General features: G+C 40.7%; 8 protein-coding genes across 13 annotated transcripts; 2 read left to right on the top strand and 6 right to left on the bottom strand.

The window, feature by feature from the left end:
- Positions 1-2,232: 2,232 nt before the first annotated feature.
- ankrd27 (ankyrin repeat domain 27 (VPS9 domain)) lies at positions 2,233-46,147 on the bottom strand. The gene is made up of 27 exons (XM_088079592.1): positions 45,943-46,147; positions 40,695-40,817; positions 37,016-37,126; positions 35,799-36,107; positions 35,656-35,715; positions 34,865-34,918; positions 33,507-33,572; positions 33,107-33,183; positions 31,735-31,856; positions 30,359-30,437; positions 29,111-29,243; positions 28,900-28,992; positions 20,363-20,484; positions 20,135-20,217; positions 19,844-19,959; positions 19,485-19,577; positions 18,606-18,803; positions 15,939-15,998; positions 14,660-14,776; positions 14,367-14,528; positions 14,011-14,205; positions 13,156-13,275; positions 12,325-12,498; positions 11,438-11,531; positions 10,571-10,649; positions 10,429-10,495; positions 2,233-9,244 (listed from the first exon to the last, which is right to left on the bottom strand). Exons 2-27 carry the CDS (start codon positions 40,794-40,796, stop codon positions 8,450-8,452), a joined length of 3,681 nt encoding a protein of 1,226 aa, XP_087935718.1. The 5' UTR covers positions 40,797-40,817; positions 45,943-46,147; the 3' UTR covers positions 2,233-8,449.
- Positions 22,469-24,294, bottom strand: LOC121940351 (nuclear factor 7, ovary-like). The gene has a single exon (XM_042483139.2). It carries the CDS (start codon positions 23,922-23,924, stop codon positions 22,536-22,538), a length of 1,389 nt encoding a protein of 462 aa, XP_042339073.2. The 5' UTR covers positions 23,925-24,294; the 3' UTR covers positions 22,469-22,535.
- An 817-nt stretch (positions 46,148-46,964) lies between the features above and the next one.
- Positions 46,965-51,468, bottom strand: LOC148189078 (uncharacterized). Its single transcript, XM_088079591.1, has one exon. It carries the CDS (start codon positions 49,127-49,129, stop codon positions 47,783-47,785), a length of 1,347 nt encoding a protein of 448 aa, XP_087935717.1. The 5' UTR covers positions 49,130-51,468; the 3' UTR covers positions 46,965-47,782.
- Positions 51,469-52,178: 710 nt separating this feature from the next.
- On the bottom strand, positions 52,179-57,530 carry LOC148189077 (uncharacterized). Its single transcript, XM_088079589.1, has one exon. It carries the CDS (start codon positions 54,341-54,343, stop codon positions 52,997-52,999), a length of 1,347 nt encoding a protein of 448 aa, XP_087935715.1. The 5' UTR covers positions 54,344-57,530; the 3' UTR covers positions 52,179-52,996.
- Positions 57,531-58,401: 871 nt separating this feature from the next.
- On the bottom strand, positions 58,402-94,627 carry spg11 (SPG11 vesicle trafficking associated, spatacsin). Of its 6 annotated transcripts, none has more exons than XM_088079585.1 (40): positions 94,271-94,627; positions 92,482-92,663; positions 91,644-91,871; positions 90,543-90,765; positions 89,213-89,350; positions 88,587-88,972; positions 87,119-87,264; positions 86,330-86,444; positions 86,005-86,160; positions 85,039-85,217; positions 84,766-84,942; positions 84,065-84,136; positions 83,042-83,169; positions 82,084-82,262; positions 80,473-80,668; positions 79,675-79,878; positions 78,672-78,778; positions 77,777-77,922; positions 76,756-76,920; positions 76,406-76,472; positions 75,372-75,534; positions 75,029-75,237; positions 74,438-74,546; positions 73,758-73,917; positions 72,469-72,744; positions 72,191-72,391; positions 71,540-71,647; positions 70,858-71,023; positions 69,400-69,614; positions 67,553-68,297; positions 66,962-67,107; positions 65,926-66,130; positions 64,698-64,835; positions 63,028-63,161; positions 62,686-62,805; positions 61,730-61,898; positions 61,565-61,641; positions 61,250-61,405; positions 59,676-59,827; positions 58,402-58,899 (listed from the first exon to the last, which is right to left on the bottom strand). In XM_088079585.1, the coding sequence occupies exons 1-40, from the start codon at positions 94,471-94,473 to the stop codon at positions 58,725-58,727; spliced, it is 7,221 nt and encodes a 2,406-aa protein (XP_087935711.1). In that variant the 5' UTR covers positions 94,474-94,627; the 3' UTR covers positions 58,402-58,724. The 6 variants fall into 6 exon arrangements, 4 of the variants coding, with proteins under 4 accessions (XP_087935711.1, XP_087935713.1, XP_087935712.1 ...); XM_088079587.1 differs by having other exon boundaries at positions 64,698-64,832; XM_088079586.1 differs by having other exon boundaries at positions 86,005-86,157.
- Positions 94,628-95,846: 1,219 nt separating this feature from the next.
- ciao2a (cytosolic iron-sulfur assembly component 2A) lies at positions 95,847-103,398 on the bottom strand. The gene is made up of 5 exons (XM_088079590.1): positions 103,143-103,398; positions 101,224-101,388; positions 99,260-99,309; positions 97,567-97,612; positions 95,847-96,352 (listed from the first exon to the last, which is right to left on the bottom strand). The coding sequence occupies exons 1-5, from the start codon at positions 103,264-103,266 to the stop codon at positions 96,252-96,254; spliced, it is 486 nt and encodes a 161-aa protein (XP_087935716.1). The 5' UTR covers positions 103,267-103,398; the 3' UTR covers positions 95,847-96,251.
- An 8,500-nt stretch (positions 103,399-111,898) lies between these two features.
- Positions 111,899-114,312, top strand: LOC148189075 (uncharacterized). Its single transcript, XM_088079584.1, has one exon. It carries the CDS (start codon positions 112,154-112,156, stop codon positions 113,498-113,500), a length of 1,347 nt encoding a protein of 448 aa, XP_087935710.1. The 5' UTR covers positions 111,899-112,153; the 3' UTR covers positions 113,501-114,312.
- A 3,464-nt stretch (positions 114,313-117,776) lies between these two features.
- LOC148189074 (uncharacterized) lies at positions 117,777-120,057 on the top strand. The gene has a single exon (XM_088079583.1). The coding sequence runs from the start codon at positions 117,890-117,892 to the stop codon at positions 119,237-119,239; it is 1,350 nt and encodes a 449-aa protein (XP_087935709.1). The 5' UTR covers positions 117,777-117,889; the 3' UTR covers positions 119,240-120,057.
- The last annotated feature ends 1,530 nt before the right edge of the window (positions 120,058-121,587 follow it).

Raw genomic sequence — 121,587 nt, 5'->3', positions numbered from 1 at the left:
TACAGTGGACTAGAAAAAACAAAATTTACCTAACTCTAATCCATCAGTGATCAAAGTTTGTATTTTTGCCTCTCACATACACTACCCTACCTTGTGCATACACAATTAAACCTCACACGCATTATTTTACTTTAAACATTCACACAAATGCCTCTCACATCCAATTAATTACCTCACACATATCCGATAAAAACTCACACAATTTGACCTCACGCATAGAAAAAATGGCACTCACACATACTAATATAACTTGCATGTTCACTTTATTACCTTGCACAAACACACCACTCAGTGTGTTATGCTGTGTCTTGTGTATGAACAAGGTGATATAGTAAATATGCAAGTTAAATTAGTGTGTGTGAGAAGCATGTTTTATGTATGTGCAAGGTCATGTGTATGTGAGAGTTTTTATTGTATTTGTGTAAGGTAGTTTAATGGATGAGAGGTGTTTGTGTGAGTGTTTGAAGTAAGATAATGCATGTGAGAGTATTTATTGTGTACACATGAGCTAGGATAATGTATGGAAGATGCAAAAATACAAATTTTGATCCCTGATGGATCTACCAAGTGGCGTGATGCGACATATTAGGGCGACGTGGTGACTCAGTGCGGTGAAGGATTGTGCGCCATGACTTGACATGTCAGTGTGTCGTAGTGACTTGGTGCGGTGAGTGATGTGACTTGACATTTTAGGGTGACGCAGTGACTCGGTTTTGGTGAAGGATTGTGCGGCGTGATGCCGTATGTCAGTGCGACGCAGTGACTCGCTTTTGGTGAAGGATTGTGCGGCGTGATGCCGTATGTCAGTGCGACGCAGTGACTCGCTTTTGGTGAAGGATTGTGCGGCGTGATGCCGTATGTCAGTGCGACGCAGTGACTCGCTTTTGGTGAAGGATTGTGCGGCGTGATGCCGTATGTCAGTGCGACGCAGTGACTCGGTGGGTTGAGTGTCTGAACGCGGTGTCTTTGTGGGTTTTCTCCGGGCTGCTCCGGTTTCCCCACACTCTAAATAAAAATAATAAAAATAGAATTAAATAAAATAAAGTATAATACATTTCATAAACTCTACCAAATTTCATAATTGCATCCAGTGATGTCGCCAGGAACTCTGGCCCCCATGAAAACATTTCTCATTGGGCCCCATCACCATGGCCAAGCCAACCTTGCACAGCTGTTAGAACCACACCTGCATTACCCAATGACCCATTAAAAGCAATAAATAACTATAACTTTGTTTTACACCCCTGAAAACTGTGGATAAATAATCACAAGATTTAATCTAATATTTCTTCAGCAAGATCTTATATTTTTTACAAACTGCCTTTACATAGTAATAAGAAACTTGGTTAAAAAAATGAATAATACATAACTTGTTTGAGAAAATTCAAAACACTTAAATGCTCAATGGCCCTGGGGCTGATCCTGGTACTGGGGTTTACTCCGCACCCATAGCCCACTGGCGAGTCCTCTTATTTGCAAAGTCAATGATAAGGTCTTTGAAGTCTAAATTTTTGGCTACTTTGCTTCCTATTGAGAGAAGTGCAAGGCTGTTAAGCCTATCCTGGGACATGGTTGACCTCAGGTAGTTTTTTATCAGTTTTAACTAACTGAAAGCCCTTTGACCCCCAGCAACAGTAACAGACAGGGGGCAGGAAATTCTGAGTTCAATGTAAACTTCTCCAAAAATGCTCTGTAGTTGAAACTTATAGATGGTATTCAGTTATATTAAAATAAATAAGTTATATTAGCGAATAAAGTGATGCTATAAAAGACATTACACATAAGCAGATTTTCATTTTTGTCATTGAGAGTCAAAATATCAACTTCTGATGTAGCTCCCGAAAATAGCATGAAGGAAACCTCCAGAGGTAAATATTTTGGTAACATAATAAGACACAATAATAACTATTTTTTAAAAATTAATTATTTTAAAATAAATAAATAAAAATATGAAAAATACTCATTTAAGCTAAACAACAAATTAAAAAATAGGCAAATAAAAATACCTAAATTCACATTGTAAAATTGGACACCTACTGGAACAATGCTTAAATGTCCCCTTTTCAAACACACACACACACACACACACACACACACACACACACACACACACACACACACACACACACACACACACACACACACACACACACACACACACACACACACACACACACACACACACACACACCTTTTCAGCTTCTTTGGTTAAAACCCCACTGATGAAAGCAATTTATTTGTCTCAACAATAGGTTTATTATTGGTTTTTGGGGTGTGAATTAAATAAGGCACATTCACATCATTTTTTAAACATTCAAACCCGAAAATAAAAACCGTGGTACAAAAATAATTAAGACTTGACCTCTGATCCTGTTTGACATCCTTTCATCATGTAATTAGAGACACGAAGACGCTGCTGTGCTGAGGACTCGGTGAATGTTTGTGTGTGTGGAGCCAAAAACAGCGGACACGTGGAAGGAGAGTCAAACGGATGGTTAACAGCGAAGAAACGGAGAGACACACAAAGAGTCCGAGAGGTTAAACGAAAACAGTGAGCTTCATCCTCACGGAAACACACACAGCAAAATAACTAAATATGTGATGTTAGTGAACATTAACACTGACGGTGACATTTCTACAGTACTGCAGCTTTCACTGTGTTGCATGTTAAAGGACCAAACTGATAGATTTTTTTAGGTTGTATTTCTGTCATTAATATCACTGCTGATTTATTTGCAAATCATACATTCTGTTTTTTAGATTAGTCTACCCGCAGGCAGCCAGTGGTTTTACTTTATTTCAGTGACATTGCAACTGTATGGAGGACAGAAGCTGCCAAATTAAAAGAATAAATAGATGACTTAACAAAATACAATGTGATATGTGCAATTAATATTAAAAAAAAATAAAAGTATTAATAAAAGGTGACATAATATTTGTGTTAATTTGCTACATTATTGACCTTTTTATTAATTCCCCTAATTATTTACCCACCTATTTAATTTTCCTAAAATGTGACATTAATACTTTAGTTTATATATTATATTTTATTTACCTTTGTATTAACCCCCTATTTATTTACTTTCATTTACTTTAAATTTGTCCTAATTATTTTTAAAAAATAAATGAAGGTATTAAGTAGTTGGTAAGATGTAACAGACATATTCTGTTTATATTTACTGGTTTATTTACGTTTGTAGTAATTACAACTATTTAACTCTCTCTTTTATTTATTTGTTTCTCTCCTGAATATAATTATTTTTCTATATTTCAAATTTCTCCCAATTATTTTAAAAATAAATTAAGGCATTAGTTAGCTGACAAAATGTGACATAAATATTTCTGTTTTAATTGACCAATTTTTGTCTTTTAGTTGATCAGCATCAGACCGTACAGGTCGATCGCTCTTGCTTCTTTTTGTTTTTTATTTTTGGCAGCATCCTGCTACCATAAATGTTGACAATCAGAGACTTGAAACTTGCTTGAGATTAAAAACATTTTAAAACAAACAAAAAATCTGAATCTTTACTAATATCATTTAATATTACATCATGATGTTGCAAATACAAAATCATGTGAAATAAACACATTGATTAACAAAAATGCAACATTTATGGATCTGAAGTACATCTAATTAAACAAAACTTGAGCTCAATGTTTAGTTTTTAAGGAGATTTGTAACTGTAAGACAAAAAACAATTAATTATTTTCCTTAAATTGTCTTATTGTTTGTTTTCTTATTTTTTGTAATTTATTTATTTTATTCTTTACCATATTTTGGAACCTTTATTCTCTCTGTGCTGGTGGACACTACCGGTAAAGGAGATCTGTGATCTCAGGGATCACATTCTCCTGGATTAAGATAAATAAAAATGAATATATAATAAAAATGGTTCGTGAACTCCACTTTAATGCAGTTTTAATGTAACTCTCACACACAATAATAAACTGCAGAAGATCATCTATGTGCAGCAAGTTTCAAGTCTTAAAGATTTTTCAAAGGAAAAAAAGAAATGAATCTAAAATATGTCAGTATGATTTTGAAAATGGTTGCCAGTGACGTTAAGATTTGTAATTTAACTGGTTAAAACATAAAAAAAAAAACAGCTGTGTGATCCATTATTGGGGTCTGTGTCTGTGGATGATGTTAGAAAACTCTAAATCTTCATTTTAAAACAAACTGACGTCAAGTATTCAAGTAAAAAGACAAATTCTTCAGATGAAGTCTGGTGGGATCGGAGCTACAGTCAAGCGGCTTAAAACTGAAGTAACAACATTCACACCAGATTAAATAACAGTCAGTTTGCATCCCTTTTTCTTTTTATGAAGGCTAGAGGAAGAAAGTGCTTCAAACTCAGGTGAGCGGAGGAGGAAGAGGAGACGGCAGCTACTGAGGCCCATACGGAGGCCCGTTTCTGCCAATAAAAGAGAAATAAGATGAAAACTTTTGTCAAAAACGAATAGATCTCGTAAGACGCAATGAGACACTTTCTTCGAGATTAGCATCTCAAAAAAATGAATTATATTCTGAAACAACGAGAAACTTTATTTTTAGATACTAACTCTATTATTTTGAAAGACTACTTTTTTTTAGATGTTGAGAATTATTTTAAGAGATTGTGATTGTTTTAAGATGGAATCTCAATATTTTGTGATATTAAATCATTCGGAGAAAGTTGCTCATAATTTGAGATATTGAGTCAATGTTTTGAAATACTGTGTCATTAGTTTGAGATTTTAAGTCATTAATGTGAAATACTTAGTATTTTATCTTAAGATCCTCAGTCATTATTTTAAGGTATTAAATCACTGTTGAGTTAATACGTCATTATTTTGACAATTAAGTCATTTTTTTCAAATTCTCCATCATTACTTTGCGAAAGTTACTCATTAATTTGAGATTTTAAGTCAGTATTTTTAGATACTAAGTCACCATTTTAAGGTACTAAGTTAATATTTTGAGATAAGTCATTTTTTTTTTACATTCTGAGTCGTTATTTTTTAGATACCAAGTCATTAATTTGAGATACTAAATAATTATTTTGAGATACTAAGTGACCATATTAAGACATTATGTCATTATTTTGAGATAAGTCATCATTTTTAGACTCTCAGTCATTATTTTGAAAAACTAAATCAATATTTTGAGATACCAAGTAATTTGAGATACTACCCAATTATTTTTTAGTTATTCATTATTTTTGAGATATTAATTTGATAAAGTTTTTCATTGTTTTGAGATAGTTTGTCATTCATTTCAGATATTATTCGAGTGGCAGGAGTTTTGTTGGGGTTTTTTTTCACATTGGCAGAAATGGGCTTCCGCAAGCCGACGACCTCTTCAGACCGGACAAATTTAAGAGACAGTCTGTTAAAATTACCAGCAACATGTGATCTTTAAAGTCACAATGAAATAATATTTTTGTAGATTTCATAGATTTGCTCTTGAAAGAGGAGGATGAGACATCGTGGAGGAAACGATCATTTTAAATAACTGTTCCCCTCAATCTCCAAAAAACTACTTAGAAAATAAATAAACATTAGCGTAAATCAGTTAGTAAAGGAAAGAAAAGGATTTAACTGGTTTTATGTAAAATAAGTAATCAACAGCTAATTTAACCCTTTGAAACCTGGAGCAACATTACTTGCTGCTTTCAGACACCTGTCACAAATATTTTGAAACTTTTGAACCCGAAGCAAATTGTTGCAATTATTATTATTATTATTATTTTAAAACACGGGAGACGAAAGTAAGAAAGTGGCCAATTTGTTAAACTATTTTCTAAAAATTGTAAGAAATTTGTAGATTTAGAAAATTATTTTTAAAAAGGTAGGGAACTCTGTTGAGGGTATAAAAACAGGGAAAAAAAACTACTTAGCTATGATCATCATAACTGCATATTTAAATTTATGTCACAGAATTATTGTAATTTTTAAGCATCCTTTCCCAGGGCATTTACTTTTTTAAAAAGTTTTTTAAAAAAAAATAAAAAAAAACTTTCCAGGTAATTCTTTTTTTTTTAAATAAACTTAATTTTTGGAGCATTTTTTTCTTTCGTTGGTCATTGCCTCTAGTTTGGGTTTCAAAGGGTTAACAACTAAAGCAGGAAGTGAAAGTGATAGGGATCCAAAATAAAACAAAACCCGACAGAGATGCTGTCACAGAAATCTACATTTCAACATTTCATTGAGACTTTAAAGGGTCAGTACACCCAAATCACAAACACATTTTCTCACTCGTCTTCCCGTGCAGAAACAGTTTACGTTTGGTTTCTACTTTGGTGTTTGAAAAAATGAGTTTGGATTCATCGAATTCACACAATAACACAAACAAACCAACTGATCGAGGCGGCGATAGAAACCAGAGACTTACATGACCTAAAATTTTGTCGATGGCGTCTGGAGAAGCGTAGGCGGTATTTTGGATTTGTTTTGTTTCAGTGGAGCGCAGGTTTGGAAGGCATGTTTTCTTTTAAAATTATGGCAGTTTTTTCCCTTTAGTTTATTTGGTGCGATTTTTAAATTTGGGCTGTTTATATTCTATAAAAAAGGCAATTTTTAAAGAAAAAAATGCGTCTATATGCAAGCATGTTTTCTTTAAAAATCACCAAGAATTATTTTATTTATCGCAGCCAGAAACTGTAAAAACAGAAGTTATTGTTTTGAAGGTCCTTGAAAACATCATGTATTACTAAAGAGGTTTGTAATACACATTTTCCAAAACTCTTTTCCAGGTTTTTCATGACTGTCGTATCTGCATTTAACACCTGTTTCCCGGGTTTTTGCAAACTGCTCGCTAACTTTACTCGCTCATCAGACCTTCCAGCCGCCAATGAACTTCGTGTTTCAACAGACCGGATTAGCACACGCGTTCCTCGCACAGCGGCAAGGCGGCGTTCCTTTTTGGGGGACAGAAAATCGAAGATCGTAGATGTCAGAGCAGGTTGATCTGTTGTATGCAAATGTTGTGTGGAAATGTGTAATTGGTTCCAGACTGTTTATAAGCGTTTCTGCTTCAACCCTCTGAAACCCGAGCAAACTGTCTTGAGTTTGAGATTATTAAAAATATGGAAGAAAGGCAATGAAGCAAGAAATTAATCAAAACTTTTAAAAACAATTACCTGAAAAATTAGAAAAAAGAAGAAAAAAACAGAAAAAACAAAAAGTAAATAGCCTGAAAAAAATCTTGAAAATCATAACATTTAATAGTAATAATAATTATACATACAGTTCTCAAGATATTTTCCTTTACTTAAAAAAAAGCCCCAAAACCTAAATATAATTTCTTGTAATGTTTGGGACTTAGGTAGGTTGCTTTTTGCCTTTTTTTGTTTTTGTCGCAAAAATCATTTTGCTCGGGTTCAAAGGTTTAAACACTTGTGAAAAGCATCTGAGATCAACAACAGAAAAGGGATGTCGATCCAGTTTTTAAAAGGTTAACTGACATTGAAATCATTCAGTTAAATTCCCGACTCCCGTCCAACCCTGACTGGAAGAAAGTTTTGATCCAAACCCTGTCAGACACAGCTGGGAAACGTGAGAAAATGTATTTTTCTGTAAGTCAGGTGAAGCGACTCCTTTAACTTCTTACAGTTCTCAGTTTCTGCATTGTTTGTGTGAAATTAAAACAATTAAAGGAACCGTTTTCAGCTGGTAGAAGTCGCACAGTTTGTGACGCAGCGACAGTACGAGTCATCGGACTCGGCGTCGCGTCTGATCTGTGCTCCCCGCTTTCATTTTTGGTGTCTGTGTTGCATCGAGAGAAACCAAAAGTCTGTTTGTGCTCCTCTGTAATGTGTGACGGGGTATGAGGGCCACTGTAGATTTAAATAAACAAACAAACAAACAAAAATAATAAAACAAACACACAACCCCCCCCAAAAAACAGAGGGCGATACTCTAAGAAAAAACCCTCAGAATTTCCAAGGTTAATGTCTCAAACTTGAAAAAAAAAAAAAAAAAACTGATTAAGTCACAAATTTGTGACTTTTTAAAAAAAACAACCTTTGAACCCTGAGCAATTTCTTTAAAAAACAAAAAACCATGGGGGAACTGTAACGAGCATCTTTTCTTAATAAGAGTTTAATAAAATTATTCTTAAAAATGCTAGGGAAATGTTCAGGAAAAAATGGCCAAAACATATTTATATTTTTTTTATAACAACATAATTTTAAATTATACTACAAAATTATTTTTTAAAGCAATTTGTCCAGGTTTTTTCAATTTTTTTACTTTTTTTTTTTTTTTTTACTTTTTTGTGCATTTTTAATTAATTTTTTTTTCTACAAATATTCAGGTAATCTTGCAGTTTTTACTAATTTCTTGCCATATAATATCTGGGTAACTTTTTTAGTTGCTCTTTGCCTTCTGATGTTTTTTTGCTCAGGTTTTAAAGGGTTAACCTACAGCGGCCCGAACACGCGGTCGTGTAATCTCTCTGCACAACTCCTCAAAACGTGTCTGTCTCAGTCGCAGCCTCAGTGACCGGAGTCTGGTCGACGTCGCTCTGATCCGTCTGGATTGCGGCGGGAAGGTCAGCGGAAGGGTCTGCAGGGACGTCGGCGGGGACGTCAGCGGGGACGTCGGCAGGGACGTCAGTGGGGACGTCGGCAGGGACGTCAGCGGGCACGCCGGCGGGGACGTCAGCAGGGACGTTGGCAGGGACGTCAGCGGGGACGTCAACGGGGACGTTGGCAGGGACGTCAGCGGGGAGGTCTGCAGGGAGGTCGGCAGGGTCTCTGCTTTCTAACTGCAAAGCCTTGTCTGCGTGGTCGTCGGCGTGGTCGTCGGCGTGGTCATCAGCACGGTCGTTGGGTGACTCCGACGCTGTTTTTGGAGGGCAGAGACTCTGGTTGTTGGCGTCAGACAGCTCGGTGGGATCATGTGAAGCGGTGGAGGCGGTTGAGGTGGCGGCAGGACGGGGTTCGGTTGGATCAATAGTGTGCGAGGATGGAGACGTCTCACTACCGTCAGCGGCGTGCGTTTCGTTGGCGTTGGGCGGTGAGCCGGATGCTCCCGCTGCGCTCTCAGAGTATGTGTCATCAGACCCGTCGCTCTCTTGTCGAGTGTTTTCGGTCTTACCCGGAGTGTGTGTCGGCGCCGGCGTCTGCTCTTCTGAGTCCAGGGTGTGACAGCAACCCAGAGGACGCTGCTCCCTCTGCTGGCGCCCGGCGTCCAGGCCCGCAGACGGGCTGCTGACCTCCACCGTCTCCCCCCGCCTCACCCTCCTCCTCTCTGGGTTCCCCTGGGAACAAAAACCAAGCTCAGACTGTGAAGACCGGGACCCAGGTGGACTATCGGGCTGCAAACGCCGGAGAACAGGACAACATTTAAAACTCGTCAGCTATCAAAGTGGCGTCCACGAGAGGTTTACAAGACATGTTTGTCCTGAAGGTGGCACCAGAGGAGAACTTATATTTTTACTAGTTTAGTGACAAAAAGTTCACGGAGCCCAATTTAGGACATCTCAGACTGCAGAGCAGAGACACTCAGCCTGCTCTGCTTTGGGGGCCACTTTTGCAAAGGACAGGAGGCCAGGGGCCCATCGCAGAGGCCCCAAATATGTTCGAGGACGTTCGTAAAATTTCAGGACGTTTCTGGGATTTTAGGACAGTTCTACACTTTTAAGATGTCTCCTTTAGAATTTTTGGACAATTCTAGGATTTTAGGACATCTATCACATTTTTGGACATTCCTAGGATTTCAAAACGTTTCTCCGATTTTAGCTCAATTCTAGGATTTTAGGATTTTTTTAGTCAAAATCCTTGACTCATTGAATCTCATTGATTTTTTTAATATATGTCTGAGCACAGTGCTGAATGTACATCACAGAAATCTGAGGTAAGAATGAGAAACTTTGCAGAGTTAAAGGACATTTCCACGATTTTAGCACGTTTCTCAAATTTCAGTCATTTCAGTTTGTAATCCGAGTCAACACCTACGATGTTTTTTTTCCCTTAGTTTGTGTAATTTAACCAGTTTTAATGTTTTTTTTTCTCATTTTAGAGGCTGAAAGAATGGCTGTCCTTCATGCAGAAGCGCTACGACCACTCATCAGTTTTTGTTTTGTATTTTTTCGAGAGTTTCCTCTTCACTACAGATGAAATTCACTATTATTACACAAGTATTTTGTGCGGCATGATAACTCTATATGAGTATTCATTTATTGTAAATAATATCTGCTTTAACGTTTATCAGTGAGACTGATTTTTACGCTTTTTTACGTGGAGTTTATTGCTGTCGTTTTTTGCATGACTTCTATGTATTTTATTTTGAAACTGAAGGCAAATTTCCTGTCCTCTGCGGAGGACGGACGTCTGAACCAAATGTCACGACAGTCCGTCCACCGGCTGCTGAGATATTTGACACTGGGAATGCTGGAGCGTGTCAGCACGTTGGTTACAGGCAGACGGTGAGCGTGTGCAGTACCTGGCTGAGGTTCGTGGACCTGGAGGGAGGACCGGAGGAGGAGGAGCCTTTCTTCATCTGCTGCATCCTGAATCAAAGCGCACAGTTAGCACCAGGACTTCACTGCTCTTACTGGTTTGTGTGGGAGCTGAACTCAGGCTACCTGCTGATGGACTGGGCCAGCTTCTGTCTCCGGCCGTTGGCGTGATCCTGCAGCCGCAGACGCTGCACGAACGAATGAGCTGCGGCGACAACGAGGGAAATTAAAGCCTCAGTGATGACTGACAGGATTACACATTAAATATCAGAAAATTCAGTACGGATCATTGTTTCCTCCAAAACTTGAAATAAAAAATAGCTTCTCTTAGTACAGTTATACTCAACTTACAGCCTGGGGGCCAAATCTGGCCCCTGACAGGGTCCCTGGTGCCCCCCCAAACATTTTCTAATGGACAATAAAAATAAAGTGACACTGTGATTAGTTTTTGTCCTTTTAGTCTCCATAAGGTGTCAGAGACATAAAACAGCATCAACATAGAGCTTGTTGATCAAAAAAAGAGCCAGAGGAGGATCCCCCACACCCCCGACAGAGGACACAGCTGAGACACTGATGTCCTAAAATACTAGAAATGTCTTAAAACCCAAGAAGTGTCCTAAAATTTGAGAATGTCTGAAAATCTTAAAAAATGTCCTGAAATCTCAGAAGAGTCCTAAATTCTGAGATATGTCCTAAAATCAGAGAAATGTAAAAAAAAAAAAAAATCCTAGAAATGTCTTAAAATTCCAGGAATATCCCCAAATCCTACAAATTCCCTGAAATCCTAGAAATGTCCTCAAATCCTAAAATCCTACAAATGTCACCAAATCCTAGAAATGTCCTAAAATCTCAGAAATGACCTAAAATCCTAAAAACATGGATTGTGCTGCTGTGACTGGCCCCTGGTCTCCTGTCATTTAGCAAAAGTGGCCCCCAAACTAAGCCCGCTGAGTGTCCCCGTCTTAGAGGTTGGATAACTGCTGCTATAATTACCCAGAGCTCCTTTGGGCACAGAGAGGAGTTTGATCGGTTCGGCGTCAGGAGAAAGTCCGGACGCTTTCTGCAGAGCTCTCAGGATCTCCGTGTTCTGCGGAGGAAAACAATAATGAACAAAAAAGTCGTTAAAACATATTTTGGTTCTGATTTTCATCGCTGCCGATGATTCATTGTAAAGAGTTTGATTGTGACTCAGTTGAAGGTGAATAAAAAAGTGAACAGTGTGAAAACATCGTGATGGATTTCAGTCTTCAGGGTTTGGTTTTGCTGTGAGCTGATGAGATATTTTACATCGATATGTTATCACACGCGACAAGGTAACAGCGGCGACAAAACACACGTCCACAGAAACTGTGGGAATCCACTCAAACCCAAAACTTTCGAACTTTCGCAGTTTTGCTCATATGAGAGTCATTTTCCCAAACCGCCCGTCTGTGAGCTGAAGGTCTTAATGAGGAATAAAAAATAACCAGGAGACAGAAATTCTCTCTGGAGATAATCCCACTTTAAAACTCGAATGAGCCGCTCGTGAAAAAAAAATCGATCTAAAAAAAAGCTACAACAAAGCTGATGAACGGTCGCAGTGCGTCTGCATGAGGGACATTTGTATGAATGTCCTCAGTCTCTGCTCTGAAACTTTTTCAGCCTTAAAATGACAAAAGCAACAAACAAACATAAAACGATGCTTATTTCGAGTGTGTTTTATCCTAAATCAAAACTCTCAGCAGCATATTAAATATATTTCAGCAGATTTTCGGAGCCTATCCATTAATTTCACGTTTGATTAAAATCAGCTGATTAACCAATCATTGATTAATTTTCATCACTAGTATTGACAGTTTTGTAAAATGGGCTGACGGTCCCTGTCGTGTGTGTAGCGTCACCTTGCCGCCCAGTTCGTAGGCGCAGTCCAGCGGCGTCCTCTGCCTCTTGTTCCTGAGGCCGGGCGAGGCTCCGCCCCTCAGCAGCAGCTCCACCAGCGCCTGGTGCCCGCTGCGCACCGCCTCATGGAGGGCCGTGTTCCCCTGAAGGTTCGCCACGTTCACCAACGCATTGCTCTGCACAGACACGCAACGCAGCACCTCAGAGACGGTTTGTCTCATTTTAGTCTCTTTTCTTCTTCCTGTTGTGATAACTGTGTGTGTGTTGATGCATGTGTCCTAAATGTAGTCCAGATTGTGTATTTGAGTGTAATCAGTGAATTTGCAGCTCAGCTCCTACAATAAGTCTAAAATACACTGTGGAAACTAAATAGTTACATTCAGACTGTTCAGGTCCAAAAATGCTCCATTGAAACCCATTCAAACTGACATTTTTGATCCCACAGCCATCAGAGCAGAAAAACAGGACTTGTATTATTTCTGGGTGTCATTCTGGGCTTTTGACTCTTTGACTCTGAATTTGTCATTTTGACTATTTTCCACCTGACAACAATACATGCTATATTTTTTTAAAAAGCATTGTGTTTTAAGCCCAAATGCTGTTTACAGTTTGTGAAATGAAATTTAATTTGTGGTCATTTTTCTCGTGTGTGGACCTTGAAGTCATGACTAAGCAGAAATCTGGACCAGTTGAGAACCACTGGTCTGGAATACCCGTGACGGATGGATGGTGGTTAATTGTACTTTTACTGCAGTACAGGATCTGAATACACGTTGAACTGCCATGAAGTGAGCGTACAGGTGTCACTGTGTGAGAGCGGCGTCAGAGTTTACCTGCAGCAGCGTGGTGGCGGTCTCCACGTTCCCGCAGAGACACGCCTGAATCAGAGGCGTGTTGCCATAGTGATCCTTCTTGTTTAGTTTGGCGTTGCACTCGAGCAGAAACCTCATCACCTAAAACACACACACACACACACACACACACACACACACACACACACACACACACACTTAAATCTTTCACTGCCGAGACGTTTAAATTTAAAGTAAAACTCAGTAACATTTAGGACATTTCATTTCAGGACGTTTGTAGGATTTTGGAACGTTTGTCAGAATTAAGGACATTTTTAAGATTTTGGGACTTTTTAGGATATTAGGACATTTCTAGGATTTTAGCATGTCTTTTAGGACTTCAGGACATCTCAATGATTTAAAGACATTTAGAGATTTAAAGACATTTCTAGGATTTTAGAACAATTTTAAGATTTTGGGACTTTTCTAGGATTTTGGGACATTTGCGGGATTTTAGAATGTTTGTAGGAATTTAGGACATTTTTAAGGTTTGGGACTTTTGTGGACTTTAGGACATTTCTATGATTTAAAGACATTTGTGGGATTTTAGGACATTTTTATGATTTTGTGACCTTTCTAGGATTTAAGGACATTTACAGAATTTTGGGACATTTCTAGGATTTGAGGGCGGTTCTAGGATTTCAGGACTTTTTTAAGACTTTAGGACTTTTCTAGGATTTAAGGACATTTGTAGGATATTTGGACAATTCTGGCATTTTGAGACATTTCTATGATTTTGGACATTTCTAGGATTTTAGGACTCGAGGATGTGTCTAGGATTTCAGGACATTAGGGTCGTAGCCAGGACGTCTGTTGGGGATCCTCCTCTGGCTCTACCTGGACGTGGCTGTTCTGGCTGGCCAGGTGAAGCGGCGTGGCGCTCTGGTTGTTGCGGGCGTTGACGTTGGCTCCGTGGCGGATCAGCAGGGCGGCCAGCGCCGAGTGTCCGTGCAGGGCGGCGACGTGGAGCGGCGTAAAACCGTCAACGTTACAGCTGTTAACCCCGAGAGCGCCGGCCTGCAGGACAGAGAGCTGCACAGGGGACACACAAAGAGGACACATAGAGGACACACAGAGGACATACAGAAAGGACAAAAAGGGACACACAGAGAGGACAGAAAGAGGACACACAGATCAGATTAATATGGAGTCCCCTGTCTGTCTCCAGTTTGAGTCCGTCTCCGTGGCGTTACCTTCTGGGTGGGGGCGCAGGTGGGACACTGACACAGCGGGTGGCAGAGCGCCGTCTCTGACCGCAGCTCGCCTTCGTCCTCCTCCTCCTCGTCCATCCACTCCAACAGGTAACGCACCATCTCCACGTCCCCGTCCGCCACGGCACGCAGCAGCTTCTCCACCTGTCCACACACACACACACACACACACACACACACACACACACACACACACACACACAAACACACATAAGTGTTTGTCACCATGGAAACAGCTGGCGGTGATGTGCTGAGCGGCTGCAGGCGTCCGTTACCTCTCGGTGTCGGACGCGCTCTCCCTCCGGTTTGGCTTCGGAGCCCAGAGAGGAGGTGCTGGAGACGGAGGAGCGTCGGCTGCTGCAGTCTGAGGCCAGCGGCGAGCGACTGGGAGACTGAAAAAGACAAAACCGGATCAATACCAGCTTCTCCGCTGAGAAATTTGCAGAAACTGCTGCATTTTCAGGACGGAGGAACAGACAGCTGAATTGATCTGTCTGTGTTTTATAGAAAGTAAAACTGCAGGGGCGTAAAAACATTATTCAGCACCTTGTTTTTACTTAAAACATGCTGCTCTGCTGTATCTGAGTAATATTATAATCATTCTGCTGCAATAATTACATTTATTCTAATTGAGTAACATTTATTTTAGTGCAATGATTAAATTATATTTTGGCACTACAATAAATGTAATTATTCCACCAGAATAAATGTAACTGTTGCATTTGAATAAATGTAAACATTGCGCTAGATTAAATATAATTATTGCAAAGAAAACATATAGTTATTCCACTATAATAAATGTAGTTACTCTTTACTACTTTAGAATAAATATATTTATTGAATTAAAATAAATGTAATTATTTCATTAGAATAAATACAATATTACACTAGAATAAATGCTATAGTTTCTTTATAATAAATTTAATGACCGCACTAGAATAAATATGATTATTAAATTAGAATAAATGCAATTACTGAATTATAATAAACGTAATTATTGCACTAGAATAAAGGTAATTATTGAATTAGGATAAATGTAGTTAAGCCTTCAGAATAAATGTAATTATGGCATTATGATAAATGTAGTTATTCGATTAGGATAACTGTTATTACTGCACTATAATAAACATAATTTATCTAATTAGAATAAATGTAATTATTGAATTGGAAAAAATATAATTACTGCAAAAGAAAAAAATATAGTGTCTCCACTAGAATAAATGTAGTTATTCATTTAGAATAAATGTAACCTAAATAGAGTCTGGTGGGTTTGGCAGAAGCATTTTCGGGGCTGTTTCTGTAGCGATCCTTTCCACACTTATAATAACAATGGAAGCCTGTCAGGGACAAAAACACGTCTCGTGGCCGTACGCTGACGGAGGGAAGATGCCCCGAGTGTTTACGCTCTCGCTCAATACCGGTGTCAAAGACAGTTGTTGCCATTTCTCACTGAGACACAAAAACACGGGAAAAGACAGCCTTCAACTCCTCTGACCTCTGACCTCTGACCCCTCAGCTTTACTCCATAGAGACATGAGGGCAGATCAGACTCACGTTGACTCCGCTGCCGCTGCGCTGACGGCCGTTCTGAGTCGACTGCAGCAACACCAGGATCTACGAGAACACACACACACACACACACACACACACACACACACACACACACACACACACACACACACACACACACACACACACACACACACACACACACGTGTTTTGATGTTCCCGGCTCACACTGACCCACTGCATGTTCAAACATCAAAGAAGTGTAAAAATATAAACATAAACATAAACATTATCTTTAGCTCAATTAATATAATCTTTTTTTTTTATTTAATTTTATTTAAAGTAATTAATAGAATAGAGTTTTCCACCCCGGACAGATTATGGTTCACTGATGAGAATTCACTCGTTTTTCCTTTAAAAAATAATATCTTTTTTTTTCTTTTTTTTCTGTACAAAAGTCAAAAATAGACATTCCCTTCATTTGTTTCAGCACAAACCTTTAAATTCACATTAACATATTAAAACTACATTTTCTTTATCTTATTTATGGGATTGTTGACATTTCTTGATTTTAGGACATTTCTAGGATTTTACAATGTTTCAAGGTTTTTAAGACATTTCTTGGATATTAAGACGTTTCTATGACTTTAGGACAATTCTCAGATTTTAGGACATTTCTAGGATTTGGCGACATTTCTGGGATTTAAGAAAATTTCTCAGATTTTAGGACATTTCTACGATTGCAGGAGTTTTTGAGGTTTTTAGGACATTTCTATCTTTTGAAGAAATTTCTAGGATTTAGGACATTTCTTGGATTTTATAACGTTTCGAGGTTTTTAAGACATTAAAAACACAAAATCATTAAAAATCATTAAAAATATTTTCCCTGTATCTCTAAACTTTAAAATGAGTCACTTTGAGCCTCAACATAACAGAGTGTTAAGAGGATCGGCAGCGTGTTCCCGCGGTTCCTGAAAAAACACCAGCAGCTGATCAGATTAACTGCAGAGCTCTGAAACGTGAAAACAATGTCAGCTTGGATACAGTGAACAACTCTTTGATGTCTTTTTTTCTTTAACCCTTCGACACCTGGAGCGACATCACTTTTTTACTATTTTCACTATTTTTTAAATATATGAGGAAAAAGGCAACCAGCAACCCGATAAGAAATACCCCACATTTTGCAAGAAATGCATTTAGAAAAATGTTTTCTCAAAAACTTGAGGAAAATGTGCAAAACACTATTTTTTAACTTATTTGTAAGTTACATAAATAAATATTTAAAGGTATTTTACTGCATAGTGGCCGTTTGCCAGCAAAAAAATCCAAATCAAACTTAAATCAAATCAAAGCCACTGAGCACGTTGTGTACGCAGGCAAAACAAGTCCAGTGTCCTTCGGGATTATTGTGATTTTTCTTGATTTATTTATCCGAAGAAGAAGCAAACACAGGAACAACGAAATCACGGCTGCCTCTCTCGCTCTGGTACCCAAGTGCATGCTGGTCCCACCTGCCTGCCGAATTAAACTAAACAAATAACAAGGCAACAGGAAACGCTGTAAAAAAAACTATTCGAGATGTTTACATTATTTAGAATAATCGAAACAACATAACTTATGTTTATGAACGAACTAAACTACTGACAAATAGCTCGAACACACTGAATTATAATATTTATATAATATAATATTAAAAACAAAACAAGGAGCTGACCTGACAAAGGTGCGTGTCAGGTCAGCTCCGTTTGTTTTTGCTATTTTTCTGAATCTATTTTTAACTAATTTATTAGTAATACTATTTTTTTAAATTTACTCTTAACTAATTTCTCGCCAGTTTTTGTGTAATTTCTTCTTTAGTTGCTCATTGCTTCCTTCTTCCCAGGATTTTGAAAGAAACCAGGCGACTTGGCGCAGGCTTTAAAGGGTTAACGATCTGCAGCAGCTTTCATTACTAAGTTTCTCTCTGTCGGTCCGTTCCCACATTTATCAAACCTCACCTCACTCATTTAGGGATTATGTTAACTCTTACGGGGTATTAGGGCCATTGAGAGTAAAAAAAAGATTTTGAAGTTGCAAACCACGAAAAAAAGTCACACATTCACAGAAAAATACATAAATACAATAAAATAATGGGAATATTCAAGCTTTTTCTAGCAAACTTTTTATTTTTTTTCTTGTTAATTTACTGTTTTAATTTCAGTGATTATATGAGCTTTTTGTAGGATACTTTTGATTATTTTTTTCTTTTTAATTTAGGACTTTTTCTAGCCATTAAAAAAAAAAACTTTCCTTGTTAATTTACCGTTTTCATCTCAGAGAATTTTCTAGCTTTTTCTAGCAAAGTTCTATTTTTTTTTCTTAATTTACTGCTTTACTTTTATAATATTCAAGCTTTTTTTCTTTTTAACTTACTGCTCTTATCTCAGAAATTATTCAAGCCTTCTTCTAAATTTGTGATTCTTTGCCTCATGGATGTAGCACTTTAATCTCAGAAAATATTTTTTACCTTGTAAATTTAAAACTTAAATTTTGGGTCTGATCTGAGTATTTTCTTGGAGTATGTAAAGACAAGTTTTCTGTTTCTAAGAGCTCGAACTGCAGCGAGCTCCTGCAGAGTGAAGACCTGCCTCCGGCCTCCTTTGGAGATCCGACAGTTTGCACAGTTTAACATTTTATTTCATCATGATATGTTTTGCTCGCAGAGTCGCTGACCTTGGAGTTGAGCGCGCACTGCAGCGGTGAGTCTTTGCTCTTGTTCAGGACGTCGGTGCTCGCTCCGTTCTCCAGCAGCACCTGGATGATTCCCTCGTAGCCCCAGCGAGCCGCCATGTGCAGCGCCGTGTCGCCTTTATCGTTCTGCAGGTCCAGACGGCACGTTTGGACGTCGTAATACACCAACGCCTTCACACACTGACGCACAGCGAGAGCACCATCGATCAATATCAACATCTGCATTCATTCATTTATCAATCAAAATAAAAATAATAAGATCACAAGTTACCAAACGAGTTAGAAAAGAAACAGATAAAAAAACGAAGTAATGGTTTTAAAAAAAAGAGGAAAATTCTCTCACTGGAGAATCTTCAACTAGAGGATACTCGCAATTTTAAACAATTATTTTATTAATTTAATTGTCTAATTAACAAATTCATTTTCCTTTTGAATGATAATAATGACAACAAAAATAACAGAAACTTTATCTATAAAGCACTTTTCAAAAAAAAATTACTAAGTGCTATACCAGACAAATAAAATAAAATAAATAGAATAAATTATTAAATAAAGTAGACAATAATAAAAACTGAATAATAATAATAATAATAACAATAATAAACTTTAGAAAGCACTCTTCAAATCAAAAGTGCTTTACCTGACAAAAAATAAAATAAAATCAAACAAAATAAAGCAGACAAAGATAAAAACAAACAATTGATATAAAACTATAAAAATAATAAAAACTAAATAATAACAAAAATAATTATTTCTTTTTTTATTGTTATTGTTATTATTATTGCTACAATTCAGGATCTGGTCTAAAAAAGTGGTTTTAATTATTTAATAATTGAAGATAAAACAGAGTTTTTGACTTACGTCCTCGTGTCCGTACATGCAGGCGAGGTGCAGCGCCGTGTTTCCGTTGTTGTCCTGAGCGTCCGTGTTGGCCTTGTAGTGCAGCAGCAACAGCTGGAGGACAGAGAGGACATTATTGATAAAGTTTAACATATTGTATTTGTATAATAAAGTATTATTGCGTTTGTTTTTTTTTGAAATCCTAATCCCTCGTCAAAATGCTTTACCTTTCTGAATATAAGCTTTGTTTTGTAATTTAGTAACTGAACTGTAATTCATGGATTATAGCTGCTTTAAATGAAGTATTGTATTATGTATCACACACACATCAAACGCTGTGTTTCAGGGGTGTGTGTTTAAGTGTGTGTGTGTGTTTTCACCGTGACTCCTTGGTATCCTCGCTGGCAGGCCAGGTGCAGCGGCGTGAGGGCGTGGTAGTCTGTGGCGTTCACCGGCGCTCCTTTACACACCAGCAGGTCGATCAGCTGGGCCTGACCTGCATGCATGAGCACACGCACGCACACACACACACACACACACACACACACACACACACACACACACACACACACACACACACACACACACACACACACACAAAAAGTCTGTTAAAATCATCCCCAAACAGTCTCATGTTTCGCCGCTCTGTGTGCGCGCGTGCAGCTGCTCACCGCAGATGGCGGCGACGTGCAGTGGGGTGTAACCTCGGTCGTCTCTGGAGAACGGCGTGACGATGGATGGGTCGTTCAACCGCCTGCAACAGGAAGTCAACATCAACTTTACTTTACAGCGGAGAAGGATGAAGAACTCACAACTTTTACTTTCAAAAAAGAAGTGAATTTCAAATGTTGCAGATTTCAGGATGTTTCTGTGGCTTCATTATAGTATATAGTACTGACCCGGACAGCTGGAGGTCACAGAGGTCACAGGAGCAAAGAGGATGACAGATCTTGACGTCCTCGTTTATCTCTCCTTCACTCAGCAGTCGTTGCACCTCCACCTCGTTTCCATTCGCTATGTGCTACATCACACACACACACACACACACACACACACACACACACACACACACACACAGGAGAAATTATTACAATATACATTGTTATTTATTGTGAACTGAAACCCCAAATCAATGTGGTGGAACAAACCAGGAAACATCGAGGCTCCCAGATCACCAAAACCTCGACGTGCTGACAGAAAACTGCATCCTGAACGGAGCTCAACATTCGCCGCACGGCATTTCAACTGCAGCTGCACTTACAAAACGACTCAGCGACTATTAAATTACTTAAGTCTCTTTTCAAAATAAAACGTCAAACAGTTGAAGGCGACAGCTTCACAAATGAGACGCAGACGTTGTGTTGATGCTTTCCTTCGACCAGACAGTCTGTTTTATTCTGTCGGCTCGTTCTGGAGAGACTGATCTGATTCGGCGTTGCTGTGGAAACCTTACTGTGCAGCTCAGAGTCAGCTGGGCTGCTGACGGAGGTGATGGGAAAGACTGAATCCCAGTCCGTCCAGTCCGCATACCGGCAGTCTGTTCTCAGGGAGGCCCAGAGGAGAGCGACCGACCAATCACATGGCCTCTACTCAGAGTATGAGCTCTTTAATCAATCAATCAATCAATCAATCAATCAATCAGACTCTATTTATAAAGCAACTTTTCATACAAGCAACACTGTAACACAAAGAGCTTCATACAATAAAACCAAAGGCACAACCAGCAGCACATGGGCAAAGAGCAGACTATGATTATTTAAAGGGCTAATATATATATATATATATATATATATATTATATATATATATATATATATATATATATATATATATATATATAAATGATGAAAATGCTTGAGAAAGCTGTTCTACTATAATATTTGGTAAAGAAAAATAATGTTCCATAAGATTTACTTTGGTGTTTAACTTTTTTTTATTTTGTTAAACACAGACATTTAGGAGCACAGGTTCTGTCTCCATGTGGAAAAGCTTTTTCCTGCTAACTGGAATGAACAGCAGAGGGCGCAGCCTCTGATAACATGACCCTAACTGAACTGTGGGCCTACATTAGAGGTCATGAAGAAGACCATTAACGGTCAGCAGCTCTGTGACACGGCTTGAGCCAATCACTCCGGTCACTCAGGCAGACCAGCTTCCGCCTTGTTCGCGCCCCCTCCGCGTAATTCGACCAGGTATACATCCGCGCTTAAACAACAAAGTGAAATTGGTGCCTTGCTCACTGTATAGACCCAACTTAGTGAATAATTTATCGCGCGATAAGAATCCCGCGTTAACGCAGCACGTTAACGCCGTTAACGGCCCAGCACTAATAAATATATATAAATATATATAAACTTCATGTTCATGTGACACTTAGATGCACACAGGTGACTTTATTTAACCAATAACGCGACTTGTGAATGTGATTGTAGCTTCAGGTCTTATTTAGGGGCATCATAGCAAAGGCGATAAATACGCATCATTTTTCATTTTTTTTTATTTTTCAGAATTTTGTTTTTCATTTCACTTTTTTGGACTGTTATGTACAGATTGATTTAAGGATGTTTCTAGTATTTTAGCACATTTATAGGATTTTAGAAAACTGGATTTCAAGCATTCCTTAGATGTCAGGATATTTCAAGGATTATAGGAGATTTTGGGACATTTCTATGGTTTTAGAAAATATCTATTATTTTAGGACATTTCTTGGATTTTTTGAAGCATTTCTAAAATTTTAGGATGTTTGTAGGATTTTAGCACATTTCTAAGATTTTAAGACACTTCACCAATTTTATCTATTCTGTTTGGGTCAATCACAAAAAAATCCCAATAAAAATCCAAAATCCATGTAACACAAAAAACAATAAGTAAGAAACAGCATCAAGTGGGATGAATACTTCTGTGCATCACCATGACGACCGACATCAGGACGACAAAGTCACGTGTTCCTCAAAGAGTCCAAAATTCAGAACGTCTTGAAAAACACAAAATGATTTCTGTCCATCATCATCACCATCATCATCATCATCATCATCATCATCACCATCATCATCATCATCATCACCATCATCATCTATTCTTTCTGCTCCACAGTCACAGAGAGTTTCGCTGGTAAAATCTTGAGTGGGTCTTCGAAAGTGCAAATGTATGGAAACACCCTCTCAGTGAAAGTGTGTGTGAAGGTGTGTATGTGTGTGTTAGTATCAGGATCAGAGAACGACAGCTTTCCTCCGTTCCAGTCCAGATTCACTCGGATCCTCTGAAGCTGCTTCTGCACCACGAGAGCAGTTTTTAGACCTGATGGGGAGTCAGATGAGTATTTACCATTAAAAAACGCTATTGTCCATAATCCAGACTCTATGAATCCCTTCCTCTGGACAGACTCTGCTAACACACCCAGTGACCAACATTTACTGTCTCCGACCTGGACGTCCCAGCCGTGTGTCCCTGACTTAAAGCCCTCAGAGCCGAGGACAGAGCAGTAATCAAACCTCTCTGGATTATCAGGAAGCTGCTGTCTCTTTCCTGCTCTCACGCTGGTCAGATCCTCAGACAGGATGAGTTCTGGATCAGCAGTGTTTGGGTCCAGGATCAGAGGACTGTAGGAGACCATGTCCTTCATCTTGTTCCAGATGTTGAAGGTGAGGTTGCCCAGGTGTTTGGCCTCGTCTATCAGAGCTCCTGAGAGCAGCTGTGGATCCTCCAGCAGGAGGCGCTGCTGGACTCTGTCCACCGCAGCCTGGTATCTCTGCAGGAAGGAGACGTCTTCGGCTCTCAGCTCGTCCTCTGCGTCTCTGACCGTGTCTGAAAGAGCTGCTATCTCTCTGCTCAGAGCCTCCAGCTCCTCCTTCATCCTCTGACTCTTCTGCTCCTCTTCCTCCCTCAGTGCAGCCATCCTGGCCTCCTCTTCCTCCTCCAGAAACTGGTGGAGCTTCTTAAACTGCTCCTTAATCTGCGTCTCTGTGCGTCGGGCCTGGACATGAATGTGAGCTGCTGTTTGTTCAGACTTCACTTTGACGTCTTCAAAAACCTTTAACTTCTCCTTTAAGGGCTCCAGAGTCTCCTGAAGTTTCTTCTTGTGTTGTCGTGCAGCTTCATCGATGGGGCTTAATCTGTGGTCGCTGTGTTTTTCTGAATCTCTGCAGACGACACACACCGGCTGCTGATGGTCCAGACAGAAGAGTTTGAGTTTCTCTGAGTGCAGACTGCAGAGAGCCTCTGAAGCTCTCTGATCTCTCTCCTGTAAGAGACGCTCACACAGCCTCTTTAAGGCAAAGTTAGGAGGCAGTCCTTCCCTTGAGTGTCTTCTCTTACAAACTGGACACTCTGGTGTTTGTCTCTGTGTCCACCAGCTCTGCAGACAGTCTTTACAGAAGCTGTGGCAACACGACAGGATGACAGGATCTTTAAAAACGTCCTGACAGACAGAACAGCAGAGATCGTCCTCGAGTCTCGAAGCCATTTAGTCTCAGAGTGAAGCAGGAAACACAGCAGGCAGACAGCTCAGACACTCCCTGTCCCCAAAAATTTACTTTCACTTTGAGTCTTTGTTTCTGTAAAACTCTCCTTCACTGAGTTCAGTCTGCAGCTGGTCGAACTGGTCGTATTCCAGTATTCCCAGTATTCCCAGTATCTCCTCCTGCAGCTGTCCTCTCTCAGTGGAAGTTGTGGTTTTGGTCTGAAGGTGAATTGTCCTCCGTCTCTCCGTGTGTGTGTCAGTGTATCGTCTCAGTGAGACAGATTAAAAACCTGTTTTACCTGATTGTCTCAGGTGAGTCAGCTGATGGGCGGAGCTTCATCACATCAATTTGTCAGGTCAAACTTTCGTCCTGGTTACTGATTAATGAAGAAACGTGTTGTCCCCCTGAGATGCCGTCGACTAAAACACTACGTCTTTGTCACAAAAAATGATCAGAAATTATATTAAAAAATCTCAGCACGCACATCAAGGAAAAACATGTCCTCCAGTCCACATCAGATCCACAAGGTTTGACCCCTCGAGTGTCTTTAGTAAAACAGACGGACACTGACTGACAGGAGGACACGCTGAGATCAGGGATGTCCCCATCGGATCTCAGAAATACAGCAACACTCAGGAGGCCGGGGGCCAGTCGCAGCAGCTACATACGTGTTTGTAGGACTCGGAGACATTTCTAGGACATTTGTCAGATTTAGGACATTTCTAGGATTTTAGGATACTTCTGTGATTTTAAGTCATTCCTAGGATATTAAGAAGATTCTAGGATATGAGGACATTTCTGGGATTTTAGGACATTTGTCAAATTTAGTATATTTTTAGGATTTTGAGGACATTTCTAGGACTTTACGACATTTCTAGGACATTCATTTTTAGGACATTTCTGGGCTTTTAGTGCATTTCTAGGACTATGACACGTTTCTATGATTTTAGGGATTATCTTGGAATTAAGGACATTTTTAGAACTTTAAGACGTTTTAATGTTTTTAGGATGTTTCTCTGATTTTAGGGCATTTCTCAGATTTCAGTAGATTTTCTGATCTGATTCGGCGTTGCTGTGGAAACCTTACTGTGCAGCTCAGAGTCAGCTGGGCTGCTGACGGAGGTGATGGGAAAGACTGAATCCCAGTCCGTCCAGTCCGCATACCAGCAGTCTGTTCTCAGGGAGGCCCAAAGGAGAGCGACCGACCAATCACACGGCCTCTACTCAGAGTATGACCTCTTTAATCAATCAATCAATCAATCAATCAATCAATCAGACTCTATTTATAAAGCAACTTTTCATACAAGCAACACTGTAACACAAAGAGCTTCATACAATAAAACCAAAGACACAACCAGCAGCACATGGGCAAAGAGCAGACTACGATTATTTAAAGGGCTAATATATATATATATATATATATATATATAAACTTCATGTTCATGTGACACTTAGATGCACACAGGTGACTTTATTTAACCAATAACGTGACTTGTGAATGTGATTGTGGCTTCAGGTCTTATTTAGGGGCATCATAGCAAAGGGGATAAATACGCATCATTTTTCATTTTTTTTATATTTCAGAATTTTGTTTTTCATTTCACTTTTTGGACTGTTATGTACAGATTGATTTAAGGATGTTTCTAGTATTTTAGCACATTTATAGGATTTTAGAAAATTGGATTTCGAGCATTCCTTAGATGTCAGGATATTTCAAGGATTATAGGAGATTTTGGGACATTTCTATGGTTTTAGGAAATATCTATTATTTTAGGACATTTCTTGGATTTTTTTGAAGCATTTCTAAAATTTTAGGATGTTTGTAGGATTTTAGCACATTTCTAAGATTTTAAGACACTTCACCAATTTCATCTATTCTGTTTGGGTCAGAGTGAGACACCGGTGTCCTGGGTCTTCCCCGGGGCCTCCTACCGGTGGGACGTGCCCTGAACACCTCACCAGGGAGGCGTCCTGGAGGCATCCTAATTAGATGCCCAAGCCACCTCATCTGGCTCTTCTCAACACGGAGGAGCAGCGGCTCTACTCCGAACTCCTCCCGGATGACCGAGCTTCTCACCCTACGGAGGAAACTCATTTCGGCCACTTGTACCCGCGATCTTGTTCTTTCAGTCACTACCGAAAGCTTGTGACCATAGGTGAGGGTAGGAACGAAGATCGACTGGTAAATCGAGAGCTTTGCCATTTGGCTCAGCTTCCTCTTCACCAAGACAGACCGGTGCAGAGTCCGCATTACTGCAGACGCTGCACTGATCCGCCTGTCGATCTCCCGCTCCATCCTTCCCTCACTCGTGAACAAGACCCCGAGGTACTTAAACTCCTCCACTTGGGGCAGGACTTTGTCCCCAATCCGGAGGGGGCACGCCACCCTTTTCCGGCTGAGAACCATGGTCTCGGATTTGGAGGTGCTGATTCTCATCCCGGCCGCTTCACACTCGGCTGCGAACCGATCCAGTGAGAGCTGAAGGTCACGGCCCGATGAAGCCAACAGGACCACATCACACCCCCGGGGCCCTGCCACCGAGGAGCTTTTTGACCACCACGGTAACCTCAGCCCCAGAGATAGAGGAGCCCACCCCCGAGTCCCCAGGCCCTGCTTCCCCAACGGAAGGCGTGTCGGTGGGATTGAGGAGGTCTTCGAAGTATTCCTTCCACCGATCCACAACATCCCGAGTCGAGGTCAGCAGCGCCCCGTCGCCACCATACACAGTGTTGACAGAGCACCGCTTTCCCCTCCTGAGACGCCAGATGGTGGTCCAGAACCTCTTCGAAGCCGTCCGGAAGTCATTTTCCATGGCCTTGCCGAACTCCTCCCACTCCCGGGTTTTCGCCTCAGCGACCGCTGCTGCCGCACTCCGCTTGGCCTGTCGGTACCTGTCTGCTGCCTCCGGAGTCCCACAGGCCAAGAAGGCCCGATAGGACTCCTTCTTCAGCTTGATGGCACCCCTTACCGCCAGTGTCCACCAGCGGGTTCGGGTGTTTCCGCCCCGACAGGCACCAACCACCTTACGGCCACAGCACTGGTCGGCCGCCTCAGCAATGGAGGCACGGACCACGGCCCACTCGGACTCAATGTCCCCGGCCTCCCCCAGGACATGGTTGAAGCTCTCCCGGAAGTGGGAGTTGAAGCTCCTTCTGACGGGAGACTCTGCCAGACGTTCCCAGCAGACCCTCACAATGCATTTGGGTCTGCCAGGTCTGACCAGCGTCCTCCCCACCATCGGAGCCAACTCACCACCAGGTGGTGGTCGGTTGACAGCTCCGCCCCTCTCCTCACCCGAGTGTCCAAGACATACGCCCGTAAGTCCAACGATACGACTACAAAGTCGATCATTGAACTGCGGCCTAGGGTGTCCTGATGCCAAGTGCGCATATGGACACCCTTATGCTTGAACATGGTGTTCGTTATGGACAATCTGTGGCGAGCACAGAAGTCCAATAACAAAACACCACTCGGGTTCAGATTGGGGGGGCCATTCCTCCCGATCACGCCCCTCCAGGTCTCACAGTCATTGCCAACGTGAGCATTGAAGTCCCCCAGCAGAACGAGGGAGTCCCCAGAAGGAGCACTCTCCAGCACCCCCTCTAAGGACTCCAAAAAGGGTGGATACTCTGAACTGCTGTTTGGACCGTAGACACAAACAACAGTCAGGATCCGTCCCCCAACCCGAAGGCGGAGGGAGGCTACCCTCTCATTCACCGGGGTAAACTCCAACGAACAGGCACCGAGCCGGGGGGCAATAAGTATTATTTATATAAAAAATCTCAGCACGCAAACAAAAATCACCAATTTTTTTTCTTCAAACAGACTGAAAATCATGAATTTGTCTTTTTTAAGAAAAGTCACGAACGCACAACAGAGATGACGACTGTAACCGTGACAACCAAACAACAACAGTAACACCAGCCAGAGATAAAAATGAACCCTTTACTCCCCTAATAACACCAACTAAAGACTAGGGACAAAAATGTCCTCTTCCTAAAACCGCCTGAAAAAATCTTCAATAACATTATTTTCCTTTTTTGTTTTGGTTTCAATCTTTGAATCAACTGTCCTGACAATAAATACAAAATTTTCATTACTTTTCAGAATTTAACCCTTTAAATGCCAATTTTTTTTTTTTTTAAAAAGGCCATTGTTTTTTGATGACAAAAACACAGAAAATGTAAGAGTGTCTCCAAACTTTATGCTAATTTGATTTTTGGGAGGTATAATCAGACTCTAGGATATAACAGTGATTAACAATAAAGTTGATTTCAATGCACTTTTGCTTTTTGTGCTGTAAGACATTTTTAAAAACAGCTCCTCCTGTCCCCCTAGAGGACAAAAATGTCCTCTTTCTAAACTGCGAAACAATTATACAAATAATATATAACTATAATATAATATAATTTTCCACTTTATTATATCTGTTTCTGTAAGGTAATGTCAAAATATAAAATAATTAGAAATAATCAAAAATTCAGTTTTCTGGCTACTTTTTTCTTAAAAGGAAATTTTGTAGCAATCCTCCCCTCTTTTTTTAAAACAAATGTTAAGGTAATTTTTTGTCACCTTTTACTAATTTAACAAAAATAACTCCTTCTAAAAATGTTGTTTGTTTATTATATCTTTTTCTGTAGCATAATGTACAAATGTAAAATGTTTATATATAAAAATGTAGTTTACAGGTCATTCTTCCTTATTTATGTATATATGTATATACATATATATATATATATGAATACATATATATATACATATTTATTTATTTACTTATTTATTTATTTATTTATTTATATATTTATAACAACTTTTTCTTGGAGATGATGTCAGAAATGTAATACAAAATTATCATGATTATGAATGTGACCCTCAGACATTACTGAGCCCCAGCCGCACATCGTGTTTCTAAATATTGAGTTGTTGTTGTTGTTGTTGTTGTTGTTGTTGTTGTTTTGTTTGTTTCCTGCGCTCACCTCAAACAGGCAGTGGATGGGCGTGGCGGCGCTCTGAGACAGCAGACTCATCCTCTCCTTGAACAGCGCCTTGTCATTCAGCCCCCCCGAGCCCTGAGAGCACACACGACAACACAGCCAGCCATTACCATCAGACGCTGCAGGGGGACACTGGGACGACTGGGACGGACGTCCCGGCGTGTGTGACTCACAGAGTGTGTGTGTGACTCACAGAGTGTGTGTCCTGCAGCCTGCCCAGGTTGATGAACTCCACGGCGGCCTCGAAGGTGCTCAGACAGTAGCTGAGCTCGTCTTTACTGGAGCGGCTGAAGCAGAAGTTCCTGATGTAGCTCAGGTTGGCCATCCTGCCGACGAAATGACTTGTGATTAACCGCACGCACCTCGAGGAAAAACATGTCCTCCAGTCCACATCAGATCCACAAGGTTTGACCCCTCGAGTGTCTTTAGTAAAACAGACGGACACTGACTGACAGGAGGACACGCTGAGATCAGGGATGTCCCCATCGGATCTCAGAAATACAGCAACACTCAGGAGGCCGGGGGTCAGTCGCAGCAGCTACATACGTGTTTGTAGGACTCGGAGACATTTCTAGGACATTTGTCAGATTTAGGACATTTCTAGGATTTAAGGATACTTCTGTGATTTTAAGTCATTCCTAGGATATTAAGAAGATTCTAGGATATGAGGACATTTATGGGATTTTAGGACATTTGTCAAATTTAGTATATTTTTAGGATTTTGAGGACACTTCTAGGACTTTACGACATTTCTAGGTTTTAGGACATTTCTGGGCTTTTAGTACATTTCTAGGACTATGACACATTTCTATGATTTTAGGGATTATCTTGGAATTAAGGACATTTTTAGAACTTTAAGACGTTTTAATGATTTTAGGATGTTTCTCTGATTTTAGGGCATTTCTCGGATTTCAGTAGATTTTCAGGACATTTCTGTGATTTTAGGACATCAGTGTCTTATCTGTGTCCTCTGTCGGGGGTGTGGGGGATCCTCCTCTGGCTCTTTTTTTGATCAACAAGCTCTATTTTGACGCTGTTTTATGTCTCTGACACCTTATGGAGACTAAAAGGACAAAAGCCAATCACTTTATTTTTATTGAGAATTATAAAATGTTTGGGGGACCATCCGACACTCTATCAGGGACCAGACCTGAACTGCGGGCCATAGGTTGAGTATCACTGATGTTGCTGCATCATCAGGTCAACGTTTTAACGCGTCATTGTTTATAATTAAATACCTGCAGACCTGATTGTTTTGGCGTTTAGCTCAAACTAACACTCTGCTCAGTCTTCACTCTGATTCCTCTTTCAGTTCACCTCCGTACGAACGGTGACAGAATTACACAGCTGGACGTTTTTTTACCCAAAAATCAGCGTTATTTGTTTGCCGAACACAACCCACAAGGTGAAGAGGTCACACTGACCCCCCCCCTCCGCTCACCAGTTGGGGATTTCCGTCTTCACCAGCAGATAGAGGATGACAGAGAGCAGGTCGTCCGCACACACCGCCTCGATACTGACTGCAGGGAGACACACAGTTCGGTCAAACACTGAAAACACACACACACAAAGACACAGAGACACGACGTCCTGACGCAGCGGGACACTCTCCCTCTGTCCAAACTGAATGACTAAATTGGGCGCTCGACAAACATTAATCAGAGGCGGACGGCGCCGCTCTGCAGGCTGACAGCGGGCTGCTGTGGGCCAATTAAACTAAAGCAAACTGTGCAAACTCATCAGCGGCGACAGAGCAGGTATTGTCCCGTGTGCTGATCTGATCACGGACGGCGAGAGGAGATCACCCAGAGTTCACTGTGCCTGCCCAAACACTCACCTTTAAACTGGCTTTTTATTTGGAGCAATATTTGAGCCTTAAAAGTTTTCATCTTTGTTTATTTATATTATTATTAATATTATTTTTATCCCTGGTGTTTAGAGCTTTAAAGTTTAAATTTATTATTATTATTATTATTATTATTATTATCTTTATTATTATCATTTATTCATTTATTTTTTATCCCTGGTGTTTAGAGCTTTAAAGTTTTAATTATTATTATTATCATCATTTATTTATTTGTTTTTATACCTGGTGTTGAGAGCTTTAAAGTTTTACTTATTATTATTTTTAACTATTATTATGAGCATCATTATTTTTTATCCCTGGTGTTTATTTTGTTCTATTGACTTTAAATTTTCTTTTTTTTTTGCATTTTATTCTCTTATTGTCCTTGTGCCTGTTTTCTGTATTGATGTGTTTCTTTGGTCTGTGATGTGTGTTTGTTTATTCACACTGATCTGATCTTCATTCTTGTTTGATTCGATGAAGTTCTGTATGGCGAATATTAATAAAAAACAAAAAAAAAAAAACCATAAAAAACACTTGCAGAGAATCAGCAAACCCGCTCTTCATCAGATTAAAAGCACCTAAATTCAAAGATCTGGTTAATTTCAAAACGGTTCATATTATTATTACCTGATAAACTTCTAAAGTTGATTCAAATGAAGGAAAGTTTACATGATTTGAGAGGAATCTGAAACTTTCATGATAAACAAACTAAAACATGACATAAAAATAAAAATGTTTTCACGCCTCGACATATATTAGAGCCACAGAAATGAAGTTACATTAATGTAGTTTAATCACACACATTTCCATGATTTTTCAAAAACTTTCAATGATTTTTACTCGTTCTATAACTGGAAAATGTGATTGTGAGATTCCATGACTTTTCCATGATTTTCAATGACAGCGGGAACCCTGGAGATCAAAGATGTGAAGCGCTGGAGATTCAATAAAGAGATAAATATTCATACCGGTGCCTCTGGGGGTCTGCGTGGCGGTCAGGGCGACTCGGCGCAGGCAGAGCAGTTTGAGGCGGGGGGACGTCTGCTGGTTGAGCTGACTCAGCTCTCTCTTTGCCCGAGACAAGTTTATACTGCAGAGACACGACAACAGCAGGTGACAGATCAAAAACGCTCGACAAAAATAACACCACACTTCTGATTTTGATCCCAATTTTTCACAAGTTTTAAATTTAAGACCTGAGACTTTTTTAATGCACTCCACAGATACATTTCTCTCAAATTTTGGTTGCAAATTCATTAAAGTTCAAAATAATTCATCCACCTAACAGGTGTGGCATACCAAGATGCTCATTAACCCTTTAAAATCTGGGCAAATTGGTTTAATGCTTTGCAAAGGGAGAAGGCAAAGAGCAACTTAACAAGACATGGCAAAAAAAACGAGTAAAAACGTTACAAGAAAATAACCTGAAAATCCATCTTTTTTCTGTAACATGATGTCAAAACATTAACATTAAAACATTATCAGAATTATGAATATAGATTTCTGGTCATTTTCCCAATTTATTTATTTATTTTTTTAGATGATTTTCTAACAATCCCCCTCTTTTTCAAGACAAATTTTAAGGTAATTTTTGTGTCACATTTACTAATTTCACCAAAATGACGCCCCCAAAAAATGTATTTATTTTGTATATTTTATTAGATTTTTTGTAACATTATGCCAAAAATATAAAATCGTTAATATTATGAATGAAGCTTTCTAGTCATTTTTCTCTAATTTTGGAAGATAATATTCTAACAATCCTTCCCAATTTCATAAAACTAATTTTAAGGTAATTTTCTTGTCAGCTCCTACAAATTAAAAAAAAAAATCTCTTAAAAATGTATATCTATTGTATATTTTATTTTTCCTGAAATATAATGTTAAAATATAAAATTATTATTGAGAATATAGTTTTCACGTCATTTTCTGTTTTTTTCTTTTTTTTTTTTTGAAAAATTGTAACAATCCTCCAATTGGAAGGTAATTTTCTTTTCACCTTTTACTAATTTAATAAAAAGTATATATTTTGCATATTTTATAAAATGTTTTCCTGTAAAATAATATCAAAAAATATAAATTTATTATTTTAATGAATATGGCTTTCTTGTCATTTTTCTCTAATCTTTTCAGATAATATTCTAACAATCCTTCCTGCTTTTATAAAACTAATTTTAAGGTAAAAAAAATAAAATAAAATAATGTACCAAGTTAAAAAGCAACATAGACATTATAACACATAATAACATATCTAGTGTGAGACTCTCTCAGTCTCGTAGAGGCTGACATCAGTCCAGTCTGCAACAGAAACACTCAACACACCGACCGCGCTGAACTGACCTGAAGTCAGCTTTGACTCCCAGCTCCTTCTGCTGCAGCTCCTGCAGACTCCTGGTGGTTTTGTTGAAGGCGGCGTCCTGTAGACGAGCAGCAGAGCAGACGTGAGCGCAGCTCTGTGACACATCGCATCAACACAAACACACTCGGAGGACTTCTACGTCCACAGAAATGTCCTTTTCTCAGTGAAGCACAGATTATTTAAAGGCTGCTGCTTCAGCAGAGGAGGAGGCGTTTCTCTTCACGCTGTCATTTATCTGAACCATCTGCCCACATACATCAAATATCAAAATATTAAACATCAAAGATTTGCATCATCATAAGAAAATAAAGCAAATTTATTTATTTATCCATTACAATATATGAACATGTTTGTGATGGAGCAGCGAGAATTCAAACATACCTGGCTGGCTTCAAGTGTTCCCACAAAGTTAAAAATTAAATCATGGATACCATGATGAACATACATCTGCAATAACAACGAAATGCACACACACACACACACACACACACACACACACACACACACAGAGAACATTTTAGTTTACAGCTGTGAGAAAGCAAAGTCCAACACCAGCATCATTTTTATGAGCAAAGAAAGTTGAAGGAAGAAGGAATTTATTTTGGTGTCATGGCAGGTTGCTTTAAAAGTCATAGAGTTTTAGGACGTTTTTAGGATTTTTAGGACATTTCTAAAGTTCTTAGGACGTTTCTGAGATTTTAGGATGTTCCGCAGATTTTAGTGCGTTTCTAGAATTTGAGAATTTTTCGAGGACTTTTAACACATTTCTCTGATTTTTTGGATATATCTTATATTTGGGACTTTTCTGGAATTTTAGGACATTTTTAAGATTTTAGGACGTTTCTGAGATTTTAGGATGTTACCAGGATTCAGGACATTTCAAAGACTTTTGGACATTACCAGATTTTAGTTCATTTGTAGGATTTTAGGACGTCAGCGGCTCAGCCCGGCGCTTTGTCTGGGAGTGCTGTTTTATGCACTCTGGCACCTTATGTACACTAAATGTATAAATACATTTCCCAGCGTGAATCACTTTATTTTTAATGTGAATAAAAGACGGTTGGGGGCCATCAGGCACCTCAACAGGGGCCAGATTTGGCCTGTTGGCCATATGGTGAATATCATTATATTACATAAATATTACTATTAATATTTTCAAGTAAAATGACACAGAAAGAAAAACTTGAAACTTGAAGCAATATTTAACTTTTGATTTATTTGTTTAATGTATTTATTTTCCTTTTCTTTGTGGTTTTATTGATTTTATTGTTTCTGTTGTTGTTTTTTAGTCTGTTTGTATTAATTTTGCATCCTGCATCTTGCATTTTCCGTCCTTTTATTTATTTAAATTTTGTATTAGTATTTTCAATACTATAGATAAGCAAATGTACACGGTATGACAAGCAGTGACAGCAGTTAATTCAGCATATTTTATTGAGTTATATATATATATTTTTTTTATCTTATTTTATTTATTTAACCTTATCGTCAGTGTTTCCTCACTAGAAACAAAGAGTCCCTCTTTGGGACACATTTTCTGACCTCGAGCGTGGATTGGGGAGATGGGGGTCGTGGTGTGGGGTGGGGTCATGTATTCTATTTTATTTTTTATCTGTTTGTATGTAAAGCACTTCGTGCTGCATTATTTTTGCATGAAAAATGCTACACAAATAAAGTTTGATGGATTGGCTGATCGATAGAGACAGTGGAGTTGATGTGTGGAGACTCTGAGACGTTACCTCGACGGCCTGTTTGAGAAGAGTCATCTGAAGCTCCTGCTTCGCCAGAAGTTTCTGCAGGGAAACACGGACACACGGGTGAGCGCAGTGAACGCTTTAGTCACTGCAGGACGTGATTCAGCTCCTCCTGTTACTGTGATCAGGCAGAAAACTGAGACCAGGGAGGGACACGGACGATCTTATCAGACTCCTCAGACGAGATGTCCTCGTGTCCTGTGGTGTCCCTCAGCTACATGCCTGTGACACGGCTCAGGGGCAGGTCATTCGGAGGACACGGCTCATGGAGGCGTGTCCTCCGGAGGACCTGAAGATCACACTGACAGTGTTTGTCCCAAAATGAGCAAATACGTTTTCCTCAAATGGTCATCAAAAATCAGCAATAAAGTTTTTTACAATCCCAAAACTGGCAGAACGAGCTGTGACATCAAACTGCAGCTTTTGATGGTTTATAACTGCCGTTTATTCGTGATAACAAATGAAGAAAGAGAACAGGTTTGTACATTTTAACTATTGATGTATCCTGTTCACACAGCAGCATACAGATTAAACAAGACCTAGACCAGCAATACTCAACTTGGCCCACGGGCCAAATCTGGACCCTGATAAGGCCCCTGGTGGCCCCCCAAACATCTTCTAATTCAACATGACGTGATGAACACTGGGACCTGTCTTCGTACTTCGTATAAGGTGTCAGAGTGCATAAAACAGCATCAAAATAGAGCTCATTTATAAAGCAAAGACCGAATCGAGCTGTAAGTGCAGCGCCACTAAACAGGTCAGGCTCTACTCACCAGGCGAGAGTCTCTCAGCAGACACTGAAGACATTTAGTGTAAAGACCGTTCACCGAGTCCTGAAAGGAGAGAGGACACGTTAACCTGAAACCTTTCGTCTTCTGGAAGTCGATCACCGAATCCTTCTTCTCGTCCGTCTTACTATGTGGTGCCGCAGTCCCTTCCTCTCCTGCTCTCTGAAGGCCTGACAGAATCCCTGGATGAATTTGTCCAGTTTCTGGGCGTGGCGGCCCAGGAACTCCCGGACGTCCTCCAGGCTCTTCAGGCAGTAGGGGGGCGGCGGTCCGGACTCGGCCGGGCTGGGGTCCACCTCCACGGGCCTGGAGATGCACAGGATGCTGTAGCTCTGCTCCTGATCGTTGTAGAAGGTTTCCTCGAACAGGATCGGGACGGACGACGGAGCCGGGAAGCCGGACCCCAGCAGGACCTGCCTGTCCTGGATCCTGACCTCCTGAAACCAGCAGCAAAACCAGGTTTGATTACAAAGGTGCAGAACCCAAAGCAGGATTAGTGTCATCTGAAATCAACTATTTCTGTGTTTTAACCCTTTAAAGCCTGGGAAAATTGGCTTGATTTCTTCAAGAACATGAGTCCACTGAAAGTTTTTGGCAGCGAGTCCGGACTGGTACAGAACGAGAAAGAAACTTTTGAGCTCACGTCATCAGGAAGGTCTCATGAATATTACATCATTTAACCCTTTGAAACTTGAGAAAACTGTTTTGTTTGATTTCTCAAAACTCGCAAGAAATGAATGAAAAAGTTACTTAAAAATTACAAATTAAAAATAAAAAAACAAAACAACCTAAACTGAAAAACAAAAATGCCCCCCCCAAAAAAAGTATTTTTATATATATTTTGTACATTTTATTATATATTTTCTGTAACATAATGTCAAAATATACATTTTGACCCTTTTAAACTTTAAACTTGGCCCCATTTGCAAGAAATTGAAAGTTACAAGAAATGACCTCAAAATAATGAAATATACATAAATAAATAAAAACAAAAAAAATACAGTCGTTTTAAGAATACAATCAAAATCATTGGAATATTGTTTTCTTTCATTTAAAAAAAAATGTTTTCCAGGTCATTTTCTTGTCCCCTTTTAATAATTTCCTGCAATTTGTGGGACATGTCCTTCAAAGTTGGTCGCTGCATTTTTAACCCCGTGTTTTCAAAAGAAATCAAACCAATTTCAAAGGGTCAAAAAGCTTGGAAAAAACATCCGTAAGCAGCACAAGAAAACTGGTGTTTAAAAAACTGATTTGTGCAACAAGCACAAAGAACAGAGAGCGTATTTGCTTGGAGTGTTTTGGACATCTGACGGAGCTGCTGATCATGAAGTGAAGACGGACAAACCTTTCCGTCCACAGTCTGGTATCCGTCCTCCGCCGGCTGCAGGACATAGCTGTCGAACTGCGAGTCTGAGAAGCTGCTGACGGTCAAACTTCCACAACAAGGCACCAGAACCTGCAGGACACGGACACGGGACACGTACGTTTGACTTTTCCATCCAGGTTGTTAACCGCTCGGCACTCGGGCTGTGAAGGTTAACGTGTTAATAAAGAGATAATGCATCGTGTTTAATTCAGTACTAATTTTTCTGTGTTCTCTGCTCATATTCTTCGAACAGCATTTACTCTCTTTTGTCTGGCCTTTGTTTGGCTCAAAACCCCCCTCGCTTTACTCTACCTGTCAAAGCACTAAACTCTGTTTTTAAAGATGCTCTATAAAGAAAGGTATTAATATTATTGTTATTGTTTTGGAGTGTTGCAATATAATAATAATAACAATAATAATTATTATTATTATTTTATTTATATAGCACCTTTAAAAACACAGTTTACAAAGTGCTTTGACAAACAAAGCAAAGCCGAGGCTGTACACCACAGAGTTAATAAAACAATTGATTTTTCTCGATAATGCCATACAAAAGCCAGACAAGAGTGAAGGCAGAGATTCGAGGCAGAGACTTGTTAGAGAAATATGGGGAAAAAAGATAAGTAAAAAGATCAATTAGACAATAAAAAAATTAAAAGATAACATAAAAAATAAACAAATAAAAAAATAAATTAAAAGATAACTTAAAAGACAAACACATCACGTAAAAGTAAGTCTGTAAAAATGGGTTTTAAGAAATTATTTAAAAGAAGTCACTGATTCTGCGAGCTTTATCTCCCCGGGCGGATCGATCCAAAGCCGAGGGGCCCCGACGACGAAAACACGGTCACATTTAGATTTTAAGCCCCGACTTTGGATCTGTGGCTGCAGCCTGGCTCATACGGGGTTAACATTCCTATTATGTAGCTTTAAGAGTGATCGGAAAAATTTTAAAATCAGTTCAATTAATGTACGATTGATCGCGATTGAATATTTGTATTGACTGACAGCCTTACTCGGCACACATTAAATCGCACCGATCCAAACTAAATCAAGTCTTCAGGAAGTCGGCAGGAAGTTCTGATTTTGTCCAGATGAGGAAGGACAAGAATATCAGAGGAGGAAACAGTCTGATGCTGCTGGCAGCATGTATTTTCGCTCTGAGACACATTTTGCCGTTTTTTGGGGGGCGGGGGATCTTTAGATGAGAACTTGAAGGTTGATTTTAGATGCAGCTCAGCCGTGCGTAATAAACACTGTTCTGGTGATTCACACTTTTAAAAACATCATGATGGACGTGTATGACGACCATTCCCGTGCTCAACTGTGTCCATAAGTTTGAGGACATTTCTAGGACTTTAGGACTTTTCTAGGATTCTGGGGCATTTTGAAGATTTTAGGACATTTCTCTGATTTTAGTTTGTTTCTTGGATTTTAGCGCATTTCTAGGACTATAGATCCTTTTTAGGGTTTTAAGGCACTGGTAGGATTTAAGACCTTTCTGGGTATTTTACATTTCTAGGATTTCAGCATGTTTCTAGGATTTTGGGACTCCTAAGAATTTGAGACATTTTCAAGGATTTTGGAACATTTCTAGAATTTTAGGACATTTCTAGGATTTAAGGCTTTTTGAGGATTTACAGACATTTTGAGGATTTCAGGATGTTACTAGGACTTTAGCTTGTTTCAAGGACTATAAGACGTTTCTATGATTTTAGGGAATTTATAGAGTTTGACAATGTTTCTGGAGATTTAGGACATTTCTAGGACCGGAGGATGTTTCTATTATTTTAAGGCATTTCTAGGATTATATGGCCTTTTTAGGATTTTAGGACTACCCACGATTTCAGGACATTTCTAGGGATTTAGGACATTTTTAGAATTTTAAGCTGTTTTGGGGATTTTAGGATATTCCTTAGATTTTAGGGCATTTCTCAGATTTTAGTACCTTGGCAGGATTTTAGGACATTTCCTGTATTTTAGGATATTCCTAGGATTTTAGGACATTTCTAGGATTTTAGGACATTAGGATCTTAGCTAGGACCTCTGTTTTAGCACATTTCTAGGATTTTGTACTGCAGTACATTACAGGTTTGTAATTTATCAGAATTTCTTTACACTCCCTCCACCATCTAACCACTGACGTGTAATTTGGTGAGTCACATGAGGATTTAAGGATCTGAAACTTTATTCACAAGCCAGAAAAAGTTTGTGAAAGCAGGAAGTTCTGTGCGATGTGTAATGTGTGTAAGTTGTGTCTTGTGTAAGGGATTTTCAGGTCCGCAGTGGGCTGTGAATCGTAGATTTGAAAGTGTTCAGATCAGCTGAGTTTCCAGCAGTCCTGATGAATCAGAGCTGCTGCTGGCCGACACTCAGACATCTGATCCCCGACTGCAGAGGCTTCAGGCCTCCTGACAAGCTAAAACGTGTTTTAGAGAGCGATTACACAGTCTTTCAGGTCATTTGATCTTTGCTGATTTTCACAGCCGGCGCGTTTTCTCGCTGGCTTGGCTTTTAAAGTTTTGTCTGATTGAGAAAACTCGTTTGTCATTCCCACTGTGAACTCCTGACAAACTGAACTTAATGTTACTCTGCTTCTGTCGGCTTCACCGATTTAATATGAAAAGAGAAGTGCCCTGAGAGGAAAGTGAGAGCGGAGAGAGGAGGAAGCAGCTGAAACCATGAAGAGAAAACCCATTTGATGAAGTGACGACCTGATCTCAAGACAGGAAGTGGCCCGACAGCTGAACACATCACTTTACTCCGAAAATGAGTCGCCTCAGGAGACTGAGGCGACTCATTTCAGCACCGGCGATGAGTCCGATCTGACTGTGTGAACTTCAGTGATTTCACTGGTTTAACCCTTTGAAACCTGGAATCGTCAAGTTCTTTTGTGCTGCTTTCGGATGTCTTTTACAAGCATTTAAACACAGGGGGAAAGCAACTTCGCACGAAATGTTCCCCAAAATTACAAAACACTTTTTAAAAGGTGACAAGAAAACGACCTCAGCTAAAAAAGGGAGATAGAGAGAGAAAACTTATTGGAAAATTATACAATTAACTATGGAAAATAATCTTTTAAAAAGATATATAATTATTATAATGATGTTATAAAGTTTACAGAAAAAAATAAATTAAAAAAATTAAATAAAAAAATATATACACATACATACATACACCTATATATGTATATACTTTATATACTTTTCTTTTATTACCTTTTTTTTTTAAATTTCTTTTACTTAATTTTTATGGAAAATTTTGCACAAAGATGCTCGTTTCCTTTCTTCCCATTTTTTTTTGACAAATTTTGCACAAAGCTGCTGAGGGTTTAAAGGTTTCAGTACTTGTGTAAGGCGTCTGAATGCAAGATGTTTCTCCAGGTTTCAAAGGGTTAACTTTACAAACTAGCCCTGTTTAGTGTCACAACTGCTGTCAAGCAGTCGGAGGCACTAAATAAATAAAGGCCGCCACCACCTCCTTCCTTTGAGAACGGTATTCGGGACAGTACTCGTTGTAACACACGCACGCACGCACGCACGCACGCACGCACGCACGCACGCACACACACACACACACACGCACACACACACACACACACACACACACACACAGGCTGGATTCAGAGACTACAGAGGAGGTAACAGGTGTGCCTCACGATGCCGTGGAGCTCTGCCACTCGGCCGCAGAGGTCCGGTCTCTGCTTCTCTAACGCCACGTAGAAAGGATTCTTCAGGATGTTCTCATCATATACAGCCATAAGGAGCTGGAGGTCTGGGTCCTGCAGGCGACAGTGGATGGAAATCATTAAACAAACATTCATAAGATCACCTGATCTCCCTTAAAAAAAATAAAATGTGTCTCTGTAGGTCTCCTAAAATCTAAGAAATGTCCTAAAAATTTAGAAATGTCCTAAAATCTTTGAAACTACCTAAAATTCTATAAATGTCCAAACATCTGACAAACATCCTAGAAATGTCTTAGAAAATGCCCTAAAATCTTTGAAAAGACCTAAAATCCTAGAAATGCCCTAAACTTCTGATGCCCCGGAAATGTCCTATAGTCCTAGAAAAGGACCAAAATCCGACAAACAGCCTAAAATCCAGGAAACGTCCCAAAATCCCAGAAATGTTCTAAATTTCTATAAACATCCTAAAATCCTATAAATGTTCTTAATTTTCTGGGACATAACTGAGCATGGGAATGGCCATCACATACTCAAGTGTCTCTGTGGGTCTCCTAAAATCTGATAAATGTCCTAAAATCCTGGAAATGTCCTAAAATACTATAAATGTCCTAAAATCCTTGAAAAGACCTAAGATCCTGGAAATGTCCTAAAATACTATAAATGTCCTAAAATCCTTGAAAAGACCTAAAATCCTTAAAATGTCCTTAAAACCCATAAATGGCCTTGAATTCTAGAAATGTCATAAAAAAAAATTTAATGACCTAAAATCCTAGGGATACTCCAAAATCCCAGAAACCTCCCAAAAAAACCTAGAAATGTTCTTAAATTCTAGAAATGTCCTAAAATCCTTAAACAACCTAAAATCCTAGAAATTTTCTAAAATCCTAGAATGATGTATAGGGCTGCTGTGACGGGCCCTTGGCCTTCTGTCATTTTGCAAAAGTGGCCCCTAAACAAGATTTTTATGACGTGACTTTTTGGGGAAAAAAACATTTACCCTCCAGAGTTACAGAAAACCTTCTGAGATTTAGCAAACAGAAAATCTACCTTCGTTTGGCGGGTTTTATTTCAGAGCCAGACGAGCTGAACGTCTGAGCTGATCATGGCAATAAAACCAAAATTTAACCACCAGAGTTATTAAAATTCTCCCTGAGGGGAACATGAGTATTTGTTACAAACGTCATCCAATAACTGTTGAGACGTTTCTCTCAAAACCAAAAATATCAGCCTCGGTGAAAGCATCAGATTCATCCTCTGGGAGCCACCAAACAAATCCACCAAATTTCGAGATGTTTGAGTGTGGCGGACCAACCGACGGACGGACGATCGCCATGACGCCCGGTGCAGCACCATCAACCTCTCTGACCATGAACAGATATTAACAGATAAACTGTGACAGAAAACTCAGAGTTTCTGATCAGAATCATGTGGAAATACTTGATATTTGTCACATTACAGCCGATTCATGTTTGAGGAAAACAAAACTGAACAGCAGATCTTGTGATGGCTTCATGTCCCCAAATTTGCTCCCAAAGACAGAGCCCAAATTCATGCTGAATAATGTTCTTTATAATAACATTAAGCACTTTGTTTGAATCATCAGCTGAGACTTGCAGACATAAAGCCCCTTTCAGACTCTTCTCCAGAATCATAACGAGGTTATTTTCCAGCGTTTTCTGCCAATAAATTTGCAGTTCAGATGTTTTTCGGAGCTGCGTCACTTGGCAGGTTGTGTGAGAGGAAGCGCTCTCCTCACCACTCAAGTTTGAAATCTTCCAGCTCCTCATTCAGGAGAGGAGGTGAAAATGATTCAGGGTGCGAATCATAGTGTGATCTCTAACTGAGACAGGAAGTGTGCGATGTGTCAGCTTTAAAGCCTCAGCATATTGGCCTATTTTTTTATTGTTTTTAACGTGAAAAGAAGGCAATGAGAAAAAGAAATGGCCCAAAAATTAGCAAAAAAATAAGTAAAAAGTTACAAGAAAAACACTTTAAAATGTATATATACACATATAAAATAACAAAAAATGACTATTTTTTCTGGTCATTTCTCCATCTTTTTTTTTTAAGGAAAAACAAAAACAAATAGGAAATAATTTGGAAAAATGCTTAAAAATATTAGACTTCTGTAACACAATTTTAAATATATAATTATGATAATTATTGTATTATGATTATATGATTGTTTTCTAAACATGTTCCCAGCTTTTTTAAAAAGGAAAAACAAAATAAATAAGAAATGACTTGAAAACGTGCTTAAAAATATTATACAATTAAATATATAATTGTGATACTTATTATATCATGATGAGAATTTCATGGACACTTTTCCCAACTTTTCTGAAATCTTATTTTCTAAATCTACTTTTTCCTTGACATTTCATTTTTTGCCAAGTTGCTCATTGCCACGTTTTTCATTTTTCAAGTTTTCTAAAGACATCAAACCAGTTTGCTCAGGATCCAAAAGGTTTAATATCTCTGGGGCGGCCAGTAGCTCAGTTGGTAGAGCGGTCGCCCCACGTACAGAGGCTAAGTCCTCGCCGCAGCGGCCACAGGTTTGATTCCGGCCTTGGCCCTTTGCTGCATGTCATCCCCTTTCTCTCTCCCCTCTCTCCTCCCTTGAGCTGTCCTATCTGAAAAAAGGCAAAAAGCCAAAAATAATCTTTAAAAAATCCATCTCTTCCGTCACTCTTCACTCACACGTTCAGCAGAAATCCTGAACCACAACAACCCTCCTCGGGTTAAAACCTCTCCATCCGACAGCCGATAACTCACCTCACCCCTCTGCTCCGAGAGCAGCTTCATCCTCCCTCAGCTCCAGCGCACACTGACTGGGAACCAGTCCAGCAGAGCGGACAGAGACTCCCCACCGAGCGGCCCCGCGTCAGGCCGCCCAGCTGGGACCAGACCGAGGAATGAGTCCTCGTGACCTCGCAAGCTCCCAGCCGGCAGCAGCGAGCAGAGGAATGTCCGTCCCCTCCGGCCCAACGCAGCGTGACACTACACACCAGCTGACGTCTCAGCTCCCAGTGGGGGCGAGCAGGAGGGCGACTCCAGCACAGCAAACAGCCGGCAGGAAGCAGATTAAAGGTCAAACATCCCAACAATGTTTCCTGACCGCAGCCCGTCAATACTTTGATTTTTACATCATCACAATCACCTAAATGCAGACGACACATCAGAGCAGCAGTGATACTCAACTTAAATCTGACCCCCTGATAAGGTGCCTGGTGGCCCCACAACCATTTTTTAATTCACAATAAAAATAAACTGATTGACTCTGTGAATAGTTTTTTTGTCCTTTTAGTCTCCATAAGGTGTCAGAGACATAAAACAGCATCAAAATAGAGCTTGTTGATCAAAAAAAGAGCCAGAGGAGGATCCCCCACACCCCCGACAGAGGACACAGCTGAGACACTGATGTCCTAAAATCACAGAAATGTCCTAAAATCACAGAAATGTCCTAAAATCCTAAAAATGTCTTAAAATTCCTAAAAACGTACTAAAGTCTCAAAATCGTAGAAACTTAACGAAATCTAAGAAATGTCCTTAAATCTTAAAAATGTGCTACAATCCTAGAGACATCCTTAACTTTACATGTATGGGGCTGTGACTGGCGTACTGTCATTTTGCAAAGCAGGTCGAGTGTCCCTGCATCTCTGTATAAAAATTTCTGGACATTTTCCCTACCATAAATCAATACTCTAATGTAATGTAATCTAATCTAATGATTTTTATTATTATTTGTGATGAATGAAAATCTATAATTTCTAATAATCGTCTTCACAGCTCATTTAAAGTAATTTTCTTGGCATCTTTTACTAATATTGTCTCATTTGCGGGACATTTATTGCTAAGTTGCTTTTTGCCTTTTCCCCCATGTTTCAAACCAGTTTACTCAGGTTTCAGAGGTTTATATGCAGGAGAGTTGATGTCAGTCCAGGTCTTTAAGGTTTAATAAAGTTTTTTTTTTTTTTTTTTAAATGTCCTTATTAATGTCTTCCTTTTATACTTTGTCTGGATTCTGCACACCTTTTATAAAGAGCACTTTGACCAAGCATACACATGTATACAAGTTGCAAATTTTTACTAATTTCTTGCTATTTTTTGGGCCATGGCTTGCTAAGTTGGCCATTGATTTTATTGCCACCGCCTGTTTTTGAAAGATAAACATTTTTTCAGGTTTTACTGGGTTAAGCTACACGTCCTGTATGACAGATATTATATAAATAATGTTATTATAATTATTAGTAGTAGTATCTTCTGAGTAAAACTGAATACTAAAAAAAATAGACAAAAAAGGATGTTGTGAAGTTAAACACAACCACTAATGACATTTCCGCGCACATTTTCAAAATAAAACAGTTATTGGAAAACAATATGCAACATCTCTGAATGCCACAAAAATATGTGTATGTATGTTTTTAGGTATTATAATGCAAACCTATAACACAAGTCTAATTCTATTTTGTCTGAGATTTGTGTAGTTTGGTCCAAGGCTGCTGGCGTCGTCAGTGTAGAAATGCCAAACCACACTCCATTTAAAAGTCAGGCATTTAAATGTTTCTTTGCATACTGAGTGAAGACAACAAACAAAAATATTAATATGGAATTTTGAGGACTCGTTGGGCTCTTTTGGTATATTCGGCATATGAATAATCCTTGTAAATTAATTTTTATTTGATTAAATCTCAAATGTTTTTGCTTTAATACGCTGCTCTGTCACGCCATACACCGTGTAATAAACCGTACTGCAGACGACCCAATTCTGTTAATTGTTTATTTTTATCGACATGTGTGTCAGAGTTGATCGGGTTTAAAGGACTTTTAGTAAAATATTTAACCGTTTTCTTCGAGGAACGTTTCGCAACTTTAAAAGGGAACTCGTCGTTAAATTTGCCGTTTTTTGAATGGAGTTTGGTTTGCCTGATTGGGATTAGCTATAGCCTTAAAACAGCGGTTTCCAGGGCGCATATCACAGGTGATAGGGATGATTTGGGAATATTAGTGCTAAAATAAACGCTAACCAACTTTAGTCGTTTGGTTGTACTTATGGATATTGAGATATTTGGGTTTAAAAGCGTGACTCAGAGCCGGGGAGCGGAAGTTTTACAATTAGCCTGCTAGCTAAAACCAAGAGCGTTATAAACAGCCGAGGCTAAGTGATAATCCAAGCTAACGGCTAACGGCTCGATGATTCGCCAGGTGAGTGTTTTACCTGCTGTCAGTGAGAGCCTCGGGTCATCCAGGTGTGGGCATGGCAGTGACACACCGGCGGCAGCCTGTCAGGAGCTGTTTACTCTCCGCAGGAGCTTCAGTTTCGCTCCGGGTTGCCAGATTTCAGGCAGGAAACACGTAAAACGAGCTGCCAAAAAGAGCCGCTTCACAGCGGAGCAGCAACAACAAACGCGGTCAGTTAGGGACTGTTCGTTACTCACGAACAGGAGGAGGAGGAGGAAAATGAAGGAGGAAATGTCAAGTTATTTTTTTCAGTGGAGGGACTTGTTTTTTGTTTTAGTTTAAGGCAGGGGAATGCAGCCATTTTTCAGAAACAAAAAAATAGAATAATTATAATTTTTTTTATATTGCAATACTTTCTGTCTCCTCCCACCTGTACATGAAATATATTCCTATAGTTTAGTTTTTAAAAAGGTAGGCCTCAGGGACTGTTCTTAACTCATCAGAGGAGGGGGGAGCTGTTTGGGGGTTTTTTAGCCTCCCTGAGAGACTCATGAAGTATTTGTCCCACATGATGCGTTCAAGGACTGTCCAAAATTTGAAAATCCAACAATAATTTCTTTAAAAGCAGCCAGACAGGATGAGAAAAGAGGAAGTGACCTCCCCTCACCTGGATGTAAAAAGTCTGGGAGCAGTCTCTGATTGGCTAAGAGGTTATTTGGTTATAACCTGGGTTAATCTCCCCGATGTCATGCACGTCCTGTGACGTTGAACTGGCTGAGTGTCAGCTGTTGGTCGTGGCGTGATTAACGGGGGGACGTTAGGGTCTGTTAGGATGTATGTGAGGCTGTACTCAACCCACGAAACAGTGACTGGATGGTGTCAACACTGCATGTTCAGGTTTTGTAAAGTGAAAGTTTTCTGGATCTAGTTGAACGTCGTTCTGATATGTTCGAACATGGCGATTTAGAGCCGAAGACCTTTTTACAAACCAACAGACATGTTGCTCATTATTATTAAAATCACAAATCACAACCCAAACAGTAAAAACTGGAGACAGAGTTTGACTGTTTCTGTTTCAGCTTTATTATGGAGACAATTGATTATTGATTGATAACGTCCAGAGTATAATAACAGTCAATAACACTGAAGACACCGTAACAATGATAAATGCATAAAAGACAACTCAAACTCCTTCACATGTAATAAAAAAATCACATCATCATCTGATTTCAAATCAAACATCAGTTCAATAAAACAAGATCAAACTCAGTCACATGATCCAAAAGCAAAGCTGAGCTGAGAGCAAAGTTCAAATACATGAGTGAAATATCAAAAAGTACATATATACAATATATACACACACGTCTGCATCCTGTCGGGTCAAAGGTCAACTCCTGACCCCAGACACTTTTTCTCTCAGTATTCTCATTTTTCTCTCCGTCCGTCTCCTTGGTAACAGTTTCCTCAGATGAATGCACATAATAAAGAATAAAAAGCACTGAGGCATTAAATTCACAGGAAAATCAAAAGTCTGAGCTGAAAAGGTTTCAGGCTGAAGCTTCAGCTGATTGTAGCTCCTCTTTTTACTCAAGAGATTCTCACGACCAACTCATTTTCTACTAAACCAGAGAAACGACTAAAGGTACGAACACAGAAGCAGAATTAACAACAGAAAGAAAATCTGAAACATTTCATACAAATTAATAATCAGATCTCAGTTGTTTTGACTTTGTTTATGTTGCTTCCAACAGAATTAATGATCAATTATTACGCTCAGAAACGGATTTTCATGCACTCCTTCTCTTTCAGCATCTTTTAACATCATTTTTACTGAGTTATTGATTGTCAGTTTCCAAAAAATGGTGTTTTGGGTAAATTCAGTGATAAGTGGTCCTGGTCCTCCGGTTCACAGCGACCACAACAACACAGAGCGTCAGCAGCAGAGCGCTGAGCACCGCCCATCTCACTTTGTAGAAGGTGGAGTGAACCCCAAACGGATCTCTGTACTTTAACACCGTTTTACTGGATAAGAGACACTGACCTCTGTCGATAACTGCACACCAATACTCTCCTGCGTCCTTCAGAGAGACATTAGAGACAAACAAACTCCCGTCATCATCAGACTCACTCACTCTGCTCAGACTCTGACCAAACCCTAGATTTACAACTCTGCCTTCTGTTCGGTTTGACTTGAAGAACCAAACAGACCACTGACCCTTTTCCTGATCTTTGCATGTGAGAGTGACGTTTTCTCCCTCTGAGAAGAGCTCGACAGCAGGAGGACCAAATTTAGGACACACCACCAGCCGATACCTTTTCAGACAGACAGCAGTTTGACAGTCGTACAAACCTGAGTGATTTAACATCAGTGATGAAAACACCAGAGAGAAGTTCTGGTCCACTGAGGACACAGTCTGGTTTGGTTGTCCCTTGTAGGTGTTGTCGATGTCCCACTGTGGCGGCTGATCATCACTGAAATCAGTGAGAGTGCACGGCAGCACAGCCGTCTGTCCCTCTGAGCCGTAGATTGTCTCTGTGTCCAGGAATAACCATACAGAGTAACTGCTGACACACTGCTGCTGGTCCATCTTCAGACAGCTGAACTCTGTCTTGGCTTTTGTTGTGAAGTTAAAAACTCGAAGATCTGATGTGTTTTTCTCCACTTGGTATCTTCCTCCATCATCGTTCATCACTGATGTCTCATTGTCCCCAAAAACTCTGCTCCATATTTCCTGTTCGTATCCAAACTCACGTCTGAGCCACAGGACGTCCTGATGGTCAGTCGCTCCCTCACATGTCAGATCCCGTGCTCCTCCAGGTGTCGCTGAATAATATCTTTCTCCATCCACATGACTGCAGACGATGACGGTGGTGGTCTTGTCGTGTGTGACTCTGCCGTCGGTCCAACACTCCTCTCGGTACGGGCCGGAGTCTGAGTGGGTCAGGTCGTGGATCTCGTAAGAAGAGATGTTGTGCGTGCTGACGACCGAGAGTCGTCGTTTCGGGTCTTCAGGTGCCGTGGAGTTGTGGGACCAGAGGTCAGAGGTGTTCAGCAGGACCAGCTTCTCCTCACCGACAAACCTGGAGATCAGGCAGGAGTCGGCCTCCTCGGGGAGCCTGAAGCTGTAAGAGTCCCGTTCCCGCTTGATGCTGATGAGTTGTTGTGCGTGAATGTTGTTGATGAGAGCAAACAGCAGGAAGCAGAGCTCTGTGACTGCAGCCATTCTGCTCCGAGGTCTCCGTCTGAGAGTCCCACAAACACTGACACATCTCAACTTATACGCTTATCAACCCTCATGATCAGCTTCTCACTGCGATTAGATAATCGTCACTTCTTTATCTCTTCATCATTGGCAACTTTGACGCATTTGGCTCTCTATCAAGTAATCTGTGTTCTTTTGGCGTGTCTGAAACCACAGTGGCTATCGTGTCTTCAAGCAGATTATCGAGAAATGTTGAGAAACCACAAGTGAGAGCTGACAGAGACAAATGTGTGTTTGTATCTACATCTGTGTTGGAGAGAGAGAGGAGCATACGTAGATATCCATCTATTCAAAGTCGCCCGCTTATCCAGGGCCAGGTTTTGGTGGCAGCAAGCTAAGCAAAGTATTTTAGACGTCCGCCTTCCCAGCAACACTGTCCAGCACCTCCTGGGAGACCCCGAGGCGTCCCATCACCATAGGCGATGGCTGGGACATAGATGGACTGGTAAATTCAGAGCTTTGCCTTTCGGCTCAGCTCTGTCTTCACCCAACAGTCTGGCGGAGAGCCTGCATCACTGCAGACGCCGCGCCAAACCGCCTGTCCATCCCACGCTCCGTTCTACCCTCACCGAGAACAAGACCCGAGATACTTGAACTGCTTCGCTCATGGCAGCAACTCACTCTCACCCAGAGGGGACGATCCTCCATTCTCTGGCAGAGAATCACGGTCTCAGATTTGGAGGTGCTGACCCTCATCCCAACCGCTTTACACTCAAACTGCCCCAGTGCATGCTGGGAGGTCAGGGTGTGATGAAGAACCACATCAAATCCAATCAATCAAATCAAACTTTATTTATAGAACACTTTTCATACATTTAATATAGCACAAAGTGCTTCACAAGTTAAAAACATAAAAAAAACATCAAAATATATAAACTAGTGCTGGGCCGTTAACGGCGTTAACGTGCTGCGTTAACGCAGGATTCTTATCGCGCGATAAGGAAATTATCGCGCGATAAACTATTCACTAAGATGGGTCTATACAGTGAGCAAGGCACCAATTTCACTTTGTTGTTTAAGCGCGGATGTATACCTGGTCGAATTACGCGGAGGGGGGCGCGAACAAGGCGGAAGCTGGTCTGCCTGAGTGACCGGAGTGATTGGCTCAAGCCGTGTCACAAAGCTGCTGACCGTTAATGGTCTTCTTCATGACCTCTAATGTAGGCCCACAGTTCAGTTAGGGTCATGTTATCAGAGGCTGCGCCCTCTGCTGTTCATTCCAGTTAGCAGGAAAAAGCTTTTTCCACATGGAGACAGAACCTGTGTTCCTAAATGTCTGTGTTTAACAAAATAAAAAAAAGTTAAACACCAAAGTAAATCTTATGGAACATTATTTTTCTTTACCAAATATTATAGTAGAACAGCTTTCTCAAGCATTTTCATCATTTAGATAGATAGATATTATTTTGAATGTCTTTGGCAAAATTCAAATCTATAATTTTAATCTAGATTAACTACAGGATTGCAGTGAGATTAATCTAGATTAAAAAAATTAATCTATGCCCAGAACTAATATAAACCCACCCCTCTGTTCCTTTTTGTTGTTTCTTTTCATAAAAAAACAAATAAACAAACAAACAGTGGCATTATGTAAACAAACTAGTTGAAACGGGCTGTGTTAGAACCCAGATGCAGTACGCCAAAACTCTGAGTTAGTTGGTAATGACTTTTATTGTAACCAACACAAACGAAGATCAGCTCACAGGATTTCAGTTCGTTCTTCGGGCGGTTAGCCCAAACAATGTCTCTGGGAATCCCACGAAGCGAAGACACGAAGCGTGAACCTACTGTGGCTGGTGAACAGGAAACCCCGTAGTTCGACGAGCCGATAACACGTGTGGGAATGTTGTCAGGGATAACGCTGAATCGTGGTCGGGGACAGGCATTGGATCGGTAGCCGGGAGAACAGTCCGAAAGAACAACGGTACCGTCGAGGAGCAGGCAGGAGGATCGTCGTGGTCGAGCGGTGAGGTCTTTGCCAGTGAAGCCGTCAGATTTCCGGAACGCCGGAACGAAGCACGTGGTCGGGGACAGAAGGCAGGTAGGTACACGGGGAGGCAGGCACAGAGAGCTGGTCAGCAACGGTAAATCTGGCAGGAAAACGCTGGAGAGTCGGAACAATCTGGCAGTGAGTGAATGTGTGGGAGTGTCTTAAATACCGGACTGACTGGAGATGAGCTGCAGCTGAGGGAGAGCGGGCTGCAGCAGTGGGCGTGGCTGGCAGGTAGAGCAGGTCAGAGTGAGGTGAGTGGAAAAACACTGGCGGTGGGGAGGAGGAGAATGCAGGAGCCATGACACTAGTATTTAAAGGGTTAAAATCCTGATAATGAAAAAATATTTGGTAGTTAATAACAGGACTGATGTTGGTTGACAAATGCAATGAAAGTTAAAAATAATATTTATATATAATATTTTAATGGCAACTTTTTTTTTTTATCAAATGTGTTATTAGTCACAAAATCTGTTTTAAAAATTCTAAGAAATTTAATTTAATTTATTTTTTTTAAAAATCATAACTAAACTGATATTTTTTTTTACCCACCTGGTCCTTTTGCACCTGTGCCCCCATCAAACCTAAATACTGAGGCGGGAACTACACATTAACAGGGGAGAAAATATATGCTTTTTCCACAAGGTGTTAATCACCACACATCCCAGGCTGTGATCATCAAAAAAAATTGACTCAGAATGTAGTATATTGAAAATCTTTTTCTTTTCATCTAAAAACATAGTGGTTCATGATAAAAACCTGGCATTTGAAGGGTACTACTCTTCGAACATGTGATTTTCCGTTTAAGTGGCTTTAGTATTTGTTTATTGAGATTGATTAGGTGTTGTAAAGGCTTTCTTTTCTATATTTTTGTTTTTATTCATTGCACTTGGCCTTAAGGCCCTTTTGCTTTCATTCATTCACTCAATCATTTAAATATTTAAACAAACCAACAGACATGTTGCTCATTATTATTAAAATCACAAATCACAACCCAAACAGTAAAAACTGGAGACAGAGTTCGACTGTTTCTGTTTCAGCTTTATTATGGAGACAATTGATTATTGATTGATAACGTCCAGAGTATAATAACAGCCAATAACACTGAAGACACCGTAACAATGATAAATGCATAAAAGACAACTCAAACTCCTTCACATGTAATAAAGAAATCACATCATCATCTGATTTCAAATCAAACATCAGTTCAATAAAACATAATCAAACTCAGTCACATGATCCAAAAGCAAAGCTGAGCTGAGAGCAAAGTTCAAATACATGAGTGAAATATCAAAAAGTACATATATACAATATATACACACACGTCTGCATCCTGTCGGGTCAAAGGTCAACTCCTGACCCCAGACACTTTTTCTCTCAGTATTCTCATTTTTCTCTCCGTCCGTCTCCTCGGTAACAGTTTCCTCAGATGAATGCACATAATAAAGAATAAAAAGCACCGAGGCATTAAATTCACAGGAAAATCAAAAGTCTGAGCTGAAAAGGTTTCAGGCTGAAGCTTCAGCTGATTGTAGCTCCTCTTTTTACTCAAGAGATTCTCACGACCAACTCATTTTCTACTAAACCAGAGAAACGACTAAAGGTACGAACACAGAAGCAGAATTAACAACAGAAAGAAAATCTGAAACATTTCATACAAATTAATAATCAGATCTCAGTTGTTTTGACTTTGTTTATGTTGCTTCCAACAGAATTAATGATCAATTATTACGCTCAGAAACGGATTTTCATGCACTCCTTCTCTTTCAGCATCTTTTAACATCATTTTTACTGAGTTATTGATTGTCAGTTTCCAAAAAATGGTGTTTTGGGTAAATTCAGTGATAAGTGGTCCTGGTCCTCCGGTTCACAGCGACCACAACAACACAGAGCGTCAGCAGCAGAGCGCTGAGCACCGCCCATCTCACTTTGTAGAAGGTGGAGTGAACCCCAAACGGGTCTCTGTACTTTAACACCGTTTTACTGGATAAGAGACACTGACCTCTGTCGATAACTGCACACCAATACTCTCCTGCGTCCTTCAGAGAGACATTAGAGACAAACAAACTCCCGTCATCATCAGACTCACTCACTCTGCTCAGACTCTGACCAAACCCTAGATTTACAACTCTGCCTTCTGTTTGGTTTGACTTGAAGAACCAAAATGACCCCTGACCCTTTTCCTGAACTTTGCATGTGAGAGTGACGTTTTCTCCCTCTGAGAAGAGCTCGACAGCAGGAGGACCAAATTTAGGACACACCACCAGCTGATACCTTTTCAGACTGACAAAAGTTTGACAGTCGTACTGACCTGTGTGATTTAACATCAGTGATGAAAACACCAGAGAGAAGTTCTGGTCCACTGAGGACACAGTCTGGTTTGGTTGTCCCTTGTAGGTGTTGGCGATGTCCCACTGCGGCGGCTGATCATCACTGAAATCAGTGAGAGTGCACGGCAGCACAGCCGTCTGTCCCTCTGAGCCGTAGATTGTCTCTCTGTACAGCCGTAACCATACAGGGTCACTGCGAACACACTGCTGCTGGTCCATCTTCAGACAGCTGAACACTGTCTTGGCTGCTGTTGTGAAGTTAAAAACACGAAGAGCTGATGTGTTTTTCTCCACTTGGTATCTTCCTCCATCATCGTCCATCACTGATGTCTCATTGTCCCCAAAAACTCTGCTCCATATTTTCTGTTCGTATCCAAACTCACGTCTGAGCCACAGGACGTCCTGATGGTCAGTCACTCTGAAACATGGCAGATCCCCTGTTTCTCCAGGTGTCACTGTATAATATCTTCTTACATCCACGTGACTGCAGACGATGACGGTGGTGGTCTTGTCGTGTGTGACTCTGCCGTCGGTCCAACACTCCTCTCGGTACGGGCCGGAGTCTGAGTGGGTCAGGTCGTGGATCTCGTAAGAAGAGATGTTGTGCGTGCTGACGACCGAGAGTCGTCGTTTCGGGTCTTCAGGTGCCGTGGAGTTGTGGGACCAGAGGTCAGAGGTGTTCAGCAGGACCAGCTTCTCCTCACCGACAAACCTGGAGATCAGGCAGGAGTCGGCCTCCTCGGGGAGACTGAAGCTGTAAGAGTCCCGTTCCCGCTTGATGCTGATGAGTTGTTGTGCGTGAATGTTGTTGATGAGAGCAAACAGCAGGAAGCAGAGCTCTGTGACTGCAGCCATTCTGCTCCGAGGTCTCCGTCTGAGAGTCCCACAAACACTGACCCCTCATGAGCTCCGTGTCAGCCCTCATCAGCAGCTTCGCTCTGCGGTTGCAACATCATCACGTCTTTATCTTTTCATTATAATCGGAAACTTTGCAGCGTTGGGGTCTCTATCAGGTCATCTGTGTCCTTTGGACGTGTCTAAAACCACTGAGGCTGTGGTGTCTTCAGATTACTGAGAAATGTGGAGACAGCAGCAGTGAGATGTGACAGAGGACACGTCATGTGTGTTTGTATCTAAATCTATGATGGAGGGAGAGAGGAGCGTTCATAAATATCAGAAATATATTTGAAAAATACAGAGTGAGGTGGTGAAGACTTTAGTAAGAGCTTCTTGGATTTTCACGTGTGAATCATGAAAAATGATTTAAGAAACTGTTGCAAAGACGGGTTCCTGGATTCCTCGTAAGAATTCAGGTGTTTTGGGATGTAAGGAAGACAGAAAATCGGTATTCCCTGACTTCCTCCTGTCGGGTAAAGCTCTTAAGGTGTGTGATGGGTTAAAATACCTGGGCCGCTCCATCAGCGGTGATCTGTCAGGTGATATACTCAGACAGGGCGGTAAGGCAACGTGTTAGCTCGTACATTTGGTTTGTGTCTGAGCCTGTGAAAAGCTCTCTGTTTGAAGCTCTCTGTACGCCTCTGTAAACTGCCCATCTGTGGCGTCTCTACAAAACAGGCAGCTGCAGACACGGACTGTGGCCTCTAATGAGAGCATGAGGCTGCTGCTGACACACGCTCAGAGCTTCATGGAGCCAAATGTTCGCCAGGGTTGGTGTTTCTTCTTGTTCTGCTGTAACAAGAAATCTGATTTATGGATATTTATGTAGAGCAGGAAAACCTGAAAACGGCGTTATTTTGGCTCCAGCCAATCCTGAACTGAGCTCAGTGAGGGTTAAGTCTGTAATATGGAGCCACTGACGTTCACGTCTGTATGTAAATGCCTGATTCACCGTGGTGTGTTTTTATATATCGTCATTTTATTTTCTTTCCTTTTATTTTATGTTCTTACCTACAAACCTCTCTGTGAGCAGAGTCCTTAATAAAGTTTTGAATTGAACTGAAAAGTCTCCAGTTAATCTAAATAAAACATTCAAACCGTCTCGTTTCCTGGAACAACCAACGTGACGGTTGTCCTTCGGTTTTATGTCCGTGTGTCACAGACATGACTGTTTATTATGGTCTGTAGCTGCCTGGACTGGGTAGAAAGCGATGCTTCAGAATTTCCCACATGGCTCACGTTAATCCTTTAAAAGCAGACAAACAGACAGGTGGGATGAGAAAAGAGGAAGTGACCTCACCTCACCTGGATGTAAACAGCCTGGGAGCGGTCTAGGATTGGCTAAGAGGCTGTTGCGTTTTTAACCTGGGTTTTCCTGTAGCTGCCAACAGCCTGCCAACATTCACAGTTAGAGAAAGGTGGGAAATCAGGCAATGTGCCTGTGGCCCCGGGCCCCCAAATCACTACATGTGGCCCTGGTAAAAATAATGAGAGCTCAGAGCGAACGGCTGGATGAGACACGGAGCGATGCGTCCTGCTGTTTCTAAATTATTCAAAGTCTGAAGCTGAAACTAAAACTAAGCAGCCTGTAGACGTCTAAAGAAGTCAGTTTGCGGCTGAATATTTGACTGTTTGTTCTTTCAGAGGAGCTCAGCTCTGATTGGCTGTCTGTCTCACTGCGCTGCTGTCGGACCATCAGCTGTGCGATGATGAAACGCTGCTCGGTGATCGAACACTCGGCTGTATTAGAGTCAAAGTTATTCGCTGCGTCATGTGACTGTTCAACACTTCTGCTGCTGCAGTGTTTTGGCGTGAGACTTTCCTCGGTGTCCTGAGAGCGTGAGACACGCGGCAGATGTGTGACAGTCGACAACTTCGGAGGGAAAAGGATTAACAGAATTTTAAAAATAACAGAAATAACCAACATGTGCAACATTACGTCTGTTAGAGGCTCTGTATGTGGGTTCGGGTTGATTTTGGATTAACTGCCACCGGCGCCTGTCAGCGCCGGTGTTCAGCAGCAGGTCAAAGGTCGCGTTCAGAGCGAACGTGTGAATGTTGTTGGGGACAGCAAACAGCAGGAAGTAGAGCTCTGCTGCTGAGAGTCGCGCAAACGCTGACACCACTCCCCTTATCAGCTCTCTCTGCGGTCGCAACAGCTTCTCCTCTTTATCTCCTCATCAGGGGACACTTTGACACATTGGGCTCTCTATCGAGTGATCTGTGTCCTGTGGATGTGACTCAACTTCCACAGAATTTTTAACTCTTTCCGCTCTGCGTCGTCTGTGTTTGAAAACGTTTCCAACCACCTCAGAGCCACAGCTTCCCTCCCTGCTCACCTTCAGCTCACCCAGGGCCGGCTCTACTCATTTTGGGGCCCCAGGTGAGGTCCCCACGCATCCCACCCCCGCACGTCGATCACAACAAGTAACCAGGCTGAACTGGAACATCACGTACCAATATAATATTCAGAACAACAACAACAACAACAATGATAGCAGCAGTTTCTCAGAGAGCACCAATAATAGTGTAAATGTTCCCGCTTCAGAGAGACGTGTAGATGCAGATTAGACGTTTCTTCTCCAGCAGCTGCTGGGAGCTTCTGCTAAAGTGTCCACATTCATCTGGACACTTATAGAGGACATTAGCCGATTACTGCAAAGATAAAGACACGAACCTGCAGCAGACAGCGGAGGACAAACACCTGCTGCAGTGCATCACTTATTTCTTAGTTGTGATTATTCATTAATAAAATCAGAGAGGATGCACCACAATGAAACAGTGACACATGCTCGACCATACGAGTAATTATTTGTCCACATGGGTCCGCTAATTTCAGCTCATTACTGGGTAGAAAGAGCAGCACTGAGAGCAGCAGTGAGCTGTATAAACTACTGTCCTGACATTCAGATGATTCATGACCATCCCTCAGTTCTCAGCAGCTATCACAGCATCATTATATCGCCTCATTATGTAGCTCTGCTTGCTTTGAACTGAGATAGCTCGTACACATGAAACGTCTTCACACTAAACGGCCTTTTTTCTCTTCTAAAAGAGACACGCCTCTGTATCTGGATCTCTTTTCCTCCTCCTCTGTTCTTAGTTTTATAAACGGCGCACCTGAAGGTTTAGACCTTTTTTATGAAAAAAGTCATGTAAACGTAGATAACTGATAAGCTCCTTCTGACATGTATCAGTCAGGCATCTCTCTGACCTGAGATGCGCCGTCAGGTCTCACGGTGCAGGCTGGTCAGCAGGTCAATGATGAGGAACAACAGGGCCGTCTAGTTTACCATCATTTATTTCTTTATGTGTTCGTCATTTTCAAGAAGGAACATGAGAAAAGGGCGCTAACAGGGAGAAGGATGTTATTATGGGACCAGCGGCGCCCCTTCAGCACGTGGCGCTGTCGACGACCTCCCAACTGTCAAATCTCCCGCGCAGAGAGAGGGTACGCGCGTGCATTCTCCGACACATTTTATCACGTGACGGTGCTCCGAGATATTATCTGTAGATCTCGTCTCTGATCACAGTGAGAATAAACTGTGTGAGGAAATAAAGAGGCACGAGGAGGCGCAGCATAAACGCGAAACACCGCAAAGGAAGAATTGGGGAGATCCGTCACCTCGCCACTCCGTGTAGGACACACCGGTGTATCCTCTCTCTGGGCTCCTCCGGAGGCCTCCTCTCCTCCATCCTCTCCTCCATCCTCTCCTCCATCCTCTCCTCCTCCAGGTGTGTTTGTGTGATCGGGAGCTCCTTCACGATGGCGGAGGGGAAACGATCACCGGAGGAGGTGGTGGGAAGGGAGGAAGCATAAATTAGCGTCCACTCACAGCAGCTGATCACAGGGAGAGCGTTTGGCTCCACAGCTGGAAAACGTTTAATCAAATAAAGACAATGGTGACGGAGCTGCAGAAACATTCAGAAATAAGATTTCATAAAAAGAAAAGAAAAAAACGCACAGAAAAGTGTTGACCTGCATTTGTTGAAAGCAGAAGCTTCTTAAACGCTGATTCAAAACTGCTCATAAAGCATCTTTAATCTTAATTTTTAAAGTGGAATTTTTACCATTTTGTCAAGATTTTAGGCAGTTAAGTGTTTTATTTGTCATTTGAAAAAAATCATTTTTGTGTTAATTAAATGATCAGATTTTAATTTATCTCTGCAGAAGGTTTAGAAAAGACAGATATTCTCTTATTGTAACTTTTTTATAAATAAGTAATGTGATCGACGTGATCTCAGTTTTTGTTTCTGTCGTCCTCATTAGGACGCCGGCTGACGTAAAGCCGGTTGGCGAGTCGGTCAGTAAAAGTCATTCAGCGAGCGGGTCAGCCGCTCAGCTGGCCAGCCTGTCGTTCAGGTAGCTGGAGGTCGTGGCGTCCTGCAGCAGAGATTTGGTGACGTCATACAGGTTCTGCTGATAGGCGAGCCGGTAACGGCTGTACACGTCATCACAGTGCGTCAGCAGCCGCTTCACGTTCGCAGTGACGCTGCTGGGAGCGCCGTCCAACCTGCAAAACACACACACACACACACACACACACACACACACACACACACACACACACTTCTTTATTCTGGTAATTTAAGCTGCTAAAAATAAAAGAAAAATATACTTTCTTAAATATTTTATTTATATATTTCTGTAATATTATCATTTCCATACTTATATCTATATATATTTCTAAATTTGTGTTTTACTTTATCGTGGAATAAAATAAATAGCTCATATTAACGCATGTATTCACAAAATCTGTTATTTCCGGCGTTCTCTCTCCTTCAGTGGAGCAACAGTGTTCGTATTTTTACTGTAATACTTTGAAATATTCTTTAAAGGCGGGAGTAGATGGTACTCATATTCTGTAAACATGCTCAAAGCCTGAAGAGTTAACCGACACAGATGATAACTAAGGAAGCCCTGAGCGGCCATACAATCATTCTTTTTTTTCTGAGATAACGGGATAATTTTCTCAATTTTCTGACCGTTACGCATCGTGACGTCCAGCGCCGTCAAATTAGCTCGACAGACAGCTGTTATAACAGTCAGCATGACGTGACATGACATTATCTGAGATCTCAAATCGATTTTGTCGCCATCTCGGGAAAATACACTTTTGTCATCTAGAGAAAATGATCCCGTTATCTCAGGAAAACAGAGGGAGAAGATGTATGAACGCACGGCCACGAAGAGCTTCCGTAGATAACCTGCTCGGAGGAGCCTGTGCTCTCGGAGCGAGGCTGCGGCGTTTGTCCAGCAGCTCCATCACAGAGAGTCTGACTGTCTTACTTCTTGAAAATGTCCTCAAACAGGCCGGAGGTGAGCGGGCGGTGGCGTTTGAGCTCCTCCAGGTAAACAAAGTCCCCCTTCAGGATCACCTTCTGGTACAAAATCTCAGCCCAGTCCGGACTGTAGCTGTACGCCTCGGACACCACGAACACCTGAGAGACAGCGACACACGGGACAACATGACACCAAATTAAAAACATATCAAGGGTTAAAGGGTTAATGAATTAACTGATGGCTTATAAACCTTTTCGATGCACAGAATCTGATACACAGAGCTCGACATCTTATTAAAAGCTCTCCAGACGTTTGTTAACTGGATGTGTCTCAACTCAGGGCCCCCAGGACGAATTTGGCCCCAGTTTTCTATTTCACAGTTAAAATAGTGATGGACTCTGTGAACAGTTTTTGTCCTTTTAGTCTCCATAAGGTGTCAGAGACATAAAACAGCATCAAAATAGAGCTTGTTGATCAAAAAAGAGCCAGAGGAGGATCCCCCACACCCCCGACAGAGGACACAGCTGAGACACTGATGTCCTAAAATCACAGAGATGTCTTTAGATCTTAGAAATGTCCTAAAATTCTGGTAATGTCCTAAAAACCTAGAAATATCCTAAAATCTTAGAAATATCCGAAAACATCAGAGATGCCCTAAAATGCTGTACAATGTACATGTGACAAAAATTCTTCTTCTAAAAAATCCAAGGGATGTCCTAAAATCCTAGAGACGTCCTGAACTCCTAGAAATATCCTGAAATGTCCTAAAATCGTCAAGACCTCCAAATATCGTAGAAATGTCCTAAAGTCCTAAAAATGTACCCAAATCCTTGAAACATCCTAAAATTCGTATATTGTATTATCCTATTTCTGCTACACTGGATCATGGTAAAATGATATTAGTTTAACAGAACATAATGTACATGAGTCGGTATATGACCTTTATGTCGGGCAGAATTTTATTTGTGGATATAATTAAGTAAGGTTATTCTTGTATTTTGATGCAAGGTAAAAAAATGAGGAAAAATGTTATGTTTGATTTAAAGATGTAGGAAAAACTGACTCAGCTATTGTGTACCAGTTGTATGCAGAATCTATAGTATGTTAAAATGTCTAATAAAAAGAAAATTAAAAAAAAAAAGGAACATCCTTAAATTCTTCAAAGAAATGCTTTGAAAATATAGAAAAGACCTAAAGTCCTAAAAATGCCCTAAAATCCTTGAGACCTCCCAAAATCCCTGAAACATCCTAAAATTCTTCAAATTTTAGGATGTTTCAGGGATTATAGTACTTGGAAATGTACTATAATCCTTGAAACGTTATTAAATCCCAAACACATCCAAAAATCTGAGAATCACCCTAAAATCTAAGAAATGTCCTATATTCCTGGCAACATCCTAAAATTATAGAAATGTCCCAAAATCTCAGAGACATGCTTAGACCCTGAAATGTCCTGGATCCCTGAAACATCCTGAAAATGCTGAAACGTCTTAAAATCCAGAAAACGTGGCCCAGCAGAGCGAGCGGAGCGTCCCCGCTGCAGAGTTTCGGGGTCTGTGTCCTCAGTAACGTAAACACACCTGGTAGCATCGTGGGAGCGCCGCGACGGCGTTCAGCAGCTCCGCAGGTCGCAGGTTGATGATGCGCAGGTCCGATCCCTGGTTCAGGAAGTGCAGCTGAAGAGCGACCAGCTTGGCGGTTCGGACACAGCGAGCGGCCTGACGCACACACGAGTCCTGGACACACACACACGCACACGCACACACACACACACACACACACACACACACACACACACACACACACACACACACACACACACACACACACACACAGTGAGGATGTCGTCCGGGCGTTAACGGTGGGACCAGCTGGACGCGGAGGAGCTGACGTACCTTCGAGAAGCTCTCGGCGGCGTCCTTCAGCAGCGCCAACACTTTGAGCAGCGAGCTCTTCAGATCAGCGGTGACGACTGGAGACAAAACCACAAACAGCTGATTCAGAATAACATCCAGATTTCGGGGATAATCTGGCGTTGACGGCTGTAGGCGCCGGCTCACCCCACGCCTGAGACTCGATGATCTTCAGCTGCGTTCTCGCCGCCATCTCGTGGTTTTCTCCGATCTCCCTCCTCATGCTGAAGCACAGCGCCACCATGTTGTGCTTCTCGCTGTCTGCAGGGAGGCAGCGCTTGATGTAATCCAGCAGAGCCGTCTTCAGACTGGAGCTCTGCAGAGACAGCGGGGAACATCAGGGGACAATGGAGACATGTTAACGTCCCACATCAGCGATACTCAACTTACGGCCCGCGGGCCAAATCTGGCTCCTGACAGGGTGCCTGGTGGCCCCCCAACCATTTTCTATTTCATAATAAAAATAGAAATGTCCTGAAATCCAAAAAATGTCCAAATAGAACAGAGAGGTCTTAAATCTCAGAGATGTCCTAAAATTCTAAAAATGTCCTAAAATTTTAGAAATGTAGAAAAATTCTACAAACATCCTGAAATCAGATACAGGTCCGAAAATCCTAAAAACATTTTAAAAAATCGTAGAAATGCAAAAAAAAAAATCATAGTAATGTCCAAAAATCCTCATGAAGTTCTTAAATCACAGAGATGTCCTAAAATGCTAGGAATGTCCTAAAGTCTTAGATGTGTCCAAAATCCTAGAAATGCCAAAAAATCCTAAATGTCCAAATACCCTAGAGGAGTCTTAAAATCCTAGAAATGTCTAAAAATTCTAGAAGTTTCCTGAAAACCATTTTCAAAGATCCTAGAAACATCCTAAAATCCAATAAACATCCTAAAATCCAATAAACATCCTAAAATCCAATAAATGTCCTAAAATCCAATAAATGTCCTAAAATCCAACAAATATCCTGAAATCCTAAAAACATTAAAAAAAAAATCCTGGAAACGTCTAACTGTATATTAACACAATTACTGTGTGTGTGTGTTTATGTGAGTGTGTGTGTCTGAATGTGAGTGCGTGTGTGTGTGTGTGTGTGTGTGTCCACCTGTCCTCTGTCTGTGTCCATCTTCTTCCTCAGCAGCATCTCAAAGCGATGGTTCTGATGCAGCAGGTCAAAGACGTACGTCATCTCGTTGTACCTGCTGATACCTGTCAGCAGACGCACCTGCGCACAAGCGCACACACACACACACACACACACACACACGGTTTGTTAATTTATGTTTTTTTTTTACATTTGCTGACCTTATATGGACGTTTTTTGCATCAGCATCTGGTGGGTTTGTGTTTGATTTGAGAGTCAGAGGTCAACCACATTATCTAAAAAATATAAAGCAAATGAAAATAAATGATTGTCTTTGTGCGTGTATGAGTGGGCGGGGCTTACCAGCAGGCTGTAGTGCTCTCCGGGGGCCAGGTAGGCGTGGCTCAGGTGCCGGGCGGCTTGGAGCACTCTGACGATGCCCTCCATGTTACAGGTGACACTGAAGCAGTCATGAGCGACGATCAATAACTCCACAACTGCAGGAGAGACAACGAAAGACTTTAAATAAAAGTTTAATTCAAGTTAAAGTCTAAATAATGTCCTTTTTTTACACTGCCGACAGCACCCGACTATTACTACATTTTTTTTATATTTATAAAATAAATTAAATTATTATTCTTTTCAAAATCAGGCTATAAAAAATATTAAACATTAATATTTTCTATTTTCATTGAGTTTTTTTTTCAGTCCTAATCAAAAATATCAAATATTAATTATTATTCAGAATTGTAATCCTTTTAAATGCTGGGTTTTCTCATGATACCGTTATATTTTCAGATTAAAAAACAAACACAAAAAATTAATTGTTGCCAATATACCACATGCTAAGCAGATTATTATTATTATTATTATTGTTATTATTATTATTATTATTATTATTATTATTATCATCACAGTCTGGGATATGTCAGTGTGTGAGTGTAGCTGCTGACAGTCTGGGATATGTCAGTGTGCAGTGTAGCTGCTGACAGTCTGGGATATGTCAGTGTGCGAGTGTAGCTGCTGACAGTCTGGGATATGTCAGTGTGTGAGTGTAGCTGCTGACAGTCTGGGATATGTCAGTGTGCGAGTGTAGCTGCTGACAGTCTGGGATATGTCAGTGTGTGAGTGTAGCTGCTGACAGTCTGGGATATGTCAGTGTGTGAGTGTAGCTGCTGACAGTCTGGGATATGTCAGTGTGTGAGTGTAGCTGCTGACAGTCTGGGATATGTCAGTGTGTGAGTGTAGCTGCTGACAGTCTGGGATATGTCAGTGTGTGAGTGTAGCTGCTGACAGTCTGGGATATGTCAGTGATCAGCAGCTACATTGACTGTGACAGGTCACCTAGTGGAAATAGCATGTATTTCCTCCATATGCCAAATATGGTCAAAATGACCTCATCAGGTGGAAAATAGTCAAAATGACAAATTCAGGGTCAAAAGCCCAGAATGACACCCAGAAATAATACAAGTCCTGTTGTCATGTTATTGTTAGTTTATCGTATTACTGTATAGAAAACAGATTTTTTAAAAAGTTTTCCTTTGATAGTATTTAAAAAAAAATGTAATAAACTGCAATACAATATTATAAAAAATATATAATAATAATAATAATAATAATAAATCCCACTATATTGCAAAATATATGTTATTGCAATATATTGCAAAAGTTTAAAAATGCAATAATATTGTATCTTGACCTAATTATTGCGATATCATAATATAATCATCATCATCGTCTTGAATACTGTAACAATTTCATAAAATACAATAAATTCAAGACTTTTCAAGGCCTTTTAAAATAGGAATGGGAAATTTCAAGACTTTTTCAAGTATTACATGACCGTGGGAACCCTGCTTAAAATCGTCCACTGCAACAGAAAATACATCAAAATGTGTGTGTCTTAGTGTGTGTGTATGTGTGTGTGTGTGTGTGTTTGTGTGCGTGTGCGTGTGTGTCTTAGTGTATGTGTATGTGCGTGTGTGTGTGTATGTGTGTGTGTGTGTGTGTTTGTGTGTGTTTGTGTGTCATACTGCAGCTCAGGTCTCGCAGTGGAACCGTGTTGAGGTTCTCCAGCAGTTTTGCTCCCACCAGGTTCGGATCGTCGCACAGTTTGATGAGCTGAACCAGCGAGTCCCGACCCTCCGACGGCCTGAACACCTGCCTCTCTGCTGGGTCACACACACACACACACACACACACACACACACACACACACACACACACACACACACACACACACACACAAATTTCATAATTAATACTTGTTTTAAATCAATTATGGAGGAAAAAAAATCATTCAGTAAGCCCATTTTTTACTGTGCAGATCTGCTGTTTTATATCACTGTAAACTGATTTTTTTATTTACTATTTTATGTTTATTTTATTGTGACAAGTATATAATCGGGATGCGTTCGAGACGACGTTTACTATTTTCTGACATTTTATAAAATAAACAGTTAAAAGCAATTTGAGATCAGAGAGCAGACACTTGTCAAACCTTCTACCTTAATATTTCCTTTGGCTGCGTCAAAATAAAACATTTTATTTATGGTAACTAAGATTGAGACAAAGATTGTTAGTTGCCTTTTAATAGAGTATTATTTTAGCAAAAAGTTTGCAAATTGTCTTGATTTCTTTCGAAAACATCCGAGGAAGAAAACAAAAAATGACTGCAAAAAAATGCAACAAAGTAGTAATAAGCAACAAGAAAATTACCTGAAAATTTGCAAAAAAATAAAAATACACTCAAGAAATTAAAAACCAAGAACAAGAATGAGCAAAAATATATAATATATACCTTGTACGATTTTTGGAAATGTAAGTGTAATGATCATGAAAATTATTTTTTGAGTATCATCTTATTCTTGCTTAAAATATTTTGGTGATATCTCAATCGCTCTCTTTTTACATTGACTTTCAGGATCTTTTCTCGTCACCTTTTACCATTTTCTTCAGTTTATGTAGTGTTTTGGAAAATAAAGTGTTTTCTGAAATGTTGTTTTATTTTGGCTCATGTTCATGTGTTTTGGGAAATGCTACTTCATTTTCTAAAATGTTATTTTGTTTTTGGAAATGTTTTGTTTTGGGTGATGTTCAAGTGTTTGGCTAAAGTGTTTTCTGAAGCGTTGCAGTGTTTGGACCCTCAGAGCCACCGTAGCATGCTGGTGAGCACAGACCCACTTTGAGCACGGAGACATTTTGCTGTAAAACCAGTTCTGACTTTCTGTCCAAACTGGTGCGTCTCTCGCAGTCTCTCACCGGGCGGCAGCTCCTGGCTGGAGGCCAGCAGCGTCCGGACCACAGCGGAGGAGATGAGCTCGGCCACGGCGTCCGCAGACAGACCCTGAGCTCTGATGAAGGCGCGAGCCTTCCTGAAGCGCTCCGGCTGCTCCGACAGCAGCAGCTTCTCCAGCACGGAGCGAGGATCCTCCCTGCAGACCTCCGTGAAGGAGCACCGCAGCTCCTGCAGAGCAGAGAGGAGGAGCGCCGAGGAGGTGAGCGGGAAACTTCTTTACGTTTCAGAGATTTAAACTTTGTTTCTTCAAAGCAGAGACACTCAACTCAGTTTGACTTCTGCAAACTGACGGGAGGCCAGGGGACACTCACAGCAGCCCCATACACGCTCCCACGACATTTTTCAGATTTTAGGACATTTCTTGAATTTTAGGATGTTTCTCAGATTTTTGGATGTTTCTCAGATTCTGGGATTTAAGGACATTTTTCCAATTTAAGGATATTTCTAAGATTTAAGGACAGTTCTTGAATTTTGGGGCATTCCTCAGATTTTAGGACATTGCTTTGATTTTAGGACATTTCTAGTATTTTAGGACATTTCTCAGATTTGAAGACATTTCTGGGATTTTATAAAATGTCTAAGATTTTAGGATGTTTCTTGGATTTCAGGAAGTCTCTAAGATATTTGGATGTTTCCTGGATTTCAGGACATTTCTGTGATTTTAGGACATCAGTGTCTCAGCTGTGTCCTCTGTTGGGGGTGTGGGGGATCCTCCTCTGCCTCTTTTTTTGATCAACAAGCTCTATGTTGATGCTGTTTTATGTCTCTGACACCTTATGGAGACTAAAAGGACAAAAACTATTCACAGAGTCAATCACTTTATTCTTATTGTTAATTAGAAAATGATTTGGGGGCCACCAGGGGCCCATCAGGGGCCAGATTTGGCCCGTGGGCCATAAGTTGAGTATCACTGCTTTAATGATTTTCAATTTGTCAGCGTCTAGTAATGACAGTGAAGAAGTATTCCTAACGACAGGTCAGTACTGGGAGGACTGGTACCTTGGAAAGCTGGTAGAGACTGAGGACCTGTTTGCAGTAGTTGTTGCCATGACGACACTGATCGACCAGTTTCTGGAGCTGGACAGCGACCTCGTCTTCAGGGAGGGGGAGCATCACGAAGGACGACAGGCTGCTGAATGAGGGAGCTGGAGGGAAAAAAGAAACGTGGAAAGATATGTATTACTTTATAAATTTTCCAGACTATTTGTCGACGTAGATTAATTGCGATCAGATTAAGTGAGCTGTGTATATTCTACATATATTCTATATTCATATTATATTATCATATTATATATTCTGTATTCATCCTGGCAGAGCGTCGTTTCCGTGTGCTCGGGCAGCATTAAACCCCTGCTCCTGCCTAACAAGGAGTCAACACACAAACCCGCTATTTATAAATAACCATAGAGAGACTCACTGCAGCCTCGTTTTTGTTTTACTTTATTTTGTATTGTTCTAATTTATATTATTTGACTTATTTTCCTGTATATGTTTTTTATTATTCTATTTTTTATTTTAAAGTTCAAAAATTACACACACACACACACACACATACACACACACACACACATATTTCAGAGCGGAGCTCACAGCTGGTGATGGTCTTCTTCTGCAGAGTCTCTGACGCCTCCTCTTGTGGATCCGGGTCCAGCTCTCCGGACGCCAGACCTCGGCAGCGCAGCACCACCCACATGTCCGGGTGATACAGGGAGAAATAGCGGCAGACGCGGCTGGCTTCATGGATGCTTCCTTCATCTAATAACTGACCAACCAGCAGAGCCAGAACGGCCCGCTCCTCCGGACTCGGCTGCGAGTCGATGCTCGGCCCCTCCTGGTCCTCACAGGGGCCCGGGAGTCCCTCCACACTGAGACTCCTCTCCGTGTTCAGGCCTGAGATGTTGGAGAAGGAGAACTCCTTCATCAGCACCTCATACGTGTTCAGTTCAGGCGTCATGGTGGGCGGCGGTAGGTTGAAAACGCTCTCCTTCTCCATGGCGACGGCGAGGACGTGCCGTCGGACCCGGCTGATCCACAGCTTCTTCTCCAGGCTCTCCAGCTGGTCCACGGGGGCCGGGCTGAGCAGGGAGAGCCAGTGAGCGGCGAGGCAGAGCAGCAGGCAGCGCTCCTGGACGTCCAGCAGCTCGCTCTGAGGCTCCGGCGCCGCGGACGCGTCGGCGGTCACAGACTCAGCCTGCGACAGGAAGAAGTGGGAGGCTGATTCTAGATCAGTGCTGTCGGCCTTCAGCTGCTCGTGACTTTTCCTCCAGAGGCCGACTCGCGTCTCCAACCTTCTCCACTGCCGCTTGGACTTCTGGGAGTTTACCTCCTGGAGAAGCTGCAAAAAAGACAAAAATACCGATGATATAAAACATGCAACTGGATCTTTGACTTAAAATATACAATTTATTTACGCTATATTTAAAAAAAAAAAAAAGTAGCTCAAGAGCTTCACAACCACTTTTGATAAGAATTTGTTAAATTATTTCACCCTCAACATCAATATTTTTTGTGCTACATTCAGGTGATTTTCATTAACTTTAACTAAACACAAGAGGCAGCTTTAGAAATGCTCTGCAGACTGCAAAAATAATGGTACAATGATCTGAACCAATGGGATATGTCAGTGTGTGAGTGTAGCTGCTGACAGTCTGGGATATGTCAGTGTGCGAGTGTAGCTGCTGACAGTCTGGGATATGTCAGTGTGCGAGTGTAGCTGCTGACAGTCTGGGATATGTCAGTGTGTGAGTGTAGCTGCTGACAGTCTGGGATATGTCAGTGTGTGAGTGTAGCTGCTGACAGTCTGGGATATGTCAGTGTGTGAGTGTAGCTGCTGACAGTCTGGGATCTGTCAGTGTGTGAGTGTAGCTGCTGACAGTCTGGGATATGTCAGTGTGTGAGTGTAGCTGCTGACAGTCTGGGATATGTCAGTGATCAGCAGCTACATTGACTGTGACAGGTCACCTAGTGGAAATAGCATGTATTTCCTCCATATGCCAAATATGGTCAAAATGACCTCATCAGGTGGAAAATAGTCAAAATGACAAATTCAGAGTCAAAAGCCCAGAATGACACCCAGAAATAATACAAGTCCTGTTTTTCTGCTCTGATGGCTGTGGGATCAAAAATGTCAGTTTGAATGGGTTTCAATGGAGCATTTTTGGACCTGAACAGTCTGAATGTAACTATTTAGTTTCCACAGTGTATTTTAGACTTATTGTAGGAGCTGAGCTGCAAATTCACTGATTACACTCAAATACACAATCTGGACTACATTTAGGACACATGCATCAACACACACACAGTTATCACAACAGGAAGAAGAAAAGAGACTAAAATGAGACAAACAGTCCTAAATAATGTAAAATACATGTTAATGTAAAACTTGAGCATTGAATTGTTAATATAAAGGTCGACGTGTGCTGTGTGGCGGATCAGACCTGGCTGAGCAGCAGGCAGTGGACGGGCAGGCCGGCCAGCAGGGCGACCTGCCGGGCCTGGCTGTAGCGCCCCCTGGCCTGCAGGGCGTCCACTGCAGCCTGGAACTCCTCCTGCTGGACGGAGGGGGAAACACACTGCAGCAGCCTGGGAGACAGGCTGACCTCTGACCCCTGCAGCAGCTGACTGAGCTGACTCAGCTTCCTGAAGTCTGGACCTGCACGCACGCACGCACACACACACACACACACACACACACACACACACATTGCAGTTCACCTGTTTTACACACTGAAAATCACTTAAAGGTGTTTCAGCGTGAGGTTTTGGGAGAGTGTGAGCAGATCAGAGGTCAGAGCGGACATCTTTAAAAAGCAGACAGCAGCTGGATGAAACTGGTTTGCCAGTGTGGTAATCAAACCTGTGATTAACCCTTTGAAACCTGGAACATAAGTTTTCTTGTGCTGCGTTGAGACGCCTTTCACGCACATTTAAACCTTTGAAAGCTGAGCAGATGGGTTTCATTTCTTTTGAAAACGTGGATAAAAAGGCAATTAGCAAAGAGGCCAGAGATGTACCACAAACTGCAAGAAATTAGAAAAAGGTGATGAGAAAATTACCTGAAAAAGAGAGATTGAGAAATGTTTAGAAATTAATTAAATTAATAATGTATAGGTAAAATTAACTATTTTACCTATACATTTTTATTTATTAATCTTTTACCTTTTTTAGTCGTCTTTAACTTTAAAAAAAATCTTTCCACTTTTCTTGGTAAATTTCAGGTAATTTTCTTGAAACTTGAGACGTTATCAGACGTGTTTCCAAAATATTTACACCTTTGAACCCTAAAAAAATATTCAACTTGGTAGGAAATGTTCCAAAAAAAAGCATGAAATTATTATATTTAGAAAGCTAAGGAAAAATAAAGTAAAAGCTAGGGAAAAGCCATATTTATAATTGTCAACATTTAAAATTATGTTACAGAGTTATTTTAATTTTTAAGCACACTTTCAAGTCAAATTTCCTTGTTAAATTTATTTCAAAATTTCCTTTTCCTTTTTAATTTTTTTGTTTGTTTGTTTTGAAGTAATTTTTCAGTAATCTTATTACGTCTTTATTAAATTCTTAATAATAATTATAATAATAATTTTCCTTCAGCATCCTTTCCAAGTCTTATTTCTTCTTATATTTTTTTTTTCTTTTTGTTAAACTATTTTCAGATAATGGCCTTGGACTTTTTACTTATTTCTTATTTACAATAATAATTTCCTTAAGCAATCTTTCCGTATCTTTTTTTCCTTTTTCCCTAAATTCAAGAAATTTTCTTGTACATTTGAGCAATTTATTGCCATTTTTAAGTAATTTCTTCTTTCTTAGTTTGTTGCCTTCTTTCTATGTTTCTGCTCAAGTTTAAAGGGTTAATAATGTGTGTCTTCTCCTGAGCGGTTTTGTGATCTCACCGTTAGATTTGAGGAGTTTGTCGACGTCGGCCAGCAGCTGCAGCAGCCGGTGGAGGTCGTACTGGGAGGAGCAGCGCTGCAGCATCGTGAGGAGCAGCACGGAGGCCTGACTCTCCACCCACTGCAGCGGGAGTCCACCAGAGGGCGCCGGGCCTCCATTCCTCAGCTGCATCGGTGAAGAGGAGGAGGAGGAAGAACAGTCTTTGCTTATTAAATGTGCATCCCGCCTGAATACTCAACAACATAAAATATGACTGCAAAACTTTTTGGCAGCTGACATTAAACTCTCAGACTCCTTTCAAAACTGTTTGCACTCGCAGCTGCACGTCTATCGTGCATTTCACTGGAAAACGCTGTTTATAGTGCATGTGACTATAAGCTTTTACTGATTTATCACACAATGAAACAGGGAAAACAAAACAACAGCAACGAAAAAACAGGTCCAGAATCTCCTGCAGGCGGGGACAGATTGTCCAGTGGGAACTCTGGGCACGAGACGAGAGGCCCACATGGAAACAGCACCAACATTCAACATTCAGGTCATGACACCATGTATCGCATCAGCATCGTATCGCATCGCACTGCACTGCATCTGCACTGCATCGCATCGCATCGCACCGCACTGCACTGCACGTGCATCGTATCGTATCGTAATACTGGTCTGTTGGTGGGTGTGACTTACAGCGATGAGCGTCCTCTGGAAGTCCAGCAGCTTCGCTTTGGCCTCAGAGAAGTTCCTGTAGTCGCAACAAAACTCAAACATCCTCAACACCAACACCAGAGGACAGTCCTGAGGGACACAAACAAAAGACATCTGTCTCACTCATTTGTTCTTTTTTTTATTTTCAAGTCAATCATGCAAACCCCGCTGGACAGCAACGCTGTTAGACGTTGATATTTGGTTGAATTTAGGTTGCGACGTCCCGTAATTGAGTCTGAATCTGTGTTACTCGTCGTTGCCATTGAATATTTCACGATATGGGTGATGTTTGTTTAGGGGTGAGGTGATGGAGGGTACCGGCTGGGTCAGGGGATTCGGATGATAAATGACGGTTTAACTAACTGCCATCTGTTGTATGTGATCTTGTGTATTTTTGTCTTATGGCAGGAGCCCAGGAAGATTAACAACAAGCAACAACAAAAAAACAAATGAAGCTGTAAACACGAGGCCTCCAGCTTCGGCTATCGGCGGCACAAAAACAGAAAAACTGAAAACCTTCAGAGGTTCAGGAGGGAAAGAGAAGCTGCTGAACTCATCCAATGTTTTCAAATCTGTTTTTCTGATCTGAATCTTTGATGTCTGATTTTTGTGATGTGGCGTCACTTTTTTTACCCTCTGGAAGAGCTGGAAGCCTCTCAGCAGGGGCCTGACGTGGCCCCGCCCCAGCAGCGTCCTCCAGATGATTGACAGGTCGTGCAGCGTCCACTCGTGGTGCTGCGGGGCTTCAGCCAGGTGGGAGATGGCTTCTCCAGCGGCGACTTTGTCGACGGAGGTCAGCAGCCACACACAGAGACACGGCAGAGGCTCCGCCCCCTGTCGACGGTTACCGAGTGGTTATTATTTCTGACATCATCGTCTGATTCATCGTTTTGTGTATTTCGTGCCGTTACCTTATGACAGGCGGCCAGCACAGCCAGCGTCGGGCAGCGTTGCACCAGCGCCCCCTGCAGCAGGTACCTGCACGGCGCCGCCTCCTCCTGACTCTGCAGGAGGACCTGGAACAGCTCCCTGGGGTGCTCCGGGCTCCCAGGGGCCTCGTCTGTGTTCAGCGACTGCTGCTCGGAGCCGCAGAGCGTCCTCCGCTGGCTGTACACCTGCAGGTCCTGGAACGCCAGACTCAGGTGGGCCTGCAGGGCGGGGCCAAACTGAGCCGCCAGTGACCTCACCTGGAGGAAGAACCAAATATGGTCAGAGGGAGGAGTTTGACACGAGATGATATGAACAGAAATAATCCAAAACATGACACGGCACCATGTTTTAAAAAAAGATTCATCTGACACTGGTCAATAATAAAAGGGTTCCCACACTCTGTCATGGACGAATTTTCAAAACTTTTCCCTGACTTTTCAAGGAGCCCCATTTATTTAATTTTATTATTAATTTTTCCAGAAATATTATATTCAAACTGTGAAAACATAATTCTGTATTCAACATGAAGAGTTAAAGGACCGTCGAAAATTTGAGAAAACAAAACTAATTTCAGATTTTACAGTCTGTCATTATGATAAATGATGTCATTCTGGCTATTTTCAGAGAAAATAAAACTTTCAAAAAACCACCCAGTTTTAAGTGTTTTAAGTGTTCTATAAAAATTGACAAAAAGAAAAAAATATCATTTTCTTGAGAATAAATAAATAAATTTATAAAAAAAACGATTTCTTTTCAAAAAAAATTTAAATCACCAAATCTGCTTATTTTCTATAAAGATCGCCCCCCACCAAAAAAAGTAAATAAAGAGAGGGGGAATTTTCAATAAAAATCAACAAAAATATTATGAAAAAAAACCAAAATGTTGTCACACCTCGACATGTAACGGAAAGCTACGTTACGTCTTCAGCCACAGAAAAGAAATTCACCATAATAAAATGTAATTTATTGCACACAACACATTTCCGTGATCTTTCCAAAACTGTCAATGATTTTCACTAGTTCCATGACTTTTCCAGGTTTTCCATGACTGGTAACATTAATTAAAAGTTATGAAAGTATGAGATGACTCACGTCAACATATCTGGCTTGATTTTTATATTCAGCGTCTGAAAGCAGCAAAGATCCGTTTGTGAAACTGGTGCTGCAGACGCAGTGATGCATTTTTAATGTGTCCACGATGTTGCTGCTGTGCAAAGATTTTTGTCTCACGGCGCTTTGACGTGAGGACGGTGTGGAGGTGCGTGCTCACCTGCTGCGGCGGGAAGTTGTGCAGTTGGACGAACAACAGGAAGTGGATGAACTGTCCGTCCTCAGTGCAGTGGGCGGGATAAACGGAGCTGAGCTTCAGACCGTGGAGCTGACAGAACTGAACAGGCAGCGACCACTCCTGAGCCGCCTCGTACGACGACCTGAGACACACACACACACACACACACACACACACACACACACATATATCTATATGACCTGTGCAGGTTCTTATTTACGACAGAGGATTAAAGCCACAAAAAAACCTTGATTTTGAAAATGAAGTCATAAATTTATGACTTTAACAGTCAGAATAGTCCAAGAAAAATTTGTAAATTTACAAGAATTAAGTCCAAATATTACAAGATTAAATTCAGAAATCAAAAATTGCAATATTACAAGATTACACTCGTACATTTACCAGGAAAAAAACTCATAAATTTATGTGATTAAACTTTTTTTTTGGAGAAATCTCAATGTCACAGATAAAGACCGAACAGTCGGGTAATATGGTATAAAACGTGACAAAGTATGAATAAATGATCAAAAGTGATGGATAAAATAAAATGTTGTTGTCATCAGGCTACTAAACAAGTTTAAAATGTCCTCGATCATAAATCCAATAACAATGAATAATAATGAGGAATGAGGTCTGATGACATCAGGGGCGTGGAGGTTTACCTGCTGATGCCCTTCTGCTCCAGACTGTCTGTCACCGCAGCTTCCAGATGGCCAATCAGCTCCTCCGCTGCGCCAGGCTCCGCCTCCACCAGCTTTACACCTTTAGACACTGAAAAAGACAGAAATCAGTGTGTGTAGATGTTGTATTTCAGGTGTGTGTGTGTGTGTGTGTGTGTGTGTGTGTGTGTGTGTGTTGTGTTTACCCAGAGCGTGCAGATGTTGTGTGGGGTTGGTGTGTGTGTGTGTGTGTGTGTGTGTGTGTGTGTGTGTGTGTGTGTGTGTGTGTGTGTGTTGTGTTTACCCAGAGCGTGCAGATGTTGTGTGGGGTTGGTGTGTGTGTGTGTGTGTGTGTGTGTGTGTGTGTTGTGTTTACCCAGAGCGTGCAGATGTTGTGTGGGGTTGGTGTGTGTGTGTGTGTGTGTGTGTGTGTGTGTGTGTGTGTTGTGTTTACCCAGAGCGTGCAGATGTTGTGTGGGGTTGGTGTGTGTGTGTGTGTGTGTGTGTGTGTGTGTGTGTGTGTGTTGTGTTCACCCAGAGCGTGCAGATGTTGTGTGGGGTTGGTGTGTGTGTGTGTGTGTGTGTTGTGTTTACCCAGAGCGTGCAGATGTTGTGTGGGGTTGGTGTGTGTGTTGTGTTGGTTCCAGTGCTGCAGGATGGCGTTCATGGCTCTGATGTCGACCCTCAGCTTGAGGCTGCAGACTCCGAGCAGCTCGGAGAAACAAACCGCCGCTGATGCCACCGAGGGAACGTTAAACCACTGCAGCGCCAAGCGGTACACCTGCTGCCACGCCTGCTGCACACTGACACACACACACACACACACACACACACACACACACACACACACACACACACACACACACACGTCACTTACAGCTGATCTTTCCTCTCTAAGTCTTTCCCAATCAGCTGTGTTGAGGTGCATCGTACTCACAGCGGCGTGATGTCACCGCAGCCGCTCAGCTGCTGCACGAGGAAGGTGGCGTACGCGAAGGACGGCCGGCCGTGACGCAGGTAGAACAGGAAGTCCAGATTCTCCACCAGAGCAAACCTGCTGACCAGGTGAGGGCTGGAGAAATGAGGCAGCTCTGACGTTTCTGTGGAGGGAAATCCCAAAAACATCAAATCACACGTCTGCAGACCAGAAACACTCAACCTGCTCTTTGGGGACCATGAAAAGTCAGGAGGCCAGGGGCCAGTCAGGACGCCAGGGGCCAGTCAGGACGCCAGGGGCCAGTCAGGAGGCCAGGGGCCAGTCAGGAAGCCAGGGGCCAGTCAGGAGGCCAGGGGCCAGTCAGGAGGCCAGGGGCCAGTCAGAGCGGCCCTGCACGTTTCTAGGATTTAAGGATGCTTTTCGTATTTCAGCGTGTTTGTAGTATTTAAGGAAAAACATGGTATTATTTTTTTTATGTTTCTCAGATTTTCAGGACGTTTCTGGGATTCAGGTTGTTTTAGGACTGAATGACATTTTCAGGATTTTAGAATGTTTTGCAGATTTTTTAGAAGGTTTCTATGTTTTCAGGACATTTATGGATTTGGGGATGTTTATAGGACTATGGGGTGTTTCTAGGATGTTATGATGTTTTCCAGATTTCCCAGGGCTTTACGATGTTTCTCATATTTTTAGGAAATTTCTGTTTTCAGGACGTTTTGAGGACATTTCTGGGATTTTACGGTTGTTTCTCGGACTTGACAAAATTTCTAGGATTTAAGGAAATTTAAAGGATTTTGTTACGTTTCTAGGACTGTAGGACATTCCTGGGATTTCAGTTTTTTTCTAGGATTTCAGGATGTTTTTAAGATTTCTAGGATTTTAGGACATTAAGTTACCGTATTAGAGTTTATCCAAGACACTGATGCTGCGATCACAAGTCACCGGCAAGGCTGAAAACGTGTAAAGAGTGATTTTCGGATAGTTACAGGCATCATGACCTTGCAGTGATCTTGAGTCTGGTTTTGGGAGCTTACCGGTGGAATTGAGGGTGTTCGCTGTCTGCCAGCCGAACAGCCGGGACGGGTCCAGAGGATGGAGCGCCTGCAAAACACGTTTCACAACATAAACACGTCTGGTGTGACGAGCGGGACATTTTAAAATGTGACTGCGATTCACGGAGGACGAAGCCGACAGAACGTCCCGGAGCCAATCAGGAGTCAGCAGGAGCTCAGCAGGAGCCAATCAGGAGCTCAGCAGGAGCTCAGCAGGAGCCAATCAGGAGCTCAGCAGGAGCTCAGCAGGAGAGCAGCACCATCACAGGATGAACAGGAGGGGTCACATTTTAAGGAGGACCATGCTGACAGGCTGACAGGTGTGAGCGTACCTGCAGGAGGTGGTAGACGGAGATGTCCGACGCCGGGCTGTGTCCTCGGGGCCCCGCCGGGAACAGGGCGGCTCTCAGTTTGGGGTGAGGGGCCAGCGCCATCTTCAGGAGCTGGGGGTCGACCGTCCGCTCGGACCTGCCTGACCTTTCACCCTGAGCCACCACCTGCACACAGGAAGCACAGGGACATCGGCTCTGACCTCACATCTCAGAGGACGACACCTCGGACTGACGTGAAAAGGATGAAAATCTTCTCTAAAAGTTACTTTTATTTCCACATATTTTCTCCTTTAACTCTTTGAAACATGAGCAAACAGGCTTTATTTCTAAAAAAACAACAAGGCAATGAGCAAATTAAGAAAAAAACGACCAAAAATGAGTAAAAAGTACAAGAAAAATACCAAATTAAATTGCAAAACAATAAACAAACAACAAAAACTGAACAAAAATGAAGCAAATAAACATACAACAACATGGTAATGACCTGGAAAAAGATTTTTTTTCCCCTGTGGAATAGTTTTAAAGATATATTTATGATCATTAGAAATACAGCTCTCTGGAAATTTTTCCTTAGCATTAAAAAAAATATTTTTACTAATCTACAAATGCCTCGCAATCTGCGGGGCGGGTTTTTTTTCTGTGTTTTTGAAAGAAATCAAACAAATTTTCAACACAATGACAACGACCCAAAAAAAGGTTGAAATTTGTAATTTTTTTTGGTAAAATAATTTCAAACATATAAGTTTGATAATAATTTTCTTCCTTTCTCTAATTCCCTGCAGTCTGCAGGACATTTCTTGCCAAGTTACTCATTGCCTGTTATTCCCATGTTTTGTAAAGAAATCAAAGCACTTTGCTTCGTGTTCAAAGGTTTAATTAAAAACAGTGAAGAAGTGCTGGCAGTGATGTTTAACAAGTTAGCACATTAACAACAATACGTGCGTCCCTGACTGCGGCTGATTATTTTGCGTATTTGTACTCTTTTTTTAAACTCCCAGAGGTCCTCAGACTTGATATTCACCTGGTCAATTCCTCCGGGGGCGAACATGACGGCAGCCAGGACCAGCAGACTGTGTCCCTCTAACAGCAGACTGCTGAGGGACGCCTGGCTGCCTGGAAGCAGCACCTGAGCACTGGTTAAACTGGCCTGGAAGACCAGTCCTGGATCTGGAACAACAGACAGACACAGGCTGCGGTTTAACTCGGCTTTCATCCTTCCTGTTGTGATAACTGTGTGTGTGTTGATGCATGTGTCCTAAATGTAGTCCAGATTGTGTATTTGAGTGTAATCAGTGAGTTTGCAGCTCAGCTCCTACAATAAGTCTAAAATACACTGTGGAAACTAAATAGTTACATTCAGACTGTTCAGGTCCAAAAATGCTCCATTGAAACCCATTCAAACTGACATTTTTGATCCCACAGCCATCAGAGCAGAAAAACAGGACTTGTATTATTTCTGGGTGTCATTCTGGGCTTTTGACTCTGAATTTGTCATTTTGACTATTTTCCACCTGATGAGGTCATTTTGACCATATTTGGCATATGGAGGAAATACATGCTATTTCCACTAGGTGACCTGTCACAGTCAATGTAGCTGCTGATCACTGACATATCCCAGACTGTCAGCAGCTACACTCACACACTGACATATCCCAGACTGTCAGCAGCTACACTCACACACTGACAGATCCCAGACTGTCAGCAGCTACACTCACACACTGACATATCCCAGACTGTCAGCAGCTACACTCACACACTGACATATCCCAGACTGTCAGCAGCTACACTCACACACTGACATATCCCAGACTCACAGCGAGAGCGATTGCTTCATAAAATGACCCAAATAACCAGTTTTTGGAAATGCTGGTTGCTTCTGACGCAGCGTCTGTGGTGCTGCAGCGGCAGCGAGGTACCTGACAGATCTCTGCTGATCTCCTGGATCCTCACCAGCATCTCAAACCAGGGCTGGCTCTCAGACAGGCTCTGATTGGTCAGGAGGGGACAGTTTCTGGGCGTCAACCTGCACACGACCAGCAGATCATTACCAGCTCATTCACTTCCTCATTTAAATTGTACTTTTATTTATTTGCACGAACACATGTATAGAAAGAAGGAACAGAAAAATAAGAGTTAAAAATTTAAAACTGAGCAGGAGAGGTCAGAGGCCAAACACGGCTCACGGAGAAACACCCATTAAATAACTTCAATAATGAAATAAAGATACAAAGAAAGGCTGCATAATTAATCAATAATCAAAACTGAAAGACTAAGCAGCAATACAAAGTTGATAAAAATGTACAAATTACAAGTTAAATTACGAAAAGGATTAACCAATGCATGCGCCCTATTTAACCCTTAAACCTGAGTAAATTGACTTGATTTCTTTAAAAAACACAGGAAGAAGGCAACTTAAGAAAAAATGACCCAAAATTTAGCAAGAATTCAGTAAAAAGATACAATTTTTAAAAAATAAAAAAACCTAATTTTAATATTTAAAAATTAGGAATTAAAAACTGAAACAGGGAAATTATTGAGAAAAAAAATGCATAAAAATAATAATGTTTCTGAAACATAATTTTAAATATGTAACTATGATCATTTTAACTATAGTTTTGTGGATTTTAGGTTGTTTTTTTTTAATTTATGTAATATAATGTAAATGTATTAAACATTTCTTACCTTTCTTTTATCCAGTTTTCAGAAGAAGAGATTTAAAGGTTTAAATTGTCTTTTTACAGAGGGACAGAGAGACGGAGGGACAGAGGGACAGAGGGACGGAGGGACAGAGGGACAGAGAGATGGAGGGCCGGTGGGCCGGAGGGCCGGAGGGACAGAGGGACAGAGGGCCGGAGGGACAGAGGGACGGAGGGACAGAGGGACAGAGGGACAGAGGGACAGAGGGACAGAGGGACGGACCTGTAGTGCTCCAGGTAGGTGTAGAGCAGGTACTTCAGGCTGCGCTCCACACAGAAGGCCGTGAAGACGCTGTGGAGGTCCAGGCCGAGGGGGGAGCGGTACTGAGGGACGGGAGGGGACGCGTCCATCACGCCTCCGCCCTGAGCCAGCCTCCACAGCAGCTGCTCCAGGTCCGCCAGCTCGTCCGGCACAAACAGACTTCTCCTGAAAAAACCAAAATCACGGACGATAACAGAAAAAGTGAGAAGCTGGAGGCTCGAAGACGTTTTTCTTCGTGCAGGACGAAAACGTTATTTCATGCGAGCTGTTTGGATGCTTGTTTATGCTCTCGGCACCTTTTTCACCCTGAAAACCTCGCGGTGCAAAAAGGGGGGATTTTTCTTTTCATTAAACATTTTTTTCTTTAAACTTCTCAGCGATTTACTTCTTCATTTACAGTTGTGGGAAATTAATTTTCCTTTTAAACTTTTTGGTGTTTTTTTTTGTCTTTAAACATTTTTGGAGTCTGAAGAAAAAAAACACAAATTGACAATTGCTTTTTAATTTAAAACTTTTTGGCAATTTTTCTTTTCATTTATACACAAAAATAATGAATATTTGGCAACAATAAAAATAAATATACTTTCAAGTTCATTAAAAATCGTAAAACAGGTGAGGGGGGGCAGTCAGAATAGATCAAATAAATCATTAACATTGCACGTGTGTTTTGCACGTTGTTTATATTCGGGGCGGGTTGTGAATGGGAAACAACTACAGGCGACGGCGAGCAGCCGCGCTGCTGAAAACGTGTGGCCGTACCTGGCCAGCAGGTCCAGGATCTGCTCCCTCATGTAGCTGCTGCACACGCTGTTGTCGTTGATCAGCTCGGGGGTTAACTCCGGCCACCGGGAGCCGCCGCAGGACGCCCCGCTCTGGATCCAGTCGATCGCCCGCCGCCGGTCGTGCAGGGAGGTCAGGTAACGCCAAAACAACGCCGAGTCACAGGAAGTCAACTCTGACGAAGCAAAAACAGAAAGAAAGAAAAGCAGAGCTCTCAAGTACTTAAGTATGAACGTTTTTCTTTTCAAGTCAAATTGAAAAACTAAAAAACAAAAATCTATAATTAATATAAATAACTCTATTTATAATAAATAAATTTATAATAAATTTAAAATATATTTATTTATTTATTTATTTATTTATTTTTTGCTTATTTTCAAGTAATTTTCTCCTAACTTTTTACTAATTTCTTGCTAATTTTTGGCCATTTCTTAAGTTACTCATTGCCTTCTTCCCATGTTTTTGGAAGAAAAAGGGAGTTAAAATCCAAAGAAAGTCAAACTGACCAAATCTCTTTTATCACTGTGGTGAAATATTAAACCGTAACTGTGTTTTTTCAGGGTTTCAGCGTGAAGAAGCAGCTCCACAGTATCTGCCTGTACACCGACGACAAGGACCTCAGGGAGTTTGTGGTCAGTTAACAGTTAACCAACAACGCTGAGGTGGAATGTAACTAAGTACATTTACTCAATTACTGTACTTGAGTACTAATTTGAGCCACTTGTAGTTGAGTATTATCTTTTTAGCCACTTCATACTTTTACTGCACCACATTTCAGAAGGAAATCTTGTACTTTTTACTTCACCACATTTATCTGAGAGCTTCAGTTACTTCACAGATTCAGATTTCTGCATAAAAAACAAGTTTTGTTGTGAATTAACTGAAAAAACAGTTTAGACGATTACAGCTGTGATAATTAGCTACTTCTGTTAATTCTGTAATTTTAACAACCATTTGAATCTTTATCTATTTTTTTATTTTAGTGTTTTGTGGGTGTTTTTTTTATTTCATCATTTTGAGTTTTTTTGGTGTTATTTTCTTTTGAGGTCCTTTAGGTGTTTTTTTAATTGTTTATTTTTACTTTTAGAGTTTTTGTGGGTGTTTTTTTTCTTTAAAAAAACTATTTTTTATTGTGAATTTTGGAATATTATTTTCTGTTATGTTATGACTTTTATTCTTTAATTAAAACTATTTCAAATATTTTTTGGGTGCTTATTTTTTAATAATCATTTTATTATTTTTAATAAAAATCATTTTTTATTGTAATACTAATAATACATTTTTGGGCAGTTTTTATTTATTTTTATTTTTACAATTTCAGTTTCTGGAGTGTTTTGTTTATGTGTTTGTGCATATTATACTTTTACTTTTAATACTTAAAATACTTTTTCCTGAATATACTTACTTACTTTTAATTAATAGAATTCAATAAAGGACTCATAACAGAGTATTTTTACAGTGTGGTATTAGTACTTTTACTTAAGTAAAGGCTCTAAATACTTCCTCCATCGCTGATAAAAACACAGACAACTTTGTTTTTTTTAATGTCCTTTTGTTGTTTTTGGGATCAGAGGGTCTGCTGGAGTCTACCTGTGTGCTGGAGTCTGGACAGGAGGACGGCGGTCTGGCAGCTCTGGTCCCAGTTCCTCACCCAGTCCAGTCTGAGGTTCCTCCAGAGCCCCCCGTCCTCCTCAGACCTCCTCTGTCCTGCCAGCTCCTCCAGGACCTCCTGGCCTCCTCCCGCCTCCCTACAGACCATCTGAAGCGGTCTGCGGAGAGAGAGCGAGGTGAGGCGAGGGACAGACGAACTTTAACAAATCAAAACACATCACGAGAACTGATTTTTGACAGGATTCAGGATCCCGCGCACTTTCATGGACAACGTTTCAAAATTTTTCAAAGACTTTTCAAGGACCAAAACTATTTTTACATTCTTGCCCCACTTGCTTTAGCATTTTTTCAAACACATAAGATTCAAACTCTGTTCAAACGTGATTTCAGCATCGCACCTGATGTGTCGGAAGTTTGAAAATCCAACAATAAATGATGTTTTAATGAGTTCTGGCTGTGATAAATGGCGTCATTTTGCTGATTTTTTAAAAGAAAACATACCTTTCAAATATTTAATATAAATAAATAAATAATTAAAAAATTGCCAAAAAGAATTTAAATAAAAGGAGTCGCCATTTTTTTTAAAAGATGGGAAAAAATTGTCAAATTAAAAAAAAAAAAAAAAAAACGCTTCTAAACCTGTTTAAAAAGAGAAAAAGTTTTCTATAAAATTCACCACTTAAAAAAAAAAAATTAAATTAAATTAAAAACTGCATTAAAATAAATAGAGTATACAGCCATGTAAGCTGTATACCCGCCCCTAAAGCCAAAAGGGCTTAAAAATGATTTGTGGAGAGAAAATAATATTTCAGTATGAACTAATAAACAAAAGACGTTGACGCCACAAATTAGAGCCGTTACGTCGTCACCTACCGAAAATAAATTCACTATTATGTCACATTAATGTCATTTAATGTATTATTATGAGCGTGTTTACGTTTGTGATGAGGCGTCTGCGGGGCAGCGGGACGCCGGCTGCGATCCCAGCCGCTCCATCTCCCTGATGAACGCCACGCTCTGCAGCTCCGCCTCTGGGAAATAACTCCGCCCCGACAGCTCCTCCACCTGACACATCAGCCCGTCAAAAAATAACAGCAGCGTTAACCAGTGGTGGCAGAAGTATTAAGAGCCTTTACTTTACTAATACTGCACTGTGAAAATACTCTGTTACAAAGTCCTACATTTAATCTTACTAAGAAAAGGTAAGTATAAAAAATGTACTAAAAGTAAAAGAAACAAATGCAGAAAAGTCTAAAACAAAAGAACAGAAACTCAAAATTGTAAGAAAAACGTAAAAAAAAACCCATCAAAAAAAATCAAAATTATTTTTGAATAGAAAAAAACATCCCAAAAAACTCTAATTATTTGATATTTAAAATAAAAAAACAACCAAAGCTGCAATATTATAAAAAAAAAGGAAAAACCGTCCCCAAATCTAAAAAGTACTTATTAACAATAGAAAAACACCCCAAAACTCATCTCAAAGACAAAAACCTAAAAATTAGTTAAAAATGAATAAAAAGACTCAAAATTATTTAAAATCATAATAATAAAAACAGCCCAAATCTCAAATTAATTGAAAATAGAAAAAGAGTTATACATTTAGAAAAATGATTAATTTACTGTAAAAAGACTAATAGTTTAATCAACTAACTATTTCAGCTGTACTAGTATAAACTATTTATTAGTTTAATTTATGACAAACTTCATATCTTAAACAATTTTCTTATGTTTTTTATACAGAAATCTTAATTTGTAAAGTAACTAAACCTGTCAAACAAATGTAATCAAGTAAAAAGTACAAGATTTCCTTCTGAAATGTGGTGCAGTAAAAGTATAAAGTGGCTAAAAAAGATAATACTCAACTACAAGTGGCTCAAATTAGTACTCAAGTACAGTAATTGAGTAAATGTACTTAGTTACATTCCACCTCAGCGTTGTTGGTTAACTGTTAACTGACCACAAACTCCCTGAGGTCCTTGTCGTCGGTGTACAGGCAGATACTGTGGAGCTGCTTCTTCACGCTGAAACCCTGAAAAAACACAGTTACGGTTTAATATTTCACCACAGTGATAAAAGAGATTTGGTCAGTTTGACTTTCTTTGGATTTTAACTCCCTTTTTCTTCCAAAAACATGGGAAGAAGGCAATGAGCAACTTAAGAAATGGCCAAAAATTAGCAAGAAAAGTTAGGAGAAAATTACTTGAAAGAAAGAAATTAAATAATTTATTTTAAAATTATTATTAATTTATTTATTATAAATAGAGTTATATATATTAATTATAGATTTTTTTTAGTTTTTCAATTTCAGGTAAACAAAAAAGAAAATGGCATGAAAAAAAAATGCTAAAAAATAAATCAAATCTAATAACACACACACAATATAGTAATATAGTTATTTTAAAAAAAAAAAAAAATTTAAATCTAAAATTATAAAGATCGAACTCTCAACAATTTAAACTTTTTTCTTTTAATTTCAGGTAATTTTTCGCCACCTTTCACTTATGTCTTGTAATTTGCGTGACATTTCTCGCCCAGTTGCTCGATGTCTTTTCCCTCGAGGTTTTTAAAGAAATCAAACAAATTTGTTCACGTGTCAAAGGTGTTAAAGCTCGTGAAAGTCTGATTGGTCGGTTGACTCCCGGAGCGAGGTGACCTCACCGTGTTGACGAGGAGCGTGCTGGCGGTCTGCAGGTCTCGGCGCTGCAGGCAGGAGAACGCCTGACGCAGACCCTCCGTCCTCAGGGCCGACAGACGCTGCTCCGGCTGGCCCCGCCTCCTCAGGACGGCCTGAGCTCGGGGGATCTGATTGGTCAGGATGGACAGGCGCACCACTTCCTGCAGGACACACGAGGGACACGAACAACTACAATTTTCTGGGTAGAGGGACAAAAATAAAAAACTGTGTGGGGACATTTCACGAGGACACGTCACCTCCGTGGGCAGCTGCTCCCACTCGTCTGTCCGAGCCTCCTCCTGAGCAGAGTCGGAGGAGGAGGAGGTGCTGGAGGTGTCGCCCCCTGCAGGCCAGGGGAACCTCTTCATGTAGCTCCTCAGCTCGGTGACGTACCGCTCCAGAACGTCCACGCAGCTCCGCACGCCTGCGTCCTCGTCTGCAGACACGAGAGACCGCAACTGACAAATCGGACATTTGTGTCTATTAGGGCCCAGTGCCCGAATGTAACTAAGTACTTTTACTCAAGTACTGTACATTTTAAGTACACATTTGTGGTCATTGTACTTAACTTTTATATTTTATTTTCATGCCAATATATACTTTTACTCCACTACATTTCAGAGGGAAATATAAATCTTAGATACTATGTAATTTTTCTGCATCAAAAAATGACACGAGTTTATAAAATATGATATTTTGTTATGTATTAAATTACTTACGTATTTGTACGAGCAGAGATGAAATGAGTAGTTGATTAATTATCTGATAGTGAGAATATTAATCGCTAACTATTTTGACAAACATTCAAGTCATTTTATGCATTTTTTTATATTTTGTTATTTTTTATAATTTGGAGTTTTTTGTGATTTTTTTCAGATTTTTAAAAATTATTTTGAGTTATTTGGATATTCTTTTTTTCCATTTTTAAATTTGTGGGTGTTTTTTTTTCTTTTTATACGTTTTAGGTGCATTTTTATTTTGGGGGATTTAATTTTAAATAAAGTTGAGGTTTTGTCGTGTTTTTTCTCATTTAGAAAAATATGATCCGTTTTTCTTTAATAAATTATGGAGTTCCACAGGGGTCGATATGGGGCCCAAGTTTATTCATGTTATATATACTCCACCTTAGCCAGATCTAATCCCACTGCTGTGCTGATGACAGGAAGGAGGTGTGTGTGTGTGTGTGTGTGTGTGTGTGTGTGTGTGTGTGTGTGTTGCCTTACGGTGTGTGTTGAGCACTGAGCGGATCTGCGTGTTGACGAAGCTCAGCGTGATGTTGAGCAGCTGTTCGGAGAACTGTCGGCTCTGAGCTTCGCTGTTTGAATCTCTGACAGCCGAACACAGAAGGTCCAACGCAGGACACAACTCCTGGACAGCTGCTGGCACCAGAAATACAAAACACACAACTTTATACGCACAAACACGTACGAAACTGACACGAGTGAAGCCACTAAAAGTAGAATTTGTATACGTATAGTTATTAAAATGAAAGATTATAAAGTATAGGCAGAAATATGTCTCTGGGCTTCAATAATTGTGCGTCCGTACCGTCTGTCAGGTTGACTGTGGAGGCTGCGGGCTGATCGGCAGCAGGCGACAGGATGTTTTCTTTACTCTTCAGGTAGAAATCCACCGTGTCCAGCTGACGGTTCTTCAGTCCAGCCTGCAAAACAAAAAACAGCTTTAAAAGAAACCACAGAGACCGTTTTGGTCAAAATGACAACTGTAGAGTGTGAAGTGAAGTACTAATACCACACAGAGAAAAAGGCTCAGTTAAAGTCATGCACTGAAAATTTTACTTAAGTCAAAGTAGGTAAGTATATTCAGGAAAAAGCACTTCAAATATTAAAAGTATCAAATGCATAAAAATACATAAAAAAAAGTTAAAACACTCCAAAATATTTAAAAATTTGTAAAGAAAAAATATATTAAATATACTAAAAATTATTATGTATACTTAAAAAAATTAAACTTATAACCCATAAAGTAAAAATTCTTTAAAAAGGAAGAAAAAAACCAAAAACTCTAAAATTGAAAAAAAAACAACCTTATATGTTTATTAAAATTAATTGCCAATTATTTTGATAAATTTTGATTAATTTAATTTATAAACTCTTCTTATTATATATAAACTCTTTTTAAAGTAAATAAAAGGTGTAAGATAAATGTAATGAAGTAAAAAGAACAATATTCCCCTCTGACAGGTAGGGGAGTAAAAGTACAAAGTAGCATTAAAAAAAAACTCAAACAAAGTACAAGTCTGTCAAATGTGTACTTAGTGCAGTACTTAAACAGGCGATCTGGGACACACTCGTGAAGTGGCGTGCTGCGTCCTACCTGCAGGGCGTGGATGGGGATGGAGCAGCGCCCCCAGCTGTTCAGGTGACAGACTGCGTCGACTGTCGCTGCGCTGCCGAACAACATCAACCTGCTGAGCAAGTCCTGCTGCGACACCGAGAACATCACCTGAAACACGCCGGACTCTGAACACACACACACACACACACACACACACACACACACACACACACACACACAAACACAAACACACACACACACAAACACAAACACACACACACACACAAACACAAACACACACACACACACACACACACACACACACACACACACACACACACAAACACACAAACACACACACACACACAAACACACACACACACACACACACACACACACACACACACACACACACACACACACACAAACACACACACACACACACACACACACACACACACACACACAAACACACACAGTGTGTCAGTGTGATGTAACATTTCATTTTTCCATTATTTAATGTATTGGCAAAAAAAAAATGATCGAAATCCCTGCTCGCTTTCAGATTTCTTTCAAACACAGATGACACATTTTCAGAGAGAGGGACACTCGAAAAACAGATAATTGCAGCCGAATTCACTAAAGTCTGATTTAGTTCAGGTGTTTCTTCTGCACCGTGTAACAACTGAGCAAAGCTTTATTTTTTCTGTGCATCAAACAGAAACTTCTGTCGTTTCTTTACGAACTCCAACAATCTTTGGCCAACAAACGTCACAGTTATGACGACATTAAACTTCCCTGCTGAGATCCGAAGATGCATCATCATCAAGACAAAACCACGAGCAGTCAGATGGCTCCACAGCTTGTTCACAAATCTCCAACTTTACCAAACTTAATCATTTAGGTCAGGTGTGTTGTTGTGTATTGTAAACTGCCCTGTGACGTCAACAGGTCTGGGTGTCCAATAGCTCAGGATATAAATATTTAAACTAGAAAATTTGTGTTTTTTAACGGGTCAGCAGGTTTCTAAAGCATGTTTTCTTTAAAAAAACAACTGTAAAATAATAATAAGATGAAAAAACATCAGTAAAAATTTTGTGAGAAAAACAAAATAGCCAAAATTGTTTTTTAAACAAAGCTTTAAAAGAAAAACAAAATGCTCAAAAATGAATTTTGATAGGAAAAAAGAAATCGCCAAGAGTTTTTGAAAATCACCAAAAATTTAAAAAATATAAATAAAAATAAAAAAATCACCAAAATCTTTGAAAAGAGAACATGCCTTCCAAACCCGCAGGGCTCTTATTTTCCTAAAGCGGTCCAGGCGAAGCCTCCGATGTCTTGAAATCATAGAAATGCTCCTGGTTGTGGCATTTCAAGATCTGGATGAACCTGATATTTACATTTTGACCATAACTGGCTTAAATGCAAAATACAAAACTATTTAAAAAAACATAAATTTTCTCACTCAGACATTTTTTCTACCTCAATAAAAACTTGCTGGACTTACTCTTCAGCAGCAGCGTGTGCTGTCTCTCTCCACAGAGCTGGACCGGCGTCGCCTCGCCCTCCGCCCGATGGTAGCTCACCCTCCCAGACTCTAAATCCCATAAGGCCACTGTGGTCTGTCTGTTGCCGGGGGAGACGAAGGTCAGCTGGGCGGAGAAATCTGACACAGTGAGCCGAGATGGAGCCGACGTCTCGGGGACAGCGAAATCAACGGTTGCTCCACCGCAAGGCACTCTGCTGTGGACCCAGGGCGGGGCCTGGTGGGACTCCAGGTGGTGGAGGAAGGAGGACCAGGAGGTCTGGAAAGGCCTGGAGGAGGAGGAGGAGGAGGGAGCTGCAGGCTGCTGGGCTCTGCTGTACATGGAAGCCAGACGAGCTTCCCAGGAGCTAGAAGAAGTTTAAGTTAGAGGTCAAAATTTAAGGTTCAGATGTCAGAAAAACATCATTTTGACCATTCAAGGACTTATTTGTTGGTTTGAAATAACTGTAATTTAGGGCTGCGAACTGAGTGTCAGGATGCAGCTCTGGAACAAACTGCATGTTTGTAAAAAATAATGTTTCTTTTTACACGTTCAAAATGAATTCTTTCGTTCACTGATATGATGTACGTGGAGGTCGGCAGTTTACCGGTCGGTGCTGAAAGTGGATCCGAGGGCCGCGAGGCTGCAGCTGGAGCTGGATAGGCTGTCCTGGTCTCCCGGGTTCTGGGGCCGGATGGGGGGCCGGGAGGGGGGCTCAGCACACAGCAGGTGGTCTGGATACAAACTGGAGGACAGAAATGGACTTTGTTTCATCTGTGAACAGAGTGTCTCTCGGGCGCTGAGCCTGATTAACGTGCAGATGAGAGGATTTTGTCTCCTGAGCGAATCGGTTTAATGTTCCTCCAGCTGGATCAGGAGCTTTGACATCAGAGCGTTTAGAGACAAATCTGGCAGAAAAGACCAGCAGGCAGCGGGCCACATCTCTGCAGGATCAGGATCTAAACTCAGGGCTCCCACATGCTTTCATGGACAAAATTTTAAAAAAAAGTTTTAAGAAACCATTACAAAAAAAAAATCCCTCAACCAGCAGGAACTTATAACTCAAACAGAACGGTTCATTACTTCACTCCAAATGTTGATTAAAGGCGAAGACAAAGACCAGCAGAGCTGCTCTGGAGCCACAGCAGACAGTTCAGCTGGCCAGCTGGTTAATTCCTTCATTTATTTTGACAGATAATTAAAAAAAACAACATACGAAAAAAAGTCATTTAAATGTTATATCAATGAAAATTAAATAAAAAATTAAACACGAACCAGAGTGATGCAATGCTTTGCTGCAGGCCACTCACCATGATTTTATTATTATTATTATTATGGTATTATTAGCAATAGAGTGTGTACAATTTATCTTTTTCCCTCTTTTCTCCCGTCTTTATCTCAGCTGAACTAAGCTTCGAAGGTTCGATGGTCTTTATCCATATTACGTGATCTGGATCAGAGAAAACTGCGCCCAAATCAAACCGGCTTCAGGGAACTGTGAAAAAACTAAGACGACAATATTTCAAACCGGATTGAGGCTGAGTTTGATCATTTTTGATGCTTTTTCTTATGCATGTAAGACCCTAAATAACTTATGAATAAAGTTTCTGGTCATTTGGGTTCCAGAGGCTTTAGCCCAGATTTGGCACCTTAAACGGGTGAGAACTGATTTTAGATCTGGACGCCGTGTTGTCCGTCAGCCGCGTCTCAGCCAGAATAGGCCCGCGTCTGTGAAAGTTAACTCTGGGCCAGATTTGGCAAAAGTAAACGGGCCAAAGCCGGCTCACATTTGGCCCCGTGGAGCCCGAACTCTGCCCGTCAGCCACGACTTTCTGCTCCTGAGAGTTTGATTAACATGAGACGAACTTAACGGGTTTTAAAGAAACTCCTAAAAACAGGAACTGAAAACGGAATAAAGAAAAAAAAAGCCGGTGTACCTGAAGTAGTGGTCGAGGTCGACGGCGGCGGCGGTGTGAGACTCAGTGACGGCGACGGCCGTACTGAGATCAGCTGACACCTGCAGGAGGCAGAAGGAGGAAGAGGAGGAGAAGGAGGAGGAAGAGGAGGAGGGGAGGAGGTCGTCCTCTGCAGGGACAGACGTCAGGTACACGGAGAGGTCAACGGTGGCCAGCGGACTGCCGTCAGTGACGTCACGCACAGCTGGAGGTCAAAGTTAAAGAAGACGGACGGGATGTGACGAAGAGTTACAACAGAGCAGCAGATGAGGAGAAAACTGCATTTTTCTGCACCTGCTAACGAAAACTACACAAAATACCTGCTTTTACACGTTTATGTCCAACAGAGAAAGAATGTGACGGTGGAGGCGAGTGGTCGTGTTTCTTCAGAGGCCACTGTGATAAAAAGCTTTGTATTTCACGTTTTACATATCTCACAAACACGACCTCAGCCAGGTATAAAAAATACTTTAATCTCAGTGGGATTATCTGCTAAAATAAATACATTAAAATAAACACGTTTTATTTGCCCTGACTCGATCCAAATCACGTGATTTTGAGTATCTGACGTTATCGAGTCCATATCTGAAACTTAATTTTCCTCTGACGAGGCTCCTTTAAAGTTAATAAAATCAATAAACTGGAGAGCCTACGCTTGACAATATAAATGAATAAATAGCTCTTTAATGCATTAGCCATGTTATAATAATAACAATAATTATTATTGTAATTATTATAATTATTGTTGTTGTTATTATTATTCATTATTTCTAACCTCTTTAATCCTCCATATATAGTTTGTTCAACACAGCTGAAAGTTACGGCGGAGAAACACCGTGCGCTACAACTAAAGGCAAAATCTCACACTGAGATCAAACAAAACGAGGGCCCATAATTTTGGAAAATGCGTTCCAAGTTGCTGTGCATTAAAATAAAACACCTGCGTGACAGCTGCCATGAAACAAAGGATCAGATCACCACATGCTTGATCGATCTGGATAACAAAGTCTGAGACTGGATCGGGACATCCCGACATTAGTGTGAGAATCTGTTGGGTGTCACGCCTTCGCCAGGTGAGGATACATATGAGTCCAGTGGAGCTGAGGACAAACAGGGTGTCTCTGCAGACGCAGTGGTGGACAGCAGCGTGTCTGTCGCTGTCGGTGAGCTGGATGTTGCAGCAGGAAACTGTCTGCGGCTCGTCCTCCGCCGGCTGCCATCGCAGCTGCAGCAGCCAATCACAGTTCAGCAGCACGTAGCAGCGACCGGCAGCAAACGACAACAAACGCACCGACTGCAGCTCGCACACACCTGAAAATAAAACACGATCAGTAATGTTTTAGACATTTATACACTGTTAATGTATGGCATCCTTATTTCAGGGTCATTCAGGGATATTCAAATCTCAGCTGCGGCCAAATCTGGCCCCTGATAGGGTGTCTGGAGGCCCCCAAAGATTTTCTAATTGAGAATAAAATAAACTGATTCACACTGAATTGTTTGTGTACTTTTAGTATCAACAAGGTAAAATCCTAGAAATGTCCTTCAATCACAGAACTCTCCAAAAATCCACAACGTGCCAAAATCCTAGCAACTTCCTAAAATCCTAAAAATGGCAATAAATTCTCGTAATGTCCTAAAATCCTTGAAATGTCCCAAAATCCTGGAATTTCCCCTTAAATCCTCAAAAGGTGCAAAAATTCTCCAAATATCCCAAAATCCTTGAAAAGTCCAAAAATCCTCAAAATATCATAAAATACCAGAAATATGGCAAAAACCTTTTAAAAAATCCAAAAATCCTAACAATGACTTTTTAGAAAAGTGTCCCCCACACAAAGGAAGTAGCGTGTCCCTGGCCTTTCGTCGTCAGTCGGCGTGTTAGTGTCAGACCTGACGGTCGCCGGCTGGTCGTCTTACTCACCATCATCCTGCTCTCTGAGCGTCTGCAGCAGGCGAGCTGCGGGACATTCAGAGACACGGAGCAGAGACACGGAGGCTGACCGCTCGGCGTCCACCTCCAGCAGCTTCAGGTCCCTCTGAGATCCAACAGCCAGCAGTCTGACGCCGCCGCGGCCGGAAACGCTCACATCCTCCCAGGAAAAGCTGCAACGAGAGGAACATTTCACCAGTTTGACTTTTTTTTTATGGCTGACACAAAATTAAAGACAAAGTTTCATCCAAAACATCATCATGTGCTGAAAAATAAAGATGGAGCACAGGGGAACCTAACATACTGTATTTTGATAATCAGTTATGTTATGTATATTTTGATGGTAGAAAGTGGATAGAAAGCATTCCAGCCATGTTTTGACAAACAACACGAACAGCCAATGATGATAAGAAGAGAGCTGCGGAGAACCAGCAGAGAACAGCTTAGTGTTTGACAGCCACAGCATTTCATCATCGTGGATCGAACAGCTGACGGTCCAACATAAGCACAGTGAGACAGACAAACAGAGCGCAGCTTCTCCCCAAAGCACCAAAGTGTTTGAAACAGCCAGCAGTTCGCTCCAGCACGGACATGTCCAACAGCCCGCTCCAGCATGGACATGTCCAACAGCCCGCTCCAGCACGGACATGTCCAACAGCCCGCTCCAGCACGGACATGTCCAACAGCCCACTCCAGCACGCAAACATGTCCAACAGCCCGCTCCAGCACACAAACATGTCCAACAGCCTGCTCCAGCACGGACATGTCCAACAGCCCACTCTAGCACGGACATGTCCAACAGCTTGCTCCAGCAAGGACATGTCCAACAGCTTGCTCCAGCAAGGACATGTCCAACAGCTCGGTCCAGCAAGGACATGTCCAACAGCTCGCTCCAGCACGGACATGTCCGACAGCTCGCTCCAGCGCGTGGCAGCTATAGGAGAAGTAGGCCGACTCAGACGTTTTTAATTCCTGAGTAAAATGATTAACAGCACAGAAGTTTGACAGAAGCTGAAGTCAGAGTCCTGCAGTCAGGAGAGGTTGGACTATTATCAGCACAATGTGCTTCAATTTACCTGAAGTTTGTTTCAGATGGAGCTTTTCATTTTTATATAATGCTGGAAAGTTTAATAAATAATAATAAATCACATGTTTATTACACTCCAACACACCATGGTCACATGACACTGCGTCAGTGAACTATGAGGGCAAAAAACAAACCACAAAAAAAGCAAAATAATCATTATTCAATCGTACTCAAAGTAAAATATTCAGTTAATGGTGATATTGATTTTAGGTATGCGGCTCGGACCTTTGCTGGGAGGACATTTTAGTACCTGGACCTCTGTGAGTTTTAGTAGAATAGGTCCTCCAGCTGGTGATGCTGTTCTACAGTATATTTGTCATGTTCAATGTCTGACAGAAAATAAATATTTAAACCTAAATGAACCTGATGATATCTTCATATCTCACTGAGGAGTCAGAGGAACCTTTAAGCTCCACAGAAATACTGATTTGATGGATATCGTGATAAATATCGATATCGACTGATATGAAAAAAAGATCGTGATAATACGTTTTTCCTTATCGCCCTGCGTTTGTTTTGTCTTTTTGTTTTTCTTATATCTTGTTTTCAATGTTTCTTTTTTGTTACATCATTGAATTTCTAAATAAAATAAAATAAAATAAAATAAAATAATCACACAGCATTTTGCTCTCAGGATGTGCAGTGCGGGACAGAGGACAGACAGACAGGACACTGAGGTGGACGCGGACTCACTCTGTGAAAGGACCGTCCTCTGCGGCCGGAGGGGACTCTCTGTCCGCCGGGTCCCACACCTCCAGCCGGCCCCGGGCCCCGAGACATCCGAGCAGGGACCCTCCGGGGGCCAGTTCAGCCTTCTGGATGTCCCCGATGTGTCCACAGTGCTGGTTCTCCGAGACAACACACACCTCGATGGACTCTGTCTCCGACATCTTCATCCGTCAGAGGGACATGTGTCCAGGTGTCTCTTGAAGACACGTGTCCTCAGTTTAACGCCTAAAAGAGCAAATAAAACGACAGAGACGGAGGCGGAAATGTTTGGACATGTCTTCATGTCCTGATAACAGCAGCTGAGTCTGAGCAGTCACATGATTTGTCCACCCTGTCAGCTGATCTAATCTGACCAATAGAGAGGCGACTTCAAACAGGCCACTTAATCGAAAGACGATGTTGATTTTTAATCATTCTCTTTTTTTTAGTTCGGTTTATTTTAATACATGTGAATTTAGCGGCAAAAAAACCCGCTAAAATAAATCGCAGTGTAGTTCCTAAGATTAATTTTATTTTCTAAAATTAATTATTTATGATGTGTTTGTGATATGAATTAAAAACAGTTTCATTTAATAAAGATTTACAAAATATTTAATCATTTGACATCTGAAATTAGCTTTAAATATAGAAGAAGAATAAAAAGAAAAGAAGAAACCTGGAGATTGGTCTTATTTCTTTCAATAACAAACAAACAAACAAACAAACAAAAAAAAACACGATATGCAACTTGGCAACAAATGTCCCTCATTATAAAAAAAAGAAAAGAAAAAGAAGTAAAAAAATGACCAGATAATTAGTTTGGGGCAGATATTATTCATAAAGAAAAAATATAACAGCGGAAAACACTTTTTAAAGTAATTTTCTTGTTCTTCTTCTTGTAACTTTTAACTCATTTACCAATTTCGTGTAATTTTTTGTAACTTTTTTCTTTTTTCCTTCATTATTTTTCTTATTTTCAGATAATTTTCTTTACACCTTTTTAGCTTTCAAAGTGTTAAACCATGAAAACCAGGGAGTTGTCGCCCTCTTGTGGCCACAGTGAGTAACTACAGCAGCTCTCTCGTCACAGGTAAGACTTTTGGTGCAGATTCATAAAATTATTGTTTTTGTATATATTATAGATGTGGGTGATTTTCTCTGTGGCTATTTTCAGATAATTTTCTTGTAACATTTCACTTTAAAAAAAAAAATTGACACAAAAATGACCTTAAAACCAGCAACGAAAAAGAAGAAAAAGATCAATAAATAAGCAAACAAGAAAATAATCCTTAATATGTACAAAAATAAATATATATATCTATTGTAATATAATTTTAAAGGTATGGTTATAAGAATTATAAAAATATTTTTTGGCATTTGTCTAAAGTTGATAATATCTCATAATCCCCACAGATAATTTACAGGTGAACTTTTTTCAATTTGTGGGTAATTTTTTGCCAGGTTCTTTATTTTCAAAGAAATCACAGCCATGTTGACAGCTTCAGAGGTTTAAAGGTGCACATTATTCTGTCAAACACACATAACACACACATAAAGCAGCTTCTTCTTGACGCAGATTTTAATATCGAAATCTTTTGTACATTTCCTATTTTTCCTTTTTCTTTACAAAAAATAATAATTTTCACCTCTAAAATATTCAGACTCAATTATCGGATGATTTCAGTTACAAAAGGACAGATTTCTAAAAAGAGTCACTGCAGGAAAAGACGGAAAAACTGGCCCTCTTCCTCTGCGGCGTCCGATTCAGACGCCGCCGAGAGCTGCCGCCGCTCGCCGTCCAGCAGGGAATGATCAACACACGCCCGTCTGCGGCTTCATTCACCGCTCAGAGCTCAGCCTGCTCACCGGAGGCTCCCCACGAACACCTGCACGCACACACGCGGACACACACACTCGGCGGCTGCCAGGTGTTGGCTCAGGCAGGTGGAGCGCCCGCGTCAGTCGGTCAGTCGTCGGGTTCGGTGACGCACTGCTCCACGATCTCCCTCAGGTTTGGGTTCTCCATGGCGGCCGCCACTCGCTCCTTATCGTTGATCTGTTTGTTAACTGGAGACACAAACTTCAGTGAGCCGCTGCATTTCCAGCAGACGACGCGAAGACTCAAAGAAACAACTACAAGCTGCAGCCGCCTCACTGTTTCACTGCTACATTATTTCGGTATATTAAACCAGAGATATTCAACTTACAAAATGTAAAATAAATATAAGTTTTCTGCAAATATCACCAAAAAATAAAATTTAAAAAAGCCTTTTTTCACATTTTCTATAAAAAATTCCAAAAATTAAAAAATAAAAAATAAAAGAAAATCGCAAAAAAAGAATCACGCGTCCCTCACCTGATTTCTAAAAAAATAAACAGAAAAGAAATCACCAATTTTTTTAAACATTCTTTAATTAAAATTGGAAAAAAATGCAACTTTTTAAAATAAAAACGCCAAGGTTTTCGATAAAAAAGGCCAAAAACAAAGATGAAACAATGATTTTTTTAAAAATTAAAATTGTAAAAAATTTTAAAGAAAGAAATCACCAAAACTGTGAAATAAAATAAAATTAAAATCCCCAGACTTTTTACAAACAACTTGCCACCAAACCTGTTTCCTAAAATCACCCCAAAACAAATAAAAAAAACATGTTTTCTTTAAAAAAATCATGAATAAAATAATACAAAATACACCCATCTGAAGTTGGTCTTCCTCTAAAGCAAAACGTGCTTAATGAACATGCTGCGGGAGAAAATGAAAAACGCATTCATGATAAACAAATAAACAAAAAAAACGTTTCACGCGTCGACACATTAATGTCATTATTTTTTACACATATCATATTTCAATGATAAATCCAGGTTTTCCAGGACTGTGGGATCCCTGTTTATCAGTATTATTAAAATCTACTTAATAAACAACAAAGAGACCAGACGGGCGAGCTCCTTTTCTTCTCTCAAGTCTTTTTAAAAATATCACACTTTTTGCTTCATATTAAATCAGTTATTCTTGTTTTACTGTTTTTCAGTCATTCATATCTCTTTTTTCTTTATTATTATGTCAGTTTGTTGTGTCCTTTTTGTTCACTTTGTCGCTTTTTTTTTAACAGCGCTAAATAAATAAAGTTATAAAGATAATCAAATATAAATATATAAATGTATCTGGACTGTTATTAAATGTCAAACAGCAGAACGCAGCACATCCAACACGAGTCCGAGTCTGTCAGTCGACAGACGCCGTTCGCTCTTTTAAATTAGGAACAGAAATAAAGCCGACTCACTGTCTTCTTCAGTCGAGTGGGTTCCCTCTGAAATGTAAATTTCCAACTGAGAAAAGACAGAAAAAAAACGATATTAGAGGCAGAGAGCTTCACGCTGTCTGGTTTTTGTGTTAGGAGTCATTTTAAATGTTATTTCGGGGTAAAAGAGAAAAAGAAAACAGACGGACAGAGACACGAAGAGAACAAATAAAGCCATTAATAATGTGAACTGGTGATGACACAAAAGCTCCTAAAACAGAAAAAAAGACAAAAAAACAGAAATATATTTCACAGGCTGGCAGCTCTGAGGACTGCTTTGGTTTCACAGAAAGAAATCGAAATGCTCCAAAGAAAATTAATATTTTAGAAAATGGTGTTTTTCTCACTTTGTGTCGACACTTTGTGTTTTATTTTTTCCCGTAAATCTGAAGCGAAATCTCATTTCTCTGTGCTGCTTACAGGCGCCTTTAACAGGAATAAAAACCTCTGAACCGCAAACAGAATAATGAAGTTTCATTCAAAAACATGAAAAAAAGGCAAAGAGCAACTTGGTACTTAATGTTCACAAATTGCTAGAAATGAGTAGAATATATAATATATGTATATATGTATTACAAAAAGCTAGGGAAAATGTCAAGGGGAAAAATACATTTAAAAAAATCATAATTACATTTTTTAAATTTTGTTACAAAATTATTATAATTTTTTGTGCACTTTTTCAAGGTAATTTTTGTGGAATATTTTAAACTTTCTTGTTTTTATTGTTGTTGTTTTAAATAATTTCTATTTTCATTTTTAACATACTAATTTTACAGGTAATTTTCTTGGTTTGTTGCTGTTTGCCTTCTCCTTTTTTTGTAACCAGTTTCTTGTTTTTTTTATCTGCTTTCCTTTTCCTGTTTTTGTTTTCTTTTTAAAATTTATTTTCAGGCAATTTTCTTGTACTTTTTACTAATTTCTGTTTTTTGTTTCTGGTATCATTTCCCTTTTTTCTCACTAATTTTCAGGTAATTATTTAACATTTTCCTTATTTCTTGTTGCTGTTTCTGCTTTTCCTTTGTTTTATTATTTTTTTTTAATAAAAAAAAATTCAGGTAAATTTCTTGTATAATTTACTAATTTCTTGTTTTTGTTTCTGCTTCCCTTTCCCCCCTTTAAAAAAAACAAACAAATTAATTTTCAGGTAATTTTGTTACCGTGAGCACAAACAGCTCATTGGCAGTTTTTTCTGTGCCGGTTGTGTTTTGGTGCGTTTGCAGAGATCTGAGCGTTAATGAACGACAGCGGCCGCGCCCTCCTCGGTCACGTAAAGTCCGAATTAAACTTCTGTTTTATGAGGAAAAAAAATCGTGGAAATATAGAAATGTCATTTCTTGTTTTGTGTCAGCTTCCCTTTTAGTTTTTGTTTTACTCACTTTCGGGTAATTTTATTGTATTTTTCACTAATTTCTTGTTGTTTGTGTTTTCTTTTTCTTTCTTTTTTTTAAACTAATTTTTCCGGTAATTTACAGTTTTTGCTTATTTTTAGATTTTTAGACATTTCTAGGATTTTGGGATGTTCCAAGGAGGAGAGAAATGTCTAGGATTTTTTTTAAGTTTCTAGGGTTTGGCCCCTGATGGGGCCCTGATCACGATGTCCCGACCTACATCGTGAGAAGAGACAGAATATGTGTTTTTTAAAATTGAAAGCACAAGTCTCTCTTGTGTTACTCACCTTATGTTTGAACGGCAAACATCTCTGCAGCTTCACCTGTAAGCACAGACCTGCGGACACACAAAGCATCGCCGTCACACGTTTTAATAATCACCATTTTCAAACATCACAGAAATTGAATCCCTTTCTCAGGATCCGCGTTCACATCGGCACTAAGAGTCATTTTAAATGATTTTATACCGTCCAACAAGATCGGTCAAAGGGGAACTATGTGCATCTAGGACAGTGATACTCAACCCTCGGGACAAAACTGGCCCCCGACGAGGGGCCTAGTGGCCCCCAACCATTTTCTGACAGACAATAAAAATAAAGTGATTCTCCTGCATCTCCTGACAGACGTCCCTGCTAAGTCCCTAATGCCCTGAAATCCAAGGAACATACTGAAATCCTAAAATACTAGAAATCTCAGGAATGTCCAGAAATCACAGAAATGTCCTAAACTCCAAGAAACATCCTAAAATCTGAGACATTGTCCTAAAATCGGAAAAATGTCTTCAAATCCTAGAAATGTCCTAAAATAATAGAAACATCCTAAAATAGTAGAAACATGTGTGGGGCCGCTGTGAGTGGCCCCTGGCCCCCCGTCACTTCCCCAAACAGAGCGAGTTAAGTTTGCTGCTCTACATTTCTCCTCTAATGAGGTAAAACAGAGGAAGAGCAGAAACTCTGCGTCAGTCAGGATTCACTTTTTAATGCCTGTTTCTTTTCTTTTTGCACGTGTTTAAATGTGCGTTTCGTCTCCTAAAAGGAAAATTACTTTGCAGCCACGAATGAAGTAATTAACTGCAAACAGACAGATGAGAAAACGAGAAACAGGACACAGAACACATGAATACAAAGACGTGTTTTCTATGCAGAGTAATGAGCTCTTTCATGCGTGATTACGGACTGTTTCTCTGCACGAATTTCAGCTCAGCGTCTGCTGCTGCGGACAGATTAGACCGACCACAAGCCAACGACCGAGGCGAAGCGGCAAACTGTCAGTTGGAGCTCCAGTTAACCCTTAACCACCCTTTCACCAAGACATGACCCGAGAAAGAAACCTTAAAAAATAGCACAAAACACCTGCCAACAAATACCCCCAAATACTATATGTAATACGTGTTAAATATGTCCCACAAATTGCAAGAAATAAGTAAATGGTAACAAGAAAATTGCCTGGGGAAAAAATGTTGAAAATGTTATATTTAAAAATATGTTAAATAAAGTTCAAATAAATGTTCTCTCTCTCTATATATATATGTATATATATATATATATATATATATATATATATATATATATATATATACACACACATACACACATACAGTACATATATAAGTCCAAGCCTGTGAGAAGCGTCTGAATGCAGCACAAGAAAACTGATGTCAGTCCAGGTTTCAAAGGGTTAAAGAAGCAAGTCCAAAAAATGTCCAAAAAACTGTATTTATAGTTTTGATAATTATTTATAATAATTATTTATTATAATTTTAAAAATTATTTTACAGAGAGATTTTTATTTTTAAGCACTTTTTTCGTGTTGTGTCTTTTGTTGTGTTCTTATTTATTTATTCATTTTTTTTTATTTATCTCTTTATTCATTCATTTATCTGTTTATTTAGTTATTTTTGGTTCATTTGTTTCTAATTCTCAGATCATTTTCTTTCTCTCGTTACTTTTTTTTTCTAGGTTTTGGGTCATTTTTTCTAAAGCTGCTCTTTTGTAAGATTTTTAAGGACATCAAGCTCAAACATCGGGGAAGACGACGGTCAACAGCGAGACTCCAAAAAGTCTTTTTGTTTCCTTGTTTTCTGAACTCACTTGAAATCGCAGCATTCGCTGAACCGTCCGGAGCGTCTGCAACGATCAAAATAAACCCCGAAACTCGGAACAGAAACAGGCAGGACGTCGCCGCCGACACCTGCGCGCGTGAACGCTTTTTACAAACATAAACAGGCACGTTTGGAGGCGGAGCGACTCACCGATCAGCGTGGCGAGCGAGCAGTGAGGGACGGTGGGAGAAAACCTGATGACGATGAGGTACTCGTCCTCTCCGAGCTCCTGCACCTCCACGCACTGCTCCGTCACCACGTCCAGCTCCTCCAGGGTGTTGGGCTTCTCCGGGTCACGGATCGAGCGAATCACATCTGACGGAGGACAGAAAAACAGATGAGACGCTGCAAAAAAATTAATTAATTAAAAAAAATAACATTAACTAGACGGTGAGTAGTGATAAATGAGCAGATAAAACCCCCCAAAACCAAAAACTTAAAAAGCAGATTTGGAAAAAATAAAACATTACTAAAAGCACCTTTTTACTTTCATAATTTAACCCTTTAAGACCAGAAGAAATTGGTTGAATTTCTTTGAAAAAAAAAAAAAAAAACATGGTCGAAAGGTTTTGACCCAACTGGAAAGAAATATTCCACAAATGACCTGAACATGGTTTTAAAAAAGGGCTTGGGTTTTTTCTTTTTCTCATTTTTTTAATAATAAAAGTTTGTCTGTGAAAAAAAGGGAAACTTGTTTGCGATGCTAAACATGTGTGACAAGTTATTTCCTTATTTTGCCAAACAGTGTTTATTTTTTAATATACTGGTATCAGAAATGTCATTTTAAGTTTCATGTTAACTTTGAATATCCCAATAAAAAAGGTAGAAAAATAAAATTAAAAAGGGTGTTGGGGTTTTATCCAAAATATAAGGAAAAGTGTCCAAAAGACTATATTTTAAATTATAATTTTATATATCTAAAATTATGAAACAACAACAACAACAATAAAAAATAAAAAATAATTAAAAATACATATACTTTTTGAGAGGGTCATTTTCTTCTCTTTTTTGTTGTTATTTACTTTCTTTTGGCCTATTTTCTGCTAATTTTCTTAAACCTAAAAAGAGAGAGTTAACTAGATATCAAGAAAACTATATTATATATAGGATTATATTTTTATAATAAGGCTACAGAAAAAAAAACTGATTTGTTTTTTATTATTTGTATTTATAACATTTTATTTTTTATTTTTTCCACTTTTTCAGGTCATTTCCTGTTTTTAAAATCAGGGATTCCAGTTCTGTACCAAAAACTTTACGACATTTGCAGGATTTAAGGCTGTTTCTAGGATTTTAGGACATTTCCAAGATTTTAGGATGTTTTAAGAATTTTGTGAAGTTTCTAAATTTTAAAACATTTCTGGGATTTTTAGGACATTGGTAGGGTTTTTGAACATTCCTGGGATTTCAGGATTTCCCCCCGATTTTAGTGTATTTCTTGATTGTTTTTTTTTTATTTTTTTTTTTAGATTTTTGGCACGTCTCTTGTTTTTTCATGCTTTTATCTTTTTTATGACGTTTCTCAGATTTAGGACGTTTCAATGACTACAGAATATTTCTAGGATTTTAGGACATTTCTGTGATTTTAGGACATCAGTGTCTCAGCTGTGTCCTCTGTCGGGGGTGTGGGGGATCCTCCTCTGACTCTTTTTTAAATCAACAAGCTCTATTTTGATGCTGTTTTATGTCTCTGACAACCTATGGAGACTAAAAGGACAAAAACTATCCACAGAGTCCATCACTTTATTCTTATTGTTAATTAGAAAATGATTTGGGGGCCACCAGGGGCCCATCAGGGGCCAGATTGGGGTGTAAATTGAGTAGTTTGTGGCGTTCAGTGAAAACAAACCAAACTCCATTTAGAAAGTCATGTATTTGAGCTCTGTGTCGGCCCCCAGCACTGCCCAGGTGTGTAACTTTCACTACAGCCTTAAAAACACCAATTCAACAAATCGTCTTCTTAAATTCGCCTTTAACTACTTAATGAAATCGTTTTTAACGACATTAAATGGCTAAAGTGCTGCTGTTAACTCGCCTGTCAGCGGTAACATTTGGCCTGCTGCACTTACCGTACACTTCTAACGCTTTCTCCTCCATCTTTTTACTCCTCAGCTCATTCCTGTTGTGGCTCAGGCCGGAAAACTCTAAAATCTTAGCGGCAGTTAACGACACAAGACTCGACACTATTTCCATTTTTTAGAAAACGCCATAATAACAGAAGCAGAGCGGACGGTGGTGACTTTGACAGGAAGACAGAGACGCTGCCGTTAGCTGACAGCAGATCTCTACATCATCAGGAGCCGCACAGCAGTCGCTCCTCAGCTGTAACACTGTATACAGATCAGCGGGGTTTTCCTGCAGCCAATGAGCTTTTCTGTGTCGCTTCCGTTTCCTGTTTTTTTGTCTTTTAGGGAAAAGCAATCGATGAATGATTACGCTTGATGCTGATTATCGCTAATATGTTCTGCATGCGATATTATTGGATATTAGTAATATTTTTTTAGAAAATTGATTGAAGCTTGGATACACTTTCAACATTTTATGCTTAAAAGATGTTAATAAGAAGAAAAGTAATCGTGTTTTTATGGGTGTTTTTTTTCTGTTTGTTTTTTGTTTTATTTTGCTTTTTTGGGAGGGTGAGAAGATGTGTATTTTGTATATTGCTGTGTATTTTTTCAGAACTTTTTTTGTGTTGTCAAAACTTTAATACAAATATTGTAAAAAAATAAAAGTTGGAAAAAAAAGAGGAAGAAAAGCAATTAAATGTGAATTATTTTAGGTGTAACTGAAACTCAAAGCGTAGCTTCCAAGTAAATAGATTTATATATTTGAATGGAATTGAATTTATAAGTTGGTTGAAGATTTGTGCAAAGACGGAGTTTCAAGCAAGCGCTTCAAGTAATTTTTATGAGCTGTGAATAGATGTTTCCTTTTGATTAACCCTCTGAAACATGGATGGACATCACTTCTTGTGTTGCTTTTTATTTCTTATTATCATGATTATATATTCAAAATAATTTTATCAAAATGGATATAATTATAAATAGTATTTTATTACATTATTTTAAATACAAATATTGTTAAGCAGTTTTTTTCCATTAAAATTTATCTTTGGGAATTTATTTCTTAAAATTACTTAATTAATTTAATAATTTTTTGGTGTCTATCTTTTAACTTTCCCATTTATCTTTTGTTGGTTTTCAGGGGGGGTTCTTTTTGGATTTAAAAATAAAACAATTTCTTGTCAATCTCTGGGTCATTTATTCATAAGTTGCTCATTGTCCTCAAGTTTTTAACAAAATCAAGCAAATCCACCCAGGTTTCAAATTTTTAATACAGATAATCCAAAAGACTTTGGGGTCTCACTGTGTTAACTGTTTTGAGAAAAAGTAGAAACCCGTTTACGGGAGAAGACTTCTGCTGTGCTGAGAGTGTAGATGAAAACAAAGTGGCTCCCAGTATTACGCAGCGTCTCTGCAGCAGAGAAGACTTTCAGCAGAGGAGTCTGCCAGGAATTTAAATTAAATGTGTGTGTCTGTGTTGCTGATTTAACGCTGGAAGCTGTTTTGTGGTTGGTTGGATTCCTGCAGAGTTTGAGCTCTCGGATTAAAACAACAGAGAAGACGACCTACAGTGTGTTTCAGCCTCCTCACACTTTGAGCCTCCGCTCTGTTGTTCAGGGGACTGAAGGAACAACACGAAGAGGAGATATCAGGCTGTGGAGACACACTGGCGTGGACTTTAATAACACGGGAGAGCAGAACCAGGCGGCAGGTTCTGTTTGCAGCAGAGCCGTCCGTTTCTCAAAGGCAGGACAGCAGCAGGTTGAGTTTTGACTTCAACGTACTCAGGAGCAGAGAACAAACAGAAGAAACTGCAGACAGTGAATAAACTCAGTCAGCAATAAGTCAACGCTCGAGGCACCTGTCGGATATTCGATCACACCTGCACGCCTGATTTCAGGGAGGACGCTCCTCTGGGCTGTAACAACCGCGTTACCAACACTTCCAACAGGCTGTAAATCAAACACAAATTATCCTTAAATCCTATAATTATGATAAATCCTAGAAATGTCCTTAAATCCTACAAATATGAAAAAATCCCAGAAAATCTAAGAATTGTTCCTAATTGCGCTATAACCCTAGAAAGGCCCTAAAATCCTAGAAATGTGCTAAATTTCGAGAAATGTCCTAAATTCCTTGAAACATATTAAGATCACAGAAATGTCCTGGAATCCTGATACGTACCTAAAATCTTAGAAATGTCCCAAATCCTAAATTACCCTTAACTCCTAGAAACATCCTAAAATTCTGAAACCCTTGAAATATCCTATAATCCTATAAACATCCTGAAATCCAAGAAATGTGCTAAAATCCTAGAGATGGCCTAAATTGATGACAATTGAAAAATCTTAAAATCTCGGAATTGTCCTCAGATCCCAGAAAAGTCCTAACATCTCAGAAATGTACTACATTGCTAGAAACATCCTAAAATCCTGGAAATGTCCTTAAACTGTACAAATGTCCTAAAAGCCTATAAATGTCCTAAAATATTAGAAATTTACTCAAGACTGAGAGAGATGAAAGATGTTCTTAAATCCAAGAAATGTCCAAACAAATCTCAGAAACACATACAGGGCTGTTGTGACTGGCCCCTGGCCCTCCTCTCATTTGTGGCCCCCAAACAAAGCAGACTGAGTATCCCTGCTCTACTCTACTCTGAGTTTGGATCAGTTTTGAAGAGGCTTCACTGGAAATGTATCAACACCTACAAAATCAGTGCGCACAATAACAACAACAACAACAACAACAGCAAAAACGACAACAACAACAACAACAACAGCAAAAACAACAACAACAACAGCAAAAACAACAACAACAGCAAAAACAACAACAGCAAAAACAACAACAGCAAAAACAACAACAACAGCAACAACGACAAGAACAAAAACAACAACAACAGCAACGACAAGAGCAAAAACAAAAACAACAACAACAGCAAAAACAACAACAACAACAACAACAGCAAAAACAACAACAGCAAAAACAACAACAACAACAACAACAGCAAAAACAGCAAAAACAACAACAACAGCAAAAACAACAACAACAGCAACAACAACAACAACAACAACAACAGCAGCAAAAACAACAGCAGCAGCAAAAACAACAACAACAGCAACAACAACAACAACAACAACAACAGCAAAAACAACAACAACAACAAAAACAACAACAACAACAACAGCAACAACAAGAACAAAAACAACAACAACAGCAAAAACAACAACAACAACAACAACAACAACAGCAAAAACAACAACAACAACAGCAAAAACAACAACAGCAAAAACAACAACAACAGCAACAACGACAAGAACAAAAACAACAACAACAGCAACAACGACGAGCAAAAACAAAAACAACAACAGCAAAAAAAACAACAACAACAAAAAAAACAACAACAACAACAACAGCAAAAACAACAACAGCAAAAACAACAACAACAACAGCAAAAACAACAACAGCAAAAACAACAACAATAGCAAAAACAACAACAGCAAAAACAACAACAACAGCAAAACAACAACAACAACAGCAACGACAAGAACAAAAAAAACAACAACAACAGCAACAACGACAAGAGCAAAAACAACAACAACAACAGCAAAAACAACAACAACAACAACAGCAAAAACAACAACAACAACAGCAAAAACAACAACAACAGCAAAAACAACAACAACAACAGCAAAAACAACAGCAACAACAACAAGAACAAAAACAACAACAACAGCAAAAACAACAACAACAACAACAACGACAAGAGCAAAAACAAAAACAACAACAGCAAAAACAACAACAACAACAACAGCAACAACAACAACAACAACAACAACAACAACAACAACAACAGCAACAACGACAAGAACAAAAACAACAACAACAGCAACAACGACAAGAGCAAAAACAAAAACAACAACAACAGCAAAAACAACAACAACAACAGCAAAAACAACAACAACAACAACAGCAAAAACAACAACAACAACAACAACAACAGCAAAAACAACAACAGCAAAAACAACAACAACAACAACAACAGCAACAACAACAAAAACAACAACAACAACAAAAACAACAACAACAACAACGACAAGAGCAAAAACAAAAACAACAACAACAACAGCAAAAACAACAACAACAACAGCAAAAACAACAACAACAACAGCAACAACAACAACAATAACAACAACAACAGCAAAAACAACAACAACAGCAAAAACGAGTCATGAAACAATTATTTTATCTCTGTGCAGCGAGCGAGGAGCGTCTGAAGGCAGCAGCACGACATTATTTAATCCTGTTGAGACCAACAAGTATCAAAAGTGAAATGTTATCCCTGCTCAACACCGCACACACACACACACACACACACACACACACACACAGAAACACACACTTTGTTGTCAGTATTCAACTTATCAAAGATCTGTGCTTCAGCAGCCAGTGAGCTCCCACAAATCCTTCAGTTTGAGTTGTTTTCTTTGGAGCGTTGATAAAAAGTCGAAACGAGGCGATGGAAGCAGAGTCAGGAGAAACAATATCACCAACACACCGACACACTAACACACCGATACACTAACACACCGATACACTAACACACCGATACACTAACACACCGACACACAGACACACTGATACACTAACACACCGATACACTAACACACCAACACACCGATACACTAACACACCGACACACCGACACACTAACACACCGATACACTAACACACCAACACACCGATACACTAACACACCGATACACTAACACACCAACACACCGATACACTAACACACCGACACACAGACACACTGATACACTAACACACCGACACACTGATACACTAACACACCAACACACTGACACACCAACACACCGACACACCGATACACTAACACACCGACACACAGACACACTGATACACTAACACACCGACACACTAACACACCAACACACCGATACACTAACACACCGACACACCGATACACTAACACACCGATACACTAACACACCAACACACCGATACACTAACACACCGATACACTAACACACCAACACACCGATACACTAACACACCGACACACAGACACACTGATACACTAACACACCGACACACTGATACACTAACACACCAACACACTGACACACCAACACACCGACACACCGATACACTAACACACTGACACACCGACACACCAACACACCAACACACCGATACACCAACACACCGACACACTAACACGCTGATACACTAACACACTGACACACCGATACACTAACACACCAACACACAGACACACTGATACACTAACACACTAACACACTAACACACCGATACACTAACACACCGATACACTAACACACCAACACACCGATACACTAACACACCAACACACAGACACACTGATACACTAACACACTAAAACACTGACACACTGATACACCAACACACCAACACATGATACACCAACACACCAACAAATGATAGACCAACACACAGACACAAAAACACACAATACAACAACACACTGACACACTGATACACCAACACACAGAGACACCGACACACGATTCAACAACACACTGATACACAAACATATGATACACCAACACACTGACACACCGACACACGATTCAACAACACACTGATACACAAACATATGATACACCAACACACTGACACACCGACACACCGACACACCAACACACCGACACACGATACACCAACACACCAACACTCCAACACACGACACACCAACACACGATACACCAACACACCAACACTCCAACACACGACACACCAACACACGATACACCAACACACCAACACACCAACACTCCAACACACGACACACCAACACACGAAACAACAACACACCGATACACAGACACACCAACACACGATACACCAACACACTGATACACAGACACACCAACACATGATACACCAACACACGATACACCGACACATGATACACCGACACATGATACACTAACAGCAACACACGATACACCGACACATGATACACCGACACATGATACACTAACAGCAACACACGATGCACCAACACACCAATACACAATACACCAACACATGGTACACCAAACACAGATACACCAACACACCAATACACCAACACACCGATACACAATACACCAACACATGGTACACCAAACACAGATACACCAACACACCAATACACAATACACCAACACACGATACACAAACACACTGATACACAGACACACCAACACAACAACACACAATACACCAACACACCGACACACCAACACACGATACACCAACACACTGATACACAGACACACTAACACACTGATACACAGACACACCAACACACTGACACACCAACACGCTGATACACTAACACACTGACACACCAACACGCTGATACACTAACACACTGACACACCAACACAAGTTACACCAACACACTGATACACGATACACCAACACACAGTACACCAACACACCGACACACTAACACACTAACACACCAACACTCTAACACACTGAGCAGCAAACAAAGTGAGCAGTGTGTTTAACTACAATCTAACTTCCTCTGTGTTGTGACATTTATTGATTCCTGCGTGACCAGGTGTGCTGTGACCTCAGGTCGAGAGGAACAGACATCATGAATAAAAAAGCACGACAGAATACATCATCCGAACCGACTAACAGGTGTAATCGATGCTCTTATCTCAGTTCTGCACTTTGCAGCCTGTCAGAGGAGGTGACAAAATTTAATTCGTTTTTTTCACTCAGTTGAGCAGCTTCCTTATACCAAACAGTCCCGGGTCGACAGCCCAGAGCCGTGACGAGGATGCACATCCTGTATGAGCGCTGGTTCGGACAGAATCAGGACATTCTTGTAAAACTTAAAGTGATAGATGTGTTTACAAACAAGCGTTCATCATGAGGAGCCCAGCAGACACCTGATTGTGTTTTCAGTCAGTCTCTGTCCAGAATAAACAACATCAGAAGATATGTTTTCGCGCTCTCTTTTTCTGGTTTATAGTGTTAATGTCTCTCACACACTGCAGCGTGTCTTCATTAGTGTTGGTACGTGATGTTCCAGTTCAGCCTGGTTACTTGTTGTGATCGATGTGCGGGGGTGGGATGCGTGGGGACCTCACCTGGGGCCCCAAAATGAGTAGAGCCGGCCCTGGGTGAGCTGAAGGTGTGCAGGGAGGGAAGCTGTGGCTCTGAGGTGGTTGGAAACGTTTTCAAACACAGACGACGCAGAGCGGAAAGAGTTAAAAATTCTGTGGAAGTTGAGTCACATCCACAGGACACAGATCACTCGATAGAGAGCCCAATGTGTCAAAGTGTCCCCTGATGAGGAGATAAAGAGGAGAAGCTGTTGCGACCGCAGAGACAGCTGATAAGGGGAGTAGTGTCAGCGTTTGTGCGACTCTCAGCAGCAGAGCTCTACTTCCTGCTGTTAGCTGTCCCCAACAACATTCACACGTTCGCTCTGAACGCGACCTTTGACCTGCTGCTGAACACCGGCGCTGACAGGCTGAGGAAGGAGGCCGTAGGGCTGGGCAGTTAATCCAAAATCAACCCGAACCCACATACAGAGCCTCTAACAGACGTAATGTTGCACATGTTGGTTATTTCTGTTATTTTTAAAATTCTGTTAATCCTTTTCCCTCCGGAGCTGTCGACTGTCACACATCTGCCGCGTGTCTCACGCTCTCAGGACACCGAGGAAAGTCTCACGCCAAAACACTGCAGCAGCAGAAGTGTTGAACAGTCACATGACGCAGCGAATAACTTTGACTCTAATACAGCCGAGTGTTCGATCACCAAGCAGCGTTTCATCATCGCACAGCTGATGGTCCGACAGCAGCGCAGTGAGACAGACAGCCAATCAGAGCTGAGCTCCTCTGAAAGAACAAACAGTCAAATATTCAGCCGCAAACTGACTTCTTTAGACGTCTACAGGCTGCTTAGTTTTAGTTTCAGCTTCAGACTTTGAATAATTTAGAAACAGCAGGACGCATCGCTCCGTGTCTCATCCAGCCGTTCGCTCTGAGCTCTCATTATTTTTACCAGGGCCACATGTAGTGATTTGGGGGCCCGGGGCCACAGGCACATTGCCTGATTTCCCACCTTTCTCTAACTGTGAATGTTGGCAGGCTGTTGGCAGCTACAGGAAAACCCAGGTTAAAAACGCAACAGCCTCTTAGCCAATCCTAGACCGCTCCCAGGCTGTTTACATCCAGGTGAGGTGAGGTCACTTCCTCTTTTCTCATCCCACCTGTCTGTTTGTCTGCTTTTAAAGGATTAACGTGAGCCATGTGGGAAATTCTGAAGCATCGCTTTCTACCCAGTCCAGGCAGCTACAGACCATAATAAACAGTCATGTCTGTGACACACGGACATAAAACCGAAGGACAACCGTCACGTTGGTTGTTCCAGGAAACGAGACGGTTTGAATGTTTTATTTAGATTAACTAGAGACTTTTCAGTTCAATTCAAAACTTTATTAAGGACTCTGCTCACAGAGAGGTTTGTAGGTAAGAACATAAAATAAAAGGAAAGAAAATAAAATGAAGATATATAAAAACACACCACGGTGAATCAGCCATTTACATACAGACATGTCTTTGCAACAGTTTCTTAAATCATTTTTCATGATTCACACGTGAAAATCCAAGAAGCTCTTACTAAAGTCTTCACCACCTCACTCTGTATTTTTCAAATATATTTCTGATATTTATGAACGCTCCTCTCTCCCTCCATCATAGATTTGCTGCTGTCTCCACATTTCTCAGTAATCTGAAGACACCACAGCCTCAGTGGTTTTAGACACGTCCAAAGGACACAGATGACCTGATAGAGACCCCAACGCTGCAAAGTTTCCGATTATAATGAAAAGATAAAGACGTGATGATGTTGCAACCGCAGAGCGAAGCTGCTGATGAGGGCTGACACGGAGCTCATGAGGTAACAGTGTTTGTGGGACTCTCAGACGGAGACCTCGGAGCAGAATGGCTGCAGTCACAGAGCTCTGCTTCCTGCTGTTTGCTCTCATCAACAACATTCACGCACAACAACTCATTAGCATCAAGCGGGAACGGGACTCTTACAGCTTCAGTCTCCCCGAGGAGGCCGACTCCTGCCTGATCTCCAGGTTTGTCGGTGAGGAGAAGCTGGTCCTGCTGAACACCTCTGACCTCTGGTCCCACAACTCCACGGCACCTGAAGACCCGAAACGACGACTCTCGGTCGTCAGCACGCACAACATCTCTTCTTACGAGATCCACGACCTGACCCACTCAGACTCCGGCCCGTACCGAGAGGAGTGTTGGACCGACGGCAGAGTCACACACGACAAGACCACCACCGTCATCGTCTGCAGTCACGTGGATGTAGGAAGATATTATACAGCGACACCTGGAGGAGCACGGGATCTGCCATGTGAGGGAGCGACTGACCATCAGGACGTCCTGTGGCTCAGACGTGAGTTTGGATACGAACAGAAAATATGGAGCAGAGTTTTTGGGGACAATGAGACATCAATGATGAACGATGATGGAGGAAGATACCAAGTGGAGAAAAACACATCAGCTCTTCGTGTTTTTAACTTCACAACAGCAGCCAAGACAGAGTTCAGCTGTCTGAAGATGGACCAGCAGCAGTGTGTCAGCAGTTACTCTGTATGGTTATTCCTGAACACAGAGACAATCTACGGCTCAGTGGGACAGACGGCTGTGCTGCCGTGCACTCTCACTGATTTCAGTGATGATCAGCCGCCGCAGTGGAAGATCGCCAACACCTACAAGGGACAACCAAACCAGACTGTGTCCTCAGTGGACCAGAACTTCTCTCTGGTGTTTTCATCACTGATGTTAAATCACACAGGTCAGTACGACTGTCAAACTGCTGTCAATGTGAAAAGGTATCATCTGTTGGTGTGTCCTAAATTTTGTCCTCCTGCTGTCGAGCTCTTCTCAGAGGGAGAAAACGTCACTCTCACATGCAAAGATCAGGAAAAGGGTGAGCTGTCTGTTTGGTTCTTTAAGTCGAGCCGAACAGAAGGCAGAGTTTTTAATACACTGTTGGGTCAGAGTCTGAGCAGAGTGAGTGAGTCTGATGAAGACAGGAGTTTGTTTGTCTCTAATGTCTCTCTGAAGGACGCAGGAGAGTATTGGTGTGCAGTTGCGGACACAGATCAGTGTCTCTTATCCAGTAAAACGGTGTTAAAGTACAGAGACCCGTTTGGGGTTCACTCCACCTTCTACAAAGTGAGATGGGCGGTGCTCAGCGCTCTGCTGCTGACGCTCTGTGTTGTTGTGGTCGCTGTGAACCGGAGGACCAGGACCACTTATCACTGAATTTACCCAAAACACCATTTTTTGGAAACTGACAATCAGTAACTCAGTAAAAATGATGTTAAAAGATGCTGAAAGAGAAGGAGTGCATGAAAATCCGTTTCTGAGCGTAATAATTGATCATTAATTCTGTTGGAAGCAACATAAACAAAGTCAAAACAACTGAGATCTGATTATGAATTTGTATGAAATGTTTCAGATTTTCTTTCTGTTGTTAATTCTGCTTCTGTGTTCGTACCTTTAGTCGTTTCTCTGGTTTAGTAGAAAATTAGTTGGTCGTGAGAATCTCTTGAGTAAAAAGAGGAGCTACAATCAGCTGAAGCTTCAGCCTGAAACCTTTTCAGCTCAGACTTTTGATTTTCCTGTGAATTTAATGCCTCAGTGCTTTTTATTCTTTATTATGTGCATTCATCTGAGGAAACTGTTACCGAGGAGACGGACGGAGAGAAAAATGAGAATACTGAGAGAAAAAGTGTCTGGGGTCAGGAGTTGACCTTTGACCCGACAGGATGCAGACGTGTGTGTATATATTGTATATATGTACTTTTTGATATTTCACTCATGTATTTGAACTTTGCTCTCAGCTCAGCTTTGCTTTTGGATCATGTGACTGAGTTTGATCTTGTTTTATTGAACTGATGTTTGATTTGAAATCAGATGATGATGTGATTTCTTTATTACATGTGAAGGAGTTTGAGTTGTCTTTTATGCATTTATCATTGTTACGGTGTCTTCAGTGTTATTGGCTGTTATTATACTCTGGACGTTATCAATCAATAATCAATTGTCTCCATAATAAAGCTGAAACAGAAACAGTCAAACTCTGTCTCCAGTTTTTACTGTTTGGGTTGTGATTTGTGATTTTAATAATAATGAGCAACATGTCTGTTGGTTTGTTTAAATATTTAAATGTTTAAATGAATAAATGAATCTATATTTTTACATCCAGGTGAGGTGAGGTCACCTCCTCTTTTCTCATCCCACCTGTCTGTTTGTCTGCTTTTAAAGGGTTAACGTGAGCCTGAAGCATCGCTTTCTACCCAGTCCAGGCAGCTACAGACCATAATAAACAGTCATGTCTGTGACACACGCGTGGATGAAATTTTGATTTTAGAGGTGGGGGGGACACAAGTATTTTTAATAAAACTCAGACTCTTTTACTGTGTTTTCTAGCAGTTCTTCTAGTTTTCTATTGTTACTTTTTAGTTTACTGTTCCCATTTGCGGTGTAACAATAATCAATTTTGATGACATGGTTATCGAGAAAAAATCTTAGTTTCACAATTATCATGAGTATGGACGTATAAAATAACATTTGTAATCTGAGGTTTTATTGTATTTTTCCCTAAATCTTTCATTGTTGGTGTTTTTTAAAAACAGTTGCTGCCTTTCAACACACATGAAAATAATGAATAAAAATAATCAAAAGTGTAGGCTATCTCTTTGGCATTAAATATAAGTTTAAAAAAATCTCTGCATTGTTGAGGTTCTACAGTAGGCTAATACATTTTATTTATCAGCACTTCAAAACTCACTGCAGAGGTTTGATTAGCTTGAGATTTTGCAGTGGCTTACTCATCAGTCTATTGCTAGCAAGAAGTTGCCTTCCACAGGCAGTGTCTGAGGCTCAGCTGTGCAGGTCCACAAAATCCTATCAGGAGACGTTTTTTGTTGTGAAGAAAAAATATAAAAAATTTCCAGGTTTATTTCCACAAAATCACAGGAAGTGGCTGGCTAACACACTTCTTGCAACTAATTACTTAAAGACGAGGTAAGAAAACCGTTTGCTTCTCCAGCTACCAAGCACTGGCTGACCGCTCACGGTAAAAACAAAGGCTCGAGCCACTCAATGCGGTCTTAAAGGGGAAGTACTCTTTTTATCAACACATATGAAATCACATGAAAACATGAATTCCAATAGACTTTTTAACCTTTTTAACCATTATATAAAGTTATAAATGAAATTCTGAATTATTAAACCCCTCTGTACTTATATTATTGAATTATGCATTTTCTTAACACATTTTAATCATATGAACTGCATTTATAACCATGAACTGTACTTCTGCCTCTACACTCAGACACTTTACAAGATTATTGAGAGCTTTGTAAATGATGAGGACGATCTTGCAGTGGATGCTGCTTTATTGGGAGGTGAAGTGAAGGTGTTGCAGGATAAGTAGCCTATAATTTGAGCAATTTACACTTTGACTTCTAAAGAAGTCTCTAATGTCCATTTTCCTTTTTTTGGGACATCCTGGCTGCGCCTATTTACCCAACACACACACACACACACACACACACACACACACACGCACGCACGCACGCACACGCACGCACGCACACACACACACACACACACACACACACACACACACACGCACACACACACACACACACACACACACACACACACACACACCACACAGAGGCACGCCGCACGCACACACGCGATTCACAACATAGATAGCACGTGGACATAAATTAAACATTAGTGTAAATGAAATCTCTAATATTACAATCCGTCTTGCTGACGTGACCCAGGCAGAACAAACGTCCAACATGATGTTCAACAACTTAGCCGACAGGCAGCAGCAGATTACCGGGAAGCTCGAGTCGGGAGCTCCTGTCTCGGGCAACTAGCAAACCAGCGTTCAAATCCTGGCGGTTTACAACCTGATTGAGTGACAGGGGGGGACGGCCAATCACACAGCAACGGCAGAGCCAATCGAGGAGTGTGTGGGCGGGCTAAACAGGCTTCAGCTTTAGCGGCCGTTTTCCGCTTGGTCCTAGTGCCTGACGCGTCTCAGGTTAATATAGTGTAACACTGTTTTTGGACGGTAAAAACTGCAGGGGACAAAAACGGCGTTTTGAAAAAAACGTCCGTGGACACACGGACATAAAACCGAAGGACAACCGTCATGTTGGTTGTTCCAGGAAACGAGACGGTTTGAATGTTTCATTTAGATTAACTGGAGACTTTTCAGTTCAATTCAAAACTTTATTAAGGACTCTGCTCACAGAGAGGTTTGTAGGTAAGAACATAAAATAAAAGGAAAGAAAATAAAATGAAGAAACACACCACGGTGAATCAGGCATTTACATACAGACATGAACGTCAGTGGCTCCATATTACAGACTTAACCCTCACTGAACTCAGTTCAGGACTGGCTGGAGCCAAAATAACGCCGTTTTCCTGCTCTACATAAATATCCATAAATCAGATTTCTTGTTACAGCAGAACAAGAAGAAACACCAACCCTGGCGAACATTTGGCTCCATGAAGCTCTGAGCGTGTGTCAGCAGCAGCCTCATGCTCTCATTAGAGGCCACAGTCCGTGTCTGCAGCTGCCTGTTTTGTAGAGACGCCACAGATGGGCAGTTTACAGAGGCGTACAGAGAGCTTCAAACAGAGAGCTTTTCACAGGCTGCAGACACAAACCAAATGTACGAGCCAACACGTTGCCTTACCGCCCTGTCTGAGTATATCACCTGACAGATCACCGCTGATGGAGCGGCCCAGGTATTTTAACCCATCACACACCTTAAGAGCTTTACCCGACAGAAGGAAGTCAGGGAATACCGATTTTCTGTCTTCCTTACTGCTGACAGCCATGACATTACTCTTATTTGTGTTATATTTGATGTCAAAATCCATGCCATACTGTGAACAGACTCGATAACTGTCGGAGTCCAGCACTATACGGAGACGAAATGACCAAACCATCTGCATACATCAGGTGACCGACAAGAGAGCTACCTCCCATCCATCCAAAATCACATCTGTTTAACTGCGCTGACAATTCAGCCACAGAAATATTACAGAAAAACAGAGATAAAATACCACCCTGTCAGACACCGTCACTCACTTGAAACGCGGCAGATACACAATGTCCCCATTTTATTTGCATTTTACTGATTACGTCCCAAAACACCTGGATTCTTACGAGGAATCCAGGAACCCGTCTTTGCAACAGTTTCTTAAATCATTTTTCATGATTCACACGTGAAAATCCAAGAAGCTCTTACTAAAGTCTTCACCACCTCACTCTGTATTTTTCAAATATATTTCTGATATTTATGAACGCTCCTCTCTCCCTCCATCATAGATTTAGATACAAACACACATGACGTGTCCTCTGTCACGTCTCACTGCTGCTGTCTCCACATTTCTCAGTAATCTGAAGACACCACAGCCTCAGTGGTTTTAGACACGTCCAAAGGACACAGATGACCTGATAGAGACCCCAACGCTGCAAAGTTTCCACTGATGATGAAGAGATAAAGACGTGACGATGTTGCAACCGCAGAGCGAAGCTGCTGATGAGGGCTGACACGGAGCTCATGAGGTAACAGTGTTTGTGGGACTCTCAGACGGAGACCTCGGAGCAGAATGGCTGCAGTCACAGAGCTCTGCTTCCTGCTGTTTGCTCTCATCAACAACATTCACGCACAACAACTCATCAGCATCAAGCGGGAACGGGACTCTTACAGCTTCAGTCTCCCCGAGGAGGCCGACTCCTGCCTGATCTCCAGGTTTGTCGGTGAGGAGAAGCTGGTCCTGCTGAACACCTCTGACCTCTGGTCCCACAACTCCACGGCACCTGAAGACCCGAAACGACGACTCTCGGTCGTCAGCACGCACAACATCTCTTCTTACGAGATCCACGACCTGACCCACTCAGACTCCGGCCCGTACCGAGAGGAGTGTTGGACCGACGGCAGAGTCACACACGACAAGACCACCACCGTCATCGTCTGCAGTCACATGGAGGAAAGAAGAAGTTATACAGCGACACCTGGAGAAACAGGGTATCTGCCATGTGAGGGAGCGACTGACCATCAGGACGTCCTGTGGCTCAAACGTGAGTTTGGATACGAACAGGAAATATGGAGCAGAGTTTTTGGGGACAATGAGACACCAGTGATGAACGATGATGGAGGAAGATACCAAGTGGAGAAAAACACATCAGCTCTTCGTGTTTTTAACTTCACAACAGCAGCCTTAACAGAGTTCAGCTGTCTGAAGATGGACCAGCAGCAGTGTGTTCGCAGTGACCCTGTATGGTTATTCCTGAACACAGAGATAATCTACGGCTCAGAGGGACAGACGGCTGTGCTGCCGTGCACTCTCACTGATTTCAGTGATGATCAGCTGCCACAGTGGGACATCGACAACACATACAAGGGACAACCAAACCAGACTGTGTCCTCAGTGGACCAGAACTTCTCTCTGGTGTTTTCATCACTGATGTTAAATCACACAGGTTTGTACTACTGTCAAACTTTTGTCAGTCTGAAAAGGTACTTCCTGGTGGTGTGTCCTAAATTTGGTCCTCCTGCTGTCGAGCTCTTCTCAGAGGGAGAAAACGTCACTCTCACATGCAAAGTTCAGGAAAAGGGTCAGTGGTCATTTTGGTTCTTCAAGTCAAACCAAACAGAAGGCAGAGTTGTAAATCTAGGGTTTGGTCAGAGTCTGAGCAGAGTGAGTGAGTCTGATGAAGACGGGAGTTTGTTTGTCTCTAATGTCTCTCTGAAGGACGCAGGAGAGTATTGGTGTGCAGTTGCCTGGGGATATTATCAGTGTGTGTCATCCAGTAAAACGGTGTTAAAGTACAGAGATCCGTTTGGGGTTCACTCCACCTTCTACAAAGTGAGATGGGCGGTGCTCAGCGCTCTGCTGCTGATGCTCTGTGTTGTTGTGGTCGCTGTGAACCGGAGGACCAGGACCACTTATCACTGAATTTACCCAAAACACCATTTTTTGGAAACTGACAATCAGTAACTCAGTAAAAATGATGTTAAAAGATGCTGAAAGAGAAGGAGTGCATGAAAATCCGTTTCTGAGCGTAATAATTGATCATTAATTCTGTTGGAAGCAACATAAACAAAGTCAAAACAACTGAGATCTGATTATGAATTTGTATGAAATGTTTCAGATTTTCTTTCTGTTGTTAATTCTGCTTCTGTGTTCGTACCTTTAGTCGTTTCTCTGGTTTAGTAGAAAATTAGTTGGTCGTGAGAATCTCTTGAGTAAAAAGAGGAGCTACAATCAGCTGAAGCTTCAGCCTGAAACCTTTTCAGCTCAGACTTTTGATTTTCCTGTGAATTTAATGCCTCAGTGCTTTTTATTCTTTATTATGTGCATTCATCTGAGGAAACTGTTACCGAGGAGACGGACGGAGAGAAAAATGAGAATACTGAGAGAAAAAGTGTCTGGGGTCAGGAGTTGACCTTTGACCCGACAGGATGCAGACGTGTGTGTATATATTGTATATATGTACTTTTTGATATTTCACTCATGTATTTGAACTTTGCTCTCAGCTCAGCTTTGCTTTTGGATCATGTGACTGAGTTTGATCTTGTTTTATTGAACTGATGTTTGATTTGAAATCAGATGATGATGTGATTTCTTTATTACATGTGAAGGAGTTTGAGTTGTCTTTTATGCATTTATCATTGTTACGGTGTCTTCAGTGTTATTGACTGTTATTATACTCTGGACGTTATCAATCAATAATCAATTGTCTCCATAATAAAGCTGAAACAGAAACAGTCAAACTCTGTCTCCAGTTTTTACTGTTTGGGTTGTGATTTCTGATTTTAATAATAATGAGCAACATGTCTGTTGGTTTGTTTAAATATTTAAATGTTTAAATTAATAAATGAATCTATTTTTTTAACATGTAAAGAAACAAACAGACCAGATCAAACGAGCCTCGCAGCCGAGTGCAAAGAGCAAAAACAAAAAGACACAAAAGACGAAACCTCGACGTCCGTCTCATTCAGCAAAAACTCAAACGGCTTCAGCTGAAATATCACATGTTGCTCTTCTCAGTTAGCTTTTAGACATGTTTTTATATATATGTATACACAAACACACACACACAGACACACAAACACACACACACACACATACACACACACACACACACACACATGTTTGTATGACTACACAGGTTTATATGTATATATAAAACAACATTTCATGGTTCCAGCTTCTCATATCTGTATCTGTATCTGTATCCGTCTGTATGAGGACCTGCTACTTTTTCTTTTCATTATTTTCAGGATTTTGGTTTATTGAAGTTATTTAAAGCTGTTTGCATGTGTACTTTTACTTTTAATACTTCAACACATTTCCCTAAAATCACATTTACTTTGCTGATTTCACTAGCAAGGACCACACCTCAATAGGAAATCATTTTGACAATTTATTGACGTGAATGTAAATTAGGTATAAACATTGATGTTGAATTATTAGTGGGATGGATGGTTGAGTGCGGTGTGGGGAAGCTTCGGTGGGAATCCGCCGTGGCTCCGGGGCACGACAGACCCCAAAAAGCGTGCATTATATGAGAGAGGACAAAATCGATTTGAGATCTCTTAGGTTGGAACGGCTATAACGGTGATATGCTTGGAAGGACCATCTGCCCGTGATCTGAATAAAGTGTTCCGGTATACCAGCTCCGATTCTGCTAGAGTGTCCGGAGTAATGCATGGGAGAGATGCCTGACAATGACAGGACCTGAAGGAAGTGTTGGTGGAACCAGAAGCGGGTAACCACCTGGCCGGATTCAGATGCAAACAGAGGATCATCTTGGGATTTGCTTTGTGACGTACAGAAATGTAAGCAGTGTAAGTAGTAAGAAGAGAGAACCGGTGCAGTAGCTGAGGTTGTACGGCCGGGGACACGGCATCCCGGCACCAGAAGCCCCAACAAGAGTGAACTGTCGAAGTCACTGTGGATGTACAACTGGGGGCAGCAGCATCCTGGTGCCAGATGCCCCAGCGAGAGCGAAGTGGTGCGGTTGCCGAGCGTGTACAGCCAGGGGCAATGGCATCCCAATGCCAGGCTCCCCAGCAAAAGCGATCCGCTGCAGGCATCGATGTTAAGCAGTAGAGGGCACTGGCAGCCCGGTGCCAGAAGCCCCAACGAGAGCGAGCGAACTGTCAAGGTTGCTGCGGGTGTACAACTGGGGGCAATGGCACCTGGTGCCAGATTCCCCAGGGAAAGGATTGAAGTGGTGCGGTTGCTGATAGTGGATGGCCAGGGGCCAGAAGCCCCAAGGAGAGTGAGCTGCCGCAGAT

The sequence above is a fragment of the Plectropomus leopardus genome, chromosome 7 (genome assembly GCF_026936395.1).
Source record: "Plectropomus leopardus strain MGB_pleo_1.0 chromosome 7, ASM2693639v1, whole genome shotgun sequence".
NCBI lineage: Eukaryota > Metazoa > Chordata > Actinopteri > Perciformes > Serranidae > Plectropomus > Plectropomus leopardus.
This window is presented reverse-complemented; position numbering and strand designations above follow the sequence as displayed.

Coding starts and splice junctions, on each gene's coding strand:
- spg11 (XM_088079585.1), bottom strand. CDS start 94,473: ATGAAGATGTCGGAGACAGAGTCCATCGAGGTGTGTGTTGTCTCGGAG. Junction 87,265..88,586: donor GCACACGCTGCTGCTGAAGA/GTAAGTCCAGCA, acceptor GTGTGTGTTCAG/AGTCCGGCGTGTTTCAGGTG. Junction 72,392..72,468: donor TGCTGGCCGCCTGTCATAAG/GTAACGGCACGA, acceptor AACCGTCGACAG/GGGGCGGAGCCTCTGCCGTG.
- ankrd27 (XM_088079592.1), bottom strand. CDS start 40,796: ATGGCTGTATATGATGAGAACATCCTGAAGAATCCTTTCTACGTGGCG. Junction 36,108..37,015: donor ACCAGACTGTGGACGGAAAG/GTTTGTCCGTCT, acceptor TGCTGGTTTCAG/GAGGTCAGGATCCAGGACAG. Junction 35,716..35,798: donor AGGGACTGCGGCACCACATA/GTAAGACGGACG, acceptor CTCTCCTTTCAG/GACTCGGTGAACGGTCTTTA.
- LOC148189074 (XM_088079583.1), top strand. CDS start 117,890: ATGGCTGCAGTCACAGAGCTCTGCTTCCTGCTGTTTGCTCTCATCAAC.
- LOC121940351 (XM_042483139.2), bottom strand. CDS start 23,924: ATGGCTTCGAGACTCGAGGACGATCTCTGCTGTTCTGTCTGTCAGGAC.
- ciao2a (XM_088079590.1), bottom strand. CDS start 103,266: ATGGAAATAGTGTCGAGTCTTGTGTCGTTAACTGCCGCTAAGATTTTA. Junction 101,389..103,142: donor GAAAGCGTTAGAAGTGTACG/GTAAGTGCAGCA, acceptor GTCCTCCGTCAG/ATGTGATTCGCTCGATCCGT. Junction 96,353..97,566: donor CCACTCGACTGAAGAAGACA/GTGAGTCGGCTT, acceptor TTGTGTCTCCAG/TTAACAAACAGATCAACGAT.
- LOC148189077 (XM_088079589.1), bottom strand. CDS start 54,343: ATGGCTGCAGTCACAGAGCTCTGCTTCCTGCTGTTTGCTCTCATCAAC.
- LOC148189078 (XM_088079591.1), bottom strand. CDS start 49,129: ATGGCTGCAGTCACAGAGCTCTGCTTCCTGCTGTTTGCTCTCATCAAC.
- LOC148189075 (XM_088079584.1), top strand. CDS start 112,154: ATGGCTGCAGTCACAGAGCTCTGCTTCCTGCTGTTTGCTCTCATCAAC.